The 144,179-nt window shown below is 42.6% G+C and overlaps 4 protein-coding genes across 8 annotated transcripts; 2 read left to right on the forward strand and 2 right to left on the reverse strand.

Annotated features, from left to right (window-relative positions):
• Positions 1-275: 275 nt before the first annotated feature.
• Positions 276-12,167, reverse strand: mazb (MYC-associated zinc finger protein b (purine-binding transcription factor)). 3 transcript variants are annotated; one of them, XM_029713788.1, is made up of 7 exons: positions 11,152-12,167; positions 10,692-10,842; positions 9,824-10,221; positions 9,271-9,518; positions 5,069-5,141; positions 4,590-4,761; positions 276-2,571 (listed from the first exon to the last, which is right to left on the reverse strand). In XM_029713788.1, the coding sequence occupies exons 1-7, from the start codon at positions 11,182-11,184 to the stop codon at positions 2,225-2,227; spliced, it is 1,422 nt and encodes a 473-aa protein (XP_029569648.1). In that variant the 5' UTR covers positions 11,185-12,167; the 3' UTR covers positions 276-2,224. The 3 variants fall into 3 exon arrangements, with proteins under 3 accessions (XP_029569648.1, XP_029569667.1, XP_029569658.1); XM_029713807.1 differs by having other exon boundaries at positions 10,115-10,221; positions 11,152-12,166; XM_029713798.1 differs by having other exon boundaries at positions 5,078-5,141; positions 11,152-12,166.
• Positions 12,168-15,950: 3,783 nt separating this feature from the next.
• Positions 15,951-84,154, reverse strand: taok2b (TAO kinase 2b). 3 transcript variants are annotated; one of them, XM_029713833.1, is made up of 21 exons: positions 83,706-84,154; positions 71,150-71,301; positions 66,022-66,162; positions 65,348-65,419; positions 65,107-65,208; positions 64,638-64,683; positions 64,258-64,354; positions 63,582-63,695; positions 59,015-59,106; positions 53,347-53,440; positions 52,956-53,037; positions 52,304-52,471; positions 49,744-49,950; positions 47,818-48,023; positions 45,705-45,882; positions 45,152-45,280; positions 35,437-35,640; positions 34,786-35,025; positions 27,055-27,267; positions 25,255-25,437; positions 15,951-17,288 (listed from the first exon to the last, which is right to left on the reverse strand). In XM_029713833.1, exons 2-21 carry the CDS (start codon positions 71,150-71,152, stop codon positions 16,386-16,388), a joined length of 3,474 nt encoding a protein of 1,157 aa, XP_029569693.1. In that variant the 5' UTR covers positions 71,153-71,301; positions 83,706-84,154; the 3' UTR covers positions 15,951-16,385. The 3 variants fall into 3 exon arrangements, with proteins under 3 accessions (XP_029569693.1, XP_029569675.1, XP_029569684.1); XM_029713815.1 differs by lacking the exons at positions 15,951-17,288; positions 25,255-25,437; positions 27,055-27,267 and having other exon boundaries at positions 32,460-35,025; positions 83,706-84,153; XM_029713824.1 differs by lacking the exons at positions 15,951-17,288; positions 25,255-25,437; positions 27,055-27,267; positions 71,150-71,301 and having other exon boundaries at positions 32,460-35,025; positions 83,706-84,153.
• Positions 84,155-108,439: 24,285 nt separating this feature from the next.
• Positions 108,440-114,111, forward strand: cabp5a (calcium binding protein 5a). Its single transcript, XM_029713843.1, has 7 exons — positions 108,440-108,701; positions 109,519-109,568; positions 110,842-110,872; positions 111,269-111,412; positions 111,724-111,833; positions 113,422-113,569; positions 113,886-114,111. The coding sequence occupies exons 2-7, from the start codon at positions 109,521-109,523 to the stop codon at positions 113,912-113,914; spliced, it is 510 nt and encodes a 169-aa protein (XP_029569703.1). The 5' UTR covers positions 108,440-108,701; positions 109,519-109,520; the 3' UTR covers positions 113,915-114,111.
• An 18,216-nt stretch (positions 114,112-132,327) lies between these two features.
• nif3l1 (NIF3 NGG1 interacting factor 3-like 1 (S. cerevisiae)) lies at positions 132,328-140,782 on the forward strand. The gene is made up of 7 exons (XM_029713856.1): positions 132,328-132,365; positions 133,484-134,106; positions 134,548-134,704; positions 134,809-134,932; positions 135,983-136,121; positions 137,260-137,343; positions 140,219-140,782. The coding sequence occupies exons 2-7, from the start codon at positions 133,494-133,496 to the stop codon at positions 140,401-140,403; spliced, it is 1,302 nt and encodes a 433-aa protein (XP_029569716.1). The 5' UTR covers positions 132,328-132,365; positions 133,484-133,493; the 3' UTR covers positions 140,404-140,782.
• The last annotated feature ends 3,397 nt before the right edge of the window (positions 140,783-144,179 follow it).

Genomic DNA, 144,179 nt, shown 5'->3' on the forward strand with positions numbered 1-144,179 from the left:
TACTAGTATCGGTGTAGAGGGATTACTCAGTGTGCAGCAACACACGCACAGGAGCCAGAGCCAAATACGATTACACAACAACAAGGGTCAAGGTTACATGCTCATCTCACGCTTAACATATTTTAAGTCAAAGATACCAACACACACACACACACAATGTTACCAGCTGCATGCCACTACCCACCATTTTCACTGCACCTTATCAACACAAAATCCAAACGCTTCCTCTGTCAAGCATGTAACACACACACAAATAATGGACACACCTCACCTCATGCGTTTACTCCTTTTACTTTTAATAGTCAAAATTACAAAATAATAACATGATCTCTATACTTCATCTACAAAATAATAACGTAATATTCATGATCACGGTAAGCATCAACTGTTTTTTGCTCTAACTGTTCAGACATGCATACTGTTGAGAAATATAAAAATATAATAAATACATCCCATTAGTATTGACTAAGATTTAAAATAGTTCAGAATAAAATAATTAAAATGCAGTTGAGTACAGTAAGGCATTACGATGTATCACAAGAGCTGTACAGGTTCCTAGAATAGAGGTATTTTTTTGTTGTTGCTTAACGCGGGAAACCTAAAATAACTTTTAATAAAACGCTACTTTTCTCAACAGGAAGAACAAGTCTCCAAATTAAATAATTAGAAGCGTTTAAAAAAAACAGAACATACCAACACTAAACTGATCAAATGAAGCACTTCCCAACAAAACCAGGATTTGTTGAAAGCATACCAGGGGTGGGCCATCGAATGCTAGTAGTAAAAAGTTCCTGGGTATTCTTATCTCGACATGACCTTTAAAGCCCTTCCATGACATCACTCTTAACCACTGAAAAAGTCAAACAATCAAAGATATCTGAGGAAAGGTGGTCTTTCTCAGATTCATGGAGAGCGGTGAGTTATAATACGAGTTGTATTCAGAATGCTGTGTGCTATACATGGTGGTGTTAATGAATTAGTTTTAATATGGTGGACTCGTACTAGGAACAAAACAAAGAACACAATGGCAATAACAGTTACAAAGAAATAAAATGGCAGACATGGGTACAACTCATTTGACTGAATCAATCGATACTTTTCTTAAAATATTTGTTTTCAACCATCTCTAGTGTAAGGGGGACTTGCTGCTAACGTTCTTCTAGGTAGTATTAGCTAGCTTCACTTTAATGCAAATGGCGTTTTTAGGTGTCAGTGAACTGTCAAGAATGTGGCTGTACAGTAGCAGTTATAAGAATAACCATTATGTATTAAAATGTGGTTGTGCCCATAGAGGAAAACGCAGAGCAAATGCATCTTTACGGATTAAACAGCAACATTTTTAAGGTGCTCGACACTCATTGCAGTACACCCCTCCACTGTTCATAAACACCGATACTGGGCACAGACACCAATTCAACGTCTATTCCACATTGGTTCATTGAAATGACATGGAAACAACGTTGATTCAACCAGTGTCTGCCCAGTGGGTATGGACTAACCTCCAGATCCAGCGGTGGCCCTATTTAAAACAGACTACATACATACGCTCACAGCACTACACAATTAAAACGTCACATCTACTCCTCATCATCATCATCATTTCTGGAGGATAGCAGCCCCTGACTTATGTGCAATTCACCTCCTGAACCTCTCATTCTCTTTCAGAATTAGACTCTTCTACACACCCCCTTGTTATATCATGTTCCTATTACATCACTCCTCAACTTACTACAAGGCTATCTTATGAACGTTTGGAGAAGAGAGCGACAAAATAAACAAAAGGAGAGGTGGTTGGTGTGACTGACATTGAGTTACAGTACATGGTGCATTACTAGCAGAGGGGAGTAGTTGCTGGGACTGAGGGAGAGAAAGGAGGGAGGGAAAGGGATAGCGCAGACAAGTCCACAGTGTTATAGTATTGAAAGAGCGAGAGTTCAGCCACGTTGGGGACACGTCCGTATTTGTCGTTATCTAGCGTCATCGAATCAGCGTACAGGACATACAATGTCCCCCTCCTCCTCTCTCTACAATATTCTCGCATACTATCTCTCTGACTCTTTCTCCCCTAAGCCAGACCCCTCTTTCCATTTCCCGCCCTCTTCCTCTAGCTATGGGACTCAGAGGGGCCAAAGTTTACAACTGAGGCTCTCCCCTAAGCATGCCTCCTAACCTTATTACTACGGGTCTTAGGGACTCAAGTGGCTGAAGTTCAACTGCGGCTCTGCTAACTGTGGGACTGAGGTTGTATGCTGGAGCAGTCCGACACCAGCAGGTCCACCACTGCGTTGCTGTTGACGTAGACGGTTGGGGTGGACACCATGTTGCTGAGGGACACGGAGGAGCTGGACGCCCCGCTAGCGGTAACAGTGCCGGAGGAGCCCCCTTGGCCCCCAGTACTGTGGGTGCCCATGTGGCCCTGCAGCTGGGTGGGGGTCTTGCAGTGCACCCCGCACAGCTGGCACACAAGAACACCACTTGAGCCCGTGCCGCCGAAGCCGCCAGCGCTCTCCTTCCACTCCTGGCCGTGGTGCTTCTGGGCGTGGACGCGCAGGTAGGTCAGAGTGGTGAAGCCTGGAGGAGACGCAGAGAGTTAGCAGGTAACGTCATTTTAGGCCTTTACAAGTAACGCTTTATAGAGTACGGTAGGCAGGCTAGAATGAAAACGTTCTAGATAACATTTTGTATGGAAAATTATTAAGTGTGTGTTTTCCAGGACTTGACAATTGTTTATTAACCATTTAATAAACCATTTCTAAACTTTGAATGTTTATTAACATCTTATAAACCACTTAAACTCTTAATGTTTATTTATACACTACCGGTCAAAAGTTTTAGGACACCTACACATTCAAGGGTTTTTATTTTTATTATTTTCTACATTGTAGAATAATAGTGAAGACATCAAAACCACAAAAGAACACATATGGAATGTTGTAGTAACCAAAAAAAAAAGTGTTAAGATTCTTCAAAGTAGCCACCCTTTGCCTTGATGACAGCTTTGCACACTCTTGGCATTCTCTCAAACAGCTTCACCTGGAATGCTTTTCCAACAGGTTTGAAGGAGTTCAAACCAATGCTGAGCATTTGTTGGCTGCTTTTCCTTCACTCTGCGGTCTGACTCATCCCAAACCATCTCAATTTGGTTGTGGTCGGGGGATTATGGAGGCCAGGTCATCTAATGCAACACTCCATCGACTCTCCTTCTTGGTAAAATAGCCCTTACACAGCCTGGAGGTGTGTTTTGAGTCATTGTCCTGTTGAAAAACAAATTATAATCCCACTAAGCCCAAACCAGATGGGATGGTGTATCACTGCAGAATGCTGTTGTAGCAATGCTGGTTAAGTGTGCCTTGAATTAAAAAAAATAAAAATCAGACAGTGTCACCAGCAAAGCACCCCCACACCTCCTCCATGATTCACGGTGGGAACCCCATATGCGGAGATCATCCGTTCACCTACTCTGCGTCTCACAAAGACACGGCGGTTGCAACCAAAAATCTCCAATTTGGACTCCAGACCAAATGACAAATCTCCACCGGTCTAATGTCCATTGCTTGTGTTTCTTGGCCAAAGCAAGTCTCTTCTTATTATTGGTGTCCTTTAGTAGTGGTTTCTTTGCAGCAATTCGACCATGAAGGCCTGATTCACACAGTCTCCTCTGAAGAGTTGATGTTGAGATGTGTCTGTTACTTGAACTCTGTGAAGCATTTATTTGTGCTGCAATCGGAGGTGCAGTTAACTCTAATGAACTTACCCTCTGCAGCAGAGTTAACTTTGGGTCTTCCTTTCCACAAATTCACTTTTAATAAGGCACACCTGTTAATTGAAATGCATTCCAGGTGACTACCTCATGAAGCTGGTTGAGAGAATGCCAAGAGTGTGCAAAGCTGTCATCAAGGCAAAGGTTGGCTACTTTGAAGAATCTCAAATATAAAAAATATTTTGATTCGTTCATCACTTTTTTGGGTAGTACATGATTCCTTCCAAGTGTTATTTTATAGTTCTGATGTCTTCACTATTATTCTACAATGTATAAAATTGTAAAAATAAAGATTGAATAAGTAGGTGTCCAAACTTTTGACTTGTACTGTATATATTTCTTTTGTACTTTTACCCCTTTTCCGTGATATCCAAATTGGTAGTTACAGTCTTGTCCCATCACTGCAACTCCCCTACGGACTCGGGAGAGGCGAAGGTCGAGAGCCATGCATCCTCCAAAACATGACTCTGCCAAGCCGCACTGCTTCTTGACACACTGCTCACTTAACCCAGAAGCCATGTGTAGGAGGAAACACCATCCAGCTGGTGACTGAAGTCAGCTTGCAGGCGCCCGGCCCGCAACAAGGAGTCGCTAGAGCGCAATGGGACAATCCCAGCCTGCCAAACCCTCCCCTAACCCTGTGCCAATTGTGCACCGCCTCATGGGTCTCTCGGTCACAGCCAGCTGTGACACAGCCTGGTATCGAACCTGGGTCTGTAGTGACTTAGACCGCTGCGCCGCTCGGGAGGCCGTGAAACGTTTATTAACAGCTTATAAACTATTTGTGAACCCTTTCATCAAACAATACAAGTTGTTGACAGACACTCACTGCGGTTACAGATATGGCAGGAATGGTGCTGCGATTGGTTGTGCACCCTCATGTGATCGGTGATGTAGGCAGCCGACAGGAGCTTGCCGCAGATGTGGCACGGTACCTTCTCCTCGTGGCGGATCATATGAGCACGTAGCCGGTCCCTCGTGGCGAAGCTGGACTCGCACGTCTAAACACAGAGAGTGATGAGGAATGACTGGTTATCAATAAAGACACAGAAGGCAGCAGTTTAATAGCATAACAATCTCTCATTGTATTTAATTCAGGGTTGGGGTCAATTCATTCAATTCAGGAAGTAAACTGAAATTGGAATTTCGGTTTACTTCCTGAATTGAAATGGAATTGATCCCAATACCGATTTTATTACAATGGATAGTTATGGTACGAAGGATTTAAGGTATAGAGAAGCAAATTGATGGCTAAGTATGACTGTATTGAGATTTCAGAGGTGTAAAAGGATATAAAGTAGCACAAACATCAAGTACCGGACACTTGAAGGGTCGTTCAGATGAGTGAACTTGTCTGACATGACTATTGAGATGATCAGGCCTGAAAGAAGTGAGAGATAGCAAGGGGTAAGACAACAACACCTTGTCATAGACTTTCTCCAGCAGAAACTGTGAATCTGTGAAAGGGACATTACATTCAAAATTCGTCAGATGTTTTTAGACCGCAAGAAGTCTTCTTTTGAGATAAGTTCAAGTCCCAGGCCACAAACCATTATGAATGAAAAAGATGAGGACCATGTAATTCCCACATTTTTGGTGCTTACATTTCCCATTCACAGACAACCAATGGCATGGGATGTGGACTTATCTCGACTACTTTTGAGGTGTGAAAACATGTGACAGACTTGATTTTGGAATATAACGCCCCTTTAAAGCAGCAATCAGCAGTAGAAACAATAAAGTGTTTTCCCCACCCCTGTTTCGGTAAAATGTTGAGGGATGGGTCTGGACAAATGTAACCACTTTCAAATTCACAGACAGAGCTATGGATGCAAGGACTGACCATCCTTAATATCAAAATACCATTTTTAACCATGTTTTGAAGCTATATAGTGTTTGTTTACATTGGAATCCACAAAAAGTCATTCAGCCACAAGAGCATTAGTGAGGTCGGGCACTGATGTTGGGCGATTAGGCCTGGCTCGCAGTCAGCATTCCAATTCATCCCAAAGGTGTTCGATGGAGTTGAGGTCAGGGCTCTGTGCAGGCCAGTCAAGTTCTTTCACACCAAAGCTTGACAACCCATTTCTGTTTGGACCTGGCTTTGTGCACAGGGGCATTGTCATGCTGAAACAGGAAAGGGCTTTCCCCAAACTGTTGCCACAGTTGTAAGCACAGAATCGTCTACAATGTCATTGTATGCTGTAGCGTTAAGATTACCTTCACGGGAACTAAGGGGCCTAGCCCGAACCATGAAAAACAGCCCCAAACCATTATTCTTCCTCCACCAAACTATACAGTTGGCACTACGCATTCGGACAGGTAGCGTTCTCCTGGCATCCTCCAAACCCCGATTCGTCCGTCGGACTGCCAGATGGTTCCCGAGTGGCGCAGCGGTCTAAGGCACTGCATCTCAGTGCAATAGGCGTCACTACAGTCCCTGGTTCAATTGCAGGCTGTATCACATCCGGCCGTGATTGGGAGAACCCATAGGGCCGTGCACAATTGGCCCAGTGTTGCCGGATTTGGCCGGGGTAAGCAGTTATTGTAAATAAGAATTTGTTCTTAACTGACTTGCCTAGTTAAATAAAGGTTACATTTAAAATAAAAATGGTGAAGCATGATTCGTCACTCCAGAGAACGCGTTTCCACTGATACAGAATCCAATGGCAGCGAGCTTTACACCACTCCAGCTGACGCTTGGCATTGCGCATGGTGATCCTAGGCTTGTGTGCGCCTGCTCGGCCATGGAAACACATTTCATAAAGCTCCCGACTAAGTTATTGTGCTGACGTTGCTTCCAGAGGCAGTTTGGAAGTCTGTAGTGAGTGTTACACGAAACCCAAACCGGCTGTGCGCGTGCGCCATCGTGCATAAATGTATTTTGTCCCCCCACACCAAACACGATCACGACACGCAGGTTAAAATATCAAAACAAACTGAACCAATTACATTACTTTGGGGACAGGTCGAAAAGCATTAAACATTTATGGCAATTAAGCTAGCTAGCTTGCTGTTGCTAGTTAATTTGTCCTGGGATATAAACATTAGGTTGTTATTTTACCTGAAATGCACAAGGTCCTCTACTCCAACAATTAATCCACACATAAAACGGTCAACCGAATCGTTTCTTGTCATCTCTCCTCCTTCCAGGCTTTTTCTTCTCTTGACTTTATATTTCAATTGGCAACTTTCATAAATTAGGTGCATTACCGCCACTGACCTCGTTCGTCTTTCAGTCACCCACGTGGGTATAACCTATGAGGAGATGGCACGTGGGTACCTGCTTCTATAAACCAATGAGATGGGAGGGGCAGGACTTGCAGCGCGATCTGCGTCACAAATAGAACGACTTCTATTTTAGTCCTTGGCAATGCAGACGCTCGTTGGTGCGTGCGAGCAGTGTGGGTGCAATAATTTAATAATATAGATTTCAAAATGTATTTTGCAACACTCACGCACGCGATGCGAGCGGTGTAGTCAGCCTGTTACAGACGATTTTTACGTGCGACGGGCTTCAGCACCTGGCGGGTCCCATTCGGTGAGCTTGTGTTGCCTACAACTTTGATGCTGATGCGTTTTTGCTCAGACGTTTCTGCTTCACAATAACAGCACTTTTCAGTTGACAAGGGCAGCTTTAGCAGAGCAGAAATTTGACCAACTGACTTGTTGGAAAGGTGGAATCCAAGGACGGTTCCATGTTGAAAGTCACCAAGATCTTCAGTAAGGCCATTCTACTGCCAATGTTTGTCTATGGAGATTGCTCGATTTCGATTTTATACACCTCTCAGCAACGGGTGTGGCTGAAATAGCCCAATTCACAAATTTGAAGGTGTCCACATTTGAATATACGGTGCATTCGGAAAGTATTCAGACCCCTTGACTCTCCACATTTTGTTACGTTACACACTTATTCTAAAATGGATTAAATCATTTCCCCCCCGCATCAATCTACACACAATACTGCATAATGCCAAAAACAGGTTTTTAGAAATGTATGCAAATGTATGCAAATAAAAAAATTTAATGTTACATTTACATAAGTAGTCAGTCCCTTTAATCTGTACTTTGTTGAAACACCTTTGCCAGCGATTAAGGTTAGAGTCTTCTTGGGTATGATGCTGCAAGCTTGGAACGCCTGTAATTGGGGCGTAGTTTTTGTAGTTTTATGTAGTTTTTCCCATTCTCCTCTGCCGATCCTCTCATGCTCTGTCAGGTTGGAGTGGGAGTGTCACTGCACAGCTATTTTAGGTATTTTCAGAGATGTTCGATCGTGTCTGTGCTCTGGTTGGGCCCCTCAAGGAAATTCAGAAACTTGTCCCGTAGCCACTCCTGCGTTTATCATGGCTGTGTGCTTAGAGCCATTGTCCAGTTGGAAGGTGAACCTTTGCCCCAGTCTGAGGTCCTGAGTGCTCTGGAGCAAGGTTTTGTCAAGGATCTCTCTGTACTTTGCTCTGTTCATCTTTCCCTCGATCCTGGCTAGTCTCCATTTCCCTGAAAAACATTGCCACAGCACAATGCTGCCAACACCATGCCTAGCTGTAGGGATGGTGCCAGGTTTCCTCCAGACGTGACGCTTGGCATTCAGGCCAAAGAGTTCAACCTTGGTTTCATCAGACCAGAAAATCTTGTTTCTCATGGTCGGAGTCCTTTAGGTGCTTTTTGGCAAACTCCAAGCGGGCCGTCATGTGCCTTTTACTGAGGAGTAGCTTCCATTTGGCCACTCTACCATAAAGGCCTGATTGGTGGAGTGTTGCATAGATGGTTGTCCTTCTGGAAGGTTCTCCCACCTCCACAGAGGAACTTTGGAGCTCTGCCAGAGTGACTAATGGGTTCTTGGTTACCTCCCTGACGAAAGGCCCTTCTTCCCCGATTGCTTAAGGGTAGAAGGCGGCCAGCTCTAGGAAGAGTCTTGGTGATTCCAAACTTCTTCCATTTAAGAATGGAGGCCAGTGTGTTCTTGAAGACCTTCAATGCTTCGGACAATTCCTTCGACCTCATGGCTTGGTTTTTGCTCTGACATGCACTGTCAACCAAATCATGTCCAATCAATTGAATTTCCCACAGATGGACTCCAATTAAGTTGGAGAAACATCTCAAGTATGATCAATGGAAACAGGATGCACCTGAGCTCAATTTCGAGTCTCATTGCAAAGGTTCTAAATACTTAGGTAAATAAGGTTTCTCTTTTTTATTTGTAATAGGTTTAAAAAAAAAAAAGGTTGGCATTATGGGGTATTGTGTGTAGATTGATTGATGAAATAATTTTTTCAATTTTAGAATAAGGCTGTAACGTACAAAATGTGGAAAAAGTCAAGGGGTCTGAATTCTTTACGAATGCACTGTATAGCGTATCACTGAGGCACAAAGAAGAAGAAAACGGCCCTAAACGCAGGGAAAAGGTACTATCTGAAGAAAATAATTATGTTGCCTGCCCTAATGAACATGACCCTGCACTCTGGCTCAATGAACACGACCCTGCTTTCTGGCCTATAGCATGCCACTCTCACCTGGAGAAAGCCTTGGCACAGTGAGGGCACACATATGGTTTCTCCACACCGCCTTGGTGAGAGCGCACGTGGTGGCTCATGCGGTCCTTCCTCTTGAACCGCTGCTGGCAGATGGGGCAGGAGAAGGGTTTCTCATCCGAGTGGGAGAGACGGTGTCGGTTTAAGTGGTACACGTCTCGGAAAGCCTTCCCGCATGTCTCACAGGCGTGGTTCTTCCGCACGGGGTTCGGGTTGGGGTTCGATGGCCTCTGGGGGGGGGGATGATTAGAAAGAGATGCGCTTACAGTACAAACAGTTTATTGTAGTAGTCGATAATTACACATGCATCTGTGTAGATTATTGACATATCATATTGTCCATTCTTTGGGTCTTTCCGAACCACTCAGACACACACGGCTCGCGACACCTAGATCATTTCTCTGGGCCATTTGCATAACATGCCGAATTCCCTTTATTCCCACAATCTCCATAAAGACCATGCAAGGAGGAACCTAAATTATACTTTTCTTTTTCACGGACGACAACAACAACCTCCAGAAGCGCCATGACCCACCTGTACTGTCGCCCCCGCCACCATGACGACAGCAGCAGGAGGAGCATGGGGGTTAACTCTAGCCACTACGCTCGCCATGGAAACCCCTTCGCCATCCTGACTACCCAGAGCTGGCAGCTGGGACGCCAGCATGCTGGGAGGGGGGAGAGGGGGAGGAACAGAGAGGTGAAGCAGGGAGAGGGGGACCGTATGCCTCTCCGCCCTCTCTCCCGACACCGCCTGCGCCGGCCCTGCGCCACCGCCAACCTCCTTCGCCCCCTCCTCCTGCTCCCCTGCTCGCCTCATGCGTACCCCTGTATGGACCGACTGGTGTCGCCGCAGGTTGTAGTTGTTCTTGAACTGCTTGCTGCATATGGCACAGATGTGTGGCACACGGGCAGGCCGGGAAGTTGTCTTCACTGTAGGACAAAAGAGCGGAAGAAGAGAGGGAATGAGAAATTAAGACATGGAAATGCTCATTAATAATAATATCCCAATAAATTTGAAATATAACGATATGAAGACAGCCTAATGTTTATTTTTTTTCATTTAACTAGGCAAATTCTTATTTACAATGGCGGCCTACCCCAGCCAAACCCTCCCCTAACCCAGACGACGCTGGGCCAATTGTGCACTTCCCTATAGGACTCCCAATCACGGCCGGTTGTGATACAGCCCCGGATCGAACCTGGGTCTGTAGTGACGCCTCTAGCACTGCGATGCAGTGCCTTAGACTACTGCGCTACTCAGGATCCCCTTACGTAATGTATCATATTATAACAGACATCTTGTTTAGCAATCTACATTACATCCTTTTCAACTTAATTGCTGATAACTGCTGAAAAATCAATAGTATTTATATGTATTTCACACCCCATGATTCTCTCACCAGGTAAGGGTTCTTCATTGAGGGCAGCAGTGTCCACCGTGGAAGGAGGCTGGGCTATGTTCTCTGTGGGAGGGGTCTGAGGAGAGGCAGTATGGACCGGTAAGAGTTCTGATTGGAGGGTCCCCTCCACTTGGTTTTGGGTGGGAGTAGTCTGGAGAAATAAACACAGATCTATTAGCATAAAGTCACTACATTGTATACCACCAAATACATTTTGCTCTGCCAGCAGTACCCCTTCCTGTGCATTTTACCAGTAAGGCTATTGTCTCATGAGTCTTCTCAAGTACACCCCAGGGGTCCTAGTAACCCTGATTGGGAACCACTGGTCTAGACTAGATGCTACTTTGCATCACATACATGTATAGGCCCCGGAGCAGCGGGGGCACAAATTCTTCAAAAGCCAATCTTCAGAAAAGCGCGCACACAAATACGACAAGAAATTAGGTCAATTAAGACTTACCTGGAAGAGAAAATTGCTCCAAGCAGCATCCATTTTGAACCAAAGTGACGAAGAGTATAAAGTCAGTTAAGTAATCCTGATTGCGATTCGACAGTGAATCGTTGGCATATTCTTTAATCACCCTATTGGCTATTGAGGCGCAAAGATCTAAGTAAACAGTATTCAAATGCAGCAAGAAGTGTATGCTATCGATCATCCGAAAGGGACGTGCAACTATAACAAAAACATGTACTAATAGAAGGATTCAAGCTATTCGTATTCACGCAGGCGTTACGATTAGGCTGACTAGGCTGTCTGCCTGAGTGGAATTGCCTGCTCCAATAGTGGCCTATTTCTCTTTGACTGTGGTTTCTAACTTTAATTTAGAAAAGCACAATTATTTAAAAAAAAACGTATATCTTTTGGCATTGATGACTTTCAAACCAAATATGTGTGCACAAAAATCAATGTTATTTATATAGCAGTAGTCATACATAATAACTAGATTTTAAAATTAAATGAATGCATTTTACGCACAATGCGAACTATTAACAGCGTTATAATAAACGCATCTGAAAGAGTAGTAGTTCATGCTTTTGAATTTATTAATAAATTGGTCCGATTTCCCCCAATAGGCCAATCGGGTGTTTGTCGAAGCCTCGTTGTTGGATTCAAGCCCTGACCCTGGCAAAGAGCGCTTGCTCCGGGCCGCAGCCTATCGCTCCACCTCGGCCGTTCAAATGCGAGGATGTCATCTTTCTTTTTTTATCGCTCGCTCTCCCTCCTCCCTCCCTGTCTCTTTCTTCCTTTTCTTTTTAAATTCCTCTTTCTTCTCCCCCTCCTCTCCTTTTCCTCGCACGACTATGTCCCAGTTGCTCTTAAAGGGATCGGATTTCTCTTCGGACACCCCCTTTCATTTCCGTCTCCCTCCCGGAGCACATGCTTTCTACCCCCTCCTACTCGGGTTTTCGTCCGACAGACATTTCTCTACAGCATTTCTCAGACCGTCACACATAGATGTCTGCCGTTGCTATATAGAGCTCATCTGCAGCGCACGCGTACTAGGAACACGGCGAGAAAACCATTCCATACGAGTGCTTCTTAAAGGGCGGGACGCACGGAAGCAATTGTGGGGATGGAAGTGTCAGGCATAAAACACGCACAGCTACAGGACAATGACAACATAGGCTATCAAAACGTTTTCATATGCGATAATTGTCGTGTCTAGTGTAGCCTATCTTGTTCTTGGTTTGTATAGGCTACATAAACATGCAGGATGCAATTATGACAAAAACAACCCTTCAATCAATTTGGGATTATACTCAAACCTAAACAAATTAATGCACATTGTAATATATATATATATATATATATATATAAAAAGACAGGAACACCAATGTTTATCATTCATTTTTATTTTGTATTACTTTGCTTTTACCCTCATGTTCAACACATTTTAAAGACCCCTATTCTTTTCCCTCAAGCTTGGAATCGCCTGATTGGAATGTTCAACTATGTTTACATATTAACTGAAAATGTCCCCTTTGCAAACCGTACAAGTCCACACAGAGCAGTCCATATCATCATCTAACCAGCTATGTCCGTGACAAAGGAATTGGGATCTCTTCTTCCTGATGTCCATCATGATTTCCTAGACCTTAAGAAATTAAGATAACACCTTTTACTGCACCCCCCCCAATACCTTATGAATTAGCATGTTATGTTACCAACCGTCCATCTACATATCGAAACCCACCAGTCTTATTTATATAAGGAGTTTTCTGCATGCACTTAGATTTCAACCAAGCATGAAGTATTAGGCTACAGGGGACTTGTCAGAGCTGGTGTTTTTGAGATTGAATAAATATATCAGCCTGTTTGTACAAAGGAACAGCATCTCAGCATTAAGAAAGGGGAAGTTAAGTGTTTTAGTAATATGGCCCTGGTGAGTGTAGGCTTAACTACACAACAAATGGTTGACAACCCTTGACCTTAAAACTTACTTCAACTTGCAGCACAAGCTCACTGACAAGTGGCTCGCACCTTGCAATGATGGTGTGCACTGTGAGATTATCATCTGAATTGTGCACCATTCTTTATATCTTTGAACTTCATTTTGTTCTTCATGCTAGAATATGCGTGGGCTCAGTAGAATAAATCATCGTGAAATCTCTAGAAAATTCACCCAACGTTTTCATTTCAAAATCCAACAAACGAACAGAAACAATCCAGAAGAGGTTAATAATGTTCATGTCAACCAATGTTGCTTCTTTTGGATATGTCACCTTCCTTTTCATTGGGGTCAGACCTTTTATAAATGTTACACAAGTGTCTTTAAAATGCAATAATGTTTGTCTACAAAAGTGGCAATATAACTAGACTGTATACCACTCAACCAACACATGTACACACATGAATAATCAACAATTATTAATAAAACATTATTAATAATCATTAATACCTGTTACACACACCATACCTGACAATTCAATGTATATCTATTTTTTACACATTATCAACCATAGCCCATAGTCAAAAGTGGCATTTTTCTTGCAAGATAAAAACACATTTTTGTACAAGATTACAACAACTATATATGGATTAGTAATGGTAATATTGACCTATAGAAAATGCTTTCTTAGTCTAAATCCTGGGTTCAATACTCATTGAATATATCAAAATTACTATGATCATTGTCGTTATTACTCCATAAAACTGATACATTTTGTTTTTAAAAGAAAATAAACAAGAATAGCCATTTATCAAGCAAGAATTTTGCTAGGACTGTCTGGGAGTGTTCTGAGTGGGGAGGGGAAAACTAAAAACCAGAAGTTGTTGTCAGAGAGGTTTGGAACACTCTTTCTTATTGGTCTATTAACTGTCTGGCGATGTCCCCAAAACAAGCTGAAATTTCAGGCAGTCTTTTCAAACATGTCTTACACTAAAAGGGCATTATCATAATTTTCACAATATTATTCCAACCACAGTGTGGAAATATATATACACTGCAAAAAGGGAACGTTAAGCAAGCCTAAATATCTTACATCGAGTGATAATTCATGTTTTTTTCTTTTTTTCTTACTAAGCTAAATTATCTAACATCATTGGCAAATAATTGTGCTTATTTTAACCTAAAAAAGTCTTAATACAAGTCATTTAACTTATTTCAAGATATTTTTCAAGAAGGTAAAATTATCACTCAATAGAAGATATTTAGGATTGCTTAGATTTCACTTTTTGCAGTGTAAAACACAGGAAAATTACATTTCTGACTACACTGGTCTTTAAATACCAGTGAAACTTGGACAACTAATACTGTACATCTCAAATGTGATTTTGGTCATGTTTACAAATGTTTTGTACATTTATGTAATGCATTGGAGCGACTCCCATGGACACCCATGTCATTTTTAAAGATAATAAATGCACTACATCACCAAAAGTATATGGACACCTGCTTATTGAACATCTCCTTCCAAAATCATGGGCATTAATATAGAGTTGGTCCCCCCTTTGCTGCTATAACAGCCTCCACTCGTCTGGGAAGGATTTCCACTAGATGTTGGAACATTGCTGCGGGGACTTGCTTACATTCAGCCACAAGATCATTAGTGAGGTCAGGCACTGATGTTGGGCGATTAGGCCTGGCTCTCAGTCGGCATTCCAATTCATGTCAAAGGTGTTTGATGGGGTTGAGGTTAGGGCTCTGTGCAGGCCAGTCAAGTTCTAACACACCGATCCCGACAAACCATTTCTGTATTGACCTTGCTTTGTGCACGGGGGCATTGCCATGCTGAAACAAGAAAGGGCCTTCCCCAAACTGTTGCAACAAAGTTGGAGGCACAGAATAGTCTAGAATGTCATTGTATGCTGTAGCATTAAGATTTCCTTTCACTGGAACTAAGGGGCCAAGCCCGAACCATGAATAACAGCCCCAGACCATTATTCCTCCTCAACCAAACTGTACAGTTGGCACTATGCATTGGGACAGGTAGCGTTCTCCTGGTATCCGCCAACCCAGATTCGGCCGTCGGACTGCCAGATGGTGAAGTGTGATTCATCACTCCATAGAATGTGTTTCCACTGCTCCAGAGTCCAATGGCGGCGAGCTTTACACCACTCCAACCGACGCTTGGCATTGTGATCTTAAGCTTGTGTGAGGCTGTTCGGCCATGGAAACCCATTTCAAGAAGCTCCTGACGAACAGTTCTTATGTTGAAGTTGTTTCCAGAGGCAGTTTGGAACTTGGTAGTGAGTGTTGCAACTGAGGACAGACGATTTTTACACACTATGTGCTTCAGCACTCAGCTGTCCCGTTCTGTGAGCTTGTGTGGCCTACCACTTCACGGCTGAGCCGTTCTTGCGCCTAGATGTTTCCACTTCACAATAACAGCACTTACAGTTAACCCGGGGGAGCTCTAGCAGGACAGAAATTTAACAAACTGACTTGTTGGAAATAGCCGAATCCACTAATTTGAAGGGGTGTCCACATACTTTTGTATATATAGTGTATGTCATGGATGACGGAAAAGTTTGAGGTCATTTTGTTGTCCACACAAATGTCTCTCTCCATTCCAGGTGCTTTCATTATTTTTTATGAAACCGGGTCTGTTTGTCGCCTTTATAAACATTCTGTGTATTCATATTAATTTACATCAGCCGTAATTCTTGCGTGGTCATCACACCATCCCTTTAAGACTTCTTAAAGGCCTTGGTGACGTCCCGAGCCACTTGTTTTTAACACATCTACAAAATAAACCAAAAAACTATGCCAACAAATAAAGTTATAAACCAATAAAATGTGTTCCGAAAAATAGCTACCTTTCTGAATGCAGACTAAAACCAGCATTTTTATTGTTCCCCATGTCTTCCCTTTCTGAAGCCATACAACACAAGTGCTTGCTAGATTATCAGGACACCACACACTACATACATACATTCACTTTTAGGTCTGTTGTCTTTATTTCTTCCCTTTCCATGCACTTTCCCACCTATTCTCTCGCTTCCTCCATTCCAATATAGAACATCATAGACGAAGACATGGCTACCTTGAAGAGCAACCCTCAAACTGACACCTACCCCCCTCCCTTCCCCTGCCTCACCTCAGAAAAAAAAGTCAACAGACACCACCCTCTCTGCATCCTTTTCCCTCACCCACTTCAATGGTAAGACAGGTAGCTACATTCCCCCATCCACGCCTACCCCCTACCTCCTGCTCTCTCTCGGGTGAACACCCTCCACCGCCTCCCACCTCTTTAGGAGTAGGAGAGGTGGGACCCGTTGGAGATGTGCGAGGTGACCGAGGTGCTGCGGCTCAGCACCCCGTCGCCTCCACCCGCCCCTCCAGGTCCCCCTCCGGATGCCGTCCTCCTCAGCGGCTGGGGGCTGTTCCTCAGGGCCATGAGGCTGGGACCACCCCTGACGGCCAGCCCCCCGCCATACACCCCTCCCTGCAAGGAGGACGAGGAGGGCCCCGAGATGGAGGGGGGCGCGGGGGGCGGCGGCGGCAGCAGGGCCAGGGACTGAGAGGAGGAGCGAGAGGGCAGGTTGTGGGAGAAGTGGTGGGGGTGCTGCGGGTGGGCCAGGTCGCCGCTGCCTCGGACACCGGCCCACTCCCTGTCCCTCTCCTTCTCCCGCTCCCTCTCTCTATCCCTCTCCCGCTCCCGGTAGAGCTGGGGTGTGCTTTGGTGGTGGTAGTGCTGTGGCAGGTGATGGCGGTGGTGGTGTTGTTGGGAGGAGGAGGAAGAAGAGGCTGACGAACGAGATGAAGGATGCACCTCCCTCCCGTCCCTCCCCAGACCCAACCCCAGAGCCATGCCGTGAGAAGAAGAAGACTCCCCTTTGCTCCCCCCTCCAACACCCCCACCCCCTCCACTGCTACTAATGTTGTGGCTGCGGCGCGAGTGCGGCTGGGGCTGGGCGTTCTGGGGGTGCATGCCATGGCTCCAGTGGCCCCCGCCGGAGCGGAACACTGGTGGGGCGTTGGTGTAGCCCTGCTTGGGGTAGGCCTCGCTGGGGATGCCCGTGAGGGCCATGTTGCTGAAACCCAGACGGAGGCTCTCCGAGTCAAAGGACTCGATCTCACAGGCCTGCCGCTCCAGGAGGGTGCGGATGCGCTCAGAGCGCTCATTCTGAAGAGAAAGCATCTCCTCCTCAATCTGTGGGTAATAGGGGGAACAAGGGCACAGAAGTGTTGAACGTGAGAAAGCAGCCATAAACACACGCACAGAAAAACGTTTGTTTTACTATCCTTAAGGGGACCAAACAATTGATTCTCATTCAAAATCCTATTTTCCCTAACCCCTAAACCTAACCCTAACTCTAACCTTAATCCAAAACCCCTAAACCTAACTCCTAAACCTAATTGTAACCCTAAACCTAAAATAGGATTGGAAAAATGTCCCCAGTAGTCCGAATTTTCCTTTTTTTACTAACCAAAAGCATACACACGCAAACTCACACACAAACAAACACACACAGATGTATTGGATGTTTGTAAAAAAAAAAATCCAGGTTAGTGCATTTGGAAAGTTCAGACCCCAGCCTTATTCTAAACTCGATTAAATTGTTTTTTTCCCCTCATCAATCTACACACAATACCACATAATGACAAAGCGAAAACAGATTTTTTGAAAATGTATACAAAATAAAACAGAAATACCTTATTTACATAAGTATTCAGACCCATTGCTGCATCCTGTTTCCATTGATCATTCTTGAGATGTTTCTACAACTTAATTGGAGTCCACCTGCGGTAAATTCAATTGATTGGACATTATTTGGAAAGGCACACACCAGTCTATATACGGTCACACAGTTGGCAGTTCATGTCAGAGAAAAAACCAAGCCACGAGGTTGAAGGAATTGTCCATAGAGTTCTGAGACAGGATTGTGTCGAGGCACAGATCTGGGTAAAGGTACCAAAACATTTCTGCAGCATTGAAGGTCCCCAAAAACACAGTGGCCTCATTCATTCTTAAATGGAATAAGGTTGGAACCACCAAGACTCTTCCTAGCGCTGACGACCCGGCCAAACTGAGCAATTTGGGGAGAAGGGCCTTGGTCAGGGAGGTGACCAAGAACCCGATGATCACTCTGACAGAGCTCCAGAGTTCCCCTGTGGAGATGGGAGAACCTTCCAGAAGGACAACCATCTCTGCAGCACTCCACCAATCAGGCCTTTATGGTAGTGGCCAAATGGAAGCCACTCCTCAGTAAAAGGCACATGACAGCCCGCTCGGAGTTTGCCAAAAGGCAGCTAAAGGACTCCGACCATGAGAAACAAGATTCTCTGGTCTGATGAAACAAATATTGAACTCTTTGGCTTGAATGCCAAGCGTCACGTCTGAATGAAACCTGGCACCATCTCTACGGTGAACCATGGTGGTGGCAGCATGCTGTGAGGATGTTCTTCAGCAGCAGGTACTAGGAGATTAGTCGGGATCGAGGGAAAGATGAATGGAGCAAAGTACAGAGAGATCCTTGATGAAATCCTTCTCCAGAGCGCTCAGGACCTCAGACTGGGGCGAAGGTTCATCTTCCAACAGGACAACGACCCTAAGCACACAGCCAAGACAATGCAGGAGTGGCTTTGTGACAAGTCTCTGAATGAACTTCAGAGGCCCAGCCAGCCAGAGCCCGGACTTGAAGAGCTTGAGAGGCTCTGCAGAGAAGAATGGGAGAAACTCCCCAAATACAGCTGTGCCAAGCTTGTAGAGTCATACCCAAGAAGAAATGAGGCTGTAATCATTGCCAAAGGTGCTTCAACAAAGTACTGAGTAAAAGGTCTGAATACTTGTGTAAATGTGATATTTCAATATATATTTTTTTAGGGGGGGATGCCTAAACCTGTTTTTGTTTTGTCATTATGGGGTACATTAATGAGGGATTTTTTTCCCTTCATCCATTTTAGAATAAGACTGAATACTTTCCGAATGCACTGTATACAATAGGCCATGATTGATTTTGGCACAATAGGCCTGGAATATTACCTCTTTCAAGGAGCTTTACGTTTTGATAGGGTTATTTTACCTAAAATATTTTAGTCCTACTTCCAATTTTTTAAATTAAAAATACACATCCCTGCACGAGTGGCCCGAAGGGTGTTTAGCATCCCCAGTGGCTCTGCAAGTGCTGAGAGGATAGTCTCCGCTGCTGGCCTGCTCTCCAGGCACCATCGCATGAGCCTGAAGCCATAGACTCTCGCCAAACTCATGTTTCTAAAATGAATTCAAAGGCACTGTAGATGGAGCCTAAAATAAGGCAGTCTACGTTTAATTTGTATTTAATTTAAGTCACAGGCTATATATATGAAATTTATAGACTATAATGATTTAATACAGCGAAATGTTGCACCTCTTAAATGTAAAGTTCCCATATTTGGGGACCCTATTCGATTTTCTTTATTCAATTCAGTCTGGTATGAGAAAGGTAGCCCCTGTCCGCAAAAGCAGGGTGTCTGCGGAAAGCTGAGTATCTTGGCTATTGATCGGTGCCTCCAAATCTTTGGTGTGCCTTACAACCATATGGGCACACAAATTTATAAGGGCAGACCGAGCTGATGACCTCATTTCAAGATGGCTGCTACATACATTCCTGTTAGTGTTGTGAAGTATAATCAAAATAAACACGGAATACGTTGGTACACACCGAAAGCCGGGACTCCACAGATCATGAAGATATCTTATTTGTCTGCCTGTGAACTACCGTTATTGATCACCAGTCCCGAGAGTCAAACTGTTTATTTTACACAACGTTTTCACCAAACATCTTGCAAGGTAAGCTTCAATTTGGTCTGCGTTTGAGCTACAGCTACATGGAGGGTATCAAATTAATCCTTAGGTTGGTCGGAACAAATCCTATTGCCAATGTTATCTGATGAAGTATGACTTAATGGTAACATCTAATGTCCACCGAGTGACTATATATTTTGCTTATAAAGAAATATGAGGTTGCCTGTAGGCTACTATGGCACCTCGACAGTCTTGTAGCCAATGATACGTTTTCCAGGGATATGCAGTTGACCTGGGTGGGACAAAGCAAGAGGCACATCCAGTGTGCAAAAACAGTGCAATTACCACATTCGGACACTTTGGAGAGGTTGAAAGGACAGATGTACCCTGGAGACCCCATAACACCACCATAATGTTTAAGTGAGGTTGATATGGTCGATATTGTGTTTTTATACTGAACAAATAGCATTTAGGGATTGCAAATATGTAATAGCACTGGAATTATCTAATTTACAGACATATGCCACTTGACAGGTTTAGGGACACTTGGAAACGTCCCGTGACCACACCTGACACCACTTACTAAAACATCTGCCCATTTCTAGTAGTTAGGTCTATCAATCCCATTTTTTTCTGATATTGTTCACATGTTGTGGAAGCCAGCTCAAGTCATCAATAATTCACTTGTAGCTTGTCAATGAAAGATGACTTAAAAAACAAACAATAAAACAGTTATTTGTGTGCTTGATCTTGTGTATTCTGTACTATGTAACTCCTATCTTCTGATCATTTCCTCATAATCTCCCAGATGTCTTCTTTCCAGAACAACCAAGTTTTGTATGTCAATCATGTAATTACACATGAATAGCAGTTACTTTTGGGTATGTCTATTTAGGAGGAAATCTACATTTTGCCATTACATTAATATGCTGAGCGCTTAATGTCCCTGCCAGCCTAGTGTCCCTGCCAGCCTAGCTTTTGCATGTGCGAACATGCAAAAGCTTCACAATGTATCTATCTGTAGGCTATAGCCTTGAAATAATTTAAATAATATAGCCAAAATAAATAATTTGCACTCCATATTTGGCTAGCTGTCTGGCTCCTGACCTATTTAGAGTGTTTATATGCTGTTTAATATGACATGTAGCCTATTTGAAATGACGAGCCCTTCTTACAGTCACCTTTTCCTGTTGTTTATTAAAATACTTTTCATTCAAATCAAATGGTTTGGTTTCAATACTTCAAAACAAAATGGTACAGTAGGTCCAGGTAGTCATAGAAATAGATGTGTGTTGGTTAAATTGTGATTTTAATGAATGGAGTGAATTTGGAGTGCCAGTTTTTATTTTCTTTGAGCAAGGAGCGGTTTTTAGCGGAGCGGTTGGAAAGGTCTCGGAGCAGGATGTGGAGTGCCAGAGAGCTGCGCAAGCTCCATGAGCGATGAATAGGATTTCCGACCGCTCATCAACTCCGCTCAAATACTCTAATTGAAACTTAATATATAAATATTGAACTTGAATATTCAATTAAATTGAAATGTAATTCATAATGAATTCAATTTGTGCATTACAAATTCAAAAATATTAAATTAAAATGCAATATCCTCATACAAAGAAAAAATTATGGAATTCAAATACAATTTCTGTTGCCACTGAAATCGCTCCATAGTTACATATCAGGCCCATTCCAGAAGTCCAAAAATGTAATCACAAACTCTAACCTCCACAACCGGCCTAGGCACTCCTATAGATCTGAGAGGATAGATAAGCATTCTGGTAATAGCCTCTAATTGGTTGCAATATTGCTTCCACCTATCCAATTCGGTCAGATCTACAGAAGTGCCTAGAATTTAGGGGTGCTAGAGTTAGGTATACATTCTTTGCATTTTTCAATGGACCAGATATGTAACCTTGGATATACATTTTGGACAAACATCCAAGAAATCTCTTAACATCCAAGACAAAAGTCCAGGGCTAGGCGGTCAATTTGTAATTAAGCCATACTCTCTGTCAGTCCCAATTCGCTCCCTAACCCTATTTTTGGCCCTAACCCCTTTGATGTGTGCAGAAATGTAAGGTGGAAGCTCCTCCACTACACTGGTCATACCTATCCAGTGGCGACCCGTCATTCAGGGCTTATCAGTTTGCAAACAATGTAAAAAAAAGTATATAATTGAGTTAATAAAGCTGCATACAAACATGGTCTCTTTTTGTTTTCTTGAGTAAGGCAGCTCCAAAATGCAGGTGTTTCAGCTTAGCTCAGTGCTTTCTGTGGTGGTGGGGCAAGCCAGCAGAAAATACGGAGCGTTGAGTCGTGATTGGCTCAGTGTTCTGTCCCTCATGGGGACACTACGTCACCTCCAAGTCTAAGGGTAGAGCTATAAAATTCTAGCCCCTTGGGTGCTGCTATAGAGTTACAATAGAAGTGCCCATCCAAGGTCATTGGCCACAGAGAAAATTACATCAAATCACGTTATATGTACAGTAGCTTTGATTGGACTGATCATGTCAACATACTTTCAAAATCTTTGCTAGAAGTCATCATCATGAATCAAGTCGACAATCTACTGGCAAATCCTTGTCATATGAAGAGAAATAATGGAGAAATTATAGGTAAAACATATCGGTACTCATTGGCCATTCAACATAAACATTACACAACGAGTTGGAAATCGCAAATTCAACAAGGAGTGGTTTGGAAGGAATCAGTGATAGTGGTAACTTCAAGCATTGCAAAGCAATCACTAGCCTATTATTCAGTGGAGTGGCTGTGTGGTCCCAAATCTTGGATTAAGGGGCTCTATTCCAAGTCTAAAATGATAAAACATTCAACATTGGCCATGCTGTCAATGAAGCATGACTTGTGCCATGCTCAAAACAACTGTTAACTCGGAACTGCGAAAACTTGACTTCAGTGAGTTCAAGACAACTGGGAAGTCAGGAATAAACGAGCTCCGACTGGGAAAATAAATTTGAATGGTCATCCAACTCGGAATTATAAATCCGGCCTCTTTCTAGAGCTACAACCTGAAGATCAATGACATCATCATGATTCAACCTTGTTTTTTTCCCCCAAAGTTCCCAGTTGTTTTGAAAACACCATAAATCCAGAGAATGACAGACTTTGATGATAAAATTTGCCCACGAAGGACCGCAGCGCCACCTTCATGTTCAAGTGAGCACAGCACAACAAGTTGAGTCCAAAAATGTATTGTATGCTGTTGCATAAATTACAGTTGAAGTTGGAAGTTTACATACACTTAGGTTGGAGTCATTAAAACTTGTTTTCAACCACTCCACTAATTTCTTGTTAACAAACTATAGTTTTGGCAAGTCGGTTAGGACATCTACTTTGTGCATGACAAGTAATTTTTCCAACAATTGTTTACAGACAGATTATTTCACTTATAATTCACTGTATCACAATTCCAGTGGGTCAGAAGTTTGCATAAGCTAAGTTGACTGTGCCTTTAAACAGCTTGGAAAATTCCAGAAAATGATGTCATTTTAGAAGCTTCTGATAGGCTAATTGACATCCATTGAGTCAATTGGAGGTATACCTGTAGATGTATTTCCAGGCCTACCTTCAAACTCAGTGCCTCTTTGCTTGACATGGGAAAATCAAAAGAAATCAGCCAAGACCTCTGGTTCATCCTTGGGAGCAATTTCCAAACTCCTGAAGGTACCACGTTCATCTGTACAAACAATAGTACGCAAGTATAAACACCATGGGACCAAGCAGCCGTCATACCGCTCAGGAAGGAGACGCGTTCTGTCTCCTAGAGAGGAACGTACTTTGGTGCGAAAAGTGCAAATCAATCCCAGAACAACAGCAAAGGACCTTGTGAAGATGCTGGAGGAAACAGGTACAAAAGTATCTATATCCACAGTAAAACACGTCCAATATCGCCGCTCAGCAAGGAAGAAGCCAATGCTCCAAAACCGGCATAAAAAAGCCAGACTACGGTTTGCAACTGCACATGGGGACAAAGATAGTACTTTTTGGAGAAATATCCTCTGGTCTGATGAAAGAAAAATTTAACTGTTTGGTCATAATGACCATCGCTATGTTTGGAGGAAAAAGGGGGAGGCTTGCAAGCCGAAGAACACCATCCAAACCGTGAAGCACAGGGGTGGCAGCATCATGTTGTGGGGGTGCTTTGCTGCAGGAGGGACTGGTGCACTTCACAAAATAGATGGGATCATGAGGCAGGAAAATTATGTGGAAATATTGAAGCAACATCTCAAGACATCAATCAGGAAGTTACAGCTTGTTCACAAATGGGTCTTCCAAATGGACAATGACCCCAAGCATACTTCCAAAGTTGTGGCAAAATGGCTTAAGGACAACAATGTCAAGGTATTGGAGTGGCCATCACAAAGCCCTGACCTCAATACTACAAAACATGTGGGCAGAACTGAAAAAGTGTGTGCGAGCAAGGAGGCCTAAAAATCTGATTCAGTTACACCAGCTCTGTTGGGAGGAATGGGCCAAAATTCACCCACCTTATTGTGGGAAGCTTGTGGAAGGCTACCCAAAACATTTGACTTAAGTTAAATAATTTAAAGGCAACGCTACCAAATACTAATTGAGTGTATGTAAACTTCTGACCCACTGGGAATGTGATGAAAGAAATATGTTGTGTAGTATGTTGTGTAGTAAAACATTAGTAGCCCATGTGCCTCACCCTAATAATTTGGTATATTTACCCCTCTTAATTTCACCAACTGTTCTGACTTGGTGGTGCACATGTAGCCTATAACCTGTTTTAGAGAAATGTAATCATCGAATATTGTTAGAGCTTTCATTGTCTGCTTATATGCCCCCTTTATTTATCCTACGGTTCTGACTTGGTGTACAGGGAGAACACAAAGAACGGCCCATGTTCTGAATTTTGTCGCTGTACATTTCAAAAGTGCTAAACAAATAGTTATATTGACTACGTCCGTCCTAGCTCGCTCATTAATGTCTTAATCGAAATTAGAAACCACATTTGTTTAAGCAAGTCAGCAATATCAGCTATGTTTTTTTAAAAGGCAGTAACTGAGGCTGAATGAACTGTTTCGCTGCCAGACAAGGCTCTGCTGATAGCCATGTCTAGCAGCGCATTGTTTATTGTTGTGGCTTTGCTGGCATGCATCCCACTTTTTTTTTTCCTGCATCACCAAGATTTACATGCTAAAATCACCACTGTACCTATCCAGACCACACATACATGCTAGGGTTAGGGCTAAGGGGAGGGATGTATCTCTCCACCCCTTGCTCCAGGGTGATGTTTCCCCTTGGTACAGATCTAGAATCAGTTTCCCCTCCCCCAACTCTAACCATTAGTGGGGGAAATGATAAACTGACCCCAGATCAGAGTTTAGGGGCAACTTCCCCCTACACCTACCCTCTGCTCCAGCAGTGCCCGGCGGATGGACACCCTCTGCTCCAGGTCCTTGGCCTCCCGCTCATGCTGCGAGTCGGTGTGGATCTTGATTTTGCTCTGGTAGGCGTTGAGCAGCTCCAACTCCTGCTGCAGCTGGATCCGCAGCACCTGATACTCCGCCTCCTGCGTCTCATCCAATCGGAGCTGGAGTCAGAGTGGCAAATAAGGTGGGGCATCAGCATAAAAATAGGTGGAGGAAGTGGGGAAGGGAGTTCTTCCTGTACTTAGGCATAGGGAGACAGAGGGTCAGATCAGGGGATGTGGCGTATAGGAAGGGGATGTCTATCTTAGCGTGAGGGAGGTGTGTTAGTTACTAAATGGAGATGTTTTGGGTAGATATTATTGACGAGGTAGGGGTTTGCTCCGAGTGAATGTGGTTGAGTGTGTGAAGGTTGAGCACCCTCCACTTCTTTCCATGAGTGTGTGATGGGGAAATAAGTGTGGTATTGTGTGACATGAATAGGGTGTCGTAGTTTGTTTGATACATGCTGTGGTATTGATGATAGTAATACAGTAGAGATAGTATAGACACAGTAGAGACTGTATAGAGCTGGGTATAGCTTGTAACAATGTGAATAGGCATTTGGCTAGCAGCCTACAAGTGGAGGGGTGTGGTGAGGATAGGGACAGGGTGTGTGGCCTATGTAAGGTGTTACATGAGGCTTTGACAAATCGCAGATCTGTGCCTGTGGATGTGAGTTGGTGCTATTCGGAGACACAAGAGATGTTATGTAGCTTTCTGTGTGCCAGCAGATGTGGTGTCGTGTAGGGACAGAGAAAGGGGGTTTGGCTTGCTTGAGTGTCTTGGATGTGTATTGGTGCTACGTGAGGACCTAACAGATGCATGTAACTGGGCTCTGTTCAGGAGGGTGCACCGCTGTGGAACGTTACAGATAGAAGTGCCATTATTAGAGCTGACAGGATTCCTTTTTCTTCATGTCAGAGGAGTATTTGTTCTCCATCATATATTTCTATCTGAATATTCCACAACGTTGTGCCCAGCTGAATGTGGCTCTGCTGTTCTAGTAGGTATGGGGTGTAACCAAAGATGGTTGATAAAATGTCTTACTCAGGCAGTTTACCATTGGGAAGAAATGGTGAAATTTTCCAGTCTGCGTAAGTAGGCATTCCCTCTCTCGCGTGAGCAGGCTTTCCCGCGTGAGTTTGTGGTTCCTCCATAATCGCTGACATGCTCACGTGAGAGAGGAAACGCCCACTTAAACTGACTTTTTTTCAATTGGAAACTGCCCAATAACAGCTGGCTCTGGTCTACTTATTTTTCCCTCCCCACTCGCCCCGATTGCCAGTGAGATGTCTCACTTTCTCTAACATCTCAGGTGTAATGACGTAGATATAAATAGAATGAATAGCGCTGACACAATTCCCTTATTCTGACAAAAAGTTCTGTTCTATATGACACATTTCTATCTGAACGCCCCGTAACGCTACATCCTCTGAACAGGCCCATGTTGTGCCATGCAAGGACAGTCAGACCCAGGGCAAAGGGTATGGCATGGTTTTTTAGTAGCGGTACTGTTAGTCAACTACGGAGAGAAAGGGTGTAGCTTGCTAGCCAAGTGCCGAGAGGGTATCATACTGTAACAAAGTGAGGACAAATAAAGTGGGGTGATGGTGTCAAGTCTGGGGACAGCCAGGAGTGCAGGCAGCTGGCTCGCATGCCCAGGCAGGTGTGTGTAAGGTGCTACGGTGGATTGGAGGTGGTGCGGTACAGAGTGTACAACATCTCCTTGCCTTACTCACAGCCTGTGTGGACAGCATGTCATTGATGGAGTGGTCGTACTGCTCGGCCAGGATGGCCAGCTTACGCGTCTGCTCATCCTTCAGGCGCTTGAGCACCGCCTTGTGGTCCGACTTGGGCGTGTTCTCCAGCAAGTGGTTGCGCAGGGCCTTGTACTGGCGCGTCTGGATCTTGCACGTATCCTGGAACTGACGCTTGATCTGGAGTTCTTTGGACTGGATGAGAGAGAGAGCGTGGCATGATGTACTACATTACCCACAATGTTTTGTTTGTAACATATCAGGTTTTTAAATCAGCTCTTTCTCAATTTGTCTTTTTCTGATTCCTCGCATCTTTCTCAAATGTATTGTACTTCCAAGCTACCCTCCCCTCTGACCTACTACTCCAATGGGTTTTGAGGAGGCAGGAACAAAAGATGTGAGGAATCTATGAAAGACTAATTGAGAAAGAGAATTTGTAAAGATACTAAGGCTAACATAATGGTGTCCTGGTTGTCTCCTTACCAATACAGAAAGAGCGAGAGAGAGAACTGTTTTGGCTGATGTGCTTGAATGTGTTCTTTTGAATATGTGAAGATCCAATATGTGTATAGGCTATATAGGGCTGTGGAGTGGGTATTTGGATTTTTACAGAGGTACTAGTGACCTCAATCACTTGCTTTTCTATGGTAGTTAAAAAAAAACAAGTACATCTATTGAATGGCTGCCTACTGTATACCATGTCCCAACCCTAAAACTGGTGGAACTCCTCCCCTCTGATTTAAACCCTATGTATGCATTAGTGGAGGCAGAATTGGGAAAGACTCCTTGTAATCTCTGACTGGGAATGAATGGAACAGTATAAACCATATGCAAATGAAAGTTGTAAGTTCATAAATGGTTATTATCTATAATAGGATGTGCATTCCTAAAAAAACTAAAAAGTGGTGTGAGGCGGGGTGTGGTATGTGTACAACCAATTCGCTCTCCTTTTCACTACCAATTCAGTATGTGTTCTGTTCACTTATTGTGAGGAAGAAAGTAATGTATTCCTACAAGACACCGTGATGAATGAAAGCGGGGCTTCCAATGAATATTTCACGTTACTTACCTGCAATACATTTTACATTTTAGTAATTTAGCAGACGCTCTTATCCAGAGCGACTTACAGTAGCGAGTGCATACATTTTCATACTGGTCCTCCATGGGAATCAAAACCACAAACTAGGCGTTGCAAGCGCCATACTCGACCAACTGAGCTACAACTTCTCATATCCGCTGAAGTTATCAGACATTTAAAAATGTCCTTGAGGGTAAGTCTGAGTTTAATAAGCAACAACTTCAGCTGAAAAAGCATCTCCTAGTCTTTATCCCATTCTATGTACTGTATGTTCCATATCAAATCAGGATGTCCTGATTTAATAATTTGGTCAACAAATTGAACATCGCCCACTGCTTCCTATACCGGTAAATACTGTTTTATACATTTGTTGAATTTCAGTTTATTTTCAGAATTGACTGCCTACCCCTAGTTAGCTCAAGGTATTGCTGATCACCAATGACAAACCATAACCCAACTCATATTGACTAACATTTCCCTAACCACTCCCCCACATATAAGACAAAGTTGTAATATATGTGATTATATTCTCAGTTTCAAATCAATCCCTAGCTCCCTCTCTGTAGCCATTGCAGACCTGAGGATAGGATAGATTGAAGCAATGTGGCAAAAACTCCACCCAAGCAATCAGAAGGCAAGATAAAGCTATTACCATATTGCTTACATCTATCCAATCCTCAGATCTAAATGAGTGCCTAGGCTGTAAAGGCTAGGGTCGATTTGGAATTCAGATATACTGGGTGCGTCCCAATAATATCTCCTTTCTCCTGAAGTGTACACTCGTTCACTACTTCCCATAAATCTAAACACATTGGATTGCAGGGGGACACCATATTTCTTATACTAGTAATTTACTTTCAAATCTGAGAAGGGAAATGAACAAGTGCACACTTGGAAGAGAGGAGAGATAATTGGGACGTAGCCATGGTGTTAGAGCTGGGCAATATGGACAACAGTTCATATCGCAATAAAGTGCCCGAGTTGATGCGATAACGATAAATAAAACCATACGTTTATATCGTTAATGTGCACCACAGTAAAAAAGAAATAAAAAGATCCTTTCAACTACTAGTTTGATGGTTGTAGCCATCAATTGTCCCATTAACAATCACCCATACCAGCAAACATATTTAATTTAAATCACATCTCTCTAATATAGGCTACTTATCGTAATGAACGATATCTGAAAAATGCCTGCGATAAGTGATCGGTATGGTTGGTGTCGTTCATTTTCAGTTTATCGTCCCAGCTCTACAAAGTGTTACGTGTCAAAACTAAATTGGACTTATTTTATTCACGTTGGAGGTGGATGCAGGGACAGGGAGAACAGAGGATGACAAAAACAGAAGTTATGAGATGAAATGAGTGAGTTTGAATGTAAATCCGGAATACTTACTTCACTAATTTTCTCCATGTTTGGTTAAAGACCGATGAACTGAGTTAATGAATAAAGATACGGAAATGGTAAATTATAACAAGGAAATAATGCAAAATAAAGATGCAAATTATAAAAATGAACAAGACAAAATGATTAACAAAAAAATAATTTATTTCTGTTTGGAGAAAAAAAAAACGAAATATGCCAAAATGCTGCGTATACTTACACATAAAATATACCACTCATGCACTCACAATAAGGCTGAAATGCAAACAAAATGGCTGCTGAACACATTTACATTTTTGTCATCTAGCAGATGTTCTTATCCAGAGCAACTTACAGGAGAAATTAGGGTTAAGTGCCTTGCTCAAGGTCACAGACAGATTTTTCACCTAGTCGGCTCAGGGATTTGAACCAGAATCCTTTCGGTTACTGGCCCAACGCACAGAATGCAGTACTAACCTTAGAAATACTGCATATATTAAATATTCATATAAAACTCTGGAAATTCTAACAAACATAGAACAGTAAACTTACAAAAATAAGACGAGTACACTGACACAGAAATAATTTGAAATCATAAATTACATTCACAAAATAACAAGAGGTGAAAAACTGAACAAAAGATATGCCTCTTTTTAGAGCCAGAATACAATGTAATATATCACCCTTTAGAAAGGGGATTAGGGATTCACCAACTCTCCCTCCAATGCAAGCCATCCAGAAAGCAATGCCCTAGTTCTGTGTGTAAGAATGCAGTGCAGGAGAGAGGGAGTGCTCCTCCTGCCGCATCACTCTCAATAATACCCTTCCACATCAATGGCTCACCTGTAAAATGCAGGGAACTATTTTCTGGGTGAGCTGCATTTAAAGTAGTATTCCTGCACTTTAAAGTACATTTCCCCTGACCTCCCAAGTAGATAGATTATTAATTAAAATATATATTTTCTTCGCTAAAATGTTTTACTGAAATTTATCCTTCTAAATTAGCCCTCCATCTACCCTGGCTCTTCAATAGCCAACTGCCCATTTAAACAACCAGTTGCAATTCAATGGACGGGTGACCAAGCAAAGATTCAACGTAGTTAAGTATAATAATTATTTATTTCTATCCATCTATCTATACACAAATTATGTAGACACCCCTTCAAATGATTGGAATTGGCTATTTCAGTCTGACCCGTTGCTGACAGGTGAATAAAATCGAGCACATAACCATGCAATCTCCATAGACCAGTGGAAACGTCTAAGAGCAACAACAGTGTAGCCACGAAGTGGTAGGCCACACAAGCTCACAGAATGGGATCGCCAAGTGCTGAAATCATCTTTCCTCAGTTGCAACATTCACTACCAAGTTCCAAACTTGCCTCTGGAAGCAACGTCAGCACAATAACTGTTCATCGGGAGATTCATGAAATGGCTTTCCATGGCTGAGCAGCCGCACACAAGCCTAAGATAACCGTGTGCAATGCCAAGCATAGGCTAGAGTGGTGTTATGCTCGCTGACATTCTCTGGAGTGATGAATCACGCATCACCATCTGGCGGTCCGACAGATGGATCTGGGTTTGGCGGATGCCAGGAGAACGCTACCTGCCCCAATGCATAGTGACAACTGTAAAGTTTGGTGGAGGAGGAATAATGACCTGGGGCTGTTTTTCATAGCTCTGGCTATGGAGATTGCATGGCTTTGTGCTCGATTTTATACACCTGTCAGCAACGTGTGTGGCTTAAATAGCCAAATCCACTAATTTGAAGGTGTGTCCACATACTTAGTGTGTATATATAAAATAGATCTATATCAACATACACTCCATATATATATTTTATTGGATACATAACATCTTTCAATATAATTTGCGTGACAAACTCACTAGTACTTAGTTGAGGGGCCAGTCAATTTCTAGCCCTTTTTGGGAAAAATACTTTTGCATCGTTTTACACTAGTTAAAACCCTTTAACCAATTTGAACGATTGTAAATCTCTTCATTGAGTATTGCATTGTTCCCTCAATCTTTGGACTTGTGTTTTAAAGCCATAAAGACTTATTTTAACCAATATCCGAATTAAACAATAAAATATTAAACGTATGGTGACACTAAAATGAACAAAAACTATATAACACTTTTTTTTTGCATATATGGAGGTAGCCTAACCTCTGTGGCTGTATAACAGAACAGTCATTCAAACAATTACAGCCGAACAGACAAGCGCTGCATCTTCATTTAGGAGAATGATAAAAACAATGTTTACATGGCAAATCATTCGTTATATAAGATTGCCAATAGCACAATTATGAATAATGAATCCACTTAACTAGAAGCTGAAACGTAATAACTCTAATAACGGTAATAACCATTTCACCAGCTTCCACTGCTCTCTACATGTTCACATTTGGGGTCTTACTAGCAATCAAATTTATTTATAAAGCCCTTCTTACATCAGCTGATGTCAAAGTGCTGTACAGAAGCCCAGCCTAAAACCCCAAACAGCAAGCAATGCAGGTGTGGAAGCACGGTGGCTAGGAAAAACTCCCCAGAAAGGCCAGAACCTAGGAAGACACCTAGAGAGGAACCAGGCTATGAGGGGTGGCCAGTCCTCTTCTGGCTGTGCCGACTCTTCTCAATGAGCAATACTAACTAAATATCTAATATATCTCACTAAATTGACAGCCAAAGCCTACCCAGCCAAATACAAGACGCAGTATCCCAAAACATTGGCTAACTTGTAATTGAGTATAATATGGCATATTGCATCCTATATTCAGATGACTGGATTTTTAGAACAAAAACGTGGAAATTTTACAGTTTACCGCATTTACGTCAAGTTTTACATATCAAACACTATGCGTTTAACATAATTGTACAGTTTAGCTTACATTAATGTATTAAAGTTCGTTTTGTGGATTGAAGTAATCTTGTTCTGGAAGTTTGTGTGGTTAATTATTTATTGCACTATAATAATGACCTAGTAGTGTTTTTTGGGGGTGGTTAAATGAAATGACCAGGATGTTTGCCTACTTCTACTTTCACAGTAATTTAGTATTATAACGGGTGAAATGCTTGATTTGTGGACAATCCACAACCAATAATATCTATCAACAGTGGCCATTGATAACCATTATCCACTGACAAGAAATTCCATGTGCGTGAACAGTGCACTAAAAAGATTCCTGAAGTCGTAAAGCTTCAATAAAAACACAAGAATAGATTGCACAAACACGGTCTCAGAAATAACCATAAACATATTGTCTTACGAATTAAGAACAAAATAAAGAAAACATTTAAACTTTTACAAAAAGCACAATAGTGAGTGATAAACAGTGAAACTTCAATGGGGTATAAGACAGTGACATGACAGGAGTTGCTGGATGCTTTTGGCAATACAGTACATTAAATGGCCAATTACATTCAGCCAATGCAACACCGTGTTAGGTTGTGTGCATCATAGGTATACCCATCTTTGGGAGGGTTGAAACAAAGGAAACAAACACACGATGGTCAGACAGTAATAGATGGAACACACACCCAATCCAACTCCCTCCCTCTCTTACTATCTCCATGGTCGCACTTTACCCCTCACACTCCGCCCAGATGACGTTCGTCTCAACCCGCATTCCCACCTCCCCTCATCTCTGAACATACATTCTCTCTCCTCCCTTCTTTGCCTCTCCCTCTCTCTCTTCCTCCTCTCCCTCTGTTTCTTCTCTCTGACCTCCCTGGGCAGTAGCCTGGGCAGCCTGCTAGGTTTCTCCTCTCTCAGCAGACCGAATGTACGAAGTCTGCTCAGGCACTCGGGAGGCAACTCTTTAAGGACCCTGCTAGCTAGCTTTAGCACGACCGAGTTGGCCAGGTCGGCAAGGACCCCTAGGGGGCGTCTGATAAAGCGCCTGACCCAGAGGAGGCACATGGCAAGGGGCGAGCCAACGTGGCCCCTGCCCGCCAGGCGCACTAAGGGCAGGCTCTTTTGGGGCACAGGGATTTTGGACTGGCGCCCGCCCCAGTTGCGCCCGGCCTTGGGGAACATGTCATAGAGGCTGCGCTCCGCCAGGCCCCCAAGGAGAGACTGGCAGATGTTGAAGAGTGGGCGGGGGAGGCGAAAGAGGAATCTCATCCACAAACGGTTGAGTTTCCGGGGGGCGTTTTGTAGGAAGACGCGCGCTGGTCGCACCACCAGCACCACCACAAGGTAGAGGGAGAGGAAGAGGGAAGGCGAGCTGAGGAAGGAGGCAGAGATCAGGGCTACGGGGACATAATAGAGACCCAGGCTCAGTGAGAGGCCCAGGCTGAAAAGACCGCATGCCCACAGAGTGAGGGACAGGTAGGTGGAGAGAGAGAGGGAGCAGCAGGAGCGGAGGAAGAGGTAGGAGAAGAAGAGGGCGAGGAGGGCGAGCTCACCCGAGAGGAGGAGGGAGGCCAGCGAGGGGAGAGGGGGAGAGCGACGAAGGGAGAGGAGGAAGACTGAGAGTATGAGGAAGGTGAGGTTGGAGGGCTGGGCGGCGGCCGAGAGGGAGAGGAGGAGGCAGATGGCATGAGAGAAGAGGGAGGGAAAGGAAGAGGGGACAGGGGGCGGAGAAAGGGGTGGGGCAGAGGGGTGAAGAGGTTCGAGTTCCTCAAGGGTGTCGGGGAAGTAGAACTCAGAGAGTTCGTCCGCCTTGCGCTGATCGCGGACATGCCTCCGTTCCAGGGATGGGGAGGAGATGAGCTCAGACGGACAGCCGTCTGCCACGCCCCTATCCTCCTCCTCATCGTCGTCATCGTCGAGAACATATCTCGCTTCGTCTTCCTCATCCCCATCTTCCTCCCCCCACTGCACTCCCTCCACCTGCCTTTGCTCTCCTTGCCCCTCCCCCGTTTTCCACTCAAGTTCCTGACCCTCGTTATCTTTGCTTTTCTCGCTCTTCTCCTCCTCTACGTCAACCTTTGTTTCTACAATGGAGCAAACCTCCTCCCCATCTCCCAGGTCCTTCTCTTCTCCCTTCTCAATCTCTCCATCTCCACTGTGGTCTCTCACCACCTTTTCTTTCCCTCCTTCAAAACCTTTCCTAACCTCTCCTTTGTTTCCCTCCGTTTCCTTTTTGGTTTCACATTCTTCCACCTCTTCCTTCTCCCCTTCCTCTACCAGCCCAACCTCTTCCACCCCCTCAGTCCCAGCCTGGGCTCCCCTTAGCCCCCCTGTCTCCTGGCACTCCTCCCCCTTGTCCTCCTCTGGAGGTGGCTGGTTCTGGGTTTGGGAACTGGGGGTCTCGCTCTCACTCACTTTGAGGCTCTTGGGCTGCTGGCGGACCTCCACGGCATGCTTCTGCCTCAGCTCCTGCTCGCGTCGCTTGTTGTACTCCATCTGATTGGTGAGCTCCGTCTGGTGCTGTGTGCGGATCAGGTCAGCCCGTGTGCGCTGCACCGAGCCCAGCTGCCGAAACTCCATCTCCTGGGTGGACTCGTGGTGACGCAGCAGCATTGCGCACTCCAGGTCCTTCAGCGTCTGCTTCTTGTTCAGGTCCTAGATGGAGAAGGAAGAAACAAAGGAGAGAGCAACAGATGAGGGTAGGGAAAGACGTTTGGATAAATGGAGAGAATATGGAATCTGACCAGATAACAACCCAAATATGATGTCTTTTTTTTTAATGTAAAAAAAAAAAAAAAAAAGGTTATGACCATCATGCTTTTAGGGAAAGAGGATCATTTTGTACATGTATTAAACAGCGCGTTTGACCAATTACAGAAATTTAACAATTTTTTTGTTGTTGAATCAAATAAAAAAAAATCTATCACAGTGAGAGAACTTTAACCCCTGCATTATGTCATGAGAAGAGCTGAAGTCCGAGACCAGAGCCTAATGGAACTCTGAAACACCTCTATTGCTTGGTCAAGTGAAAAATGTATTTTATGGGTACTGTTGGAAGTACTATACCTCTCGGAGTAGGTCCTGCTCCAGATTGTGGCGCGCCAGCAGCATCTTCCTCTTGTACTGGCGACACTGCAGCTCGTAGTACTGCCTCTGGCGGCGCAGGAGCCCCGCCTCATCTTCCGCCTGCAGCTGCTGGAGACACTCCTTCTGGTGCACCAGCCACTCCTGCTTCTCCCGCTTGGGGGTCAACTGGTTCTCGTTCAGTTCCTGTGAAATACAGCGCGAGGAAGGGTCAGAACGTGACACCACCACTTGATAGGTCAATATAATAGCTTGTGATTAAGGTATAGTGGTGGCATGCAGATTAGCAGGGGTTAATAATGGTTGCTGCGTGGTTGGTATATGGCTGTATCTTTTAAACGGCCATTGTTAACATCCAGATGATTTGGGTGCGTAGCTGTACTTCTCAGCTATGAGTGGTTGCAGTATGGTTGGTGAGTAGTTACATCACGATTGCGATGTGGTTAGTGAGTAATTATGATTAGGGGTTGCGGTATGGTTCGTGAGTAATTGAGGGTTTGGTTGCAGTATGGTTGGTGAGTTGTTACAGTATGGGTATGGTTGGTAAGCAGTTGACTAAGGTTGGTGAGTAATTAAAGTAGGGTTGGTAAGTATACTGAACAAAAATAAACGCAACATGTAACTATTTCAAAGATTTTACCGAGTTACAGTTCATATAAAGGAAATCAGTCAATTTAAATAAATTAATTAGTCCTAATCTACGGATTTCACATGACTGGGCAGCAGTGCAGCCATGGGTGGGCCTTGGAGGGCATAGGCCCATGCACTTGGCAGCCAGGCCCAGCCAACCAGTGAGTTTTCCCCCCACAAAACAGACAAATATTATTACACCCCCGCCAAAGACAATCCCGCAGGTGAAGACGGATGAGGTTGGAGGCAGCTTATGGTAGAGAAATGAACATTCAATTCTCTGGCAACAGCTCTGGTGGACAATCCTGCAGTCAGCATGCCGATTACACACTCCCTCAAAACTTGAGACATCTGTGGCATTGTGTTGACAAAACTGTACATTTTAGAGTGGCCTTTTATTGTCCCCAGCACAAGGTGCACCTGGGTAATGATCATGCTGTTTAATCAGCTTCTTGATATGCTTGACCAGTCAGGTGGATGGATCATCTTGGCAAAGTAGAAATGCTCACTAACAGGTATGTAAACAAATGTGTCCAAAATTTGAGAGAAATAGTCCTCGTGGGTATGTAAAATTTTTGGTATTTTTTATGTAACATGGGACCAACACTTTACATGCGTTTATATTTTTGTTCAGTGTATTTAAACTATGGTTGGTTAGTTGTTATAGCAGGGGACTTAAACTTATTCATGCCCAGGGACCGGCTCCCAGGCAAACCGGCAACTCAGGGACCACCGGTATAGGTAAAAAAAAAAAAAAATTAAAAAAAAAAAAAAAAAAAAAAAAATCGATATATCAAGTTTCATCTTATCAGGTGAATGATAATGGCAAGGAGAAGTAATGAACATTTTTAAAATAAATAGATTTGGTAAATAGTTTGACATTATTTTGACCTTCCCACATAATTGGAAGAGGAAGTGTAAACTCTAACATAGCCTATTAGCAAGAAAGGTAGTAACTATAAACACAATTTTGCTAAGAGCAGCTGTTTAAACAAAGGTTAGCCATGTGTTGGCAAAAATGTCCAAGTCAAGAAATCTTACCAGCAGCCATCGGTGCTTGACACACTGGTAGCCTATTCGCGGGTGCTCTTTCAAAGCCCATGTCAGACACTCCAGGGAGTGTAACTGGCTCCAATGAGTGTAATTTGCTCAATATTTAGGAGTTGAGGAATAAAGTTGACATCATTAGAAAGATTCTCTTTTCTACTGTAGGTATGTAATAAAAAATGTTTCCACAGTGTGTGTGTGTACATATATATATTTTTTGTGGACCCCCAGCTGAATACCTCAGTTATAGTATGTCTTCAGTAGGGTTGGTGAGTAGATGGTAGAGCTGCACAATTAATCAAATTCACATCGAAATCGCAATACTGGTTTCCGGGTTGAGCGATGTAGAAATTTAGTCGAATGAGGTCTCTGACAACTGAAACTTAAGGTGTACTCTTTGTTTAAAGTGTGACCGAAACCCAAATTGTGCACTTGCCTAATGCCATACTAAAAAAAAATTATTTCAAGGGTATATGCAACTTCTTTCCTAGGTCGGTTTGACCTCACATCACATGTTTAGGGTAATCAACGGATGCTGAGTAAGAATTCCTGCTGCTTGTCTCGTTCATAATGACGAGAACAGGATTAGAATTTTTTTTCCTTGGAAATGGTATTATACCATCACTTTTATGTATGTTGGGGGTGGTGGGGCAAAGATTATTGTGCTCTGCTTCTCTAGAGGATCTTTTTTTCCCAGATGTTTTTTTCATGCTGCTCCTCTCTCAATCTCTCTTTTCATTTGACCTCTTAAGGATTCATGTCTAGTTCAACAACCATTCAGGATGGTATTTTGGGGCTTCCAGTCAGACTGGTGAGATGGAACATTTGCGGTTGTGGGGGGCAAATTATAGGATGCTGGCCTTCTAGGCAGAGTTGCAAAGAAAAAGCCATGTCTCAGACTGGCCAATAAAAAGAAAAGATTAAGATGGGCAAAAGAACACAGACACTGGACAGAGGAACTCTAGAAGGCCAGCATCCCGGAGTCGCCTCTTCATTGTTGACATTGAGACTGGTGTTTTGCGGGTACTATTTAATGAACCTGCCAGTTGAGGACTTGTGAGGCATCGGTTTCTCAAACTAGACACTAATGTACTTGTCCTCTTGCTCAGTTGTGCACCGGGGTCTCCCACTTTCTATTCTGGTTAGAGCCAGTTTGCACTGTTCTGTGAAGGGAGTAGTACACAGCGTTGTACGAGATCTTCAGTTTCTTGGCAATTTCTCACATGGAATAGCCATCATTTCTCAGAACAAGAATAGACTGATGAGTTCCAGAAGAAAGTTCTATGTTTCTGGCCATTTTAAGCATGCAATCAAACCCACAAATGTTGATGCTCAAGATACGCAACTAGTCTAAAGAAGGACAGTTTTATTGCTTCTTTAAAACCAGCACAAGTTTTCAGCTGTGCTAACATAATTGTAAATGGGTTTTCTTTATGATCAATTAAGTCTTTTAAAATGATAAACTTGGATTAGCTAACACAACGTGCCATTGGAACACAGGAGTGATGGTTGCTGATAATGGGCCTCTGTACGCCTATGTAGATATTCCCAAAAAAAATCTGCCATTTTCAGCTACAATAGTCATTTACAACATTAATACTGTCTAGGCTGTATTTCTGATCAATTTAAATGGACAAAAAAATCTGTGCTTTTCTTTAAAAAACAAGGACATTTCTAAGTGACCCCAAACTTTTGAACGGTAGTGAATCTGTACAGTGCCTTCCAAAAGTATTCATACCCCTTAAGCTTGGGCTGGCAAGTGATGGCTTGGTGATAAAAAATAAATAAAAAAACAATAGCTGGCATTCCATAGAACAGATGTGGTGGGTGTCACCGAGATAGGCCTTTGTTCTGTTCCTCCAGGCTCAGTATTCCTAATTATTCTGGCACCTGGGAAAAAACACCAGAGGCAGATGACCACAGGATGAACCCAGTGGCTTACGGTGCCCCCAATCTATATTGGGGGGGGGGGGGGGGGGGTGTTGAACCAGCTATGACTGAGCAATCTTTGTATCAGGTAAAAAAGGAACAGCATGGCCTGTAAAGGGTAGGCTGCTCAGCCCAATCTCAGACACATTTGCTTGACTAGTTATAGCCATAGAACCTGGTTGGTTAGCTACCTGCAGATTCATGCAGGGTAGTAACATCATGAGTTGTGATTATGGTCCATTGTAGCTAGCTAAACAGGTCTTAACGAAAGACTCCTCTCTAATTATGACAAAGTATTTTCATTTCAAGTTAAAGTATACTGTTAGCTAGCTGGCTAATGTTAGCTGGCTGGCTCGCAAACTAACGTTCCGTCATGCGTTGGGATTCATTGTTTGCCTAGCGAGTTATCTAGCTACATTTCTTAACAAAAATACTCTAGTCTTAGTGTGCCAGAGCGCAGAATAACAGATTAATTTTTGAACGCTCAACACCTGTTGAATATGTCTGGTGTCAGTAAATGTCGGCAACAAAGCGTAATTCAATTGTTGCCAGCAGCAGTTAGTCACCAACGCTCTGGATAACATGAAAAAAGCCTAACCAGCTCTGCTAAGGCGACTAAAATGGTTAGAGTGCGGTGTTCTCACATGTGTTTGGAAGTAGCTAGCCAATGTTTGACAGTTAGCTTGGGTGCTTGACTGTAGTTGTGAGGTCAGAGCTTTCGGAACAACCCTACTTATTGGCCTGAGCGGCCAGTGTGTGCTCTGAAAGCCAAACCACAGAGAGATAGGGCGAGTAATGTTCAGTGAGCTATTCTCTCTCTTAGATGTCTGGAAGTAGCTGGCAAGTTAGTACAGAACGGTTGGATCAACCCTTAAATTGATGGGTGGGGCTAAGGCTTAAGAGGGTGTGAACAATGTTGAATGGGTGTTGACAAAGGGCTCTCCAATAGTAGTACCAAAACATTGAGAAAGAGTTCTCAAGTGAGTTTACAAGTTGATCAACTATCAAAGCAGAATTACTTTCCCCGTGTATTATATACCATTTTGTAGCTTCGAGTCTCTACTTTCAACCAATGTAAAAAAAGAAATAAAAAAAAAAGAAGCAGAAATTCAAATGTTGCTACATAAGACCGCATCCAGGTGGTGAGTCACATATGGTGAAGTACAACCAGCGAATCAAGACAACATATATTTGGGAGTTTCAAGAACACTTTAGTCTAAAATTGATTTATAGAATTGACAAATGGGAGGGGTCACGAGTCATTAAAGTGGACTCCCTGTGAACCGAAGTTGTGTTTGTTTTGACTATAATAATAAATAAAGTGTTCACCTGGTATAGTAACGTTAGACAGAAAGACAGAGGTAGAGTATGGTTGAGATTGTAGAGAGCTTTCTGAGTAAAGGGAAACAGATGTAGACTAGTGAAGGTAACAAAGGAAAGTCAGTCAATTGAAAACTAGGAATTTCAAATTTGAATTGTTTGGATTGATTAAGAATTGGCTGATGTGTTGTCTACATTTGGCGCATTACAGGTTAATCTTAAAATATACATTTAATGAGTGTGAAGCAGAGGTTATAAAAATAGAGTAATATTATTAGGGTAGACTACATGTAAACATTTTATTTGTCTAGTAAGGAGAGAATAATCATGGTTTGCTTTCTTTTATTTTTCTAAACATTATGATGGGTGACGGTATGTGAATAGTAATATGTTAGTGAGTTTTTTTGGATAGCATTCTAAATGGTACAATATTTTAGTAATACAAGGTACAAGGTTAAACGATGAGTAGAGAGATTGAGCCTAGAGATAGTAAAATAGGTCAAATAGATTAGCTGCGGTTGAAAGCGAGGGCAATGGGACATTTGAAGTAGAGGTATGAGAAACGTTCTTGGATCATTTCTGATTACTGTTGCTGGGTTTCATAATTTAGGTAACACTAGTGAATTTGAGCAGTTAGTTTATGCATCTTAAAATTATAATCCGTTTCCATTACGTGGAACAGTGTCCAGTAATTAAAGTAGCTTGAAATAAGTATTGAATATTAAGCTGAGACAGCACTAACTTTTTGAAGGTTCTAGATTTGTTAAACCACAAGTTTATATTTTTACTAAATTAACACAACAGGTTGCAATGTTTAGAATACCGGAAAGGGGATATGGGTTTGTTTATTTTATAAGGGGTCGATCCCACTTAATGAAACATTATCTGATGTGTCTTGAGTAGGATTCTTTCTTCCAGGACTGACGGAAGTACACTACAGTATGTATGTTAAGGGAGATGTAGAAGACCACGTCTCTAACAAATGTTTAATAGATGCCATGGATCAAATATCACTGATTCCTTATGCTAAATAACTGTTTCGTCTCTTTTCCAGGAGAATGGGGGTAGTCATTTTCTCTCTTCGAAATGTTTCCTGGGGCTATGGTCTTGGGAGAGCAGCAAGTGAAATTCTGCAGTGTAGTTAGTATAAATGTATCCGGATTAGGCCGTCAACTACCAAATTAAATAAAGGCCTGGCCATTTTTGTTTGTTTTTACCATATGGTTTGCAGGCACCCACACACTTATGAATATTTGTTGGTGTTTTTACTATGTCTGATTTATTGTGAGTTCTATTTCATGTGGGTATCTTAAAGGGGCACACAGAATTTTCTGAAGTTTTATTTTCAGAGTTTTAATTAAACACGTAAATTATTTTGATAAGAAATGTAATAGAAACTTACTGTAAACCTGAGAGGAAACGTATGATTGTTTTTCATTAGTCTAATATACACTGCTCAAAAAAATAAAGGGAACACTTAAACAACACAATGTAACTCCAAGTCAATCACACTTCTGTGAAATCAAACTGTCCACTTAGGAAGCAACACTGACTGACAATAAATTTCACATGCTGTTGTGCAAATGGAATAGACAACAGGTGGAAATTATAGGCAATTAGCAAGACACCCCAAATAAAGGAGTGGTTCTGCAGGTGCGGACCACAGACCACTTCTCAGTTCCTATGCTTCCTGGCTGATGTTTTGGTCACTTTTGAATGCTGGCGGTGCTTTCACTCTAGTGGTAGCATGAGACGGAGTCTACAACCCACATCATTGATGGCACATCAATGCGAGCTGTGGCAAGAAGGTTTGCTGTGTCTGTCAGCGTAGTGTCCAGAGCATGGAGGCGCTACCAGGAGACAGGCCAGTACATCAGGAGATGTGGACGAGGCCGTAGGAGGGCAACAACCCAGCAGCAGGACCGCTACCTCCGCCTTTGTGCAAGGAGGAGCAGGAGAAGCACTGCCAGAGCCCTGCAAAATGACCTCCAGCAGGCCACAAATGTGCATGTGTCTGCTCAAACAGTCAGAAACAGACTCCATGAGGGTGGTATGAGGGCCCGACGTCCACAGGTGGGGGTTGTGCTTACAGCCCAACACCGTGCAGGACGTTTGGCATTTGCCAGAGAACACCAAGGTTGGCAAATTCGCCACTGGCGCCCTGTGCTCTTCACAGATGAAAGCAGGTTCACACTGAGCACGTGACAGACGTGACAGAGTCTGGAGACGCCGTGGAGAACGTTCTGCTGCCTGCAACATCCTCCAGCATGACCGGTTTGGCGGTGGGTCAGTCATGGTGTGGGGTGGCATTTCTTTGGGGGGCCGCACAGCCCTCCATGTGCTCGCCAGAGGTAGCCTGACTGCCATTAGGTACCGAGATGAGATCCTCAGACCCCTTGTGAGACCATATGCTGGTGCGGTTGGCCCTGGGTTCCTCCTAATGCAAGACAATGCTAGACCTCATGTGGCTGGAGTGTGTCAGCAGTTCCTGCAAGAGGAAGGCATTGATGCTATGGACTAGCCCGCCCGTTCCCCAGACCTGAATCCAATTGAGCACATCTGGGACAACATGTCTCGCTCCATCCACCAACGCCACGTTGCACCACAGACAGTCCAGGAGTTGGCAGATGCTTTAGTCCAGGTCTGGGAGGAGATCCCTCAGGAGACCATCCGCCACCTCATCAGGAGCATGCCCAGGCATTGTAGGGAGGTCATACAGGCACGTGGAGGCCACACACACTACTGAGCCTCATTTTGACTTGTTTTAAGGACATTACATCAAAGTTGGATCAGCCTGTAGTGTGGTTTTCCACTTTAATTTTGAGTGTGACTCCAAATCCAGACCTCCATGGGTTGATAAATTGGATTTCCATTGATTATTTTTGTGTGATTTTGTTGTCAGCACATTCAACTATGTAAAGAAAAAGGTATTTAATAAGATTATTTCTTTCATTCAGATCTAGGATGTGTTGTTTAAGTGTTACCTTTATTTTTTTGAGCAGTATAGTAAGAAACACTTTTTTGAAGGTTTGAATGACCTCTGACCTCAGTTCTGACTTTCTAGTGTGGTTTGATCGCCCTCACTAGAAAGCCAAGACATTGGATGATGAATTTAAGGTCTGACTTTTGGGCTGACTGGTCTTAATTATTGCAATAATTAATCGAAATTGAATAAAGATGATTATTTGAAAAAAATTACAAAGTCTATCACTTCAATAGAATATTCCACCACAGTATTTCCACCCCTGAGTCAATACTTTGTGGAAGCATCTTTGGCGGCGATTACAGCTGTCAGTCTTTCTGGTTAAGTCACAAAGCTTTCCACACCTGGATTGTGCAACATTTGCACATTTACATTTACATTTTAGTCATTTAGCAGACGCTCTTATCCAGAGCGACTTACAGTAGTGAATGCATACATTTCATACAATTTTTTTTTTTTTCCTGTGCACATTATAGTGAAGACATCAAAACTATGAAATAACATATGGAATCATGTAACCAAAAAAGTGTTAAAATATATTTGAGTAACCACCCTTTGCCTTGATGACCGCTTTGCACACTTGGCATTCTCTCAACCAGCTTCACCAGGAATGCTTTTCCAACCGTCTTGAATGAGTTCCCACATGTGATAGGCACTTACTGGCTGCTTTTCCTTCACTTTGCAGACCAACTCATCAAAAACCATCTCAATTTGGGTTGAGGTCAGGTGATTGTGGAGGCCAGGTCATCTGATGCAGCACTCCATCACTCTCCTTGGTCAAATAGCCCTTACACAGCCTGGAGGTGTGTTGGGTCATTGTCCTGATTAAAAACAAATGATACTCCCACTAAGCGCAAACCAGGTGGGATGGCGTATCCATGCTACCATTGCTAGCCATGAAACCATTAGTGTTCCTTGGCCCAAGCACGTCTCTTATTGGTGTCCTTTAGTAGTGGCTTCTTTGCAGCAATTCGACCATGAAGACCTGATTCACGCAGTCTCCTCTGAACAGCTGATGATGAGATGTGTCTGTTACTTGAACTCTGAAGGATTTATTTGGGCTGCATTTTCTGAGGCTGGTAACTCTAATGAACTTATCCTCTGCAGCAGAGGTAACTCCAGGTCTTCCTTTCAAAGCAAAGGATGGCTACTTTGAAGAATCTCAACTATATTTTCATTTGATTAACACTTTTTTGGTTACTACATGATTCACTATTATTCTACAATGTAGAAAATAGTAAAAAGAAAAACCCTTGAATGAATAGGCGTCCAAACTTGACTGGTACTGTATATTAAAAAAAAAAGGAAAAAAAGTTATCACAATACGGACATGTGCAATATCCATATTGCACGCAATATTTCAAAACGTATTCTCAGCAGTGTGTAATGTCTGTTTTTATAGTGAAAAAAAAGTTGTCTCCTCTTGCAGCTGCTTCCCACAAACTCCAAGCCATCCTAGCTGTTAGATTCACTATAAGTTCACATGCTGTTCTGTTAGATCAAATGCAGTCAACCGATTGTTCCAAACAAGAATGATGCTGCTTTCCACTTTGCTTCTTAATAGAAGTCATTCCATTTCTATGATTCAAACAGCTAACCCAAGTGTTTTGATTTAGATTGCATGTCAAATTACAATATTTGGTCAAGAAAATAGCAATTATATTTTTTGCCAATATCGTGCAGCCCTAGTAGATGGATTATTGGTTGATTGAGTAATTGCAGTACGGTTAGTTTGTAATTGCAGTATGGTTAGTGTGTAGTTGCGGTATGGTTGCAGTGTGGCTGTACCTCTTTGAGCTGCTCCTTGCGTGCGCGGTACTGGCGTTTCTGGGATTCCAGCAGGCTGGTCAGTTCCTTCTTCTGCTGGGCCAGGATGTGCTGCTGGAACTTCTTCTCCTCAGCCAGGGCTGCCTTGGTCTGAAAACCAACCACACAAGGCCATAAGCTGGGTAAGAATAGAGCTAAATACGGCTTGACTATCTACTTAAAACTTTGGCCTACAAATGTACATTGAGATCATGTGATAGCCGCCCCCTGTCGCCGTAGTCAATACCCTTTCCTCTTTTCTTTCAACGTTTCCTTCCATCTCATTCCACTCCTGTTCAACCCCCCCATCTGTACCTCTTTCTTCAACCTGGTGCTTCTTGCTAAGGTTGTCCCCACCTTCCCAATCTCACACTCCTCCTTCCCTTCCTATCCCTCCAGGATGGCTTTGTGCTACTTGCTCAGTTTGTCCCCATCCCCTCACTCCACCCCTCTTTCTCCAGGACTGCCTTGTGCTTTTTGCTGCGGTTGTCCCCACCTACCTCGCTCCTGATCCATACCTCCCTCCTTCCCTTACCTCCTTCTCCAGGATAGCCTGGTGCTTCTTGCTCAGCTTGTCCCCCTCCCCTCCAAAGCTGTTCCTCTGGTTCTCCAACTCCTTGTCCAGCCTCAGCTGATGCTCATCCATCTCCGCCTTCAGCTTGTTTTCGAGGCCCATCAGCTGCTTCTGGTGCTGCCGCCGCATGCGCTTGTACCTGGGAAGGGGTAAAGGAGGATTTGACACGAGAAAAGTATGTCAAAATCTAGTACAGCCAAATGGAATGGGCAATTACTTAAGCAGCCCGATTCAGATATTTTGACAACCAGTACAGCCAACTGCGCCGGTCGGTTTTACATAGTTCCATGAACTGCTTTCTAACCACGAATGAGAATTTAGAACATTTATTACCAGTGGGCTAAGCTGGTTGAAATGGCATCATTAAAACCAGTTTACAACCCATATGTTGTCATTTGGTTGAAATGATTTTTACAAATAATTTCAACCAGTTATGGCCGATAGATATCCATTTTGTGCGTCACAGCGTGGCTAGATCTAAGCGCAAATAGTGTTGCACGATACACCGAAACTTCTGTACTTCTTCAATACTACATGAAAAATGGCTCTGTTACTTTGTTATTCTATCAAATACGTCTTACATTCGGAAATAAACTAAATGTATTGAACTTTGAATGTATTAATTTGCCCAAGTTTATCATAAGACATGAACAGAATGCATTAGTGATTCTTATTCCCTGCAACTTTCTGATGAGGTAACGGCACGGAAATGCACCTGTTCATGTGTGTATGGTTCGCGCATGTCTACCACTTTGTGTAGCCGTTAGCGATGCAAATGTTAACCGTCTCCGGGTAGATGAAAAGGCTTCCCCAAAAACCTTGAATTAAAAGCTAACAACAAAGTAGCCTATGCCTTCCTGACAGAATCAAGATTATCTGCATCAATCCAGTGGCCATTTGTTTTGCAAACTACATCACGTGCACTACATAAAACATTGCTAACCAAACAAGAGTGTTAAGCGCATGCCACTTGAATTAACTACACAACAAAACAACAAAAAATCTAACTTACGATTATTCCCAGACCTCAAAAGTGGTCCCCGACGTGGTCTAAGCATTGTTGTGGAGTTAAAACTTCCAATGTTGTTGTTTTTCTATTTTTAAAGTGTGATTTTGGGTTAAACCAGAAAAAAGAAAAAAGGGGAAAATCACAATCCTGCTCTCCACTTAATTTTTTTGGTCCCGTAGGATGATTTTGGTATCGAGTATCGTGATACTAACCCTGGTATCAGTATTGAAGTCAACATTCTGGTATCGTTAGAATACTAGTAGTGAGTACCTCTGAAAAACACTATATTAGTACACTCCCCTACATATGTATTTGGACAATGAAGCTAAATTGTTTCATTTGACTCTATTCTCCAGCATTTTCTATTTGAGATCAAACGTTTCATGAGGTGACAGTACAGAACGTTTATTTAAATTGGTACCATATGCCATTTTTTATTTTAGCCCTTTTTCGTGGTATCCAATTGGTAGTTACAGTCTTGTCTCATCGTTGCAACTCCCGTACAGACTCGGGAGAGGCGAAGGTCGAGAGCCGTGCGTCCTACGAAACACAACCCAACTAAGCTGCACTGCTTCTTGACACAATGCCTACTTAACCCGGAAGCCAGCCGCACCAATGTGTCGGAGGAAACACCGTACACCTGGCGATTGTGTCAGCGTGCACTGCGCCTGGCCCGCCACAGGAGTCGCTAGTGCGCGACAAGGACATCCCTGCCGGTCAAACCCTCCCCTAACGACGCTGGGCCAATTGTGCGCCACCCCATGGGTCTCCCGGTCGGGGCCAGCTGCGACAGAGCCTGGATTCGAATCCAGAATCTCTAGAGGCACAGCTTGCACTGCGATCGGCTAGCACACAATCGGGAGGCCGGTACCATATTACTTGTACACAACCACATCCAGCGTGTGACAGTGGATGAATTTGCAGATTGTTTTGCTCAATATTAACTGAAAGGTGAATGATGACTGGAGTAAATCAATTATCTTGATTTCCATGGACTAGCCAATCCTTTGCCTTCTAATTACAGATGGGCCTTTTCTATTGGTCGTTCCATAAAAGCTCTCCTACCCAGACATCTGCTCCCTTAGCGCCGACCCCTGCTCGTGCTCCTGGATCTGCCGGGTCACCAGCGATGCCGTCCGGATGGTGGCAAAGTGATCTCGGCTGCGGTGTCCCTTTCGCCTGCCACCTTCTCTTCCCTCACCCCGTGACGGGGGCTGCTGCGGTGCGTCCAGTTCGGGCTGGTAGGGGTCGTCGTAGATGTTGTCATGGCTCTGATGTAGAGAGAAACACAAATCTTGTGTGTAAATCACGAGTTGCATTGTGGAATCAATCTGGGGGTGGGGGAAGAATAGGTAGTTAGCCACTAGTGAGCCATTTATGTGGTAAACTAAATGGAGGTAAAACCATAATTTACAGTTTAGAATCAGCGCAACAAATACACCCCAAAAAACAGCTCACCTTCGGTATTTTACAATCGTCATATCTAGCTAAATACACTGAGCAAACGCAACATGCTACAATTTCAAAGATTTTACCGAGTTAGAGTTCATATAAGGAAATCAGTCAATTGAAATAAATTCCTTAGGACCCAATATATATATTTTTTACTTTTATTTAACTAGGCAAGTCAGTTAAGAACAAATTCTTAATTTTCAATGACGGCCTAGGAACAGTGGGTTAAACTGCCTTGTTCAGGGGCAGAACGACAAGATTTTTTTACCTTGTCAGCTCGGGGATTCGGTTACTGGACCACGCTCTAACCACTAGGCTAGCTGCTGCCCCGGATTTCACATGACTGGGAAAACAGATATGCATCAGGTAGGGGTGTGGGTCAGAAAACCAGTCAGTATCTGGTGTGACCATCTGACTCATGCAGATTTTTTCTAAGGGAGATGGGCCTTTTCGCAGCACGCTTGTAAGGCTCTGATTGTCCAAAAGGCTTCCAACAAGTATTCTACTGTTCTCCTCTGTAGTTGTCCGGTGACTTGTCGCGTAGTCCTGAACAGAACTACGGAGTTCATTTTCCTTCCATTCGCTCTCGAATATGCTTCTTTGAAGATAGGCTAGCCAGCCAGGTCGATGGTTCCCAGTGGGGTGATGAGAGCAGCATAATACAATGGTTTGAGAAGAGTTGTAGAATAGTCCCACAGCATTATCAGCAAACCGCTCGCACACACGACACCATCTGCCCGATACAATTAAAATCAGGATTCATCTGTAAAGAGCACACTTTTCCAGCGTGTCAATGGCCATCAAAGGTGAGAATTTGCTCACTGAAGTTGGTTACGACACCGAACTGCAGTCAGGTCAAGACCCTGGTGAGGACAACGAGCACACAGATGAGCTTCCGAGACAGTTTCTAACAGTTTGTGCAAAAACTTATTCAATTTAGCTAACCCAGTTTCATCAGCTGTCCGGGTGGCTGGTCTCAGACATTCCCGCAAGTGAAGAAGCCTGATGTGGAGGTCCTGGGCTGGCATTGTTACACGTGGTCTGCAGTTGTGAGACCGGTTGGGCATACTGCCAAATTCTCTATAACAACATCGGAGGCGGCTTATGGTAGAGAAAAATTCTCCAGCAACAGCTCTCGTGAACATTCCTGCAGTCAGCATGGCAATTGCATCTGTGGCGTTGTGTGACAAAACTGCACATTTTAGAGTGGCCTTTTATCGTCTCAAGCACAAGGTGCACCTGCGTAATGAATTTGAGTGAAACACTTTTGTCCGTACGGACATTTTCTAGGATCTTTTATTTCATGTCATGAAACATGGTACCAACACTTTAAACGTTGCGTTGATATTTTTGTTCAGTGTAGTAATTGTTTACCCACCTCACACAGCAGAGTGTTTACATACTGACAAAATTGTGAAATAGGACTTGGGTGATGCTTTGGGAAAATTGGGGGGTCTTATCTTATGCCCCCCGCCTTGGAAAAGATTGTCTAAAGGAAACACTGCTGTGACTAATGTCTAAAGGTAAGTCCCAACTGACCAGGGGCTTGTGCAGGACTGAGCTGTTGGAGGTGACCGTTTGCTCGCCCTCCTGCATCATGGCGATCTCGCCGCTGTCGTCAGAACCGTCCGCCAGGCTGTTGACCGAGCTGCTCTGGGAGCTTGCGCTGATGGACATGGAAGGCAGCGAATGGGAGCTCTCCATGCTGTTGACGGTACCTGTCCGCAGCATGTACTGCTCCACGTCCTGGAGACAAAGGGATGGTGGTTAGGAGAAGTGGTGATAACATAAGCACGATCACGCACACACAAATGCATAGCTCGCCTACATACACATAAGTATTGTTAACACTGCCTACAAACACACACCCCCCCGTACACACACCTAAAAAAAAACACCTACGCACTTTCTCAGATGCAGTTCAAACTGAACTCAAACTCTCATATACAAATTTCAATCATAAGGCATTCATTGGATTCCTGTGTTTCCTATGCAAGGCCCTGGGGGAACACAATTAGATCCCGAAAGGTCATCAAAAAGAAAGGAGGACCAAGGTACTCTTCAAATAATTAATTAAAATGCCTTTATTTGTATGGCATGTTCAATGGAAACAAAGATTTAAAAATCCTGATGGGATCAAAGTTATTTGTATTGGAGGAAGAGGATGAGAGGTCATACAATGTGTCAAGGCACACAATTATGGACTACACTGTGGTGACGTACGCTATTAAAAAGACAGGATGGATACTAATGCTAGCTGTATTCCTGAACAGAGTGGTGGTGCACAGCCCAATCCCCTTCCTCTAAATGAACCTTTACGGGATCGGTGTCCCTATACTGGGACGGTTGATGCTAACGTGCGCTAAAGTGACTAGAATGTAATTGTATCTAACAGCAAACTTTCCAGGACATAGACATGTCTTACATGGGCAAAAAGATTAACAAGAATTTTAACCTGTTTGGGATAGGGGGCAGTATTTTCACGGCCGGATTAAAAAAACGTATCCGATTTAATCTGGTTACTACTCCTGCCCAGAAACTAGAATATGCATATAATTAGTATACAGGAAGTGCCCTGTCTGACAATTTTTTCTCCTTCTAGGGCATCTCTATCAAAAATACAGCATCTCTGCTGTAACGTGACATTTTCTAAGGCTTCCATTGGCTCTAGGAAGGCGCCAGAAAGTGGAATGAGAGCTCTCCAGTCTCTGGGCGAAAAACAGCAGGGGTTTTTGTGAGTGGTCGATCTGAGAACAATGACACTGAGACGACTACATTGTTTTCTTTCAGTGTTTGAATGAACACAACGTCGCCGGTTGGAATATTATCGCTATTTTACGAGAAAAATAGCATAACAATTTATTTTAAACAGCGTTTGACATGCTTCGAAGTACGATAATGGAATATTTTGACATTTTTTGTCACGAAATGCGCCGGTGCGTCACCCTTCGGATAGTGACTTGAACGCACGAACAAAACGGAGCTATTTGGATATAACTATAGATTATTTCGAACCAAAACAACATTTGTTGTTGAAGTAGAAGTCCTGGGAGTGCATTCTGACAAAGAACAGCAAAGGTAATCCAATTTTTCTTATAGTAAATCTTAGTTTGGTGAGTGACACACTTGGTGGGTGTCAAATTAGCTAGCCATGATGGCCGGGCTATCTACTCAGAATATTGCAAAATTTGCTTTCGCCGAAAAGCTATTTTAAAATCTGACACCGCGATTGCATAAAGGAGTTCTGTATCTATAATTCTTACAATAATTATGTTTTTTGTGAACGTTAATCGTGAGTAATTTAGTAAATTCACCAGAAGTTTGCGGTGGGTATGCTAGTTCTGAACATCACATGCTAATGTAAAAAGCTGTTTTTTTATATAAATATGAACTTGATTGAACAAAACATGCATGTATTGTATAACATAATGTCCTAGGAGTGTCATCTGATGAAGATCTAAGGTTAGTGCTGCATTTAGCTGTGGTTTTGGTTTTTGTGACATATATGCTTGCTTTGAAAATGGCTGTGTGATTATTTTTGGGAGGGTACTCTCCTGACATAATCTAATGTTTTGCTTTCGTTGTAAAGCCTTTTTGAAATCGGACAATGTGGTTAGATAAAGGAGAGTTGTCTTTAAAATGGTGTAAAATAGTCATATGTTTGAGAAATTGAAGTTTTTGCATTTGAGGTATTTGTAATTCGCGCCACTCTATACCATTGGATATTGGTGAGGTGTCTGTCCCTAACAGGTTTAAGCTAACTGCACTGTCCAATTTACAGTAACTATTAGTGAAAAAAATACCATGCTTTTGTTTGAGTGCACAAAAAAAAAAAAAAAAATATCACGGGAACTGGTTTGATATATCCACCTCTGAAAGTAAATAATGTACTTACATTCAGTAATCTTGCTCTGATTTGTCATCCTGAGGTTCCCATAGATAAAATGTAGCATTGTTTTGAATTTATTTATTTATTTATATATATATATATATATATAAGCCCCCTTCACCCCTTACCTCCCTCATCACCCCCCTTACCACCACCTCCCATCCCTCATCACACCCCCTTACCACCACCTCCCTTCCTCACTCCTCATACCTCATCCTCCTCCCCTCCCTCGGGCTGGGGCCCGTTGAGGGCCTCGTGGAAAAGGATCTTCTTCATTTTGCGGTACTGCAGGTTGTCCAGCTCCCGCACCGCGTCTTTGGTGCGAGCTATCAGGTCCATCACCACCGTGTGAGGACGCTCCCTGCATAGGAAATGGTGCTGAGGTAGAGGAAGGGAGAATGGGTTCTAAGGTTAATCCAGCAGGCAAAACTGGTCAAATTGATGTTGGAGTTACATAATGTCTAGTTGTAATGACATGTCAATCAATGCCATCTTTGTTGGTTTAATGCGTCAACCATTAGCCTAGCTGGGAAAACTGGTTGCAATGAGATCTTTTGAAACCCGATTACAACGTTCAACAAATTCTGGTTGTAATGACGCAATTTCTACCTGATGGTGCCACTTGGAGCTGTTGGCAAGTTAAGGTTCACTTTAAACGAGCCATTGAAGAGAAGCTTCTTTGCCATTATGAGAATAAGGAATCACAGCACCTCTTTAGGCCACCTCTGATATTATTAATGGGTAAAGAGTTCATGGCCATTCCTTGGTTTCTACATGTTTGTGTAGTGCCTTCTTTCGATTTTCTTAAGCATCGAATAACTATTTTTTAAAGAGGAAACTTAGACCAAGAGATAACGTTTACCTTCAGCAGCACGTCAGAGGTAGGTCTGTCCTGGTGGATCTTCTGCAGACACGAGTCCACAAAGTTATGGAAATAATCAGACCTGAAAAGGACGAGCCCAAACAACGAGAAACTATTCACAGTCGCACTATAAAACGGTACTCATCTACACCAGGAGTGTCAAACTTATTTTGCCAGCAGGCCATATGTTTGACACCCCTGATCTACACCAATGGCTCATATTGTTCTCAGAAAGTAGCCTGGTCCCAGATCTGTTTGTGGTAAGTCCTAAGGTCATTGTCATAGAAGGCTATAAAGCACAACCATATCTGGGACCAGGCTACCCAGAAAGTATATTGACACTAAACAAAGAGGGCACAAGAACCTCCTCCGTGCTCAGTCAGTGGCTCACCAGTGATTGGACTGCAGAACGGGACTCTCATTCTGGGCAATGTGGTATAAGGCACTCATAGCATTCATATTGAACAGAGGTGGCTTCCTCTCCGCTGCATAGAGAGACAGAGACAAAGTTCAGGAGACATACAGCATCAAACACACTCAAGGCCAGATTTGTAACATAAAATACAGGTGTGAACCATCCAGAGGCGTGAGGGCCAAGGGGAGTCAGAGGGGCGGGGCCGCTCTGGAAATCCCCGCAGACATCATAGGATTCCCCCTGAACAAACCCCTTATTACTGGCGCATGTGAAGGGACAGTGGCAAACACGCACAAGAAATAGAGAAGAACAATGGAGACGGAGGGGGACAAAGAAATAAGGAAAACAAAACTATAGAATGAAGGGAAGATAAAAGGACAGAGGACATTGAGAGACAAAGGTAAAGAACGGCTTAAAAGAGGAAGAACTTGTGAGAGTGATTTCTGTAGCCACAAAAAAAGAGACTATTTAATTTGGTAATAATCTAAAGGATCTTTGGTTTGTAAGTGAAGTGCTCTGAACCAGGCTTGGATTTTGTTGAACCGGCTGAGTGCCATTCTGTGAACATTAAATATATAATTTGGATTTTTGCAACTCCTCCTCAGTTTACCACATAGACCAGAACCCCTGTGGACTGATCAGTGGTGGAAAACGCAGGCACTAGAAGTGGTGACAGAGTTACTTTGGTATATTAAGAATGGATGCTGCATTGTTAAAACAGTTGGCTTTGTGCCCAATTGCGCAAAAGAAAGACACAGACCTCTTGAGAACTGAAGTGGCCAGGTTGGCTCAGGCAGGGAAGAACAGTAAGCCTGGAGTGGGGACCCAAATACCTAGGTTACAAGAACAGGATGACAATGAGGACTATCTGCTTTCATTCGAGAGGTCAGCAGTAAGAGAACTATGGGCCCCGCAGCGGTGGGCAGGGATGCTGGCTCCCTCTGTCTGGGCTTGGGCAGGCTGCATATTTCAACCTGGATTCTGCAGAAGCAGAGGACTACAATAAATTAAAGGCCGAAATCTTCTCGTTACTGTCTGAATCCACGGGCACAGACCAAGCGTTTCCACGCGTGGACCATCAATAGCAATGCATCAGAGAGAGCCCAAATGCGCCAACTAACACAGCTGACTTGAACCAACAAAAAAAAGGAACCGGGGCAGTCATCGAAAAACTGGTGATGGACAGCTCCCACTGGAGTGGTATGGCAAGGCAACCCCCAGACAGCAGATCAGCTGGTCCAGCTAATAGAGACTTGCCAAGCCACCACGGAGCTGGTGTGCACGTCTAGAGCAGAGATGGCCCGCTCCGGTACCAAAGCCCAGTCTGAAGAGGCCGCCGGAAAGGCCCCAGGGGAGACCTGAACCGGAGGCGAGAGACCAGTGGAACATTCCCCGAACCAGCATCAAGGAGGTATCCGCCTAAGGTCAGTGAGAGAGTATTTTAGATGTAAGGAGCTCAGGTATACTTCAATCAAATTGATTTGAAGCCCTTTTTTTTTTTTTTTTACATCAGCCGACGTCACAAAGTGCTATACAGAAACCCAGCCTAAAACCCCAAACAGCAAGCAATGCAGATGTAGAAGCACGAGCACGGTGGCTAGGAAAAAGTCAGTAGAAAGGCAGGAACCATGCCCCTTAATGATGAATCCATGCCTCCGGTAAAAAGGGCGTGCATCCATGTAATCTATACCCACAGTGTTGGACCACAGAGGAAGCCCCAGCCATGATGGTACCTGTGGAAATCCAAGGACAGGACGCAGAAGGGGTGCTCGACTCAGGTAGTAGGATTACCCTTGTTCTGTCACACTTAGTACAGGAGGGAGATGTGTGTCAGGAACAGAGGTTAGTCTCATGCATCTATGGGGACACGTGCATATACCCAGTGGCACTGTGCACCATGAAGGTGGAGGCAGTGAAGTATTTACCGGCACTGCTAGGGAGAGACTAGACAGAACCACCCCAAGCCCGCACCGGAGCTCATAAGAAATGCAACGGCACACAGAGAAAACACATCGCCAAAAAGGTGTCCCACTGGCACTACAGGGAGAAGAAGTCTCTTCTTCACCCAGATTGAGTGTGGGGAGGAAAAAAAAGAAATTCAAGGTCAGAGGCTCAGGCAGCTGTTTCAAGAAAAGACAAGAGGACACATGCCCAGGTATTCCAACGGAGGAGACCAAGGTCCCGCACAGCCCCCGGTGAGAATAGACATCCAAGACATTCATTTACCTGATGAGTTGACAGGACAGTTTGGCACCACAGCTGTGCGACCCGGACCTGGTCTCGGCGCGACGCAGAGTGAAGCGCATGGAGGGTGTCAATTAACAAAATCCCCCTTATTACTGCATAAAGAAGGGCTTTCCACTGTACTGGGTGGTTAAGAGAAGGGGTGAAGTGCTGGAGCACTTAATGGTACTGTACCTGGCGCATTCGCATGTGTTGGGAGACCACTTGGCAGTAGACAAAACTAAGGAGAGCATCATAAGTAGAATCTACTGGCCGGGCGTTACAAGTGATGTAGATTAGTACTGTAAGTCATGTGACCAGTACCAAAAGAATGTCCCCAAATTCAATTACAGAAACCCGCTCATTCCCCTCCATCATTGAAACGCCCTTAGAGTGGATAGCTATGGATCTGGTGGGCCATACTCCCAAATCAGTCCACGGGCACAAATATATACAGGTGGTAATCAATTATGCCACACTCTACCCCAAACCCATTCCCCTGCGCAATTTATCCACTAAAAGGATTTGCTAAAGCGTTTCAAATGTTTTCCGAGTCAGCCTACTTTCCTCTATTTTGACCAACCAGGGGACCCTGTTCATGTACTGCATAACGGAAGACTTGTGTGCCTTGTACCAGGTTAAACAGATACGCACGAGTGTACATCATCCTCAGATGGTTTATGCAAACGCTTGAATAAAACAGTTAAGTCAATGCTAAAAAAAAATTGTGAAACGGGACGGGAGGAACTGGGACATGTTATTACCTCACTTGCCGTTTGCTCTTAGGGAGGTCATCAACGGGGTTCTCCCCATTCAAACTGTTATATGGGAGGCTGTGCCGAGGGATCCCTGGACCTTAACAAGGAGGCATGGGAAGCCCAGACGATTCCCCACAGAACTGACTGAACATGCCACCTTATTGCGAGAACGGATGGCCGCAGTGTGGCCAACAGCGAAGGAACACATGGAGAGCGATCAGCAAGCGCAACCGACAGCCTACAACAGGACTTTCCAGCCCCAAAGTTAATGTAGGAGATAAGGTACTCCTTTTAATTCTGAAAGCTGAACATAGGTTCTTAGCGCAATGGAGGGGTCCATATGAAGTATTGGCAAAATTATAACCTGTAAATTACTGTTAGGCAGACAGGTAGGAGAAAAACTGAACAGCTACACCAACCTTATGAAGGAGTACCACGAGATAAATGGAAAATGTTATGTTCTGCTCCCTTCCCGCAGCCCAACAAGCTCAACACCCGACAGAGGTGCAGGTGGGGAAGTCACTGACGCACAAGCAAGAGCAGGACCTACGGGCCCTAGTGAACCGACGCTGGGAGATATTCTCAGCCCTCCCAGGGAATGCAGATCTCATCCAGCATCATATATACACGGAGCCAGGCAAGAGTTAACTTAAGGCCTTACAGAATCCCTGCTGCGCAAAAAAAAAAAATTGTCAGTGGGGGTAAAATATGCTGGGTTGGGAAGTTGCGGCGTCTCACAAAAAATTAAATAACGAACAGTAGGGTAACTAGATGGTTCTTCAGCTTGCAACCCTTTAACTTCTCTATCATCCATAGATCCGGGGTCCATCACAGAAACTGACACACTATCCTGCCACAACGCCCTAGTCGCGGCTGGTGCTCAACCTGCTGTGTTGATTCTGAGGACGCACAAGAAAAATAGGAGAACAATGCAGACCCGCAGGGAGAAAGAACAGACAAAGAAATTAGAAATATAGAACAAAGACAATAAAAGGAGAGACATACAAGTTTAGTCACAAGAGAGACTAATTTGGTGATTATCGAAATGATCTTCAGTTTGTAAGTGAAGTGCTATGAACCGGGCTTGGATTTTGTTTCCCCCTTCTTGAACCGGCCTTGTGACATTCTGTGAACATTAAATACACTACATGACCAAAAGTATGTGGACACCTGCTCGTCGAACATCTCATTCTAAAAATCATGGGCATTAATATGAAGTTGGTCCCCTCTTCGCTGCTATAACAACCTCCACTCTTCTAGGAAGGCTTCCACTAGATGTTATAACATTGCATTGGGTACTTGCATCCATGAGAGCATTAGTGAGGTCGGCACTGATGTTGGGCGATTAGGCCTGGCTCGCAGTCGGCGTTCAAATTCATCAAGTAGGTGTTTGATGGGGTTGAGGTCAGGGCTCTGTGCAGGCCAGTAAAGTTCTTCCATACCCATCTCAACAAACCATTTCTGTATGGACCCCGCCTTTTGCACGAAGGCATTATCATGCTGAAACGGGAAAGGGCCTTCCCCAAACTGTTGCCACAAAGTTGGAAGCACAGAATCATCTAGAATGTATGCTGTAGCGTTAATATTTCCCTTCACTGGAACTAAGGGGCCAATCCCAAACCATTAATAACAGCCCCAGACCATCATTCCTCCTCAACCACACTTTACAGTTGGCACTATGCATTGGGGCAGGTAGCGTTCTCCTGGCATCCGCCAAACCCAGATTTGTCTGTCTGACTGCTAGATGGTGAAGCATGATTCATCACTCCAGAGAACGCGTTTTCACTACTCCAGAGTCCAATGGCAGTGAGCTTTACACCTCTCCAGCCGACACTTGGCATTGCACATGTTGATCTTAGGCTTGTGTGTGGCTGCTCGGCCATGGAAACCCATTTCATGAAGCTCCAGACAAGCAGTTTTTGTGCTGACGTTGCTTCCAGAGGCAGATTGGAACTCAGTAGTGAGTGTTGCAACCGAGGACACACGCTACAGCAGTCGCTGATCCCCTTCTGTGAGCTTGTGTGGCCTACCACTATGCAGCTGAGCCGTTGTTTCTCCTAGACGTTTTCCACTTCAGAATAACACTTACAGTTTACCAGTGGCAGCTCTAGCAGGGCATAAATTTGACGAACTGACTTGTTGGAAAGGTGTCATCCTATGACGGTTCCATGTTTTAAGTCATTGAGCTATTCAGCCATTCTTCTGAAAATGTTTAGCTATGGAGATTGTCAATCGAGCACACAGCCACGCAAACAGCTGAATCTACTAATTTGAAGGGGTGTCCACATACTTGTGTATATATAGTGTATATCATTTAGATTTTTGCAACATAAAAATCTGACTCTTCCTCCGTTTACACCACATCTTGCTATCGCATAAATCTGAACTTCTCTGGACCGATCACACAGGAAACACAGTTAAAACTATGAGACTGTATTTTACATAAATAAATCAAGCGTTTGATTGTGCTTGCCCAAAGTGCCAGAAGGCTCAGTCTGGCACTTCAGGGACTAGGCAATTTCTTCCATTGTGCCAGGCAAGCTCAATGAAGCACAAAGTATTGGCAAAAAAAACTAATAGTACTGACACAAAAACATATCAGAATAGGTATACAGTACATACACCTTAAAAGCTTGTGAACATGTGGCCTTTGCTTAGCTTACCCAGCTCTATGGCGGTAATGCCCAGTGACCACACATCCACTTTGCCGTCGTACTGGCCCTCGTCCATGGCCAGGATCACCTCAGGAGCCATCCTGTACAGAGGTAAAACACATGGAAGCCAATGTGAGACACTACTATTTATGTATCCCAAATGGCAACTTATTCTCAACAATGGGCACTGGTAGAAAGTAGTGCAATACATAGGGAAGAACTCAATTTGTAAACACATCCTATACCAGGGGTTCCCAATTCTTTTCACACAGCCCCCTCTTCCAGCATTGAGGAACATACTGCACCCCCCTGTGCGCCACGTCTATTTCTATGGGCACAAGCACTGATCATGACAAACTGTTCACACCTCTCGTTGGTGGAGAAAACATTGTGGCTTTAAAGCTTATTTCCTGCAATTCTACACATTTTGTCATGTCGAATGTGTGTTCATGTGATATGAGTGACTCAAATATTACAACTAAATCTATGGGCTAAAAGAAAACGAGCTGACATGGGCTAGTTGATCTGGACATTTTTGACAAGTAATAAATAGCTCCCTAAGGTATGTAATAACTGACATGGCAAGCAGAAAACTGATGATGCAGTAGTCAATTTGAAAATTACACCTTGTGCATTCTACTACTATAACTTTCAAGAGTAAGTTGAAAGCCGGACTGAGTTCCTTTAAACAAACACACACACACACATATAGTACCAGTCAAAAGTTGACACCTACTCATTCCAGGGTTTTTCTTTGTTTTTACTATTTTCTACATTGTAGAATAATAGTGAAGACATCAAAACTATGAAATAACACATATGGAACGTGCCTTAATGACAGCTTCGCACACTCTCTCAACCAGCTTCATGAGGTAGTCACATTTCAATTAACAAGTGTGCCTTGTTAAAAAGTTAATTTGTTTCCTTCTTAATGTATTTGAGCCAATCTGTTGGGTTGTGACAAGGTAGGGGTGGTATACAGAAGATTGCCCTATTTGGTAAAAGTCCATATTACGGCAAGAACAGCTCAAATAAGCAGAGAAACGACTGCCCATAATTACTTTAAGACATGAAGGTCAGTCAATGCGGAAAATTTCAAGTACTTTGAATGTTTCTTCAAGTGCAGTCGCAAAAACCATCAAGCGCTACGATGACTGGCTCTCATGAGGACCGCCACAGGAAAGGAAGACCCAGAGTTAGCTCCGCTGCGGAGGGTAAGTTAGAGTTACCAGCCTCAGAAATTGCAGCTCAAATAAACGCTTCAGAGTTCAAGTAACAGACACATCTCAACATCAACTGTAAGAGACTGCGTGAATCTGGCCTTCAAGGTCGAATTGCTGCAAAGCAACCACTACAAAAGGACACCAATAAGAAGAGACTTGCTTGGGCCAAGAAACACAGGCAATGGACATTAGACCGGTGAAAATCTATCCTTTGGTCTGAGGCGTCCAAATGTTTGATTTTTGGTTCCAACCGCCGTATCTTTGTGAGACGCAGAGTAGGTGAACGGATGATCTATGCCTGTGGTCCCCACTGTGAAGCATGGAGGTGTGATGGTGTGGGGTGCTTTGCTGGTGACACTGTCAGTGATTTATTTAGAACTCAAGGCACACTTAACCAGCATGGCTTCCACAGCATTCTGTAGCGATACGCCATCCCAACAGCTCTGACACACACACTTATCCCACCAGACATGCCACCAGGGGTCTTTTCACAGTCCCCAAATCCATAACAAATTCAAGAAAGTGTACAGTATTATATAGAGCCCTTATTGCATGGAACTTCCTTTCATCTCATATTGCTCAAATAAACAGCAAACCTGGTTTCAAAAAGCAGATAAAGCAACACCTCACAGTAGAGGTCGACCGAATATGATTTTTCAACGCCAATACCGATTATTGGAGGACCCAAAAAAGCCGATGCCGATTAATCGGCCGATAATTTTATTTTTTGTAATAATGACAATTACAACAATACTGAATGAACACTTATTTTAACTTAATATAATACATCAATAAAATCTATTTAGCCTCAAATAAATAATGAAACATGTTCAATTTGGTTAAAATAACGCAAAACAAAGTGTTGGAGAAGAAAGTAAAAGTGCAATATGTGCCATGTAAGAAAGCTAATGTTTAAGTGCCTTGCTCAGAACATGGGAACATATGAAAGCTGGTGGTTCCTTTTAACATGAGTCTTCAATATTCCCAGGTAAGAAGTTTTAGGTTGTAATTATAGGAATTATAGGACTATTTCTCTCTATACGATTTGTATTTCATATACCTTTGACTATTGAATGTTCTTATAGGCACTTTAGTATTGCCAGTGTAACAGTATAGCTTCCGTCCCTCTCCTCGCTCCTACGTGGGCTTGAACCAGGAACACATCGACAACAGCCACCCTCGAAGCAGCGTTACCCATGCAGAGGAAGGGAAACAACTACTCCAAGTCTCGGAGCGAGTGACGTTTGAAATGCTATTAGCATGCACCCGGCTAACTAGCTAGCCATTTCACATCGGTTACACCAGCCTAATCTTGGGAGTTGACAGGCTTGAAGGGGTGGGTATAATTTGTGGAACGTTCCAACAGGAATCTGTTCCAAAAAACACAAAGTAAAAGGTTGCCAACCAACAACGCATACAAAGTAGCAACGCATACAAACCTAGCTAACTAGCTGCCGAATAGGCATCAACTCACCACGTTGCTTATTCTTAATGTTTGTCCATAGGCAGACATGCGAGGAGACACATTTTTCGGAAAAAACGCGATGAGTGAAAAACGCAATGAAATAGACCACTCCCTACCCGGTATCTTATTCTGCCGCTATACAACTTTGTATGCGTTGTTTTTTGGAAACCTTGCTATTTACGAAGTTTTTGGAATAGATTTCTGTTGGAATGTTCCACAAATTATTCCTACCCAGGTTGAAGTCATAAACAGCGCAATGCTTGAAGCACAGCGAAGGGCTGTTTGAATGAATGCTTACGAGCCTGCTGCTGCCTACCACTGCTCAGTCAGACTGCTCTATCAAATCATAGACTTAATTATAATATAATAAACACACAGAAATACGAGCCTTAGGTCATTAATATGGTAGAATCCGGAAACTATCATCTCAAACAAAAGTTTTTTTCTTTCAGTGACATACGGAACCGTTTCGTATTTTATCTAACGGGTGGCTAAGTCTAAATATTCCTGTTAGGCATTGATGTTTATGGTTAGGTACATTGGTGCAACAACAGTACTTTGTTCGCAAATGCGCTTGTTAAATCAACACCCGTTTGTCGAAGTAGGCTGCGATTCAATGAAAATTAACAGGCACCGCATCAATTATATGCAACGCAGGACACGTTAGATAAACTAATATCAACCATGTGTAGTTAACTAGTGATTATGTTAAGATTGATAGTTTTTTATAAGTCTAATGCTAGCTAGCAACTTACCTTTGCTTCTTGCTGCCCTCGCGTAACAAGTAGTCAGCCTGTTAATCCTTGTGGAGTGCAATGTAAGGCAGGTGGTTAGAGCGTTGGACTGGTAACCGAAGGTTGCAAAAACGAATCCCCCCTGAACAAGGCAGTTAACCCCCGTTTCTAGGCCGTCATTGTAAATAAGAATGTGTTCTTAATCTGACTTGCCTAGTTAAATAAAGTGTAAAAAAAAAAAATATATATATATATATATATATATATATATATATATATATATATATATATATATATATATATATATATATATATATAAAATTTGGCAAATCGGTGGCCAAAAATACCGATTGTTATGAAAACTTGAAATCGGCCCTAATTAAAATCGGCCATTCCGATTAAATCGGTCGACCTCTACCTCACAGCACAACGCCTCTCCCTTATTTGACCTAGATAGTTTGTGTGTATGGATTGATATGTAGTCTACGTGTGTCTTTTAAAGAAATGTTTGTAGTTCTGTCCTTGAACTGTTCTTGTCTACTTATGTTCTGTATTATGCAATTCTGTTTCATCTTTTGTGTTGACCCCAGGAAGAGTAGCTGCTGTTTCTGCAACAGCTAATGGGGATCCTAATAAAATACCTAATCTGGTTTGCGCTTAGTGGGACTATCATTTGTTTTTCAACAGAGCAATGACCCAACACACCTCCAGGCTGTGTAAGGGCTATTTGACCAAGAAGGAGAGCAATGAGTGCTGCATCTGATGATCTGGCCTCCACAATCACCCAACAGATGGTTCGGAACGCAGTGAACGAAAAGCAGCCAACAAGTGCAAAGCATATGTGGGAACTCATTCAAGACTGTTTGAAAAGCATTACAAGTGAAGCTGGTTGAGAGAATGCCAAGAGTGTGTAAAGCTGTCATCAATAGGGCACCGGTCGGCCCACCCTGCCGACCGGTGCCCTATTCTCTATATAGTGCACTACTTCTGACCAGGGCCTATGTCGTAGTGGCAGTATATGGGGAATAGGGTGCCATCTGGGACACATCCTTGGTATTTTGTCCTACTTGTGGATCATATCGCTATTGTCACCAATAGAGTTGGCAATCTTCCAATAATGACCATAGAAACAACAGAGGAGACCAGTGTCTCACCAGTAGGGCGTGCCCACGAACGAGTTGGCCGGGGCAATGATGGAGGCTGAGCCAAAATCACCCAGTTTCACCTGGCCAGGCTCGGTCAGCAAGATGTTACCAGCCTTCACATCCCTGGAGAGAAAGTGTGGGGGGAGACACCATTATTATTCATTGAGTATTCGGGTCCTTATTATTAATTGACGTCATCATTGACTCAATAATATTAAGTTAATAAAATATATACACCTACACACACACACACACACACACACACACACACACACACACACACACATATTATATATATACACACACACACACACACACACACACAGTCAATATGTTTTCTTTGGAAATGTATGTGGTAACACTTTCTATGCCAATAAAGCCTTTTTAATTGGAAGGAGAGAGGGAGAAAGAGAAGTGGGGTGGAGAAAATAAGAGACATGAAAGGAGGAAGCGAGAGAGGGAGGGAAAGAGAGCAAGAGATAAATAGAATGGAAGAGAGAGAGATGCAAACAGAGAGAGACCAAGATAGAAAAGGATAGATAAGTTCAAAAAGGGGGGTTAAAACATCCATGACACACCTCCCACTCAACAATGAGAGCTTATGTTTGGATTACTTTTCTTTCATTCTCTCAGTTTTTTTCCCCTTCCCGTCCCATCGTGTGGGGGAGGAGAGAGGTTCACTCACCTGTGAATCATGTTGTGAGAATGAAGGTACACCAGGCCCTGCAATGCACCGTGGGTGATGGCTGCTATCTCTTGTTCCTGGAGGGGCTTCTTGTGGACTATGCACACAGAGGGAGACAAAATGAACAGTTATACACTCATTCTTTGACAGTTTGCTCGTGTTCATTAGGGCACACAAAACATTTTGAAGACAGAACGAAAATAAGCGTTTCTTATTTGAAAACAAATCCAGGTTGTCCCTCCCCGTTTCAGTCCGTTTTCTCCCATTACGTGCCTAATGAACACAACCCTGGTTTACTTCCACCACCCCAGTGTACATCACATGAAGTACTTGTTTGAACGTAAACTTGAACATAAACCATCTGGTTGTTTTCTACTCACCTTCCAGTAGGTCAGAGGCTGAACCCAAACAATACTCCATTACCAGCTAAGAGAATGAAGGAGAGAGAGATGGTTAACATATGGAGCAAGAAGGGGGGAAACGTGATGGAGAGCTGGTCAAAATGTATTCCCTACACCTTCCCCTTGGCCACTTCAATGTTTGCATATTTGTAAGGTGGATGAAATATGATGTAAGTTCCTCCACTACACTGCTTATATCTATCCAGACCCTTCAGATCTGCCAACACTGAAGGGTTAGGGCCAAGGGATAGGGAGTGAATAGGGGCTGACCAAAAACATCAATAACCAACGAGTTTGTCAGTGACCCTAAGTCCATGTGTCAGTACCAAATGGCACCCTATTCCCTATATAGTGCACTACTTTGGACCAGAGCCCAATGGGCCCCAAAAGTAGTACACTATAGAGGGAATAGGGTACCATGTTTGAGTTGAAGAAGTGCTTCACTTACCCATGCTGTGTGCTCTCTCAGGTAGCAACCTCTGTACTCCACAGTGTTGGGGTGATGCAGTTTCTGGAGAAACTTAACTTCCTTGATGATATCCTGCCATTTCTTCATAAGAGAGAAAGAGGGAGCTTTAAAACAAAACAAAAAAACTTGGCCTACGCCATTGCAACAGATGGCAAATGTGGTGAACCCTTTTTTTTTTATAACAAGGTACATTTGACCATTACTCAATCTGTGTTCATACCTCATTGGACTGCTTGCCACCGTAGGACATTTTTTTAATGGCCACCACTTCATTGGTGCGGATGTCATGTGCCTAATGTAAGGAATAGGTGGTAAGGAAGCGTTAAAAATAAATAATTTCTAAATCATGCTAACAGTGGCCACTGGCCGCACACACATCGTCAAGTGCATGCACAGACAAATTGATAAACTGCAGCGTCACCTCTTTCACACTCCATCCTTCACTAGTCACTTTTTCACCATCTATTTAAAAAAAAGGACCTTTCATCCTTCACCCATCTCTTACCCTGTGTTACATTTTTACCCATAACTACCCACCTACCTTTCATCCTTCACTTGTCTTTACCTAGCCTAGTGGCTGCCTCCATATCATTTCACCCTTAATCTTATCAACACCCATTCCATTTCTCTTCCCAGTTTTCATGCATCCATCACTGAAGTTATGCCTGAATTCCCCTACTACAAGTTTATACTATGTACCAAATACTGTACTGGGTATTATTTAGGAGTGTTTGGTAAAAATGTATGCAGCACCAAGTGACAAATCTCTATACTACAGCGCATCCATTCTAAGAAATCATCTCTCAAAAAGGGACAAAATAAAACAGTAAACTACTGAGTGAGATGCATCCATTTGCCCACTTAAGCCAAGTTCACAGATGCCCCCTTTCTTACGAAGTAGACCGCTCCGAAGCTGCCATGGCCGATCTCCCGCAAGTCGGTGAACAGCTTCTCAGGGTCATCTCTGTAGAAGAGCTCAGCTACCTCCGGGTCCTTCAGGCTCCCGGCCCGCACACTGGATGGCATGGCCAGCGCCTGAACGAACACACACACACACACACACACACACACCGGTATGAGGCTTTGAGCTTAAGTTTGTCTGCATTGAAATGTAGCCAACATGTCAGGATTGCGATGAATTCCATTTCAATTCCAGAAGAGAAATTAAAATGTTCCTCAAAGCCTTTGAATATCGGACGTGCGTAAAGATGCGGCCTCCACGCCTACCACAAATGACTTGTTTGCCAAGTTCTCTGTTTTGTACCTTGCTTTCTGTGACTTCGGTATCTGCATTAGCACATTCTCTCTCCTACCGCATGGCAAGCAGTACCGGAGCACCAAGTCTAGGTCCAAATAGCTCCTTAACAGCTTCTACCACCAGCAATAATAATGCTGAAAAATGTATCAAAACGGCCACCCAGACCATTTACATTGACCCCCCCTTTGTTTTTGCACTGCTGCTACTCGCTGTTTACTATCAATGCATAGTCACTTCACCCGTACCTACATGTACAAATTACCTCGACTAACCTGTAACCCCACACATTGACTCTGTACCCCCTGTATATAACCTCTTTATTGTTATGAAATCTTGTTACTTTTGTTTATTTAGCAAATATAGTTGATCAGGCTGTTCATTGTGATCTGTGGAATGTTGTCCCACTGCTCTGCAATGGCTGTGCGAAGTTGACTGATATTGTCTGGAACAACCTGTCGTACACGTTTCCTTTGACAAAATAATCCATCCACCTGACAGGTGTGGCATATCAAGAAGCTGATTAAACAGAATGATCATTACACAGGTGCACCTTGTGCTGGGGACAATAAAAGGCCACTCTAAAATGTGTAGTTTTGTCACAACACAATGCCACAGATGTCTCAAATTGAGGGAGTGTGCAATTGGCATGGTGACTACAGGAATGTCCACCAGAGCTGTTGCCAGAGAATTGAATGTTCATTTTTTTACCATAAGCCACCTCCAACTTCAGAGAATGTCAGTATGTCCAAATCGCCTCAAAACCGCATGATGTTTGGCGTCATATGGGCGAGCAGTTTGCTGATGTCAACGTTGTGAACAGAGTACCCCATGGTGGCGGTGGAGTTATGGTACAGGCAGGCATAAGCTACGGACAACGAACATAATTGCATTTTAGCAATGACAATACCAATGCACAGAGATACCGTGACGAGATCCTGAGGCCCGTTTTAGTGCCATTCATCCACCGCCAGCACCTCATGTTTCAGCATCTCCTTTGCATGTCGCAAGGATCTGTACACAATTCCTGGAAGCAGAAAACATCCCAGTTCTTCAATGGCCTGCATACTCACCAGACATGTCACCCATTGAGCATGTTTGGGATACTCATGATCGACAGTGTGTTCCAGTTCCAGCCAACATCTAGCAACATCGCACAGCCATTGAAGAGGAGCGGGACAACATTCCACAGGCAACAATCAACAGCCTGATCAACTCTATGCAAAGGAGATGTGTTGCACCAGATACTGACTGGTTCTCGGATCCCACGCCCCACCTTTCTTTTTAAAAAGTATCTGTGACAGATTCATATCTGTATTCCCAGTTACGTAAAATCCATACATTTGGGCCCAATTCATTTATTTCAATTCACTGATTTCCTTTTATAAACTAACAGTAAAATTGTAGAAATTGTTGCATGTTGTGCAGATTTTTGTTTAACACTTTTTTAAAACCCTTTTTCTCCCCAATTTCGTGATATCCAAATTGGTAGTTACAGTCTTGTCCCATCACTGCAACACCCGTACGGACTTGACGCAAAGGTCGAGAGATGTGCGTCCTCCGAAACAACCCCGTCAAGCTGCACTGCTTCTTGACACAATGCTTGCTTTACCCAGTAGCCAGCCGCACCAATGCGTTGCAGTGCCTTAGACCACTGCGCCACTCAGGAGGTCCCTTGTTTAGTGTAATGTTGTGGAGCAAAAATACATTTTTGGGTAGAATCTTTTCTTAACTTTAAGGATTATAATTTAGTTTTAAAGTTTAAACGTTCATAACCCTAATCTTAAGCACAACAAATTCGTAAGATATACCAATTGGATGACTTTGTACACAAAAAAAGGGGAACAGTTTTAGCATCACTTAACTACTGGCTGAAATTATACAACATTTCTGGAGAATCAGTAATATTTTTTTTTTTACATTTAGCAGACACTCTTATCCAATGTGACTTACAGGATGAATTAGGGTTATGTGCCTAGCTCAAGGGTATTTTTCACCTTGTTTCGGGGATTCGAACCAGTGACCGTCTGGTTACTGGCCCAATGCTCTTAATCAATAGGCTTCCTGCCACCCCAATCTTAATCTTCAGGCAACCAAACAAAAAAAGACCTGACTTGCCCGTTGGGCGAGTGCCTTTCAGACCTTTGTCAATCCCTGTGGAACCAATAGATGGGTTGGCTTGACAACATCACAATTGATCTACTCGCATCAATTTGGCAAGAAACTGTACATGAGTCTGAACAGTCAGATAGCAACAATGACAAGCAGCTGCGATGTGGGGAATCATAGGTGGTTTGTTTCAGCTAGTCTTGATTTGAGATGTTGACTGCTTTCATGTCAATGCTAGTATGGTTAAAATTGGCAAGCTAACCAACAATTCAACAACGTATTTGTCTTCAATAAAGTCGGACTAAATATACACTGCTCAAAATAAAGGGAACACTAAAATAACATCCTAGATCTGAATGAATGAAATAATCTTAAATACTTTTTTCTTTACATAGTTGAATGTGCTGACAACAAAATCACAAAAATAAATCAATGGAAATCCAATTTATCAACCCTTGGAGGTCTGGAATTGGAGTCACACTCAAAATTAAAGTGGAAAACCACACTACAGGCTGATCCAACTTTGATGTAATGTCCTTAAAACAAGTCAAAATGAGGCTCAGTAGTGTGTGTGGCCTCCACGTGCCTGTATGACCTCCCTACAACGCCTGGGCATGCTCCTGATGAGGTGGCGGCTGGTCTCCTGAGGGATCTCCTCCCAGACCTGGACTAAAGCATCCGCCAACTCCTGGACAGTCTGTGGTGCAACGTGGCGAGACATGATGTCCCAGATGTGCTCAATTGGATTCAGGTCTGGGGAACGGGCGGGCCAGTCCATAGCATCAATGCCTTTCTCTTGCAGGAACTGCTGACACACTCCAGCCACATGAGGTCTAGCATTGTCTTGCATTAGGAGGAACCCAGGGCCAACCGCACCAGCATATGGTCTCACAAGGGGTCTGAGGATCTCATCTCGGTACCTCATGGCAGTCAGGCTACCTCTGGCAAGCACATGGAGGGCTGTGCGGCCCCCCAAAGAAATGCCACCCCACACCATGACTGACCCACCGCCAAACCGGTCATGCTGGAGGATGTTGCAGGCAGCAGAACGTTCTCCATGGCGTCTCCAGACTGTCACGTCTGTCACATTTGCTCAGTGTGAACCTGCTTTCATCTGTGAAGAGCACAGGGCGCCAGTGGCGAATTTGCCAATCTTGGTGTTCTCTGGCAAATGCCAAACGTCCTGCACGGTGTTGGGCTGTAAGCACAAGCCCCACCTGTGGACGTCGGGCCCTCATACCACCCTCATGGAGTCTGTTTCTGACTGTTTGAGCAGACACATGCACATTTGTGGCCTGCTGGAGGTCATTTTGCAGGGCTCTGGCAGTGCTTCTCCTGCTCCTCCTTGCACAAAGGTAGAGTTCCTGCTGCTGGGTTGTTGCCCTCCTACGGCCTCCTCCACATCTCCTGATGTACTGGCCTGTCTCCTGGTAGCGCCTCCATGCTCTGGACACTACGCTGACAGACACAGCAAACCTTCTTGCCACAGCTCGCATTGATGTGCCATCCTGGATGAGCTGCACTACCTGAGCCACCTGTGTGGGTTGTAGACTCCATCTCATGCTACCACTAGAGTGAAAGCACCGCCAGCATTCAAAAGTGACCAAAACATCAGCCAGGAAGCATAGGAACTGAGAAGTGGTCTGTGGTCACCACCTGCAGAACCACTCCTTTATTGGGGGTGTCTTGCTAATTGCCTATAATTTCCACCTGTTGTCTATTCCATTTGCACAACAGCATGTGAAATTTATTGTCAATCAGTGTTGCTTCCTAAGTGGACAGTTTGACTTGGAGTTACATTGTGTTGTTTAAGTGTTCCCTTTATTTTTTTGAGCAGTGTAGTTTACATCGTCAACAATCTAAGCCAACTCTGGCTGTTTTGCCCCATAGTTGTGCACGCATCGGTTGTTGCTAAACAACCAAACCGTCTATGGAATAGTCCTGTGATGGAAAATGTGTTGGTGCTTTTCTATTTTATACATTTGTGCTCCGCTTGTGTTTTTCTAATAACCGTTTTCTGTGCTCATGCAAGTGATTGAACAAACACTCACTATCAGTATCTGCAATTTGGCAGTACACCCAGACCCTTGTTTTGAGACCGCAGTTTCAAGGTCTCAGCTTAAAGAATCCTCGTGAGATATTGGTCTGTCACATGCATGACCCAGTATTGATTGGTCACATGAATGAAGCAAATGTTAGCGATTAATGAATAAGCTAAATCATGCAAATATGACTTGTCTGCAGTATATAAGAGAAAACAAACAGGACTGCCCCGTTAGTGCTTCTGACAGACATTCACTATGGTGCATTAAGTTTGTTGGAACCGCTCCAGCGCGCAGTTTCCCTGTGTAAGAATTTCCACAACAGTCCCAAAAGTGCAAAACTACCCAACCCATTTCTGTCACTCCAGGCAGACAGGCCCAATCAAATGCTCAGAATATATGAAAGAAAACAAATCGGTCTTTTATCCAATGTGAAAATGAACCCAGGTCAGCCACAGTCCATCTCTTGCATTCAACCACAACAGGTATAGGATGAAGCAAAAACAAAATATGAACTTGTGTGCTACAATGAATAATAATACTACACAGATCAAAATCATTTCAGGAGCATGTTTTTTGGTGAAATGCATTTTGGTTAATACAGTGTTTCCCCTACCATTATGAAGGATGGGGTTGCCCCTCCCTAGCTCTGTTGCCCAACGCCAAAAATCCTTCAATTGTTTTCAATCGAAAATGTTCATGTTGGTGTTGGCAATGGCATCCCAGTTGCTAATTTGGGTGCATGCCTGCACCCCACCAAAGACAAATCTGTGGGCAAACACGAATACAAGAGAGAAATTGGATATTAGCCACACCTGCATGTCATGAGGACACAATTTGATGTTGGAGATTATAAACAAGAAACATTTTAGATACAAGACCACACAGTGCCTTAAGGAACTATTAACACCCATTGACTTGTTCCACATTTTGTTGTGTTACAGCCAGAATAAAAATATTATTAAATTGAGATTTTGTGTCACTATACAATACCCCACAATGTCAAAGTGGAATTCAGATTTTTTTAAATTGTATTAAAAATAAAAAGCTAAAATGTCTTCAGTCATTAAATATTCAACACTTTGATTATGGCTAGCCTAAATAAGTTCAGGAGTAAACGTTTGCTTAACAAGTCACATAATAGTGCAAAATAAAGTTAATTGTTTTGCCAGTTTAAGTCCTAAATACGAAGTGTAACGTTCTGGGCAAATCCAATACAACACATTACCGAGTACCACTGTCCACATTTTCAAGCATCATGGTGGCTGCATCATGTTGTGGGTATGCTTGTAATCGTTAAGGACTGGGGATTTCAGGATAAAAGAAAAATGTATGGAGCTCAGCACAGGCAAAATCCTAGAGGAAAACTGAGTTCAGTCTGCTTTCCACCAGACACTGGGAGATGAATTCCCCCTTCAGCAGGACACTCTTACAACACAAGCCCAAATCTACACTGGAATTGCTTACCAAGAGGACAGTGACTTCCCGAGTGGCCAAGTTACAGTTTTGACTTGAAAAATGTACATTTAAGTCATTTAGCAGACGCTCTTATCCAGAGCGACTTACAAATTGGTGCATTCACCTTATGATATCCAGTGGAACAACCACTTTACAATAGTGCATCTAAATCTTTTGGGGGGGTGGGGTTAGAAGGATTACTTTATCCTATCCCAGGTATTCCTTAAAGAGGTGGGGTTTCAGGTGTCTCCGGAAGGTGGTGATTGACTCCGCTGTCCTGGCGTCGTGAGGGAGCTTGTTCCACCATTGGCAATGGCAAGACCTGAAAATTGTTATCTAGTGTTGTCTTTACTCTGAAAATTAGAACCTAACACTAGCAATGACCAACAACCAATTTGACAGCGCATGAAGTATTTTGAAAATAATAAAAATGGCAAATGTTGCACAATCCAGGTGTGGAAAGCTCTTAGAGACTTATCTGGAAAAACTCACAGCTGTAATTGCTGCCAAAGGTGATTCTAACATGTATTGACTCAGGAGGTTGAATACTTATCTAATCTAGATCGTCTTATTTATTTTTTTTACAGATGTTAGAATTTTGCTCCACTTTGACATTCGATTAATTTCTGTAGATCATTGTTAAAAATGACAATTAAATGAATTTTAAAATCGCAGTCAAAGGGTGTGAACTTTCTGATGGCACTGTAACTAGATGGCTAGAAGGCCTGCATGCATTTTCACAATTCTTACACCATAAATCCAAACACACAGCAGTTGCAGATCTCTTTTAGTCCTCGTTTTTCAATTACGATTTGTCTCATATTTTATTTATTTTTTATTTCACCTTTATTTAACCAGGTAGGCAAGTTGAGAACAAGTTCTCATTTACAATTGCGACCTGGCCAAGATAAAGTAAAGCAGTTCGACAACATACAACACAAGAGTTACACATGGAGTAAAACAAATATACAGTCAATAATACAGTAGAAAAATAAGTCTATGTACAATGTGAGCAAATGAGGTGAGATAAGGGAGGTAAAGGCAAAAAAAGTCCATGGTGGAAAAGTAAATACAATATAGCAAGTAAAACACTGGAATGGTAGATTTGTAGTAGAAGAAAGTGCAAAGTAGAAATGGAGATAATGGGGTGCAAAGGAGCAAAACAAAATAAATATAAACGTCCCTTTATCAGGACCATGTCTTTCAACGATAATTCGTAAAAATCTAGATAACTTTACATATCTTCATTGTAAAGGGTTTAAACACCGTTTCCCATGCTTGTTCAATGAACAATAAACAATTAATGAACATGCACCTGTGGACCGGTCGTTAACACACCAACAGCTAACAGACGGTAGGCAATTATGGACACAGTTCTGAAAAGGACACAAGAGGCCTTTCTATGGACTCTGAAAAACACCAAAAGAAAGATGCCCAGGGTCCCTGCTCATCTGCATGAACGTGCCTTAGGCATGCTGCAAGGAGGCATGAGGACTGCAAATGTGGCCAGGGCAATAAATTGCCATGTCCGTACTGCGAGACGCCTAAGACAGCGCTACAGGGAGACAGGACAGACAGCTGATTGTCCTCACAGTGGCAGACCACGTGTAACACCTGCAAAGGATCGGTACATCCGAACATCACACCTGCGGGACAGGATGGCAACAACTGCCGAGTTCCCCTGGAACGCACAATCCCTCCATCAGTGCTGACTGTCCTCAATAGGCTGAGAGAGGCTGGGCTGAGGGCTTGTAGGCCTGTGGTAAGGCAGGTCCTCACCAGACATCACCGTCACCTATGGGCACAAACCCACTGTTGCTGGACCAGACAGGACTGGCAAAAAGTGCTCTTCACTGACGAGTTGCGGTTTTGTCTCACCCAGGGGTGATGGTCAGATTCTCGTTTATCGTCAAAGGAATGAGCGTAACACCGAGGCCTGTACTCTGGAGCGGGATCAATTTGGAGGTGGAGGGTCCGTCATGGTCTGGGGCGGTGTCACAGCATCATCGGAATGAGCTTGTCAATGCAGGCAATCTCAACACTGCGTTACAGGGAAGACATCCTCCTCCCTCATGTGGTACCCTTCCTGCAGGCTCATCCTGACATGACCCTCCAGCATGACAGTGCCACCAGCCATACTGCTCGTTCTGGGCATGATTTCCTGCAAGACAGGAATGTCAGTGTTCTGCCATGGCCATCGAAGAACCCGGATCTCAATCCCATTGAGCACGTCTGGGACCTGTTGGATTGGAGGGTGAGGGCTAGGGCCATTCCCCCCAGAAACGTCCGGGAACATTGCTGGTGCCTTGGTTTAAGAGTGGGGTAACATCTCACAGCAAGAACGGGCAAATTTGGTGCAGTCCATGAGGAGATGCACTGCAGTACTTATTATCTGGTGTGGCCACCAGCTACACTGTCTGTCACTTTTGACCCCCCCTTTGTTCAGGGACACATTATTCCATTTCTTTTCGTCACGTCTGTGGAACTGGTTCAGTTTATGTCTCAGTTGTTGAATCTTATGTTCATACAAATATTTACACGTGTTAAGTTTGCTGAAAATAAAACGCAGTTGACAGTGGGAGGACGTTTCTTTTTTTGCTGAGTTTGTCACTTAAACATGTCTCTTTTACAGTGCTTCAGAAAAAAAAAAAATTAACTGATGTGGCCATGAATTGAAGGCAGTCCAACAACACGGAAGTCTCTAGGTTCCCTATAAAAAGGAGAAGTAATATTCAGTGCTATCAGAAAGTATTCATACCCATTGACTCATTCCACCATTGTCCTGTAAATAAATAAAAATGCACTTAATTTGTATTTTATTTAACTAGGCAAGTCAGTTAACAAAACATTCCTATTTACAATGACGGCCTAGGAACAGTGGGCTCACTGCCTTGTTCAAGTGCAGAACGACAGATCTTTACCTTGTCAGCTTGGGGATTGGATCTAGCAACCTTTCGGTTACTGGCCCAATACTCTAACCACTAGGCTACCTGCCGCCACATCTAAAGACAATACCCCATAATGAGTGAAAACATGCTTTAATTAGTTTTTGCACATTCATTTAAAATGAAATTCAGAAATATCTAATTTACATAAGTATTCACACCCGAGTCAATACATGTTAGAGTCACCTTTGGGCAAGTCTTTCTGGGCAAGTCTTTAAGAGCTTTCCACACCCCGATTGTGCAACATTTGCCCATTTATTATTTTCTAAATTCTTAAAGATCTGTCAAGTTGGTTGTTGAGCATTGCTAGACAGACTCTCCATAGATTAAATTGTCAAGCCAAAGTCAAAACTGTAACTAGACCACTCGAGAACATTCAATGTCATCTCGGTAAGCAACTCCAATATTTGGCCTCGTCTTTTAGGTTATTGTCCTGCTGAAAGTAGAACTTGTCTCCTAGTGTCTTTATTTGCCTGTGCTTAGCTATAATCCATTTATTTTTTATCCTAAACCCTAGTTCTTGCCAATGACACGCATACCCATAACATGATGCATCCACCACCATGCTTGTAAATATATAGAGTGGTACTCAGTGATGTATTGTTGGATTTGCCCCAAACATAACACATTGTATTCAGTACAAAAAGTTGAATTGCTTTGCCACATTTTTTAAAGTTTTACTTTAGTGCCTTATTGCAAACAGGATGCATGTTTTGGAATATTTTTATTCTGTATAGACTTCCTTATCACTCTCATTAAAGGTTAGTATTGTGGAATAGCTAAAACATTGTTGATCTATCCTCAGTTCTATCACAGCCATTAAACTAATTGTTTTGACGTCACCATTGGCCTCATGGTGAAATCCCTGAGCGGTTTCCTTCCTCTCCGGCAACGAAGTTATGAAGGACACCTGTATCGTTGTAGTGACTGGGTGTATTGATACTCCAAAAGTGTAATTAACTTCAACATGCTCAAAGGGATATTCAATTTAAAAAAAATTAACCCAGCTACCAATAGGTGCCCTTCTTTGCGAGGCATTGGAAAACCTCCCTGGTCTTTGTGGTTGAATCTGTGTTTAAAATTCACTGCTCGACTGAGGACCTTACAGATAATTGTGTGTGTTAGGTAGAGATGAGGTAGTCATTCAAAAATTATGCTAAACACTAGTCCTGCACAGAGTCCATGCAACTTAAGCCAATTTTTACTGCTGAACTTATTTAGGCTTGCTATAAAAAAGGTGTCAAGACATCTCAGCTTTTTATTTTTAATTGATTTGTAAAGAAAATAATTCCACTGACATGAGCTAGTGTGTAGGCCAGTGACAACATCTAAATTGTATCCATTTTAAGTTCAAGCTATAACAAAATGTGGAAAAAGTCACGGGGTGTGAATACTTTCTGAAGACACTGTAGCTAGGCTAATTACATTTAAAGACCATAGGTAGCTACAGTTCAAATGTTGTTATCATAAACACACACAACGGAGAAAGATGGCCCCATTGAAGGAGTGGGTGAAATGGGTCTAACGTTACCCGTTAATAAGCTGCGCATCACTTGCGCATCACTTGTGCATTGGTGATGCACATCATAAGCTCTGTATGATTGTAACCAACACTAGCTAGTAAGCTAACCTGCCACAGCTAGCGAGTGTTAGCTAGCTAATACATATTGTTGGTATTTACAGCTGAGGGATTGCATTGCACTTGGCAGGTAAATTAGGCTCTCTGGCCAACTCATTGTTGCTAGCTAGCTACAGAGAAATGCAATACAATCCCGATCGCAAGCCCTTGCTACTAGCCATCCGACCCAATCACATGTAAATAGATGCTAGCTAAATTAGATGGCTCTCTGGCTCGATAACAGATCACTCAACAGTAGCCAGAGGACAGCAAGCTTATTCAACAGCGAGCTAGCTAGCTGGGAGTGCAGTGAAGTTAGTTTTATATTAAAGATTCAGACTATGCTCGTCAATACCTCCTAAAGGGAACATACCTGGAAGACAGAAATGTTATTCTGAATCCACTGACGATAGCGAACAAGTAAAACCCCTTGTTTATGCTTCTTCCGTTTATAAAAAAATAAAGTTCATTTCAATGGCTGATTCTGTGTAGTCGCACCTAAGGGGCCATCTTAAAAGTGAAATTGAAACCTAGTTTTAACTTAAGCTTTACAACCACAAGACAAACATCTCAAACCAACTAATACTTTCAGGGACCTGTACAATCTACGGCAATTATGAGTATTTTTTTTATGCTTTGACGAACCATAAATAAATAAAAATATTCCTTTACTTCAATAGCTTCCACCCGATACCACGTGCATGAATAAAACCAACTGCTGGTTCAGGGACCTCACCTGTACAATCTACGGCAATTGCTTTTGTATTTTATTTGGTCCATTTTCAATACATTTTAATTGACTTAACTTATTTTCTTTTTTTATCCGTAACATCAATATTTTCAAGCCAATTTGTTTGCATGAACACATCTGTTATGGGATCAGGGACCGTGGCAGTCTAAACCACGGCAACTACTTTTGACCATTTTGACTTCATGGTGGAAACACAGGCAGAGATCAGCCGTTCACCTAATCTGCATCTCACACAGACACAGCGGTTGGAACCAAAAATATCAAATTTGGACTCCGACCAAAACGACAGATTTCCACCGGTCCAACGTCCATTGCTCGTGTTTCTTGGCCTAAGCAAGTCTCTTCATATTGGTGTCCGTTAGTAGTGGTTTCTTTGCAGCAATTCGACCATGAAGGCCTGATTCACGCAGACTCCTCTGAACAGTTGATGTTCAGATGTGTCTGTTACTTGAACTCTGAAGCGTTAATTTGAGCTGCAATTTCTGAGGCTGGTAGCTAATGAACATACCCTCTGCAGCAGCGGTAACTCTGGGTCTTCCATTCCTGTGGCGGTCCTCATGAGAGCCAGTTTCATCATAGCGCCTGGTTTTTGCAACTGCAATTTTCCAGATTGACTGACCTTTATGTCTTAAAGTAACGGACTGTTGTTTCTCTTTGCTTATTTTTTGCTATTCTTGCCATAATATGGACTTGGTTTTTACCAAATAGGGCCATCTTCTGTATACCACCCCTACCTTGGCACAACACAACTGATTGCCTCAAACGCATTAAGGAGAGAAATTCCACAAATGAACTTAAGGCACACGTGTTAATTGAAATGCATTCCAGGTGACTACCTCATGAAGCTGGTTGAGAGAATGCCAAGAGTGTAAATCTGTCAAGGCAAAGGGTGGATATTTTGAAGAACCTCAAATATATTTTGATTTGTTTATTAACACTTTTTTGGTTACTACATTATTCCATTTGTTATGTCATAGTTTTGATGAATTCACTATTACAATGTAGAAAATAGTACAAATAAAAGAAAAACCCTTGAATGAGTAGGGTGTCCAAACTTTTGATTGGTACTGTATAGTCTTCGGAAAGTATTCGGACCGCTTGACTTATACATGTTTTGTTACTTTACAGCCTTATTCTAAAATGGATTAATATGTTTTATTCCTACCTCAACCTATACCCCATAATAACAAAGCAAGACAGTTTTTTTTTTTTAAATGTTTGCTAATTTATAAAATTAAATATGACACTATTCAGACCCTTTACTCAGTACTTTGTTGAAGCACCTTTGGCAGCGATTACATCCGAGTATTCTTCGGGATGACGCTACACATGGAGTAAACAAACACACAGTCAATAATACAGTACAAGTCTACATACAGCATGTGCAAAATGAGGTAGGATAAGGGATGTAAGAATAAATAGGCAGTGTGGCGAAGTAATTACAATATAGCAATTAAACACTGGAATGGTAGATGTGCAGAAGATGAATGTGCAAGTAATGATACTGGGGTGCAAAGGAGCAAGACAAATAAATACATACAGTATGGGGATGAGGTAGTTGGATGGGCTATTTACAGATGGGCTATGTACAGGTGCAGTGGTCTGTGAGCTGCTCTGACAGCTGGTGCTTAAAGCTAGTGAGAGAGAAGAGACTCTAGTTTCAATGATTTTTGCAGTTCGTTCCAGTCATTGGCAGCAGAGAATTGGAATAAAAAGGCGGCCAAAGGAAGCATTGGCTTTGGGGATGACCAGTGAGATATACCTGCTGGAGCGCGTGCTACAGGTGGGTGCTGCTATGGTGACCAATGAGCTGAGATAAGGCGGGGCTTTACCTAGCAGAGACTTGTAGATGACCTGGAGCCAGTGGGTTTGGCGACAAATATGAAGCGAGGGCCAGCCAACGAGAGCGTACAGGTCGCAGTGGTGGGTAGTATATGGGGCTTCGGTGACAAAACGAATGGCACTGTGATAGACTACATCCAGATTGCTGAGAAGAGTGTTGGGGGCTATTTTGTAAATTACATCGCCGAAGTCAAGGATCGGACGGATAGTCAGTTTCACGAGGGTATGTTTGGCAGCATGAATGAAGCAGGCTTTGTTGCAAAATAGGAAGCTGATTCTAGATTTAATTGAGTGGAGATGCTTGATGAGAGTCTGGAAGAAGAGTTTACAGTCTAACCAGACACCTAGGTATTTGTAGTTGTCCACATATTCTAAGTTAGAACCGAGTAGTGATGCTAGTCGGGAGGGCGGGTGAAAGCAGCGATCGGATGAAGAGCATGCATTTAGTTTTAATAGCATTTAAGAGCAGTTGGATGCCACGGAAGGAGTGTTGTATGGCATTGAAGCTGGTCTGGAGGTTTGTTAACACAGTGTCCAAAGGGCCAGAAGTATACAGAATGGTGTCATCTGAGTAGAGGTGGATCAGAGAATCACCAGCAGCAAGAGCGACATCGTTGATATATACAGAGAAAAGAGTCGGCCCGAGAATTGAACCCTGTGGCACACCCATAGAGACTGCCAGAGGTCCGGACAACAGGCCCTCCCATTTGACACACTGAACTCTGTCTGCAAAGTAGTTGGTGAACCAGGCGAGGCAGTCATTTGAGAAACCAAGGCTGTTGAGTCTGCCGATAAGAATGTGGTGATTGACAGAGTCGAAAGCCTTGGCCAGGTCGATGAAGACGGCTGCACAGTATTGTTTTTTTTAAATCTATGGTGGTTATGATATCGTTTAAGACGTTGAGCATGGCTGAGGTGCACACATGACCAGCTTGGAAACCAGATTGCATAGTGGAGAAGGTACGATGGGATTCGAAATGGTCGGTGATCTGTTTGTTAACTTGGCAATCGAAGACTTCAGAAAGGCAGGGTAGGTTAGATATAGGTCTGTAACAGTTTGGGTCTAGAGCGTCTCCCCCTTTGAAGAGGGGGATGACCGCGGCAGCTTTACAATCTTTAGGGATCTCAGACGATACGAAAGAGAGGTTAAACAGGCTTGTAATAGGAGTTGCAACAATTACGGCAGATAGTTTCATAAAGCGAGGGTCCAGATTGTCTAGTCCAACTGATTTGTAGGAGTCCAGATTTTGCAGCTCTATCAGAATATCAGCTATCTGGATTTGGGCGAAGGAGAAGCGCGGGGGGGCAAGTTGCTGCAGAGCTGTTGGCTGGGGTAGCCAGGTGGAAAGCATGGCCATCCGTAGAAAGATGCTTATTGAAATTCGCGATTATTGTAGATTTATTGGTGGTGACAGAGTTTCCTATCCTCAGTGCAGTGGGCAGCTGGGAGGAGGTGCTCTTATTCTCCATGGACTTCAGTGTCCCAGAACTTTTTGGAGTTTGTGCTACAGGAAGAAAATTGGTTTGAAAAAGCTAGCCCTTGCTTTCCTAACTGCCTGTGTATATTGGTTCCCAACTTCCCTGAAAAGTTGCATATCGCGGGGGCTATTCGATGCTAATGCAGTACGCCACAGGATGTCTTTGTGCTGGTCAAGGGCAGTAAAGTCTGGAGTGAACCAAGGGCTATATCTGCTCTTAGTTCTAAATTGTTTGAATGGGGCGTGCTTATTTAATATGGTGAGGAAATAATAACCAGGCATCCTCTACTGACGGGATGAGGTCAATATCCTTCCAGGATACCCGGGCCAGGTTGATTTTAAAGGCCTGCTCGCAAAAGTGTTTTAGGGAGCGTTTGACAGTGACGAGTGGTCGTTTGACCGCAGACCCATCAATTCACATAGTGTCCAGGGCACAGCTGGGGGCTGAGGGGGGTCTATCACTGTTGCCACTTGTTAGAGACTTATTTCTGGAAAGGTGGATTTTTAAAAGAAGATGCTCTAACTGTTTGGGCACAGACCTGGATAGCATGAGAGAACTCTGCAGGCTCTCTCTGCAGTAGATTACAACTCCACCCCCTTTGGCAGTTCTATCTTGGTGGAAAATGTAGTTGGGAAAGGACATTTCTGAATTTTTGGTGGTCTTCCTAAGCCAGGATTCAGACACAGCTAGGACATCAGGGATGGCAGAGTGTGCTAAAGCAGTGAATAAAACAAACTTAGGGAGGAGGCTTCTGATGTTAACATGCATGAAACCAAGGCTTTTACGGTTACAGAAGTCAACAAATGAGAGCGACTGGGGAATAGGTGTGGTACTGGTGGCTACAGGGCCTGGGTTAACCACTACATCACCAGAAGAGAAGTAGGATAAGGGTAAGACTAACAGCTATAAGAACTGGTTGTCTAGTGCGTTGGGAACAGAATAAAAGGAGCAGATTTCTGGGCGTGGTAGAATAGATTCAGGACATAATGTACAGACATGGGTATGGTAGGATGTGAGTACCGTGGAGGTAAACTTAGGCGTTGAGTGACAATGAGGTTGCATCTCTGGAGGCACCAGTTAAGCCAGGTGAGGTTTCCAAATGTGTGTGGGACAAAAGAGCTATCTAAGGCATTGAGTGGGACAGAGGGCTCTACAGTGAAATAAAACAATAAGAACTAGCTGAGACAGCAGTAGACAAGGCATATTGGCATTACAGAGACATAAAACAATCACAGGTGTTGATCAGGAGAGCTAAGACAACTGGAAAATGGCGATGAATGGGCAGAGCTGGTCAGTTTGGTACATACAGGACCTGAGTTTGAGGCTGGGGCCGACAGGTAAACAAAATGAGGTACCGTGTTATTGAAACAGTCCAGGGGGCATCAGCTGTGTAGCAGAGTGATCATATGGTCCAACGAGCAGCAATAGGTGAGTCAGGGAGCCGTTCGGTAGTCACTACTACGCTAGGCGTGTGATAGACAGCATTCAGAAAGCTAGCAGGCCAGGGCTAGCAGATGGGTCTTCGGCGAAATCGCAACAGAAAAGCCTGTTGAGACCACATCGGGCGATTACGAAGACAGACCACTTGTGATGGATCGGCAGGGCGCCGTGTCGACAATAAAGCGTCCAGGCCAATTGGCAATAGAGGTATTGTAGCCCTAGAAATAGCTGGTATATGGGCCTAGCTCGAGGCTAACTGGTGCTTGCTTCGGGACAGAGGCGTTAGCCAACAATAGCCACTCGGTTGCAGCAAGCTAGCTGCGATGATCTGGTGTAATGAACCAGAGCAGCAGGAATCCGGTGATGTGGTAGAGAGAAGCAGTCCGATATTCTCTGGGTTGGTATTGCACTGTGCTTGACTGGCAGGTATTGTCTGAGCTAAAGCTGGCTGGTGTCTGAGCTAAAGGTGAAGACCGCTAGCCATGGCTAACAAAGACTAATAGCTAGTTAGGTGGCTAGCTCCTGATGGAAGTTCCAGTTATAAGGAATATAAATATCAGATCCGTACCACATTGGGTGAGGCGGGTTGCAAGTATATTTAGTTCGTAGATAGAAAGTGAGATTAAAATATACGCCATCTTTGGTCAAAATGTGTGGTTTTAAGAATGAAATAGCAATTGTCAGGGGAGAAGCAAGATATTTGTGAGTCACAAAGTTGGTAGGGTTTCAAACCTGGCAATCAATCACTATGGGTGGGATTTTTAGGGAAGGGATGTCTGAGTCACAGGATTGTATGTTTCAGACCTGTCAATTAATTATTGGGGGTGGGATTTTCAAGGAAGGGAGTAGATTAGTCATTAAAACACTTTAAATAATTTGTGGCAAAATCTAAATACAATAGTTGTGTTCTGTTTATAAATATGGATCCCCCTGCTGGGAGTGTAGAATTGCAAGGACGTGATTTTAAAAATGCACAACTGGTCCCCCAGACTCCCCTCCCAAGCTTTTACACCCCCACTTTCAGACAAAGTTATGCACCCATAAGCACAATATCTGCAGGTGTGTATCCCATGTTAGTGGGCAATGGAGTATTGTCAAAATCAAAACCCAACCCTCAAATAAGTCATGATGAACTCACTTACAAAACTCAGTTTTGGACGAGACGGACTTTATGAACAGAATTGTCCTATTTACACTTTGTAGCCAATTTTGACACCATTACAAATGTTTGACTAATATCGATGCCACATAGGCCATTTTCTATCAGATAAGTTGTTTATTGCCTTCAGTTGCACTTTAAAGCGTTGCCGTTTTAAGACGGTCCCTTAACACTGGAGAGCAACATTATAACTACATTTCGCCTCCCCAAAGAAATACGGCACCGAAATGCAAAAACAAGGGGTGTAATTTGTTCGCTATCGTCAGCTGATTCAGAGTGCCATTTGTATCAGTGTAAATTGTATTGACGAGCAAAGTCCGAATCTTTAATATAAAAGTATACCGCAGAATAGCAGGGTACTTGCATGGGCGAAATGGCTGTTGCTGGCATTGCTAGCTAATGTTTGCTACAGTGCCAATGAACGACAGTATTTGAGACGTTACAAGCGAGCTAACCTTAGCCTTATATGACATGTCTTACCGTGGCTTTTGGGGTCCACTGTAGCTAGCTGGAGAGCTAGCTAGCTGGCCTGGGATGGAAAATATTGGTCGCTCTTCTAACGTTACCTCTTCTGCTCTATTCAACACGAGCGAGCCACATTGTTTTCATTGATATTCCATTCTTCACAAATGATTTAGCTAGCATTAGCTATGGCAGTCTATCAAAATGCTAACGAGCTGGTCTTCTCACCAGCAATCAGAAGATTACGACTGGGAAACAGTTAATCAATTTAAAGCTGACCCCGGTATTTGCTCCACTCTCGACCATATTTTATCATTACATAAATGTTATTCATGAATTTGTTTCCTTTTTTTACCCTTTCTGTCTCATTCGTTTTTTGGTTCACAACTTCATGATGGCGGAGTGGGGCGGGAGCCGACCGGAAACCGGAAGAGAAAGATAATAATTTATTAAAGGACTTCTTCTACGATACATATGGGCTAATGCCACGTTCATATGCTAGTCAGAACTAGGAAACTCGGAAATGTCCGACAAGCTAAATGGTTAAGCCAGCACATGTTTAACCACAACATATTAGCAAATCGGAAATGTCCGAGTTTCCTAGTTCCGACTAGGACCTGAACGCGGCATAAGTACCTGATTTGGACACAAATTGAATTTATTTTTATTTTTTTATTTTACCTTTATTTAACCAGGCAGGTCAGTTGAGCACAAGTTCTTACAACTGCGACCTGGCCAAGATAAAGCAAAGCAGTGCGACAAAAACAATAACGCAGAGTTACACATGGGATAAACAAACGTACAGTCAATGGCACAATAGAAAAGGTATATGTACAGTGTGTGCAAATGTAGTAAGATTAGGGAGGTACGGCAATAAATAGGCCATAGAAGCGAAATAATTACAATTTAGCATTAACACTGGAGTGATAGATGTGCAGATGATGATGTGCAATGGTGCATGCCACCGTAGCTCAGGGGTATTCTACATAAAGAGGTCACAAGAAGACAGTTGGTGGTGCCTGTATACATTTTACATGTAATGTATCTAATAGATAATTGTTGAGCATGTATCCAGATGTCTGTATTCTATTAAAATACTGGCAAAATCATTGGGAGTGGTGAGAGTTAATTGCACGTAAACAAGCACACATCAATTGACACAGAGATGGTCTATAATGTATAGGCTTTGGTAGAGACTAGAGGATGTGCTTGTCTATCTCTATCCAGTGGCCATGAGCAGGGACTACATTGGAGTACCAGAACATTGGCCTACTAGAGGTCATGCGAATCCATTTATTTTAGGGGGATTAGGGTGAAGCTGTCCCTAGTCGCTGATCTTGGGTCAGCTTAGCATTTTCCCCACTAATTGTTAATGTTAGGATTGGGAGAAGGGACACTGATCCTATATAGGCATATCTGCAGGATGTTAGAGGACTAAACTGTCTGTGACAAATCACCTTTTATTATGTGTCTACTATGCATGGTAAACTCAATAATTCTTTGCAATGAGGTCAACAAAAACAATATCTTGCCAGATTCACACGTTAGAGCCAAACTAAGCCAAGCCAAGCCATCGAGCTGTACTGGGCTGGCTTGGTTACGCATCCACTATAATTGCTGAAACCCCTCTGAAAAGGAAAATGTGATACAAAATAAATAAAAGGCTAAGTCTGGCCGTGCTTGAAAATAAAATAATTGTCCATTGTAATGATCTAATTCATGATCTAGCCCATTTTATTCAGACTATTAATTTGAGGAATAACAGAAGTTGCATTTTTGTAATCAACTAAAAACACTTGACAGATTATTGCTACTTAGGCCAAATTAGGGAAAGGGAAAGGGGGATACCTAGTCAGTTGCACAACTGAATGCATTCAACCGAAATGTGTAAATTATAAAGAATATGAAATAAATCTGAGGTCCAACTACAACAACACACTCACATAAGTGCTAAAAACCAAGCCAAACTCTCCAGTTGTAGTCCAGCAAAGGTTTACTTTAACAAAGGGTAACAAGACAACAGTAACGTGGTGGCCGCTCTAACAATAAAAAGAAATGTCTTCAAAAATAAAAGACAGTTAGGTTGAGTACCAGTCTCTTTAGCTAATCCACTCCCTGCACTCCATGTCCTGTGCCAAAGCCTGGAACACAAACTCGAAGGCACTCGGGAGAAGGCAAGATCAGGTGGCACCACTCTAGCCAATGAGAGGGCAGATATGTGTGTGAACAACAGGCACGAAGTGTTTCCAGGATGTCATGTCTACTACTTATCAGTACACTCATAACAACCTAAGCAATACAAAACTTATATTTGGTCAAATAAGCCACATGTAGCAAATAAGAAAATACATTTTTTGTTAACCAAATTGCTGTAGAAGACAGATTTTGGGCCCAGTTATCCCTTTCGCCTCTTCCTCGCCTCTTCCCCACCCGTAGCACGCGCTCCAGGTATATCTCACTGGTCATCCCCAAAACCACCACCTCTTTTGGCCACCTTTCTTTCCAATTCTCTGCTGCCACTGACTGGAACGAATTGCAAAAATCGCTGGAAACTTACATTTCCCTCACTAACTTTAAACATCAGCTATCTGAGCAGCTAACCGATCGCTGCAGCTGTACATAGTCCATCTGTAAATAGCCCACCCAATCTACCTACCTCATCCCCCATATTGTTTTTATTTACTTTGCTGCTCATTTGCACACCAGTATCACTACTTACACACCATCATCTGCTCATCATCATCTGCTAAATTGTAATTACTTTGCTACTATGGCCTATTTATTGCCTTACCTCCTGATGCCATTTGCACACACTATATATAGACTTTCTTTTTTTCTATTGTGTTATTGACTGTACGCTTGTTTATTCCATGTGTAACTCTTGTGTTGTTGTTTCTGTCGCACTGCTTTGCTTTATCTTGGCCAGGTCGCAGTTGTAAATGAGAACTTGTTCTCAACTAGCCTACCTGGTTAAATACAGGTGAAATAAAAATAAAATGATAAAAACCCACACATATACATTCACACCAAATACACATCCCAAATGCAGCCACCAGACTCTTATTATTGTCACGACTTTCACCGAAGTCGTTTCCTCTCCTTGTTCAGGCGGTGTTCGGCAGTCGGCGTCACCAGTCTTCTAGCCATCGTCGATCCACTTTTCATTTTCCATTTGTTTTGTCTTGTTTTCTTACACATCTGGTTTCCTTTTCCCTCATTAATTGTTGTGTATTTAACCCTCTGCTCCCCCCATGTCCTTGTGTGGAATTGTTTGTTTGTAAGTGCTTGTACTCTATGTTACTGGCGCACGTCGGGTTTTGTACCCATGTAGGTTCTTTTGTATTGCCGTGGGTTTTGTATTGAACTACTCTGGCTATTACCTATTTCTGCTCTCCTGCGTCTGACTTCACTGCCACCAGTTCCGCAACCCTTACAATTCTATATGCTAAATACTGCACAATTTAAACACTTGCCCCCCAATCCCCCCTTCCCCAAAACACATGTAAATATACTTAGGCTAAAATGTTTCTTCTATTCTGAGCCATTTATTTATGTTTGTATTTTAATCTTAAATTATTTCTTATTGTTGTTGCATTGTCAAGAAGGAACCTGCAAGTAAGCATTTCATTGGACGGTGTATACCATGTGTATCCTGTACATATTACTAATAAAACTTGAAACTCGAAACTATACAGTGTTTGTTTACATTTACTTTGTTTTCAAACATTGGAGTAAAACAAGCTTATATTTTGGCTTCTGATGGGGTACGACAGTTAAACTAAGCTCATGGGCCATTTATAAGTTATATTCTTCAAGAACCAATGGGTACAGTACATAAAATAAGTATTCAGACCCTTTACTCAGTACTTTGTTGAAGCACCTTTGGCAGAGATTACTGCGTAGAGTTTTCTTGGGTATGACGCTACAAGCTTGGCACACCTGTACTTGGGGAGTTTCTCCCATTCCTCTGCAGATCCTCTCAAGCTCTGTTAGGTTGGATGGGGAGTGTCGCTGCACAGCTATTTTCAAGTCTCTCTCGAGATGTTCCATCGGGTTCAAGTCCAGGCTCTGTCTGGGCTACTCAATGACATTCAGAGACTTGTCCCAAAGCCACTCCTGCGTTGTCTTGGCTGTGTGCTTAGTGTCTTTGTCCTACTGGAAGGTGAACCTTCTCCCCAGTCTGAGGTCCTAGGCGCTCTGGAGCAGGTTTTCATCAAGGATCTCTGTACTTTTCTCCGTTTATCTTTGCCTCAATCCTGACTAGTCTCCCAGTCCCTGCTTCTGAAAAACATAACCACAGCATGATGCTGCCACCAACGTGCTTCACCGTAGGGATGGTGCCAGGTTTCCTCCAGATGTGACGCTTGGCATTCAGGCCAAAGAGTTCAAGTTGGTTTCATCTGACCAGAGAATCTTGTTTCTCATGGTCTGAAAGTCTTTAGGTGCCTTTTGGCAAACTCCAAAATCTTTTACTAAAGGCCTGATTGGTGGAGTGCTGCAGAGATGGTCGTCCTTCTGGAAGGTTCTTTCATCTCCACAGAGGCTAAAGTTAAATCTAGACTTTGTTTCCTCTATCATAATTGCTCATATTTCACCCCAGCTGCAAACTAACCCTGATTTAGATGACCATCTTACCCATGCTAGATTACGGAGACATAATTTATAGATCAGCAGGTAAGGGTGCTCTCGAGCAGCTAGATGTTCTTTACCATTCGGCCATCAGGTTTGCCACCAATGCTCCTTATAGGACACATCACTGCACTCTATACTCCTCTGTAAACTGGTCATCTCTGTACACCCGTCGCATGATGCTTATTTATTAAACCTCTTAGGCCTCACTCTCCCCTATCTGAGATATCTACTGCAGCCCTCATTCTCCACATACAACATCCGTTCTGCAAGTCACTTTCTGTTAAAGGTCCCAAAAGCACACACATCCCTGGGTCGCTCCTCTTTTCAGTTCGCTGCAGCTAGCGACTGGAACGAGCTGCAACAAATACTCAAACTGGACAGTTTTATCTCAATCTCTTCATTCAAAGACTCAATCATGCACACTCTTACTGACAGTTGTGGCTGCTTTCTGTGATGTATTGTTGTTTCTACCTTCTTGGCCTTTGTGCTGTTGTCTGTGCCCAATAATGTTTGTACCATGTTTTGTGCTGCTACCATGTTGTGTTGCTACCATGTTGTTGTTATGTTCTGCTGCTAACATGCTGTGTTGTTATGTGTTTCTGCCTTGCTATGTTTGTCACGGCTGTCTGTAAGAGGGAACCAAGGTGCAGCAGAGGATGTGCTCATCATTAGAATTTTAATTCTAAACAAACAAGAGAACACTACAAAATGAACAAAACGACAGCAAACAGTCCTGTTAGGCAAATACTCAAACAGAAACAATTACCCACAAAACCCAAAGGAAAAACATGCTCCTTATGTGTGACTCCCAATCAGCAGCAACGAGCTTCAGCTGTGCCTGATTGGGAGCCACACACACGGCCCAAAACAAAGAAATACCAAAACATAGAAAAAGGAACATAGAACGCCCACCCAATGTAACACCCTGGCCTAACCAAAATAAAGAACAAAAAACCCCTCTCTATGGCCAGGGTGTTACAGTACCCCCCCCCAAAGGTGCGGACTCCGGCCGCAAAACCTGACTCTGAAGGGGAGGGTCCGGGTGGGCCTTCTTACGGCGGCGGCTCAGGTGCGGGACGTGGCCTCTGCTCCACCCTTGACGTCGCCCTCCTAGGTGGCGCACCTGGCCGCGCCGAAGGTCTGGTGGGCGACGCTGACTGCGCCCGGCTGGCGGGCGGCGATGGTTGCGCCCGGCTGGCGGGCGGCGATGGTTGCGCCCGGCTGGCGGGCGGCGATGGTTGCGCCCGGCTGGCGGGCGGCCCTTGTTGCGCCCGGCGGGCGGCCGGCGATGGTTGCGCCCGGCTGGCGGGCGACCCTGGCTGCGCCCGGCTGGCGGGCGACCCTGGCTGCGCCCGGCTGGCGGGCGGCGATGGTTGCGCCTGGCTGGCGGGCGACCCTGGCTGCTCCGACGGCACTGGCCCAGGATTCACCAGGCTGGAGAGACATGACAGAGGCCTGGCCCTAGGCGTAGGCACAGGACTCACCGGGCTGGCGGGCGTCCCTGGCCACTCTGGCAGTTCAGGACAGTTGAGAAACACTGGAGGCCTAGTCCTGGGAGGTGGCACAGGACGGACCAGGATGGGGAGACCCACTGGAGGCCTAGTCCTGGGAGGTGGCACAGGACGGACCAGGATGGGGAGACCCACTGGAGGCCTGGTCCTGGGAGGTGGCACAGGATGGACCAGGATGGGGAGACCCACTGGAGGCCTGGTCCGAGGAGGAGGCACAGGATAAACCGGGCTGTGGGGGAGCACTGGAGTTCTGGTACGGACACTCTTTACCCACACTCCAGGCTGAAAGCCCACTTTGGCCCGGCACAGGCGGAGAGCAGGCATTGGGCGAACTGGACCCTCCCAGCGCTCTGGAGACACAGTGCGCAACGCCGGCGCAGGATAACCTGGACCGAGGAGGCGCACTGGAGACCAGACGCGCTGAGCTGGCACCATCCGCCCTGGCTCGATGCCTGCACTCGCATGGCACTTGCGGGGGGCTGGTATGTAGCGCACCGGGCTTTGAACGCACACTGGGGACACCGTGCGCTCCACAGCATAACACGGTGTCCTACCAGTACCACGCTGCTTCCGGTAAGCACGGGGAGTTGGCTTAGGTCTACCACCTGACTCTGCCAATCTCCCCGTGTGCCCCCCCCCAAAAAAATTGTGGGGCTGCCTCCCGTGTCCGTTGAGCTCCCTCGCCTCGTACCAGCGCCTCTCAGCTCTCGCCGCCTCGATCTCCCACTGCGGGCGGCGATACTCCCCAGCTTGAGCCCATGGTCCTTTCCCATCCAGGATTTCCTCCCAAGTCCATGACTCCAGATAGCTTTTCTCCTGGTGCCTCTCCTTGTGCTGCTCCTTCCTCTGCTGCTTGGTCCGTTGTTGGTGGGTAATTCTGTCACGGCTGTCTGTAAGAGGGAACCAAGGTGCAGCAGAGGATGTGCTCATCATTAGAATTTTAATTCTAAACAAACAAGAGAACACTACAAAATGAACAAAACGACAGCAAACAGTCCTGTTAGGCAAATACTCAAACAGAAACAATTACCCACAAAACCCAAAGGAAAAACATGCTCCTTATGTGTGACTCCCAATCAGCAGCAACGAGCTTCAGCTGTGCCTGATTGGGAGCCACACACACGGCCCAAAACAAAGAAATACCAAAACATAGAAAAAGGAACATAGAACGCCCACCCAATGTAACACCCTGGCCTAACCAAAATAAAGAACAAAAAACCCCTCTCTATGGCCAGGGTGTTACAATGTTATCGTGTTAGGTCTGTCTTTACGTAGTGTTGTGTTGTCTCTCTTGTCGTGATGTGTGTTTTGTCCTATATTTATATTGTATTTTTTATTTATTTTGAATCCCAGGCCCCCGTCCCCGCAGGAGGTCTTTTGCCTTTTGGTAGGCCGTCATTGTAAATAAGAATTTGTTCTTAACTGACTTTCCTAGTTAAATAAAGGTTAAATAAAATAAAAAGAGGAACTCTGGAGCTCTGTCAGAGTGACCATCGGGTTCTTGATCACCTTCCTGACCTAGGCCCTTCTTCCCGATTGCTCAGTTTGGTTGGGCGGCCAGCTCGAGGAAGAGTCTTGGTGATTCCAAACTTCTTCCATTTAAGAATGATGGAGCCCAGTGTGTTCTTGGGGACCTTCAATGCTGCAGAAATTTTTTGGTATCCTTCCCCAGGCCTGTGCCTCGACACAATCCTGTCTCGGAGCTCTACGGACAATTCCTTCGACCTCATGGCTTGGTTTTTGCTCTGACATGCACTGTCAACTGTGGGACCTTATTGTCACACCCTGATCTGTTTCACCTGTCCTTGTGATTGTCTCCACCCCCCCAAAACTTTCTGAACCTGTTTTCACTTTGTCATTAACGGGTACTGTGTGTAGATTGCTGAGGATTTTTTTTTATTTAATCCATTTTAGAATAAGGCAGTAACGTTACAAAATGTGGAAAAAGGGGTCTGAATACTTTCCGAAGGCCCTGTATATATTTTTTCATTTATTTATTTAATTTTAAGGGGGCACATCAGCTTTAATTGTACAGATGGAATCTACAATCTATCATTGTAATTGTCTGCAACATTTCCCATCCCTCATATATTTTTGGGTTTATATACCTGAAAACAGGTTCAGAAAGTTTTGGGGGGGTGGAGACAATCACAAGGACAGGTGAAACAGATCAGGGTGTGAGAATAAGGTCTCACAGTTGACAGTGCATGTCAGAGCAAAAACCAAGCCATGAGGTCGAAGGAATTGTCCGTAAAGCTCCGATTGATATATATATATATATAAAAAGCATTCCATGTGAAGCTGGTTGAGAGAATGCCAAGAGTGAAGACATTAAAAACAATAAAATAACACATATGGAATCATGTAGTAACCAAAAAGTGTTACATAAATCCATATTTATATTTTAGATTCTTCATAGTAGCCATCCTTTGTCTTGATGGCAGCTTTGCACACTCTTGGCATTCTCTCAACCAGCTTCACATGGAATGCTTTTCCAACAGTCTTGAAGGAATTCCCATATATGCTGAGCACTTGTTGGCTGCTTTTCCTTCACTCTGCGGTCCAACTCATCCCAAACCATCTCAATTGGGTTGAGGTCAGGTGATTGTGGAGGCCAGGTCATCTGATGCAGCACTCCATCACTCTCCTTCTGGTCAAATAGCCCTTACACAGCCTGGAGGTGTGTTCGGTCATTGTCCTGCCAAAAAACAAATGATAGTCCCACTAAGCGCAAACCAGATGGGATGGCTTATCGCTGCAGAATGCTGTGGTAGCCATGCTGGTTAAGTGTACCTTGAATTCTAAATAAATCACAGACAGTGTCACCAGCAAAGCACCCCCACAACATCAAACCTCTTCCTCCATGCTTCACAGTGGGAACCACACATGCGGAGATCATCCGTTCACCTACTCTGTGTCTCACAAAGACACGACGGTTGGAACCAAAAACATCAAATTTGGACTCATCAGATCAAAGGACAGATTTCTTGTGTTTCTTGTGTTTCTTTGCCTAAGCAAGTCTCTTCTTCTTATTGGTGCCCTTTAGTAGTGGTTTCTTTGCAGCAATTCAACCATAAAGGCCTGATTCACACAGTCTCCTCTGAACAGTTGATGTTGACATGTGTGAAGCATTTATTTGGGCTGCAATTTCTGAGGCTAGTAACTCTACTGAACTTATCCTCTGTAGCAGAGGTAACTCTGCTTCTTCCTTCCCTGTGGCAGTCCTCATGAGAACCAGTTTCATCATAATGCTTGATGTTTGTTGTGACTGTACTTGAAGAAACTTTCAAAGTTCTTGAACTTTTCCGCATTGACTGACCTTCATGTCTTACAGTAATGATGGACTGTCATTTCTCTTTGCTTATTTGAGCTGTTCTTGCCATAATATGGACTTGGTCTTTTACCAAATAGGACTGTCTTCTGTATACCACCCCAACCTTGTCAAAACACAATTGATTGGCTTAAACGCATTAAGAAGGTAAGAAATTCCACAAATTAACTTTTAACAAGGCACACCTGTTAATTGAAATGCATTCCAGGTGACTACCTCATGAAGCTGGTTGAGAGAATGCCAAGACTGTGCAAAGCTGACATCAAGGCAAAGGGTGGCTACTTTGAAGAAACCCAATTATAAAATATATTTTGATTTGTTTAACACTTTTTGGTTACTTCATGATTCCATATGTGTTATTTCATAGTTTTGATGTCTTCACTATTATTCTACAATGTAGAAAATAGTAAAAATAAAGAAAAACACTGGAACTAGTAGGTGTGTCCAAACTTTTGAATGGTACTGTATATACACATATACTGTACATACACAAATATACATACAGTGCATTTGGAAAATATTCAGATCCCTTCCCTTTTTCCACATTTTGTTATGTTACAGCCTTATTCTAAAATTCATTAAATACATTTTCCCCCCTCTTGAACCAACAGTGAAACATGGTGTTGGCAGCATCATGCTGTGGGGATGTTTTCCAGTGGCAGGGACTGGGAGACTAGTCAGGATCGAGGGAAAGATGAATGGAGCAAAGTACAGAGTGATCCTTGATGAAAACCTGCTCCAGAATGCTAAGGAGCTCAGACTGGGTCAAAGGTTCACCTTCCAACAGGACAATGACCCTAAGCACACAGCCTAGACAACGCAGGAGTGCCTTCAGGACAAGTCTCTGAATGGCCTTGAGTGAACCCGATCGGACATCTCTGGAGAGAACTGAAAATCATCCAACCTGACAGAGCTTGAGAGGATCTGCAGAGAATAAGTACAGGTGTGCCAAGCTTTTAGAGTCATACCCAAGAAGACTCAAGGCTGTAATCGCTGCCAAAGGTGCTTCAACAAAGTACTGAGTAATGGGTCTGAATACTTACGTAAATGTGAGATTTTAGTTTTTAAAATTGTATACATTTGCAAAAATGTCTAAAAACCTAGATTTGCATTTTCCTAATGGGGTATTGTGTGTAGATTGATGAGGAGAAAAAAAGTATTTAATCCATTTTAGAATAAGGCTGTAATGTAACAAAATGTTTAAAAAAGTCAAGGGGTCTGAATACTTTTCGAATGTACATATTTATATAAGTATGTCGTGACACCATAAATGTGATGACTGTTATTTTATCAAATGAATTAACTATGTTTAATTATTACGTGATTAAATTAATCATGTAACAACTAACTCATTAGTAATCTTGGGGCACTATGGGAAAAGTTATTTAACGAGTTACTATCTCCCGACTTAAACTCTAAAGATATAAATATCTCTTTCATCAAAAACAGTCAATTATTAATTATCATTCCCTCAAATCAGTCTCATTCTGACGTCGTAATATTTTATAAAACTGCAAGAACCCTAGTCTACATGATGACTCAGTGATACACAAATTGGGTTAATTATTTATTTACTAACTAACTAAATAATCACACAGAAATACATAAACACACACAATATAGGTTGAATTGATTACTAACATAATGTCTTGTTAACAAACTATGGTTTTGGCAAGTCGGTTAGGACATCTACTTTGTGCATGACACAAGTCATTTTCCCAACAATTGTTTACAGACAGATTATTTCACTTATAATTCACTGTATCACAATTCCAGTGGGTCAGAAGTTTACATACACTAAGATGACTGTGCCTTTAAACAGCTTGGAAAATTACAGAAAATGATGTCATGGCTTTAGATGCTTCTGATAGGCTAATTGACATAATTTGAGTCAATTGGAGGTGTACCTGTAGATGTATTTCAAGGCCTACCTTCAAACTCAGTGCCTCTTTGCTTGACATCATGGGAAAATCTAAAGAAATCAGCCAAGACCTCAGAGAAAAAAAGTATAGACCTCCACAAGTCTGGTTCATCCTTGGGAGCAATTTCCAAATGCCTGAAAGTACCACGTTCATCTGTACAAACAATAGTATGCAAGTATAAACACCATGGGACCACGCAGCCGTCATACCGCTCTGTCTCCTAGAGATGAATGTACTTTTGTGCGAATAGTGCAAATCAATCCCAGAAGAACAGCAAAGTACCCTGTGAAGGGTGTCTATCTAGTATCTATTTCCACAGTAAAACGAGTCCTATATCGACATAACCTGAAAGGCCACTCAGCAAGGAAGAAGCCACTGCTCCAAAACCGCCATAATAAAGCCAGACTACAGTTTGCAACTGCACATGGGGACAAAGATCAGACTTTTTGGAGAAATGTCCTCTGGTCTAATGAAACAAAAATAGAACTGTTTGGTCATAATGACCATCGTTATGTTTGGAGGGAAAAGGGGGAGGCTTGCAAGCGGAAGAACATCATCCCAACCGTGAAGCACGGGGTTGGCAGCATCATGTTGTGGGGGTGCTTTGCTGCAGAAGGGACTGGTGCATTTCACAAAATAGATGGCATCATGAGGTAGGAAAATTATGGGGACATATTGAAGCAACATCTCAAGACATCAGTCAGGAAGTTAAAGCTTGGTCGCAAATGGGTCTTCCAAATGGACAATGACCCCAAGCATACTTCCAAAGTTGTGGCAAAATGGCTTAAGGACAACAAAGTCAAGGTATTGGAGTGACCATCACAAAGCCCTGACCTCAATCCCATAGAAAAAATGTGGGCAGAACTGAAAAAGTGTGTGCGAGGAAGGAGGCCTAAAAACCTGACTCAGTTACACCAGCGCTGTCAGGAGGAATGGGCCAAAATTCCCCCAACTTATTGTGGGAAGCTTGTGGAAGGCTACCCGAAATGTTTGACCCAAGTTAAACAATTTAAAGGCAATGTTACCAAATACTAATTGAGTGTATGTAAACTTCCGACTTCAACTGTAGATGTCTTTGTCTGTCATCTCTCTGTTGAAACCACTCAATCCGTCTGTGACGAATAGTTCGACAGAAAGTCTCTGGTTGTGTAATTCTCTGGTTGTCCTAATTTGTAGTAGGCTTCTTTGTCTCTGAGTGTTCGTTAAACTGGATACATCAGAGGAATACACGCTGTGGTCTTGGTTGAGTTTACAGACTAAAGTACTTAAACAGCTGCAGACTGAATGTTCCGATGTAGTCTTTATCTTTTTCACCTGAAAGTTTGAGTCTTAACATTTTCTGGTCTGGTAGTTTTAAACCATTTCAACGTGTAGCCACCGCTCTGCGCTTTCTGATCTAGTAGAGTCTAACCATTCGTGATGTCCGGCTCATCACCGTCCGCCTGCTTGGTGTAATGTACATTTTGTTAGAAGTCCTTTTATGCACTCTGGGAAAAGGGGCGTTCCATCCTGTAGGCATAATGTCTGTGCTTACGTGGGCGGGGTTTTCTGACTGGGTAAAACTTTATATGACAACAATTATCTAATTTAGAAGGCTGAAATCACGTTGCTGTCTTTTTACAAATAGTTTCATATTTAATCATATAAGTTTTACAAAATGTTGATGTAAATCTGATAACTGGGACATATATCTTGTTATACCATCTCTAATGACATTACAAAACAACAATTGATTTGACATGATTATTGTTTGGAGCCCCACTAACCACTTCCCCCATTATTTATCTTAAAAATATTGTTTCAATGTCCAATCTTTTGGTGTTAAAGTACTACAAAGTCTCTCTCTGTTGTAACACAAGACATTCCATCCTCAATATTGCAAAGGCAAGAGAGAGAAAGTTTATGACCAGTCGTTAAGTCATACAACCGGCCCAACTCCCCCCCTTTCCTCTCTGGTGGGAGAGCGGGGAGGGGGGGGGCTCTCTTTGATCCTCACCCAGGAGGGCAAGTCATGACATATAAATATTTTTTCAATATACCTTCCTTTATTATTTTCCCCTAACCCTACCACCCCTCTCCGAACATGAGTAAACTAATGGACAACACTTAGGCTTCTACTTCCAACTTATACATATACATTTGACGGACACAATGTATTTTACAATAGTTATCTTTTGTTTGTTTTTAATCCCATCCTTCACCTACCATCAACCCCTCCCATCTATCTCTGAAGCCCATCCAGTTAGATTTATTTTTAGCCATACATTTTTAACTGTGCTGTGTCACAAAAGTTCTGAACCTATATACATTATATACAATTTTGGTCTTTAATGCAGGGCCAACAGAAGTTCCTTTTTCCCACTTCCACTTGCCTCTTCCATTTTTGCGGTAAAGCAGCAATTAGTTGGTTTTAGTCTGGGTAGAGCAGACATTTCAATATATTTTTCTTAGCTGCATGTGTGATATAACTCGTACAGTCCTATTTAAGATTTAATTTACAAAGATTATACCTTTTTTTATCAATTAGTATATTTGAGTTTAACCACAACATTTGTTGTATTGTTAGTTCTGTCTTTTCTGGTGGATTAAACTGAAATTGCAAACTTTCTTTGGCTTATTTAAAACAGGGATATTTTGTAGATTATTTAATTTTCAAATAACTGAAAGTGAGAGGTTGTAATCTGAATAAAGGGAAAAAAGCTATTCTTGAACATGGGGTGAGACATTCTTACTAATCTGCTAGAGAAACAGTTTGGATTAAATATAACTTTGTCACGACTTCAGCCGAAGTTGGTGCCTCTCCTTGTTCGGGCGGCGTTCGGCGGTCATCGTCACCAGCTTTCTAGCTACCACCGATCCACGTTTCTTTTTCCAGTTGTTATGTCTTGATTGTTCACACCTGGTTCCCATATCGTTATGATTATTTTCCTTATTTAACCCTGTGGTTCTCATTATGTTTTGTGCGTGATTGTTTGCTTGTCATTGTGTTAGTTGTTTTGTGTCAGGATTATTCATCCCTGTGTGGATTTTGATTTATGAGTTTCTTCGAGAGTAAAGTATGTTATTTTACTCAGTTCTGTGTCCTGCGCTTGACTCTATCCTCACCTCCACATAACTGACACTGACAAACTTTTGTATGACTGACGCCTTTATTTATGTGTAAAGCTTTAATATTTAATAATTTCTTCCCTCCATATATATACTGCTCCAAAAAATAAAGGGAACACTTAAACAACACATCCTAGATCTGAATGAAATAAATAATTTTATTAAATACTTTTTTCTTTACATAGTTGAATGTGCTGACAACAAAATCACACAAAAATAATCAATGGAAATCCAATTTATCAACCCATGGAGGTCTGGATTTGGAGTCACACTCAAAATTAAAGTGGAAAACCACACTACAGGCTGATCCAACTTTGATGTAATGTCCTTAAAACAAGTCAAAATGAGGCTCAATAGTGTGTGTGGCCTCCACGTGCCTGTATGACCTCCTTACAACGCCTGGGCATGCTCCTGATGAGGTGGCGGATGGTCTCCTGAGGGATCTCCTCCCAGACCTGGACTAAAGCATCCGCCAACTCCTGGACAGTCTGTGGTGCAACGTGGCGTTGGTGGATTGAGCGAGACATGATGTCCCAGATGTGCTCAATTGGATTCAGGTCTGGGGAACGGGCGGGCCAGTCCATAGCATCAATGCCTTCCTCTTGCAGGAACTGCTGACACACTCCAGCCACATGAGGTCTAGCATTGTCTTGCATTAGGAGGAACCCAGGGCCAACCGCACCAGCATATGGTCTCACAAGGGGTCTGAGGATCTCATCTCGCTACCTAATGGCAGTCAGGCTACCTCTGGCGAGCACATGGAGGGCTGTGCGGCCCCCCAAAGAAATGCCACCCCACACCATGACTGACCCACCGCCAAACCGGTCATGCTGGAGGATGTTGCAGGCAGCAGAACGTTCTCCACGGTGTCTCCAGACTCTGTCACGTGCTCAGTGTGAACCTGCTTTCATCTGTGAAGAGCACAGGGCGCCAGTGGCAAATTTGCCAATCTTGGGGTTCTCTGGCAAATGCCAAACATCCTGCACGGTGTTGGGCTGTAAGCACAACCTCCACCTGTGGACGTCGGGCCCTCATACCACCCTCATGGAGTCTGTTTCTGACCGTTTGAGCAGACACATGCACATTTGTGGCCTGCTGGAGGTCATTTTGCAGGGCTCTGGCAGTGCTCCTCCTGCTCCTCCTTGCACAAAGGCGGAGGTAGCGGTCCTGCTGCTGGGTTGTTGCCCTCCTACGGCCTCCTCCACGTCTCCTGATGTACTGGCCTGTCTCCTGGTAGCGCCTCCATGCTCTGGACACTACGCTGACAGACACAGCAAACCGTCTTGCCACAGCTCACATTGATGTGCCATCCTGGATGAGCTGCACTACCTGAGCCACTTGTGTGGGTTGTAGACTCCGTCTCATGCTACCACTAGAGTGAAAGCACCGCCAGCATTCAAAAGTGACCAAAACATCAGCCAGGAAGCATAGCATCTGTGGTCCCCACCTGCAGAAACACTCCTTTATTGGGGGTGTCTTGCTAATTGCCTATAATTTCCACCTGTTGTCTATTCCATTTGCACAACAGCATGTGAAATTTATTGTCAATCAGTGTTGCTTCCTAAGTGGACAGTTTGATTTCACAGAAGTGTGATTGACTTGGAGTTACATTGTGTTGTTTAAGTGTTCCCTTTATTTTTTTGAGCAGTGTATATTCATTATATAAATAGGCCCGTTTATTTTTGTCTGGCTTGCCGATCCAAATTAAATATTTTTTGCTCATATACCATAAGCAAATAGGTAAACTGGGACATGACTAATGAGTTCATCAGGGTGATTTTTCCACAAAAAGACAGGAATTTTCCTTTCCATGGCAGCAAAATCGTATCTATTTTTGCTAACTTTCTATTAAAATGGACCGGATCTTTGTATTTACCACTTGCCACCTGCTTCAGTAATAATGAAATCAGACCTTCTTGTTGAGTATCCGATACTCTACCATTTTTGGAGGTGTGGTTGAAACATGCTAATAATTGTCCTCTGAGTATATCAAAAAAGGTTTGGTATACCTCCACTGGTATGGCATCCAACCCAGAGTTTCCTCAGACTTAAATGCTTTAATTGCATCAAGAAGTTCCTCCTCTGTAATTTGGCCTTCGCATGAGTCTTGCTGTACAGCTGTTAATTTTACATTTCTTAATAGAAAAATAATCCATACAGTTATTTTTGGTTAGTGGAGATGGAGGAGACTGAAATGAAAACATATGCTTAAAGTACTTCCTGTTTCAAAATATAGTTAGGTGAATCATGGGTGACTCCACCATTTGTCACAAATTCCAGTGAATTATTTTTGGTAGATAAAAAAATTATTTGGTGCATTTTTCCCCATGTTCCATTCAGTACGCTTTATTTTTTACAATATATTACACTTGAACTTTCTTGAATAAGTTCCTCCATTTCTTTTTGTTTTTCCTCTAACTTATTATGTTCCTCTATGGTACAGTGTTTATTGCTATATATCTGTACTATTAGTCCTTCAATTTCCTTTGTTAATATGGACTCTTTTGACCTAAATTGCTTTTGCTTTAGAGATGAGTACTGAATTGCATGGCCTCGAAAGGCACATTTAAAAGTGTCTCATACAATAAGGGGATCTGATGTACCTATCGTATGTCGGTAAAAGTCATTTACAAATTCTTAGGCTTTGATTACATTTCCAATATCCTCTCCCACGTGGAAATTCAGTAAGAGTAATATATATGCCCATTATTTGACGGTCCAACCGCATTCTGTCCCCATCAACACTTTTTTTTTTACTTTTAGTGCCAGCGAGAATGACATAAGATAGTAATCAAGACATTAATATAAATTAATAAATGTGGTACTCATAAACTGTTCCATAAACAATGGCTGGTAATTTATATTAGTCATCTCTTTTGATAAGTGAGAGAGATTATAGGACGATCGTCAGTCCCACTGAGATAAAAAAGCTAAGCGTTAGTTGCGCATTAGATAACTATACAATACTCTATCATGTTTCATTGTCACGCATGCACACACACGTTCACAGTCTATCCTTTGCTCTCATAATCCACTCAACGTAATCTCTGTTGTGCAATATTGAAGTCAAAACACCACAACACAATGTAAATACAAGGGGAAAAAATGCTTATACCACTCAATATTGTGTACTCAATTCTGTTTCTCTGTTTCTCTTCTTGTAGACCATCTGACTTAATTATTTTCAAATCTGAAACCATGAACTCCAGTTCTAAGCAGTATGTTGGTATAGAAAACCCTACTATGTCAATCTGCTGCAACCTGCAATTATTCATATTTCACAATTAATTATGTATACGTTATGAAGGTGTAATAGTTAAATTACATTAATTCAATTCAACTCAATTTAATGCAATTGAGTTCAACTTTATTAATCCCACAGGGGGCAATTAAGAAATGCAAGTCCGTTTTTCAAATATCAAACCGACACAAAACCCGCAACATAAAAAATACAGTATACACTAGAAGTCACATTCCCCAATACAATACATCACCCCATACCATAAAATACAAAACACATAAATACACAATACAATAGGCTTATAGATTTAAATGTGTAGTGCAAATGTTCTGAAGTGCTATTGATGTGACAACGTTTTCATGCTTTTAAATGTTTTAAGGACCCTGTATTTAAGAGTTACTACAGATGTGGGGCGGAAGGCAGCCTAGTGGTAGGAGCGTGGGCCAGTAACCGAAAGGTTGCTAGATCAAATCCCAGAGCTGACAAGGTAAAAATCTGTCATTCTGCCCCTGAACAAGGCAGTTAACCCACTGTCATTGTAAATAAGAATTTGTTTTTAACCGACTTGCCTAGTTAAATAAAATAAAAACAATTGTAAACTGTATGAATTCATTATTATCATCATGATCAGCTTTTAATCGCCAAACGTAAGAAAATCATCACAACATTTACATTTCTAAAACCTTCAGACTGCAGATAACATGTTTTTGATTGCTAAGTCTAAAAACACCCAAACAAACAATGACATCACTAAATTCTAGATTATCCATTTCCTTATGTACTTTCCCAGACTCATCCAAAATGTTTGATCTTTATCTGTACCTTGGTTCTTCATCCTTTGCAATTGGAATTTGACCATATTTTAGATTATTCTGTCACACTATATAGAGATTATAGTCTCTCTAGACAGACATGTTCCCACAATGTTAACAATGTTAGTCCTGTCTGGGATTTCCGCGACTATGTCCCCACCAACCCCCCTCTCTCTTTGAAGGGGCAATCTGGGATTGGTACATCCAATTTGGGACTCTTAAAACAAATGCCATTGATTCTTGAAGAATATAACTTATACATGCCTCATGAGCTAAGTTCAACTGTCTTTCCTCAACTAAACCCCAAATACTGTATATAAGCATGTTTTACTCCATTGTTTGTAAACAATGTAATTGTAAACAAACACTGTATGGCTTGAAAATATAGTGAAAACTATCCATTTCAGTTCTTGCATCCATAGCTCTGTCTGTTCATTTGAGATTGGTTAAATTTCTCCAGCCCCATCCATTAGCTGTTTACCCTTTGTTGTTGTTTGAATCGCAAATCAAACTCTGACAGCTGCCCAGCTTGACTTGAAATCCATCTATCCCTCTCAAAACCTTCCATTTATTTCACCTCCATATCTTTCCCTCTGTCCATCTCCACATGCGTACAAATATCTGTGCATTAGAATAGAGAATTAGTTGTCTAATATAGATGAGTTTACTAAGAATCTGAAGATAAAACTGCCCTTTTGAATTTAATTTAACCAGGCATGTCCGTTAAGAACGCATTCTTATTTACAATGATGGCCTACCCCGGCCAAACCCTAACACCGGACCAATTGTGCGACTCCCTATGGGACTCCCAATCACTGCCGGTTGTGATACAGCCTGGAATCGAGCCAGGGTCTGTAGTGACACCTCTAGTACTGAGATGCAGTGCCTTAGACCGCTGAGCCACTCGGGAGCCCAAAACATTTCTCGGCTTCTTGTGTAGAAATACAGTAGGTTGTGACTCTCGCTTAAGAGTAGAAAGCAGATCATTCAGTCGACATTCCTTCCGGTCCTAGTCTGTGGCGACATCATCAACATGAATGCAGCTGCCACATTATTAAAACCGTTAGATGCAATTTACCACAGCGCAGTATGTTTATTTACTCTTGTAATTCATTCTGTCACTACAGATTTAGGTAAAATGGCTTTAAATTTCCTCTCACCCCACTTATGGAACAATCTTCAGAATACCCTACAGTTGAGCTCATTGGTGCCTTTCGGGCAATTCAGATTGTTGGTAGAGGACTTCTTAACTGAGGAATATGGTTGTTTTTTATAATTGTGGTTTTTGTATTTGCTTGGTCTTGTCATTCAGGGCTCCCTTGGAAAATAAACCTTGGTCTCATAGGGACTCCCCTGCCTAAAAAAAGGTTCAATTAAATAAAATCAAAACATGCCGCACTCTTTACTATTTTTCTTCCTCCCTCTCTACCCCACCCCCCCATTCCCTCTCTCACCTAACTCAGCCTTATATAACCTCAGCCGCTGCCCCAGCGGCGCAATAACCAAAATTATAATGAAATCTGTATAAGTTCCTGTCGGGCTAAAGCCGTGGATTAAATCTCTTATGCAAACAGATTTTTGATGATTTTACATAACAGCTCGAGACAGGCAGAGGGGAAAGGGTCAGGACAGTGGACACAGTCACACACACACATACAGTCAGGACCCTGGTCCACTGATATGCTATTATACTCTTCGAGTTACAATGTTTTGTAACTTGTATTCTATGGAGAAAATAGTTTATTCCTATAGTTACATATGTATGTAAACAATATCCGTTGAGCTTATCACACTATACAGTATAGTTTTTATTTATTTTATTTTCATTTCACCTTTATTTAACCAGGTAGGCTAGTTGAGATCAAGTTCTCATTTACAACTGCGACCTGGCCAAGATAAAGCAAAGCAGTGTGACACAACAACACAGAGTTACACATGGAATAAACAAGCATACAGTCAATAACACAATGGAAAAAAAAGAAAGTCTATATACAGTGTGTGCAAATGGCATGAGGAGGTAAGGCAATAAATAGGCCATAGTAGCGAAGTAATTACAATTTAGCAGATTAACACTGGAGTGATAGATGAGCAGATGATGATGTGCAAGTAATGATACTGGTGTGCAAAAGAGCAGAAAAGTAAATAAAAACAATATGGGGATGAGGTAGGTAGATTGGGTGGGCTATTTACAGATGGACTATGTACAGCTGCAGCGATCGGTTAGCTGCTCAGATAGCTGATGTTTAAAGTTAGTGAGGGAAATAAAAGTCTCTAGCTTCAGGGATTAATGCAATTCATTCCAGTCACTTGCAGCAGAGAACTGGAAAGAAAGGCGGCCAAAGTAGGTGTTGGCTTTGGGGATGACCAGTGAGATATACCTGCTGGAGCGCGTGCTACGGGTGGGTGTTGTTATCGTGACCAGTGAGCTGAGATAAGGCGGAGCTTTACCTAGCATAGACGTATAGATGACCTGGAGCCAGTGGGTCTGGCGATGGATATGTAGCGAGGGCTAGCCGACTAGAGCATACAGGTTGTTTAGCATGACTGACCAGGTTTAGCAGCTCTTTCAGAGCATCTGCTATCTGGATTTGGGTGCAGGAGAAGCTGGGGAGGCTCGAGCAAGTAGCTGCAGGGGGGGGGGGGGGCGGAGCTGTTGGCCGGGGTTGGGGTAGCCAGGTGGAAAGCATGGCCAGCCGTAGAGAAATGCTTATTGAAATTTTTGATTGTCATGGATTTATCGGTGGTGACCGTGTTACCGAGCTTCAATGCAGTGGGCAGCTGGGAGGAGGTGCTCTTGGTTTCCATGGACTTTACAGTGTCCCAGAACTTTTTGGAGTTAGAGCTACAGGATGCAAATTTCAGTTTGAAAAAGCTAGCCTTTGCTTTCCTGACTGACTGTGTATATTGGTTCCTGTTCCCTGAACAATTGCATATCGCGGGGACTACTCAATGCTATTGCAGTCAGCCACAGGATGTTTTTGTGCTGGTCAAGGGCAGTCAGGTCTGGAGTGAACCAAGGGCTATATCTGTACTTAGTTCTACATTTTTTTAAAGGGGCATGCTTATTTAAGATGGTGAGGAAATTACTTTTAAAGAACGACCAGGCATCCTCGACTGACGGGATGAGGTCAATATCCTTCCAGGATACCCGGGCCTGGTCGATTATAAAGGTCTGCTCGCAGAAGTGTTTTAGGGAGCATTTGACAGTGATGAGGGGTGGTCGTTTGACCGCGGACCCATAGTGGATGCAGGCAATGAGGCAGTGATCACTGAGATCCTGATTGAAAACAGGATTTGGAGTACTAGTTGGTCAGGATAATATCTATGAGGGTGCCCATGTTTACAAATTTAGGGTTGTACCTGGTTGGTTCCTTGATAATTTGTGTGAGATTGAGGGCATCTATCTTAGATTGTAGGACTGTTTGGGTGTTAAGCATATCCCAGTTTAGGTCACCTAACAGAATGAGGGGCAATCAATTCACATATTGTGTCCAGGGCACAGCTGGGAAATGAGGGGGGTCTATAACAGGCGGCAACAATGAGAGACTTATTTCAGATGATGTATATGGGTCTTTCTATAAATATTGGGGCCAATGTGTGACATTGGGATGGTTTAAAACAAAAATAAAAAGGATTTTCATGCAGTTCCACGTGTACTTAGAGGAATATATAAAAATGAATATATTCAAATTAGCCCATAACTCTACCTATACAACGACATAGGCCAAGGACTATACATCCTTTAACTTTAAGCAGTGTTCATAAAGACATTGGCAAGTCAAATTCAAGGACATTCAGGGACTTTTTCAAGCACTTCATTGTAATTTACCAAGGACTGCAATGTAATACATTTGAATAATTTAAATAATCGTTCATATAAAAGGCCTGCTCGGTCCTCCTTTTCCTGTAGTCCACAATCATCTCATTTGTCTTGATCACATTGAGGGAGAGGATGTTGTCCTTGCACCACATGGTCAGGTCTCTGCCTTCCTCCCTATAGGCTGTCTCATCGTTGTCTGTGATCAGGCCTACCACTGTTGTGTCATCTGCAAACTTAATGATGGTGTTGGAGTCATGCCTGGCAGTGCAGTCATGAGTGAACAGGGAGTACAGGTGAGGACTGAGCACACACCCCTGAGGGGCCCCCGTGTTGAGGATCAGCGTGGCAGATATTACGTACCCTTTCCACCTGGGGGTGGCCCATCAGGAAGTCCAGGATCCAGTTGCAGAGGGAGGTGTTTAGTCCCAGGGTCCTTAGCTTAGTGATGAGCTTTGAGTTCATTATGGTGTTGAACGCTGAGCTGTAGTCAATGAATAGCATTCTCACATAGGTGTTCCTTTGTCCAGGTGTGAAAGGGCAGTGTGGAGTGCAATAGAGATTGCATCATCTGTGGATCTGTTGTGGCGGTATGCAAATTGGAGTGGGTCTAGGGTCTCTGGGATAATGGTGTTGATGTGAGCCATGACCAGACTTTCAAAGCATTTCATGGCTACAGACGTGAGTGCTATGGGTCGGTAGTCATTTAGGCAGGTTAACTTAGTGTTCTTGGGCACAGGGACTATGGTGGTCTGCTTGAAACATGTTGGTATAACAGATTCAGACAGGGAGAGGTGAAAATGTCAGTGAAGACACTTGCCAGTTGGTCAGCGCATTCTTGGAGTACACGTCCTGGTAATCCGTCTGGCCCTGCGGCCTTGTGAATGTTGACCTGTTTTACGGTCTTACTTGGGTGCGGAGATCATGATGACACAGTCGTCCGGAACAACTGATTCTCTCATGCGTGTTTCAGTGTTACTTACCTCGAATCGAGGATAGAAGTTATTTAGCTCGTCTGGAAGGCTCGTATCACTGGACAGCTCTCGGCTGTGCTTCCCTTTGTAGTCTGTCATAGTTTGCAAGTCCTGACAGATTTCACGAGCGTCGGAGCCGGTTTAGTTCCATTCAATCTTAGTCCTGTGTTGACGCTTTGCTTAACGAAATGTTAAGAAGTTACACTGCATTTCTGAGATCTCTATACAAAACACTGTCCAAAAGTTAGATCCAGGATTTTTACAGGGTTCAAGTTCAATGTCTAATTTAACTGATTAATGTTTAATGTATGATATAATAACAACTTACACTGCCATAAATGCAAGGACAGAAAAGTAATGTTTTAAGTTACATGATTTTGGACAAATCCCTCAAGACACCGACCATGTCCATGATAAAGTGTTAAACATAGATTTTAAATCAACTAATCAATTATATCTTCAAGGAATGACATTAAAAAAATTGGCAGATTACTATCAGTGACTTATCAACAGCTGTAACAAGTTGTCCAGTGTAGGAAATCCTCACTGGTACCCTAGTTTATAAAAAGACCCATATCAGTTGTAATCATTTAGCGGTTCTGAATCTGATATTTCCGGTTGTTAATCCATGTAGGTTACATATAACAATAATATAATGGATAAAAAAAGTGGTTAAAAAGTGAAATGTTTTCAATATATACAATTGTGCAGAATATACTGTACATATTTTTACGTTGCTCTCTTGCTCTGTGTCTCACTTCTATGAAGTCGACATACAGTCTGCGTTACTGATTTTGTGTATTGTCGCTACAAGTTGATTTTCCAAATCCAATCCTCAAATACCCTTTCCATTGATGCCTCTGTAAACATAGGTAGGATTACACAAAGTCTGAGGCACAACTCCACTTTACGAATGCACATTAAACATGATAATCGAACAAGCAACAACAGCGCCCTATGATAAAATAATGGGTACCGAGAGCATTGAGGTAATCATTGAGCTAAAACAACATTTAGATAGTGATATGAATTAAAGAAAACTTTGCAAATAGTGCAGATTTTTATGAATTCATAAGAGCAAATGAGAACAAGTAATTGTATCCACAGTTGTATCTAATACGTGTGTACCCCTATACTTGTATTATGTTCCTCCTCCGCCAGTCTATGTATACAACCACCTTCTTTTATGAATATTTGTTGAATGATAATGATATCATTGAAATGTCACCACCCCCCTAATTTATGAATTATATATTGCTTGAAAATGAATAAAAAATATAAATGGTATCTAATGTAAATTAATTGTATTTATACATTTGTTTTACTGTGTGTTGTTTCATTTTGTGACATAGGGGCAGAGTTTACTAATGGGACAACTGATTCGATCATCCGTGACCAGCCTTCCAAACCCTCCCCCAGCCCCCTCCTGTCACTCAAATACCCCTCCATCCTAAATGCAACCTCACACACACCACACCTTCTCACCATCCTCACAGAATTCAAGAGTGTTGGTCAGTGAGACAGAGAGGCAGGGCAGACTGCTGAAAGAGGGATTGGACACATAGAGCAGAGTGAAAAAGAGGTGAAGAGAGAAAGAGGGCTATCCACTCATCTCCGACAGTAGGGATATTGATGCACATACTTCAGTGAAGAGGAAAATAAAACGGTAAGTGAATATACACCATTCTGTTTTGTTTACAAAATAGCAATATTTGCAGATAAACATCATGATGATAATGCCTGCATTAATTTACTGTGTGACAGTCATAGATGCTGTATGTGGATTAAAAAGCCTACAATGGAAATGGAATGGAAACTACAATGGATTTTCACCATGCATATAGTTTTAGTATCAATGCATACTATCGCAAATGTTTTACTTAAAAACAACACGCACTCTTATCCAGAGTGACTTGATAGGGTTAAGCGCCTTGCTCAAGGGCACATCGACAGATTTTTTACCTACAACACTGTTGACCGCTAGGCTACCTGCCACAATAATGTTAGGCTACCTGTCACACACACACACACACACACACACACTTTATACAAAGTACAAAACTTGCCTTTCGTGAACTAACACTTGACTCCCCCCCCCCCCCCCCCCCCCACTAGCACTGAATTTGCTGATAGCTACTTTACTGAGGAAAAATGTTCTTACTATGACTGAGATATGTGATTGTCACACCCAGCTATCTTAAGATGAATGCACTAACTGTAAGTCGCTCTGGATAAGAGCGTCTGCTAAATAACTAAAATGTAAATGTAAAGTACAAACACTCAAAGTACAAACATATACTTTAAATATTAACATCTATAAATATTAAATCCTGTAGATCAGAAAAACAGACTAGTCACTGCAGACTAATCCTGTCCCCTCCCCAGTGATGCCAAAGACAGAAGAGTACAATAAAGTAAAATACATTGAATTAAAGAAAGACAAGGGACCTTTGCTAATCTTTGACTGTTTCCCTATCTAACAGACATGAGTTTAGGAGCAGCATGTGTCTTCCTGAGGGGAGGGAAGCATATTGTAAGTTTTACAAACATTTTATTCTAAAATATGCTGTATGTGTGGAAGTGCTGGCAAACTAATATGATATGTTGAGTGGATTCTGAAAAATATATATTATAGAGAGAGAGAGACATATTTATGTTTATTTATTTTCCCTTTTGTACTTTAACTATTTGCACATTGTTACAAGACTGTATATAGCCATAATATGACATTTGAAATGTCTCCATTCCTTTGTAACTTTTGTGAGTGTAATGTTTACTGTTCATTTTTTATTGTTTATTTAACTTTTGTTTATTATCTATTTCACTTGCTTTGCCAATAAAGCCCTTTGAATTTAATTGAATTGAGAGAGAGTGAGAGAAAGAGAGAAAGATGGCCGTTATCTCTCTACCTGCTAGCAGTGTTGGGGAAGCTACTTTGAAAATATAGTTCACCAAGCTACCAATTTATTCACACTGGAAGAAGTTAAGCTATACTAAAGCTACCCTCAAGAAAATGTAGTTTACTTAACTAAAGTTACTTTGATAAAGTCATTCATTACATTTATAAAAAAACAACACACATACACACACACACAAAAGCTTAAGGATAACTTTAGTATAGCTTAACTTCTTCTAATGTGAATAGACTACAATTTGCAAGAACAGATCACTTTCACAGCCATATGCTACCAGAATGTGTAATTTAGCATATTTAACATAAAAACAATTTTTCAAGTGACAATTAGGTAGGTCTGAAAACATGTAGTTCCTGTAGTTAGCAACACCACTACATGGCAAAAAAGTAATTAACTAATGAAAAAACTACCTAGATTTGAATTCAGTTGAACTACCACCAAGGTACTGCAAATAATGTAGTTAAATTACTAGTTGAACTACATGTGGTTCACTACTCCCCAAATATAGCCTGCTAGATGGCCATTATCTTCATATATGGGTAGCTGCCATGCACATGCACTCGAACCTCTCTAAATATCTGGGCATAATCTCACTTCAGTTTGTGTCATTTTAAATCAAAATGTTGGGTGCAATAGGGAAAGGATGCTTTTCATGTGTGAGCGCGCACATGTGTGTCTGTGTGTGGCGCGTGTGTGTGAGAGAGAGTAGAAAATATGAGGTGTTGTGTTATGGAGACGTATTTATTTGCATTATTATGTATCAAATGAAAAGCGCACTTTATGGTAATGTGTTCAATGGAAGTATTCCTCATGCAAATTACTATACCATCTCTCTGAGCAAACATCCTATCAAATCCGACATACATTGACTCTGGTAAATACTGTTTGCAGGACAGAGAGCTGGCCGATGACGAAATTGAAGGTAAAAGAAAATGGTGTCAGCGTCATCTCACCCTTTCCGTTTGTCCTCCGTTCCATTTGGTCAATGTAACAGGGTTTCTAAGTTATATTAGTACCTTTTTTACAACCACTTTCTAAATAAATGTTCAATGTTGGTTGATTTCTGATAAAAATGGAAAATACTTTTTTATAAGATTATCCTTACAGTACATTTCAAATGTCCATCTGCCAATTATGTTTCATTTATCATGTACCTTGAAGAAAACTCAAAAACAGTCTTCACCTCATTATAGATGTTCCCTCTGAAGTAAATGAAAATACAGAGAAAGAAATGTTCCAACTTCCCCAAGAGGATTGCCGAATCTCGGTCTCTCACAGTATCTTTTTAGACGGATAAGTTGTTCCTACTGTCTCTCAGAGCTGCGCGAGGCGTTTGCCGAGTTCGACAAGGACAAGGATGGGCTGATCAGCTGCAAGGACCTGGGCAACCTGATGAGGACAATGGGCTACATGCCCACTGAGATGGAGCTGATCGAGCTGAGCCAGAACATCAACATGAACCGTGAGTCATTAGACAATTCTCTGTTGAAAATTCAAGAAACTTTCCCAGGTTCTAGAAAATTCCCAGGTTTGTCAGAAATCCCGGTTGCAGGAATGAGGAGGGAATAAGCAGGGAGGGAATCCTCCAACCAGGACTTCAGAAAAACCTGGGAACTTTGGGAAGGTTGCAGGAATTTTGCAACCCTAGAAGTAATTCAGATAAATATACAATACTGAAGAGGACCACAGTACCAGAATAACAGTCATAACTAGAGCAAATTAAGGTTAGTGGAATTCTCGTTAGAATTGTTTTAATCTCTTTCAATTTCCTAGTTGGTGGGAGAGTAGACTTTGAGGACTTTGTTGAGCTGATGGCCCCAAAGCTGCTGGCTGAGACTGCTGGGATGATCGGCGTGAAAGAACTGAAGGACGCTTTCAAAGAGGTGAGAGAGAGAAGTCTTCCAAGTTCCCTGAATAACCCATCTGGAATGGTCAGGGAATTGTGCAAAGACAACCGCCATGATACCCTAACAACAACAAAAACTTTCCTGATGCTCTCCCCATTCAACCATATCCAATGGTGTAAGGTACTTAAGTAATAATACTTAAGTCGTTTTTGGGGGGGTATCTGTACTTTACTTTGCTATTTCTATTTTTGACAACTTTTACTCCACTACATTCCAAAAATAATGAATGTACTTTATACTCCACACATTTTCCCTGACATCCAAAAGTACTCGTTACATTGCTAATGCTTAGCAGGACAGGAAAATGGTCAAATTCACACACCTATCAAGAGACCATTCCTGGTCATCCCTACTGCCTTTGATCTGGTGGACTCACTAAACACAAATGCTTTGTTTGTAAACTATTGCCTAACTATTGGAGTGTACACCTGGCTTGCCGTAATAAAAGGAAATTGTGCTGTCTGGTTTGCTTAATATAATGAATATGAAATGATTTATACTTTTACTTCTGATTTCTGATACTTAAGAATATTTTAGCAATTACATTTAGCAATTACAGTATATTTAAAAAAAAATAGTTTTAGACTTTTACTCAAGTAATATTTTACTGTGTGACTATCACTGTTACTGGAGTGTCACGCTGGCATAAAGGATCGGGAGGCAGACGCAGGAATAAACCCAAATTACGGTGTGCTGTGTAAAGGCACGGGGACGAAGACCAAACAAGCACTATACAAAAACACAGGGTTGAAACCCAAACAAAAGATCGAGGAGTACCTCGAATAAATAACACACACGCACAATGATTATCACACCGGACGAGACCCATAATCATCTGCGCAATCCACAGGGGCACGAAATCCCAAAAACACACAGCACGGGTACTCACACGCACCAACGGACATTGTAACAATAATCGACAAGACCATGAAAATCAAAGGGCACATATATACCAATACTAATCCGTGGGAATAGGGGCAGGTGTGCGTGATGAAAGTTCCGGAAGGATCCGTGACATTGAGTCATTTTCTATTAAGGTATATTTACTTTTACTCAAGCATGACTATTGGGTCTTTTTTTCCACCACTGACCATATAAAATCAAATGTTATTTGTCACGTTGTGTAAACAACAGGCGTAGACTAACAGTGAAATGCTTACTAACAGGTTATTTTCCATCAATGCAGAGTTAAAGATAAAGATAAAAAAATCTCGAATAAAAATAGTAATAGTGACACGAGGAATAAATACATAGTGAATAACGAACAACAATAAATGAGTCCAGTGTGTGTGCGTAGAGTCAGTGCAAGAAAGTCAGTTCAATATCACCTTATCAAGACCATAATCCTACTCAGAACCACTTTTTTCTAGTTTTGTTATGATTTTGTATGATGGTAAGACTTTGTACATTCATACCATTCTCTTAACCAGGGTTTGGATCAATATTTTTTCAATTAGTCTGACTCAGTTTCATTGGAATTGTACTCTCGCTCTACCCTCTGTTTAATAATATTATCTAGCTGGTTGATTATGCAAACTCAAATCCTTTCCCCCTCTCTGGTTAGTTTGACGCGGACGGAGATGGAGAGATCACAACAGAGGAGTTACGAAACGCCATGACCAAGCTGATGGGGGAGCACATGTCTCGAAGAGAGATTGACGCTGTGGTACGAGAGGCTGACAACAACGGTGACGGGACAGTAGACTTTGAAGGTAAGGAGAATTGACAATGGTCATCTGAACAACAACAAATGACATAGTCAGACGCTACAACACTCTAGACACAAACAGCAGTAACACAGACGTCAACAATGGCAGCATAGACAAAACAACATAGCTGACAAAAAAAACACAGCAGCAATACACAGTGACCTTGTTGTTGTTGACCATTGAATCCTACTGTGGGGAATGAGGAGTTATTTGCAGAATATAAGTGATAGAGATGTATGTATTAATTAATGAACTGTTTTATGTTTGGTACTGTATGTTTGTGTAGTATCTTACATTCTCCTTTTTTCTTCTCCCACAGAGTTTGTTAGAATGATGTCACGCCAGTGAGGAGGACTTATTGGAAAAATTATTATTTCTCACACACACGTTTGTATTACTATCCTTGTGGGGATCAAACAATTGATTCCCATTAAAATCTTCTTTTCCCTAACCCCTAACCCTAAAATAGCCTTTTTCCTTGTTGGGACCGACGAAATGTCCCCACAACCAAAACCAAAACCAAAACCAAACACACACACACACACACACACACACACACACACACACACACACACACACACACACACACACACACACACACACACACACACACACACACACACACACACACACACACAGGGCTGCAATTGATACACAGCCACACATTAACAGAAAGAGAGAATGTCTATGCAATCTTCAGGATGCTTTTATGCAATTTGAAAAATTATATTAATACAATTATTTTATTAACACACACCTAATATAATAACAATATATAATACAATAATTAATAACATGACCACAAAATATAAATGTTTTTTTTCAAGCACATACATTGTTTTATGTAATTTGTATATATATGGGAAATTATGCAATGCTATTTGTCTAGCTTGTGTTTTGTTTTGAAGGTATTCTACAATAAATGATTCTGAAAAAAATACTTTGGTTATGTTCACCCTATGTCAAAGGAGCATTAACACACCATTCTGAATCCAATTTCGGTTGAACAATCACCCGTTATCAATGTCCATGCATATGATATTTGGCAGACATGATCGAACACATGATCTTGCAAGTATCTCTACACTAATGGGGCATTCATATGTTCGTCAGATGTGGGAAACCTCCCAATAAGGAGGTCATAAGTCCAACATGTTTGTGTTCAAATGCTTTTAAGTCAGAACAATTGTTCAACCAATAAGATTTTAGCTAGCTAGATAAGTTATCTAGCTTGCTTATCATTGACAATTTGGTCAAACTAGCTACATTATTCACCTTTACATATTTGTAAATGTCAAAAACTAATTTGTGGTAATCTTTTAGTTGAAAAAGTGAAAAGCCAGTGGTGAAACGTCAAAACTTGGTTAATTAACATTTTCTCTGAGTTTCCCACTTGTAATTACGATCAGGAGGGTCATTCAAGTGAAATTTCCCAGTCGGAACCATGAACTTCAGATAGCTCTGATAGCAGGTGAACACCCCATAAACCCAGACCCCTTATAGAGACGGTTAGAGGCAACACAGTGTGAAATAAGAGTGACACCATCAATTTATGAATGGAGTCAGACAGAATGAACCCCGTGAATAATCAACATGTCCACTAATTTGCATTTCTTTGAAAATCATCAGAATCTCTGTAATCTGTGTAATGGAAGTTTGGTAGAGAACAGACGGTGGAGAAAGAAAGATGGAGTGTGAAAGCTGCGGAGGAGAGTTACTTAACATAGCTGTCTTAAAGTGGCTACATGAGAAACGAGGAAAAAGTTCATGTAAAAGAGTGGAGAAAGGCAGATACGAAGGAAGGAAGGAAGATATGAAGAAAGAGAGAAAGAAATAATTTCACATACATAGCTATTCAATGCTATACTTATACACATAGTTAATCAGTCTAAATAAAATGTTTGTAACTGGTATTGACAGATCATCAATAGGTCTTCATATTGCAACAATCACACTAAGAATTCAGTTATCCAACTACTATTGACCCAACATTACCATCATCACGATTCTATTATTTGAGTGCTGACCCTTACGTTGATTTACATAATCGTAAAGCAAAGACTTCAAAGAAACTATACATTTTGGTGTAAAAAATATTTTTATGATGAGTAAGATATGACGATGAGTTTGCATAACGGAACACGTGGGTACTATGGGTGCTTGGCTTGGGCAATGAAAAAGATAAGTCATTGTGATTACACAGTGGGATAAAAAGGTTCAGGATTTGATGTTGGTTGCATAGGGATAAGAAGGACGTTTGAAGGTTAAAAGTTATTGCGTGACCAAAAGTGGACACCCTGGTGATTTAACAGAGCTCCTCTCATGCTATACAGTCTCAAAATGATGACATAGTGAGTCAATTGGTCAAAACATCGGATTTGGAGCTATTAAAAGCCGAAACACGGAACGCTTTCTTGAGCCAAAAATCTGGCAGAGGAAAAAGTGCACTCTGAGTCCCTCCTTAAATTAAGAAGCTCTAACTTTGATTAAATTCTCACCCCCTCTTTTTTGCGGGAGAGTGGTGGGGATTTGTATGTTAATCGGACCAGTGGCATTCTAGTGAAGTAGAAGTGAGTTACATAATTTTCTACTTGGTCTTTGCACATTTGTTCGACTCATTAGACTCGGAAGCCAATTATTTTTGAACAAGAAACATACTGCAGCACACTGACAGTGCTGACGTGGACATTGTGTGAGAGTCCAAAATGGCACACTATTCCCTATGTAGTGCACTACTTTTGACCAGTTGTGCACTACATTGGGAATAGGGTGCTGTTTTGGACGCCGACTTTTCTACAGAGGCCTGGTAGTGTAAGATGCGTGACAGACTGGGCAGGTTATCAGACCGGGTTGACAGCTGGGGCGCGATGGCTTACAGCACCAATTAACAAAAGTGATGTGACACCCTCGCAGAACACCGTTTCCAGACCTAATAACTTATTTGCACATCTGTCAAACAGGCAATCTAGAGATTAAATACAGCTGTTCGAAAGGGCATACACCGTAGGCCTCGTACTACGGTGTCAAATTGTGGATTCATACTGAGGTAGAAAATAATGCACTTCTGTGATTTTAGTGAGATGAGATTTGAGAAGGGACGCTCTCCTACAGCTGCGTCAGAATGTTGCTGCGCAGATTTTTTGTTCACAGTGTTGGGATGGATCCCTAGTAGTCCCTTGCAGGTGCACTATAACATTGTATTATAACGTGATATTAAATAAGTACTTCCACTATACTTGCTTGATTGTAAAGTTTCATGATATTAACATTTGCAGGAGAGAGAGCGAGAGAGAGACAGAGAGAGAAATGTACATTTCAACTGGCATTTTTTTGGCACATTTTAAAGTCAAAAACTTGATTTCCTGCGAAGATATGAAGAAAGGTTGGAATAATAAAGGGAAATTGTGAAAATTATAATAATGCCCTTTGAAAGAGCTGTTTGAAAAGACCGCCTGAAATTTCAGCCTGTTTTGGTGGGACAGAACAGGCTGAAATGAGTTAAATGAGTTAATGAGTTAATAAACCAATAACAAAGAAAGTTTCCAAACCTCTCTGCCAATAACAGCTAGTTTTCAGATTTCCCATCCCTAGTCAGACCGCTCATAATTATTTGATTTCGAGATAAAAATGGCTGCATTGGCCCTTTAAGAATGAAATATCAAGCAATTACACAGCCAGATGACAAAGTCCATAATCCAAGTCCCTGATAGAAAAAAACAACAAAACTATAATACTGAACAAAATGTGGGATTAATCATTTAGGGGGGAGGGGGGAGATAAAAATGCTGTAATGCTGATGGCGTGAGCCCTCTAACATCCAGGGCAGGCTTCACTTTCATTAATCCAAATTAATCTTTCTTTCGCTCGCTCGCTCGCACTCTCTCTCTCTCTCTCTCTCTCTCTCTCTCTCTCTCTCTCTTCGTGTGTCCCAAATGGCACCGTATTCCCTATATAGTCCATTTCTATAATGCACTACTATTGGGACATAGATTTTCTTTCTGCTCCCTGTCAATTCCAACATGCCTGGATGCAACCCTGGCTACAGTAGTTTATAGTGAGTCCATCCATGACAGTATTAACCCTTACGCTCTTAGGGTCTAACCTCCTGTATCCCTGAAGCCTCTCTCTCTTTCTCTCTCTCCCTTTCCATGTGTCCGGATTGAATTCCTTTTAAACGACTCCATTTCCTGTTAACACTTCTGAGAACGGATCATCTGAGTTTTTATTTTATTTTATTTTTTACATATGACCATCCGTTCAAGGGTGTGAATACTTAGAAATGTCCTTGTTTTCCATGAAAACATACATGAAATGAGTTGCAAAATGAATAGGAAATATAGTCAAGACGTACGTTGACAAGGTTATATATAATGATTTTTAATTGAAATAATAATTGTGTCCTTCGAACTTTCGTCAAATAATCCTCAATTTGCAGCAATAATAGCCTTGCAGACCTTTGGCATTCTAGCTGTCAATTTGTTTAGGTAATCTGAAGAGATTGATGGGCACTTCTTACGTACCATACGGTCAAGCTGCTCCCACAACAGCTCAATAGGGTTGAGATCCGGTGACTGGCCAGTCCGCTGTCCAGTGTCTGTGTTCTTTTGCCCATCTTTTATTTTTATTGGCCAGTCTGAGATATGGCTTTTTCTTTGCAACTCTGCCTAGAAGGCCAGCATCCCGGAGGCGCCTCTTCACTGTTGCTGTAGATGCTGGTGTTTTGCGGGTACTATTTAATGAAGCTGCCAGTTGAGGACTTGTGAGGCATCTGTTTCTCAAACTAGACATGGTTTCTGATAATGGGCCTCTGTACGCCTATGTAGATATCCCATTAGAAATCAGCCGTTTCCATCTAGAATAGACATTTACAACATTAACAATGTCTACACCGTATTTCTGTTCAATTTGATGATATTTTAATGGGCTATTTTTTTTTTTCAAAAACAAGGACATTTCTAAGTGACCCCAAACTTTTGAATGGTAGTGTATGTAAATGAGATATTTCTGTATTTCATTTTCAATACATTTGTAAAAAAAAAAGTAAAATAAGTTTTCACTACGGGGTATTGTGTGTAGATGGGTGAGAGAGAAAAATCTATTTAAGCCATTTTGAATTCAAGCTGTAACACAACTAAATGTCGAATAAGTCAAGGGGTATGAATACTTTATGAAGGCACTGAACACACTCAAACACACTACACTGACACTTTCACACAAAACCCACACACATTCACATACACTGCATGTGCACACACACACAAAACATACACATGTATACCAACAACACACATACACACAGACACACACATTCGCATACCGAAACAACACCAACACACATACAGACACACACTTTTTTTTTTTTTGCTGCTGCTACTCTATTCTTAATTTTACTTGTATTATTATCTATCCTGAGGTAATAATTACATTTTGGATGGTGTATCAATAAACCCAGTCAGTTTATTGAGTCAAGAAGTATTCTACCCCTTTGTTATGGCAAGCCTAAATAAGTTCAGGAGTATTCCTCTTGTGCTGCAATGATTTTTTTATTACATTTTTTTAAACTCTGTATCATCGGGAAGGTCTCGTAAGCAAGCATTTCACAGTTAAGTCTACACCCATTGTATTCGGCGAATGTGACAAATAAAATGTGATTTAATTTGATTTGAGCTCGTCCATTACTTTTCTCCACCTTCACCAGCCTCCACTATTACGGTCAGTCTCTCACCAATAGAAAAAAGGGAAAATCATTCATTAATGCAGTTCAGAGCAATGTGGAATGTTATGAAGGTCACACATCAATTTAGAGAAAGATTTAATGGGGCAACAATCTTTTTGTCTGAAATCGAGGTCCATCATTTATTTGATTTATTTATTATTTGATTTATTTATTTGCACCAAAGAAAACAGGTGATAGACAACAATATAGATTAACAAAAATTAATAAACAGTGTGCAGGTGTGGTTGGAAGCCCAAGGGCTTATATATGAAAACCACACAACAACAAAAACTATATACCAAATATATAGTACAAAAATACAAAAAGGTTTGTTAAAACAGATAACAAAACCTACTATTATAAATGTATAAATGAATTGATCAGTAATCACGAAAAAAAACATTGTTTGGTTTAAATGTGTGTATGCATGTGTGCATGTGAGTGTGTGAGAATTAGGCTATATGGAGGAGATAACTGAGTAGTATAGTTCATCAGGCTGATCCTCAGTCTTCGCTTGAAGTTATTTAGGGGTGATGGTATTAAGAATTCCAGAGTATGGTACCTCTATATCTGATGGAGAATTGAATATGTGAGGTGCGGCAGTGGGGAGGGTGAAGATTATTGCAGTGTCTTGTGTTATATAGATGGATTTCATAATTAACCTGGAAGAATCCATTGAAGGGTTTAGGTAAACTGTCTGGGAGTTATGAGTATTTGTAGTTGAAAGTGCATAATTGGTGAACATAAACATAACTATAGAGACAACTATATGTATATGTCACACCCTGATCTGTTTCACCTGTCTTTGTGATTGTCTCCACTCCCCTCCAGGTGTCGCCCATCTTCCCCATTATCCCCTGTGCATTTATACCTGTGTTCTCTGTTTGTCTGTTGCCAGTTCGTCTTGTCTGTCAAGTCAATCAGCGTTTTTGTTATCAGCTCCTGCTTTTCCCAGTCTCTCTTTTTCTCGCCCTCCTGGTTTTGACTCTTGCCTGTCCTGACTCTGAGCCCGCCTGCCTGACCACTCTGTCTGCCCCTGACCCTGAGTCTGCCTGCCGACTTGTACCTTTGCCCCACCTCTGGATTGTTGACCTCTGCCTACCTGACCCTGAGCCTGCCTGCCGACCTGTACCTTTGCCCCACCTCTGGTTTACTGACACCTGCCTGCCTTGACCTGTCTATTGCCTGCCCCTGTTGGAATATTAAACCATTGTCAATTTGACGTGTCTGCATCTGGGTCTTACCTTGGTACCTGACAGTATAATCATGAAAACCGTAATAATGCAATTTAGAAAGTAATATTTCATGAACCACCGAGTCAACCGCTTTGGATAAATTGAAAAATGTTGTTCAGAGCTTTAAAGATTTTATCCGAAAGTTATAAAAGAGACGTTTTTACAAAAAACATTGGTGCTCATATAGAATACAGTGTTGATTTAAATGTTTCAACATTCTCTTATACACAAATTTTTCTAGGATTTTTGAAAAACATGACAGTACAGATATCGGGCGATAATTTGTAAAAGATCTTGGATCCCCAGATTTATAGGGGATCATTTTTGCAAATTTCAAATCTTTAGGAATAATACCAGTAATCGAGGAATACAATGATTTCACCAAAGAGGCACCAATCTCATCATGACCTGCTGCTGATATCATTAAGTTACCATTACATCAGGAGGATCAAACTGAAGCAGAGAAGGGAAATTTCCCTTAATGTAATTCAAAGGATTTTCATCAGTTTGTCAAAATTTTCTTTGACAGAGAGGAACCCACATTCACAAAAATGTATTAAATTCACATCAAATAACATCAGGATCAATGTAGGTCTTATTTTCACCCCAAAAAATGTGATGTTTTTTTCTTATTCAACACTAGATTGATGATTTTCCATGTTGACTTAATATTATTTAAGGATTCTTGGAATTTGTTAATAACATTTATTTTTTGGGGTATACAAAGTAAATCTGTCCTTGTACTTTTTGATATTTGCAGAATTCATGGGAGGGGATTTGTGAGAAACTTTTTATACTGAGTATTTATGGTTTAACAAAGAGAATGCAGTGGTGAAATACAGAAATGAAAGATGTGAGAAAAGTGTGGTAAGCAGCCTCTACATCAGCTTGATTATTAAAATGTTTGGTGAAATATCATCAATTAACATCTCAAAGTGCTCACAATTACTTTTGATAAATAGTATACCTTTAATGCTACTAATCACTCCCATCTGTTCATTTCTAGCTGCCAAAGAGAAGTGGAAAATTGGAAAGTGGTCAGAAATGTCAGTATATAGTATACCTGTATTAGCCACATTATTCAAAGAATTTGTAAAAAAATATATTATCAATAAGGGGGGCAGATGAACTGGTCACTCTTGTGGGCTTATAGACGAGGGGATAGAGATAGATGGATTACAAAGTATTAAAAAAGTCAGATCTCAGTGAGTGGTTTTCACTTTTAAATGAGTTTATATTGTAATCACCCAATAAAATAACATTTTATCTTCATTATTATTCAAATCCAAGGTTGATGCAAGGATATCAATGAAACCATCAAGGTCAGAATCGGGTGGCCAATAGATGTATCCAATTACCACTTTTTTACCATAAAAAAACTAACAGTAGGGAATTTCTATGAAAAAAGATTCAACATCAATATTATCAGATGTACAGTTGAAGTCGGAAGTTTACATACTCTTAGGTTGGAGTCATTAAAACTCATTTTTCAACCACTCCACAAATGTCTTGTTAACAAACTATAGTTTTGGCAAGTTGGTTAAGACATCACCTTGTGCATGACACAAGTAATTTTTCCAACAAGTGTTTACAGACAGATTATTTCACTTATAATTCACTGTATCACAATTCCAGTGGGTCAAAAGTTTACATACACTAAGATGACTGTGCCTTTAAAACAGCTTGGAAAATTCCAGAAAATGATGTCATGGCTTTAGAAGCTTCTGATAGGCTAATTGACATCATTTGAGTCAATTGGAGGTGTACCTGTGGATGTATTTCAAGGCCTACCTTCAAACTCAGTGCCTCTTTGCTTGACATCATGGGAAAATCAAAAGAAATCAGCCAAGACCTCAGAAAAAAAACTGTAGACCTCCACAAGTCTGGTTCATCCTTGGGAGCAATTTCCAAACACCTGAAGGTACCACGCTCATCTGTACAAACAATAGTACGCAACTATAAACACCATGGGACCACGCAGCCGTCATACTGCTCAGGAAGGAGACGCGTTCTGTCTCCTAGAGAGGAACGTACTTTGGTGCGAAAAGTGCAAATCAATCCCAGAAAAACAGCAAAGGACCTTGTGAAGATGCTGGAGGAAACGGGTACAAAAGTATCTATATCCACAGTCAAATGAGTCCAATATCGACATAACCGGAAAGGCCACTCAGCAAGGAAGAAGCCACTGCTCCAAAACCGCCATAATAAAGCCAGACTACGTTTGCAACTGCACATGAGGACAAAGATAGGACTCTTTGGAGAAATGTCCTCTGGTCTGATGAAACAAAAATAGAACTGTTTGCCCATAATGACCACCGTTATGTTTGGAGGAAAAAGGGGGAGGCTTGCAAGCCGAAAAACACCACACCAACCGTGAAGCACGGGGGTGGCAGCATTGTGGGGTGCTTTGCTGCAGGAGGGACTGGTGCAATTCACAAAATAGATGGCATCATGAGGCAGGAAAATGATGGGGATATATTGAAGCAACATCTCAAGACATCAGTCAGGAAGTTAAAGCTTGGTCGCAAATGGGTCTTCCAAATGGACAATGACCCCAAGCATACTTCCAAAGTTGTGGCAAAATGGCTTAAGGACAACAGAGTCAAGTTATTGGAGTGACCATCACAAAGCCCTGACCTCAATCCTATAGAAAAAATGTGGGCAGAACTGAAAAGTGTGTGCGAGCAAGGAGGCCTACAAACCTGACTCAGTTACACCAGCTCTGTCAAGATTAATGGGCCAAAACTCACCCAACTTATTGTGGGAAGCTTGTGGAAGAGCATTTGACCCAAGTTAAACAATTTAAAGGCATTGATAACAAATACTAATTGAGTGTATGTAAACTTCTGACCCACTGGGAATGTGATGAAAGAAATAAAAGCTGAAATAAATCATTCTCTCTACTATTATTCTGACATTTCACATTCTTAAAATAAAGTGGTGATCCTAACTGACCTAAGACAGGGAACGTTTACAATGATTAAATGTCAGGAATTGTGAAAAACTGAGTTGAAATGTATTTGGCTAAGGTGTATGTAAACTTCCGACTTCAACTGTAAGTGTGAGATCCTCTCTTACAAAGAATTGAAAACGATTATGAACAAAAATTAACACTCCTCCCACTCTTGATGTTCTACAGTGGTGAACAGCATTATAAGAAACCGTCATAAAGCATGGTTGTCTCTTCCGTCAACCATTTTTCTGAATTTTGACTGTGAACGTTCAAATGAAAGGTAGAAAATAAGCTTGTCTTGGAATTAGATAAATAATTTAACAACCTTCATGGCAGTTTAATATTATAGTAATCACAAGTGATATACTCATCTCTGGTAAATCTCAGGAAATGTGACTCTGGATCAACACTAGGGGTATTGCTGTGACTGTATTACTGCCACACCAGCGGTCACGAGTCATGAAGGCAGTCAAATTCCACGTGACCGTTTAGTCATGGTAATTAGGCTTCTCCAAGCTCTGATGCTGCTCATGGTCATTAGTAGCCTACCAAACTTGATAACTGCCTGGTACTCAGCACTCTACTGTCCCTCTAATCACTCTGACATCAATGCAAATGTAATCAAAAATCTAATCAAACAATTTGAGGGCCCATGAGCTCATGTGGCGCAACATTTCTATAGGCTATGCAATTGCGCGAGAAAACAGAATGATGGCCTCTATTAAAAAGAGGAGGATCCCATCAGCTTTCTATAGGCTAGGCCTAATATATATATATATTTTCAACTTTCCTAATATTTTAAGCACATTGTTCTGCCAGGACCTAGGATCAAGGGACACACTCAAGTGTTTTAGTACTTTATCTCTTGACACAATGATGAAAATAATCATGGCATCTAAACCTTCAAAGCTGCATACTGGACCCTATTCCAACTAAACTACTGAAAGCTGTTTCCTGTGCTTGGCCCTCCTATGTTGAACATAATAAACGGCGCTCTATCCACTAAAAGTGGCAGTAATAAAGCCGCTATTGAAAAAGCCAGACCTTGACCCAGAAAATATAAATAACTATCGGCCTATATCGAATCTCCCATTCCTCTCAAAAAAAATGAAAAAGCTGTTGTGCAGCAACTCACTGCCTTCCTGAAGACAAACAATGTATACGAAACGCTTCAGTCTGGTTTTAGACCCCATCATAGCACTGACTGCACTTGTGAAGGTGGTAAATTACCTTTTAATGGCGTCAGACCGAGGCTCTGCATCTGTCCTTGTGCTCCTAGACCTTAGCGCTGATTTTGATACCATCGATCACCACATTCTTTTGGAGAGATTGGAAACCCAAATTGGTCTACACGGACAAGTTCTGGCCTGGTTTATCTTATCCGTCGGAAAGATATCAGTTTGTCTCTGTGGATGGTTTGTCCTCTGACAAATCAACTGTAAATTTCAGTGTTCCTCAAGGTTCCGTTTTAGGACCACTATTGTTTTCACTATATATTTTTCCTCTTGGTGATGTCATTTGGAAACATAATGTTAACTTTCACTGCTATGCGGATGACACACAGCTGTACATTTCGATGAAACATGGTGAAGCAGAGCATAAGAAGTGTGTTTTGCGCCTCAAAAAGATATCGGAGTGGAATGTTTTGTGTATTGATTTTCGGAGCAGGGCACCTATCAAGGTTATCTCTGGGGTGTGCATGAAGTAAATTAAGATTATATAATTGAAGACCTAGATTGTGTGGTTGGTGAACATCGACTGACCCATATGGTGGATGGAGTAAAGAAATTCACTTCATCCATACTATCGTTCTTTGTAGAAGAGTCTCTCCCATCTCATGTAAAGTTAGGATTCATGAGATACCCTGTAAGAGCTTTCGTGCACATGCCTCTTCAGTGTCATAAATGCATGTGTCAGCAGATGGGAAGAGTATCGTATGCCAGCTGAGGTGAAATGCTGCGAACATGTGCCCGAATTCCTTGAGTGCCCTGTTTTTTTGTATGTTTTTTTTTTTCCCCCCTTTTCTCCCAAATTTCAGGGTATCCAATTGGTAGTTAGTCTTGTCTCATCGCTGCAAAAGTCAAGAGCCGTGCGTCCGCCAAAACATGACCCAACCAAGCCGTATTGCTTCTTGACACAATGCCCGCTTAACCCAGAAGCCAGCCACACCAATGTATCAGAGGAAACAGCGTACACCTGGCGACCGTGTCAACGTACATGTGCCCTGCCCGCCACAGCAGTTGCTAGAGCGCAATGGGACAAGGACATCCCTGCCAGCCAAACCCTTCCCTAACCCGGCCATGGGTCTCCCGGTCACGGCCGGATGCAACAGAGCCTGGACTCAAACCAGGATCTCTAGCAGCACAGCTAGCAACTGCGATGCAGTGCCTTAGACCACTGCGCCACTGTTATGGTGAAGGAGACAGAGCTGGCAAGAATAAGGGCTGTCCAGACACGCTCCTATCTGGAGGCGGCAAGAAGAGTGGAAGGAGCAAATAGCAGTGAAGAAACAATGGTATCACCAGTGAAGGTTTCTCACCAACTGAGGGATCATGATATATTACATGTTAAAAAGGTGGACTTTGTATCATTTATTGCAATGGATATAATCTGTATAGCACAAGCGGAGAAGTTGACATCATTGTGAGTGTGGCTGAACATTCTTGGGGTCTTCGTAATTTCACAGCTGAGGCCTTGCAAGGAATCCGTTCGAAAGACTGTTCCGCCCTCACAGGCCCCTGCGCCCGAGTAGGGATGTATTTTGGATTGGTCTGTGAATGAAGGAGTGGGATGGATTTGTTTGTGGATGTCAATTTTTGTATTTTACATGATGTCATTTTCCCCCCTTTCTTTTTCTCCCTTTCCCCTGCAGAGGCACCAGCAAGAAGACAATGGCAGAATCGGACATGGAGCTGGAATCCTTTGGTGGTGGAAATGAAGAATGAACTTTTGTCCAAAGAAATATAAACATAAGCTGGATTGATGGGGGACAGGAAGCCACTGGTGTTGATAATTCCCCATTGTATTTTGTAGGGGTAAGTTTTGTGGGAATATGTACGCCCGACATGGTGAACCCATTGAAGACATCCAAAGTGGTGGAGAAAGCTTTGGGTAAAGAAAAATCGGTGATAATCACGAGAAGTGGGCTTGTTCTTGTAATGTCTGCTTCCAACTCACACCCTCAAACACCTAGATGCCTGAACGCAGCTCACTCTCCAGATCCAAATCACCTGAATTCTAATCACCAGTTCACACACCTGTTTGTCATTATCACACACTATTTAGTTCAGTTCTTTGCATCCCATCACTGTGAGGTATTGTTTGTTTTGTGACACACGGCTTTCAAAGTGCTGGGTTTCCTGTGATTTACTCCTCCTGAGTATGATAGTTTTTGCCTATTCCCTGCCTGTACTTTAGCCTATTGGATTTCCTGTTATCAACCTATTGCCTGATCTCCAGGACAACGTTACTAGCCTTTTCCCTGCCTGTGCTGTTGCCCTTTTGGACCCCCTGTGTATGACCTTCTGCCTGCCCCTGGATCCAGCTACCTGCCTCCTCCTGTGGTCCTTTGCAATAAACACCAGCTGCGCCCTGTGCTTGAAACCAGCTCTCTGTCTCCCCTCGTGTTCATTACAGTTCTGATTTTGTTTGTGTCGGAGGAGCAGAACAAAACTGCTATTGAAACTCACCAAATTTGGAGCTGATGTGTCGTACTTTGAGATACGGAACATGGCACCTATTAAAGGAATAATTTCTGGAGTTTCGGAAGACAGACTAAAGAAAATTCCTGGAGAGGTTGATGTATGCTGGATGAATCGTGTGAATAATGGAAAGACGGAGAAGAGTTTGTCAGTTGTGCTTTTTTATGTGGAATCCCTCTTGACCCCTGTGCAGCTGGGATATGTGTATTATCCTTTCAGAGCCATTATATCCAGGTATTGGCAGTGAAAGATAAGTAAAATGTTTGGACATGTAGAAAGTGTCTTGAGACGGAAGGAACCGAAATGTGGGATAAAATCACTTTGATGGAGACTGAAGGGCAGGAGAGAATCGCAAAGGAATAAAGTGTTGTAAAGTGGGGTGGAGAACATATGGTGACATCCTTGGAATGCCCAAATAGGGTGAAATAGATGGAGGTGGCCAAAGTCAAGGCAGTTCAGTTTGTCTTCTATGGGGAGGCGGTAAAAAAGGTAGAAAGAGCAGAAGGTCCGATGTTTGTTAGTGAATACCAGTGGAGCCAACAGCAACATGCGCCTAGGCCTGCGTGTCACCAGCAGGATCCAGACATTCTTCATATGAAGAAAGTGGACTTTGTCAGTTGTAGCATTGTCGATAAAAGGAAGTGCATAAGTGGAAAAGAAGTCAAGAAAGATTGACATAATTGTTTCTGCAGCTGAACTCTTTCTGGGATTAAAGGATTTTACATTGAGGAACTACATGGAGTACTGTCTCGTGCAGTCCCACCCTCTCAGGCCCCGGAACCTGAGCAGGGTATTTTAGTTTTCGAATGACTTAAGGCGTGGGAATGTATATATTTTTTGTCGTTTGTGTGGATGAATGATCATTTTCCTTTCCCCGTATGGAATTTACTTTTCTCTTGTACATTCTTTTGCACCCCCCCGTTCAATTGACGGTGACAAGGCCCTCCCCTGCCCTCCCTTGGGCAAATCTGACCACGACCACATCTTGCTCCTCCCTTCCTATAGGCAGAAACTCAAACAGGATGTACCCGTGCTAAGAACTATTCAACGCTGGTCTGACCAATCGGAATCTACGCTTCAAGATTGTTTTGATCACGCAGACTGGGACATGTTCCTGGTAGCCTCAGGGAATAATATTGACGTATACGCTGATTCGGTGAGTGAGTTTATAAGGAAGTGCATAGGAGATGTTGTACCCACTGTGACTATTAAAACCTACCCTAACCAGAAACCGTGAATAGATGATGGCATTCGCGCAAAACTGAAAGCGTGAACACCGCATTTAACCATGGAAAGGTGTCTGGGAATATGGCCGAATACAAACAGTGTAGTTATTCCCTCCGCATGGCAATCAAACAAGCGAAATGTCAGTATAGAGACACGAGCTCAGACTGTATGGCTCAGACACGAGACGTACACTACCGTTCAAAAGTTTGGGGTCACTTAGAAATGTCCTTGATTTTGAAAGAAAAGCACATTTTTGGTCAATTAAAATAACATCAAATTGATCAGAAATACCATGTAGACATTGTTAATGTTGTAAATGACTATCGTAGCTGGAAGTGGCTGATTTTTGTAAATGGAATATCTACATAGGTGTACAGAGGCACATTATCAGCAACCATCACTCCTGTGTTCCAATGGCATATTGTGTTAGCTAATCCAAGTTTATCATTTTAAAAGGCTAAATGATCATTAGAAAACCCTTTTGCAATTATGTTAGCACAGCAGAAAACTGTTGTCCTGATTAAAGAAGCAATACAACTGGCCTTCTTTAGACTAGTTGAGTATCTGGAGCATCAGCATTTGTGGGTTCGATTACAGACTCAAAATGACCAGAAACAAAGAACTTTCTTCTGAAACTCGTCAGTCTATTCTTGTTCTGAGGAATTAAGGCTATTCCAGACGAGAAATTGCCAAGAAACTGAAGATCTCGTACAACGCTGTGTACTACTCCCTTCACAGAACAGCGCAAACTGTCTCTAACCAGAATAGAAGGAGGAGTGGGAGGCCCTGGTGCACAACTGAGCAAGAGGGCAAGTACATTAGAGTGTCTAGTTTGAGAAACAGATGCCTCACAAGTCCTCAACTGGCAGCTTCATTAAATAGTACTCGCAAAACACCAGTCTCAACGTCAACAGTGAAGAGGCGACTCCGGGATGCTGGCCTTCTAGTCAATCTTAATCTTTTCTTTTTATTGGCCAGTCTTTTCCTTTGCAACTCTGCCTAGAAGGCCAGCATCCTGGAGTCGCCTCTTCACTGGACTTCACTGAATACCACTTCCGTATTGTGCAAGTCAATGTTACTTCCTGCTTTAGTTTTTGCTTGTAAGCAGGAGAATCAGGAGGACAGAATTATGGTCAGATTTGCCAAATGGAGGGCGACTTGAACCTGATCTAACATCTCTGGAGAGACCTGAAAATAGCTGTGCAGTGACGCTCCCCATACAACCTGACAGAGCTTGAGAGAATCTGCAGAGAAAGCAGAGCCCTGACCTCAACCCCATCAAACTCATTTGGGTTGAATTGGAACGCCGACTGAGAGCCAGGTCTAATCGCCTAACATCAGCGCCCAACTTCACTAATGTTTTTGTGGCTGAATGGAAGCAAGTCCGAGCAGAAATGTTACAACTTCTAGTGGAAAGCCTACCCAGAAGAGCGGAGGCTGTTATAGCAGCAAAGGGGGACCAAATCCATAATAATGCCCATGATTTTGGAATGAGATGTTCGACAAGCAGGTGTCCACATACTTTTGATCATGTAGCATAGCTAAAGGAGTGAGATGAGAGGGTAGTGGATGTCCCACAGCCTACAGTGAATGCCGTTCAGGAGAAAGATCCTGACACACTAACTGTGAAGAAGCGCATTGCACTAGTGAAACTAATAAAAAAATCTAAGAAGCTAGACATCATTGTAAAGGCTTGAAAAATACTTCTGGATCAGCCAAAATGTTACAGGGAATACTGACTGAATGAAGAGATTCCCCCCTCCACATCCAGTAGGTGCACCATGCACCATTAACGTTGTTTGCGGACCAGAAGAAGAAGAAGAAGAAGAAGGCATTCTTAAAGTTATTCTTCCAGTATCAAAAGTAATTTCTGGACAGAGCATGACTGAGGGGCACAGGGTCTGAGCAAGCGAATCGAGGAATCCGTGAGAAAGGGAGCACACTTGTTTAAAATGGAAAAACGTTGCGGTAGCTATTGATAAAGAATAACATCAAGACAAAGTAGCTGCTTTACAAGCGGGATGCACTGTTGAGCGCTACATCCCGAGGGGATTGTGCTGATTGTACAGAGATTGTGACAGCCAGTTAAATGGCGTCCCTTGACAAGGCAAGAACAAGATGTATGTCAGGAGAAGTGCAGCATTATCATAACGAGACTTATACTTGGAATACGGAGGAGGAATGGAGGGAAAAGAGAGGCAGAGGAGGTGGGAAGAAAATGGTGAGAAAAAAGGAGATGGTTTGTTAAAGAAGAATGGTAGAAAGTGTAAGCAGAGTGCATTGAAGACAGGTGGAGAAATGGAAGTGAATGAGGGCGAAGTATTGGAGTTCATAGGTGTGGTGAAGTTCTCGTAGCCCGAGGCTTGCACCGAGGGTCAGGGTAAAGATGAGTCTTTGACAGTAGAAGTTACGTTTTTGGAAAAATTGGACCCTTGCCTTTTGGCTGATCCATTTGTGGTTTCAGGGTGGGTAAAACAGTTGGATGCTGTGGAATAGGCGAGGGTAACCAGAAGTGGCCTTGTGATAATTGTTTGTGTTTCTGCTGGTCAGAGGGAGCAGGCACTCCGTGTTAAACGAATGGGGGCATTTTTTCTCTCAAGAAAAGGGCACAATTAAAAGGAGAGATTACTGGGGTAGCGGTAAATGTGAAAGCTGACCAACTGAAGGGGAAGATTCCCGGTATTTGTGATGCTCATCATTTGGTGTGACGCAGACAGGGTGGATGAGTGGAGAAACAGAAGAGTCATTGTCTGTTCTTTTGCCCGACAAAGTGATGTTAGTATATATAAGTTATCCTGTATGAGCTTTTGTGCCAAATACATTACGTTGTTACAGGTGCCAAGCTTATGGGCATGTGGCAGCAGTGTGTAGGAGGGAGGTTCCTAGGTATGAGAAGTGTGCAGAAGGGCATGAGACAAAGGAAGGTGTAGCATTGGGGAAAGTAGTGTTATGTGTTAATTGTAGGGATGCCCATGGGGCTGGGGATCAGAAATGTCCTGTGTGAGAGGCAGGTTGAGGTTTCCCGGGTTAGACTAGTGCAGAAGTTGTCATATGCTGAGGCAGTGAAGAAAGTAGAGGAAGATGGGTCAAGGGGGAGGGATCCTGAGAGGAGTGGTGTGAGTATTCGATCTGTACCAGTACAGAGGGATAAACCAACAAGTGATACATGTTTCAGTAAGATTGGATTTTTGGCATTTATAGCAATGGTTATCAACTGTTCTGCAGGGATGGAACGTAAGTCGCAGAAAATAGAGGTTGAGGTGGCGGCTGCAGAGGTATTTGGGTGCGCGAGACTTGACATCAGAAGAGTTACAGGGTGTGTTAAGTGGTGGTGTTCCTTCCTTTCAGGCTGTTGGCCTGAAGTAGCACTAAATAGAGGAGTATTTTACTTATTTATTTTATTTTATTTCACCTTTATTTAACCAGGTAGGCCAGATGAGAACAAGTTTTACTAGCATTTAAAAGCAGTTGGAGGCCACGGAAAGAGTGTTGTATGGCATTGATGCTCGTCTGGAGGTTTGTTAACACAGTGTCCAAAGAAGGGCCAGAAGTATACAGAATGGTGTCGTCTGAGTAGAGATGGATCAGAGAATCACCAGCAGCAAGAGCGACATCATTGATATATACTGAGAAAAGAGTCGGCCCGAGAATTGAACCCTATGGCACCCCCATAGAGACTACCAGAGGTCCGGACAACAGGCCCTCCGATTTGACACACTGAACTCTGAGAGGTAGTTGGTGACCCAGGCGAGGCAGTCATTTGAGAAAATGTTATTATTATTATTTTTGGTGTAGTGTTAGATGGTTGGGGATTTGTTGTATTTTTTTTTTTTTTTTTCAAACAAAGTATATGGGAGTTATACTCCAGTCTAGTAGGTGGCAGTAATGCAACATTTATTGGATGCCAACCGCGGTTAAACTTAATCGAAGAAGAAGGTAACCACAAAAGCTGTCTCTCTCTCCACCAGTAAGTGCTGTTACCATGCTTGCATTTCCAATTCATAGTTTTTGCCTATTAATTGGTAACTTACGTTTAAAATGTAACGTATGAATCACACCAGTCTGAACATGCAAACAGAAACACCTTTTTTTTGTTGGTAGCGTATTGCTGTGGGCCCTGTTCGAAGTTTGGGAGCCAGCTATCTAATGTTAGCGAAGCTATTATACATGCCTCTAAGTTACTTTACCTAGCTAGTTTGTAGAGTTTCTCTGGCTCATATTCGTGTGATTTAAATTATCTCGATTCTAACGTTACCTTGGTCATTAAACCCGTGCAGTTGATTTAATTTGTGAACAATGCACCTTAACAACCATGCCCAAAATGGCAACAGCAGCCATTGCAATCCAAACCTATTAGCTAGCCTACTAAATGTAGCTAGAACAGCGCACCTTAGCATTTGAGCAGTGGTGTAACGTACTACTTAAGTCGTTTTTGAGTGTATCTGTACTTCACTTTACTATGTATATGTTTGTTTTCTTTAGGAATGTAGTCATGTAGTTTTTACTCCATACGTTTTCCTTGACACCCAAAAGTACTCGTTACAGTTTGAATGCTAAGCAGGACAGGAAAGTGGTCCAATACACGCACTTATCAACAGGACATCCCTTGTGATCCATACTGGCTTTGATCTGGCGAACTCACTGAACACACACAATTCGTTTGTAAATTATTTTGGAGTGTGCCTCTGGAGATCCGTGAGAAAAAAATAAAATGGTGCCGTCTGGTTAGTTTAATATAAGGAATTTTAAATCATTTATACTTCTACTTTTGATACTTAAGTATATTTTAACCCAAAAACTTTTAGACTTTTACTCAAGTAGAATTTTACTGGGTGACTTTTACCTGAGTCGTTTCTATTAAGGTATCTTTACTTTTACTTAAGTATGACAATTGGGTACTTTTTCCACCACTGCATTTGAATGGGACTTTTGACACGTTTTGACAATTAGCCTTTTTAATAATAGATGACAAGATAAACAGGTCATGATGTTTTAAGAGAATGCAGCCTATTTGTTGCAGATTAGCCTTGCTCTTGGATGCAAACAATATTTATTCATATCAAATGAACTCTCTTTTGCACACAGGTCTACACTAATGTTGACTGGATACAAGAATGTTTTCCAGAGAATTCTGTCATTGACCTGGAGAAGGAGCTACCACGAAAGCATCTCTCAAACACTCGCTTGTTCCCCTTTCTCTTCTCACTCCAAATTGTCTGCCCTTCGCTCATCCTTTTTTTCTGACCCCTCTCATTGTACTATTAGGTCTCGTCAGCTTTCTACCCATCTCCATCTCTGTCATTGCTACTCTTTTTCGTGCTCCCTTTCCCACTCTTCTCGTCCAACAGGTCCAATGGATTTAAAGGAGGTTCTCAAGGTTCTGGAGCAGCTCGCCCCTCTATCACTGGCAGAGTCCTGGGATAACGTTGGCCTATTAGTTGAGCCCATTAAATGTCGGCCTATCATAACCATCCTGTTAACCAATGACCTGACCGACTCTGTCATGTCGGAAGCAGAGGCGATGAACTGCGATCTCATCATCTCTTACCACCCCCCGTTGTTTCATCCAATCAAGTGCTTGGTTTCAAAGGACTGGAAGCAGCGATTGGCTATCCGGGCGATTACGGCTGGAATAGCAGTGTTTTCTCCTCACACCTCTTGGGACAGCGTCAAAGGAGGCGTGAATGACTGGCTGGTTGGAGGAGTTGGTAAGAGATTGCTGTCAGTGTTTCCCCTAGCTTTATAATAAGAAAAGTGGACTGCTGTAGCTCTGTGCGCTATGAAAGTGACACAGAATTTTCCAAGAACTCGTTTTTGAATGGTCTTCAATGGGCAAAAACGTAGCACAATGGTCTTCAGCACAAAATCCCCCAAAAGGCATCTGGCAGATGTAAACTCATCCACAAATATAATTGTATATATCTTAAATGAATGTGTTTTCACAAATTGTATTATAATTGTCAAGCCCAATCCAAAGATTAGGGTAGGATGATGTCACTTTCACAGTTTATTGAAGATGTGTATAGAGTGTCATATCTGTTCTACTCAAATTATCTGAATGTTCTGGAGTGTTCTCCCCACCTGAATAAGTTCATGATGTTTGAAAAGCACTGCGGAGTAACAAGTACTGTTTCTGTTGTCTTCCTCAGGGAGTGGTAAAGTTTCAGTGTTGAGTCAAGCCTTCAGTAGCGCACCCCAGAGCCACAAACTGGAGTTTACAGCCAGGAGTCAGGAGGAGCTCAACACCATCATGGCAGAACTGAAGGGGACGAATAGCGGTGTCAGTTTACAGCACACAGCTGTCAGGTACTGGATACTCTGTCAGTTTGTGTGTGCGCGTGCTTAAATCTGTATACACCTCTTCACTGTTGTTTACACTGTTACTGTACATGTCTCCTATCTGGCTCTAGCTCTGAAACTGATGGCTTCTTCATAAGTCTGATCTGTCCAGACTCAGGGCTGACCCCCAGTGTTCAAACTCTGTTACAACACGCCACTCCCAGCCAGTCTCTCAGTATCCTTCAAGTAAAAAAGGTATAGTACTGCTGCTAGCCTGGTCCCAGATCTGTTTGTGCTGTATAGCCATCTCCTATGGTCATTGTCATGGGAAATACGACCATAGCAGTTGGCAAAACGGCACAAACAGATCTGGGGCCATATGTATCCAGCGTATTACACCCTGAACACGCAAAGTAGACAGTTTGGTCTGAGTGCTGATTTTTAAGATCATTTTTGCCTTTTAGATCACAATGGCTGCGTTTACACGGGCAGCCCAATTCTGATATTTTTTTCACTAATTGGTATTTTGACCAATCAGATCAATTCTGAAAAAGATCTGATGTGAAAGGATCTGATGTGATTGGTCAAAGAACCAATTAGTGGAAAAAAGAATTGGGCTACCTGTGTAAACGCAAGATAAGATTACATGGAAAGGGTGAAGCAGACTGTATATCAGCACGCTTGACAGGGATTAACATTTAAACGAGTATTTTTTTTAGGTTGCCCAAAGATTATGACCACTTGCACGAAAATGTAAATTAGATATTTACACGCAGTAGTGCCATATATTGACAGCTGTTCATCTACACACGGGAGAAATCAGAAAGATCAGTACTGGAATTCTTTATATTTTGGTTGTTATCAGTAAAACATTTCTCAGAGCTGGCTCAACTTGCCCGACTGCCATAAATTGTCTGTCTTTTACTTAAACAATGGAAAACAGAACGATCAGTTTTAGGCTACTAGAGGTTTGGTTGTTTTAACTTATTTTATCACCTGCCCAATGGCGCAACCTCAGAGCAGGCCCCAGGCAATAGGACAACCCTTAATGTTAATCCCTGCTTGATAAATATCCCCTGGGATCATATTCCTGCTATCCTGAATCAATAGGCTTAGCTTGCCACAGAGTGAATAGGACTGGACTTCAATGAATTTTAATAAATGTTTTCACTCTTTTTACGTGTGACATCTTATTCATTAGTGCACACTGTAGCAAAACAAAAAGTTCAGGCAGTCCCTCCCTGTTTCTGTTTTATTCCTCTTGGTGCCTAGTGAACACGACCCTGGCTGTTTCTCACCCTGTAGCGTCCTCTCCCAGGCTACGGCCAAGGGCGACTCAGCGTTTTGGACGAGCCCGTAACTGTGGCGGCGGCCGTCCAGCAAATGAAATCACACCTGGGTTTGAATCACCTTCGGCTGGCCCTCGGAGCCCAGCAAACTTTAGGTGAGTGAGAAGGCTACACAAACATCTGTCTTCCTTTTTGTTACCGGATTACTAACTTGGATGCGTCCCAAATGGCACACTATTCCCTATATAGTGCCCTGGTCAAAAGTAGCTATAAAGTAGTGACAGGAGGATACCAGTATTGCGATACATGTTTTTCTTTAGGAAAACAGCCCTAATGTTAGAAACAAACTTCATTATGTTGTCATCCAGAGTCACATTTATTTATTTTTTGATATAGCATACAGCAGGTTTTTAAAGGACCAAAGTGTTTGCTCTTCTTTGTGTTTTCATTTTTTCCATGGAAAAAAATATTGTGATACTGGTATCGTCCCGGCCTTACTATAAAGAGAATAGTGTGCCGTTTGGGGGACACACGATGTCTTTTAAATATACTGAACAAAGATTTTACTGAATTACAGTTCATAGAAGGAAATCAGCCAATTGAAATAAATAAATTAGTCCCTAATCTATGGATTTCTTCATGACTGGGCAGGAGGGCATAGGCCCATCCACTTGGCAGCCAGGCCAACCCACTGGGGAGCCAGGCCTAGCCAATCAGAATGAGTTTTTCCCCCACAAAAGGGCTTTATTACAGGTTGGGCGGTTGTTAGGCCAGTTGGACGTACTGACAAATTCTCTAAAACAACGTTGAAGGCGGCTTATGGTAGAGAAATTAACATTAAATTATCTGGCATCAGCTCTCTTGGACATTACTGCAGTCAGCATGCCAATTCCACGCTCCTTCAAAACTTGAGACATTTGTGGCATTGTTGTGTGACAAAAGTGCATATTTTAGTGGCCTTTTATTGCCCCCAGCACAAGGTGCACCTGTGTAATGATCATGCTGTTTAATCAGTTTCTTGATATGCCACACCTGAGGTGGGTGGATTATCTTGGCAAAGGAGAAATGCTCACTAACAACAATGTAAACAAAATTGTGCTCAACATTTGAGGGAAATAGGCTTTTTGTGCACATGGACATTTTCTGGGATCTTTTATTTCGGCTCATGAAACATGGGACCAACACTTCACATGTTGGGTTTATATTTTTGTTTAGTGTATATATTCGCTGCAATAAGTGTTATGTTGACAGCTAGTGAGGATAACGTAATTTTTATGTGATTGTTCCTTTTAGAGTCCATTGTAAGCACTGTGGCAGTGTGTGCTGGGTCCGGAGGCTCAGTATTGAATGGAGTGAAAGCAGACCTCTACATCACAGGTACATTCACTATAAACGCCAGCTGCTAGAATCAAAACAAATTCTGTCAAGTATACTGAACAATTTCTTTTGCATATACAGTGCCTTCGGGAAGTATTCAGACCCCTTGACTTTTTCCACATTTTGTTACGTTAGCCTTATTTTAAAATATATTTTTAAAGCTCCTCAGCAATCTACACACACCACCACATAATGACAAAGCAAAAACAGGATTTTAGAATTTTTTGGAAAAGTATTAAAAATAAAACAGATACCTTGTTTACATAAGTATTCAGACACTTTGCTATGAGACTCGAAATTGAGCTCAGGTGCATCCTGTTTCCATTGATCATTCTTGAGATGTTTCTACAACTTGATTGGAGTCGACCTGTGGTAAATTCAATTGATTGGACAGGATTTGGAAAGGCACACACCTGTCTAGAGTACCAGTCAAAAGTTTGGACACACCTACTCATTCAAGGGTTTACTTTATTTTTACTATTTTTCTACATTGTAGAATAACAGTGAAGACATCAAAACTATGAAATAGCACATATGTAATCATGTAGTAACCAAAAAAGTGTTAAACAAATCAAAATATATTTGAGATTCTTCAAAATAGCCATCCTTTGCCTTGATGACAGCTTTGCACACTCTTGGCATTCTCTCAACCAACTTCACTTAGAATGCTTTTCCAACAGCCTTGAAGGAGTTCCCACATATGCTGAGCACTTGTTGGCTGCTTTTCCTTCACCCTGCTGTCCAAACCATCTCAATTGGGTTGAGGTCGGGGGATTGTGGAGGCCAGGTCATCTGATGCAGCACTCCATCACTTACCTTCTTGGTCAAATAGCCCTTACACAGCCTGGAGGTGTGATGGGTCATTGTCCTGTTGAAAAACAAATGATAGTCCCACTAATCGCAAACCAGATGGGATGGTGTATCGTTGCAGAATGCTGTGGTAGCCATGCTGGTTAAGTGTGCCTTCAATCCTAAATAAATCAGTGTCACCAGCAAAGCACACCCACACCACCTCCTCCATGCTTTTGGACCGAGACTTGCGCTCCAGTACCGCTTGCCGTGTGGTAGCAGAGAGACAGCATGGTGGCTAGAGTCTGACAATTTTTAGGGCCTCCCTCTGACACAGCCTAGAGGTCCTGGATGGCAGGAAGCTTGGACTCAGTGATGTACACATGCAGAGTTCATCCGTTCATCTACTCTGCGTCTCACAAAGACAGTGGTTGGAACCAAAAATCTCAAATTTGGACTCAGACCAAAGGACAGATTTTCACCGGTTTAATGTCCATTGCTCGTGTTTCTTGGCCCAAGCAAGTCTCTTATTATTGGAGTCCTTTAGTAGTAGTTTCTTTGCAGCAATTCAACCATGAAGGCCTGATTCACGCAGTCTCCTCTGAACAGTTTATGTTGAGATGTCTGTTACTTGAACTCTGAAGCATTTATTTGGGTTGCAATTTGAGGCTGGCAACTATTGAACTTATCCTCTGCAGCAGAGGTAAATCTGGGTCTTCCTTTCCTGTGGCGGTCCTCATGAGAGCCAGTTTCATCATAGCGCTTGATGGTTTTTGTAACTGCACTTGAAGAAACTTTCAAAGTTCTTGAAATTTTCCGCATTGACTGACCTTCATGTCTTAAAGTAATGGACTGTCGTTTCTCTTTGCTTATTTGAGCTGTTCTTGCCATAATATGGACTTGGTCTTTTACCAAATAGGGCTATCTTCTGTTTTCCACCCTTACCTTGTCACAACAACTGATTGGCTCAAACGCATTAAGAAGGAAAGAAATTCCACAAATTAATTAACAAGGCACACCTGTTAATTGAAATGCATTCCACGTGACCACCTCATGAAGCTGGTTGAGAGAATGCAAAGCTGTCAAGGCAAAGGGTGGCTACTTTGAAGAATCTCAAATATAAAATATATTTAGATTTGTTTAACACTTTTTTTTGGTTACTACATGATTCCATATGTGTTATTTCATAGTTTGACTTCACTATTATTCTACAATGTAGAAAATAGTAAAAATTAAGAAAAACCCTTGATTGACACTTTATATAAGGTCCCACAGTTGACAGTGCATGTCAGCAAAAACCAAGCCATGAGGTGGAATTAATTTTCCGTAGAGCTCCAACACAGAATTGTCGAGGCACAGATCTGGGGAAGGGTACCCCAAAATGTCGGCAGCATTGAAGGTCCCCAAAAACACAGTGGCTGCCATCATTGTTAAATGGAAGAAATTTGGAACCACCAAGACTCCTAGAGCTAGCCGCTCGGCCAAACTGAGCAATCGGGAGAGAAGGGCCTCGGTCAGGGAGGTGACCAAGAACCCAATGGTCACTGACAGAGCTCCAGAGTTCCTCTGTGGAGAAGGACAACCATCTCTGCACCACCACCAATCAGGTCTTTATGGTAGAGTGGCCAGACGGAAGCCACTCCTCAGTAAAAGGCACATGACAGCCCACTTGGAGATTTTCAAAAGGCACTTAAAGGACTCTCAGACCATGAGAAACAAGATGTTATGGTCTGATGAAACCAAGATTGAACTATTTGGCCTGAATGCCAAGCGTCACTTCTGCAGAGAACCTGGCACCATCCCTACTGTGAAGCATGGTGGTGGCAGAATCATGCATGTCTCAAGGCTTAAAAAGCTTTTAACCGGTCTCCTCCCCTTCATCTACACTGATTTGAAGTGGATTTAACAGGTGACATCAAAAAGGATCATAGCTTTCACCTGGTCAGTCTGTCATGGAAAGATCAGTTTTGTATAGTCAGTGTACATGCATGCATGCCTACACACACACACACACACTTTTACTTGACTTTACTTGATTCATGTTTAGATGTCCAGACATTGACCTCTGACCTCATTTCTCCCCCAGGTGAAATGTCCCATCACGAGGTCCTGGACTCCGTCGCTGCGGGTGCCAGCGTGATCCTCAGTGACCATAGCAACAGCGAGCGGGGTTTCCTGGCCGTGTTCAAGAAGAGGCTGGCAGGGCATCTGTCCAACTCTGTTACCGTGGCGCTGTCACGGGCTGACAAGGACCCCCTGGAGGTGGTCTGAGATGCTTACAGTTTTCCTCAACTGGCGGTCCACAGGCCGAATCTATTCCGCAGGTGGTTTTTTGAGCAAATAATTAATAAATTCATATTTGGACATAAGGCTGTAAAAACACCAGGAAATCAACTCGAAGTGATTTTAATTTTGGAAATCTGTTCCCAGTATTCCCACACATAATAGAGATGTGATCGTATACTAAATGTAAGCAAGGTTTGAAATTATTGTTTAAGTCAAATATATGTTTGGGCTCCTTCCTGTCTATTTGCAATTATATTCCAACCTGCCCGACCATCCTCTCAAGGAAAAAAATAGGACTGTGTTTGTATCTAGTTGATGATCTCTGTGTTAAAGGATTTAATAAATAATGCATACAACTGAATAAGGTAACTCTTTGGGTGATATTCAAAGTATGCATCTACATCAGTGGTCACCACAGCATTCCTAGTCGATTACCAAACATGAATGTAAAAAAAAAAATATATATATATAAATAAATCCTTGCATTCCTATTTTTTTAAATTCCTTTTGCACTGTTGGTGGTAGGTGCACTTGATTCAGAAGTCCTAGCGCCTGGAAAGGTAAAGTGTTCCCATTTTGAACTACTTCATGTGTCTGAAGGTAGATCTCCACCTATCCGGCAGGCCCAGAGAGCAAATCAAGTGCATCTATAGGCCTATCGCTGTCCAATCAGATCACTGTCTGCAGTTTCCTCACCATAGACTGGAAAAATCAGCCTCTAATGCACAGAAAAGTTGATACTGAGATTTCAAAACTTTTATAACCATGACTAGAGAGACAAACAGCTCTGCTATATTCATTGAATGTTTAAGTTGTTATTCAGCACCGTCAACACTTCATAAGCCATAAAATGCGCATTCCCCCTACTTCCTCATGCTGCAATGAATGAGTATAACAAAGTGTTCCGATAAGCTTGCATTATTATTAGCGTCTTTTCATAGAGGAATATTTCACATTCTCTGGTCATAGGAGTAAAAACATGAATTGGTGTATGACGCAGGAATAATGCAGTGCGACTTGAGTTTCACCATCAGCTGGAAGACTGTGCCCTTTTTTCTCAGTAGAGGGAAGGAGGGCAGAGGGACGGTGAGCCGGGTGAGAGGCAACCTCACCGCTGCTCCCCTCAGACTGACCACTTCAAATGACTGACAGTATCACCAGCAAAGCACCATCACACCTTCTCCATGCTTCACAGTGGGAAACACGCATGCAGAGATCATCCGTTCACCTACTCTGCAAAGACACGGCGGTTGGAACCAAAAATCTAAAATTTAGACTAATCAGACCAAAGGACAGATTTCCACCAGTCTAATGTCCATTGCTCGTGTTTCTTGGCCCATGCAAGTCTCTTATTATTGGAGTCCTTTATTAGTGGTTTCTGTGCAGCAATTCGACCATGAAGGCCTGATTCCTGCAGTCTCTGACCAGTTAGTTGATGTTGAGATGTGTCTGTTACTTGAACTCTGAAGCGCAGTTAAGTCTAATGAACTTATTCTCTGCAGCAGAGGTAACTCTGGGTCTTCCTTTCCTGTGGCGCTCCTCATGAGAGCCAGTTTCATAGCACTTGATGATTTTTGCTACTGCACTTGGAAGAAACTTTAAAAGTTCTTAATGTTCCGCATTGACTGACCATGTCGTGATGGACTGTCGCTTCTCTTCTCTTATTTGAGCTGTTCTTGCCATAATATGGACTTGGTCTTTTACCAAATAGGGGTGGTATACAGAAGATAAGATAGCCCTATCACAACAACTGAAACACATTGAGGAAAGAAATTCCACAACTTAACTTTTAACAAGGCACACCTGTTAATTGAAATGCATTCCAGGTGACTCCCTCATCAAATCAAATTGTATTTGTCACATGCGCCGAATACAACAGGTGTAGACAGTGAAATGCTTACTTACAAGCCCTTAACCAACAATGCAGTTAAGAAAATACAAAAAAATAAATTAAGATAAGAGATAACAATAACAAATAATTAAAGAGCAGCAGTAAATACCAATAGCGGGGCTATATACAGGGGGTGCCAGTACAGAGTCAATGTGCGGGTGCAAGGGTGTCGAGGGATTTGAAGTAATATGAACATGTGGGTAGAGTTATTAAAGTGACTACGCATAGATAATAACAGAGAGTAGCAGCAGCGTTCCAGAGGGAGGGGGGGCAATGCAAATAGTTGGGTAGCCATTTGATTAGCTGTTCAGTTGTCTTATGGCTTGGGGGTAGAAGCTATTTAGGAGCCTCTCCGGTACCGCTTGCTGTGCAGTAGCAAAGATAAGTCTATGACTAGGGTGGATGGAGTCTGACAATTTTTAGGGCCTTCCTCTGACACCGCCTGGTATATAGGTCCTGGATGGCAGGAAGCTTGGCCCCGGTGATGTACTGGGCCGTACGCACTACCCTCTGTAGTGCCTTGCGGTCGGAGGCCGAGCAGTTGCCATACCAGACAGTGATGCAACCCGTCAGGATGGTCTGTAAAAGCTTTTGAGGATCTGAGGACCCATGCAAAATATCCTGAGGGGGAATAGGTTTTGTTGTGCCCTCTTCACAACTGTTTTGGTGTGCTTGGACCAGGTGGGAAAGGGCAGTGTGGAAATTGCATCATCAGTGGATCTGTTGGTGCGTTATGCAAATTGGAGTGGGTTTCTGGGATAATGGTGTTGTGAGCCATGACCAGCCTTTCAAAGCATTTCATGGCTACAGACGTGAGTGCTACAGGTCGGTAGTCATTTAGGCAGGTTACCTTAGTGTTCTTGGGCACAGGGACTATGGTGGTCTGCTTGAAACATGTTGGTATTACAGACTCAGACAGGGAGAGGTTGAAAATGTCAGTGAAGACACTTGCCAGTTGGTCCGCACATGCTCGGTGTACACGTCCTGGTAATCCGTCTGGCCCTGCGACCTTGTGAATGTTGACCTGTTTTAGGTCTTACTCACATCGGCTGCGGTGAGCGTGATCACACAGTCGTCCGTAACAGCTGATGCTCTCATGCATGTTTCAGTGTTACTTGCTTCGAAGCGAGCATAGAACTTATTTAGCTCATCTGGTAGGCTCATGTCCCTGGGCAGCTCTCGGCTGTGCTTCCCTTTGTAGTCTGTAATAGTTTGCAAGCCCTGCTACATCCGACGCGTGTCGGAGCCGGTGTAGTACGATTCGATCTTAGTCCTGTGTTGATGCTTTGCCTGTTTGATGGTTCGTCGGAGGGCATAGCTGGATTTCTTATAAGCTTCCGGGTTAGAGTCCCGCTCCTTGAAAGTGGCAGCTCTAACCTTTAGCTGAGTGCGAATGTTGCCTGTAATCCATGGCTTCTGGTTGGGGTGTGTACGTACAGTCTACATTCTACACCTACATTCTGTCCAGTTTCTCAGACTTCTTGTTTGTTTGGGCAGTACAATTAATCACCTGCGCAATAAACTCTACAATATCCACCTTCTTTACAATCAATGTATCAGTATCCCTCAAATGTTAGGCGACAATCTGAACCGGGTGCGGGTCATCCACTGCCATAGCTTCCTCAGCTCCACTTGCTCCTTCAACTATTTTCCACACCTCTCTGTAGGAGACCTGTTGTACATCTCAGATCCTTGCAACTTCAAACTCCTTTACCCTAGCAGGGCACTCCAGGAACTCTGCAATGCGATTTCCACCACAATTGCTACACTGTACATTATCAGATTCTTCAACTACATCTTGATTCTGTTGACACACACTTGAGACATGGCCATACTTAGAAATTTCTGCACTTTAACGGTTAATTTACGA

This window comes from Salmo trutta, chromosome 2 (assembly GCF_901001165.1).
Source record: "Salmo trutta chromosome 2, fSalTru1.1, whole genome shotgun sequence".
Lineage (NCBI taxonomy): Eukaryota > Metazoa > Chordata > Actinopteri > Salmoniformes > Salmonidae > Salmo > Salmo trutta.

Bases quoted from the DNA above. Each gene is read 5' to 3' on its own strand.
- mazb (XM_029713788.1), bottom strand. From the start codon at position 11,184: ATGGATGCTGCTTGGAGCAATTTTCTCTTCCAG. The intron at 9,519-9,823 runs GTGGGTCATGGC...CCCCCCCCCCAG, and splicing joins TGGCGGGGGCGACAGTACAG to AGGCCATCGAACCCCAACCC. The intron at 5,142-9,270 runs GTGAGAGTGGCA...CACTTCTTTCAG, and splicing joins TGTGCCAAGGCTTTCTCCAG to GCCTGATCATCTCAATAGTC.
- taok2b (XM_029713815.1), bottom strand. The intron at 63,696-64,257 runs GTGAGTGAACCT...CTTTCTCTCCAG, and splicing joins TCTCACAACATGATTCACAG to GGATGTGAAGGCTGGTAACA. The intron at 35,026-35,436 runs GTATAGTACTTC...TTCTCCATCTAG, and splicing joins AGCAGGACCTACTCCGAGAG to GACCTGAACAAGAAGCAGAC.
- cabp5a (XM_029713843.1), top strand. From the start codon at position 109,521: ATGAGTTTAGGAGCAGCATGTGTCTTCCTGAGGGGAGGGAAGCATATT. The intron at 111,413-111,723 runs GTGAGTCATTAG...TCAATTTCCTAG, and splicing joins CCAGAACATCAACATGAACC to TTGGTGGGAGAGTAGACTTT. The intron at 111,834-113,421 runs GTGAGAGAGAGA...CTCTCTGGTTAG, and splicing joins TGAAGGACGCTTTCAAAGAG to TTTGACGCGGACGGAGATGG.
- nif3l1 (XM_029713856.1), top strand. From the start codon at position 133,494: ATGTTGACTGGATACAAGAATGTTTTCCAGAGAATTCTGTCATTGACC. The intron at 134,933-135,982 runs GTATAGTACTGC...CTCACCCTGTAG, and splicing joins GTATCCTTCAAGTAAAAAAG to CGTCCTCTCCCAGGCTACGG. The intron at 136,122-137,259 runs GTGAGTGAGAAG...TGTTCCTTTTAG, and splicing joins CGGAGCCCAGCAAACTTTAG to AGTCCATTGTAAGCACTGTG.